The 115,035-nt window shown below is 49.8% G+C and overlaps 5 protein-coding genes across 12 annotated transcripts; 4 read left to right on the forward strand and 1 right to left on the reverse strand.

The window, feature by feature from the left end:
- The first annotated feature begins 42,579 nt into the window (after positions 1–42,579).
- ACP5 (acid phosphatase 5, tartrate resistant) lies at positions 42,580–46,126 on the forward strand. 3 transcript variants are annotated; one of them, XM_044254135.1, is made up of 6 exons: positions 42,580–42,666; positions 43,780–43,866; positions 44,089–44,349; positions 44,551–44,678; positions 44,802–45,147; positions 45,527–46,126. In XM_044254135.1, the coding sequence occupies exons 3-6, from the start codon at positions 44,089–44,091 to the stop codon at positions 45,797–45,799; spliced, it is 1,008 nt and encodes a 335-aa protein (XP_044110070.1). In that variant the 5' UTR covers positions 42,580–42,666; positions 43,780–43,866; the 3' UTR covers positions 45,800–46,126. The 3 variants fall into 3 exon arrangements, with proteins under 3 accessions (XP_044110070.1, XP_044110071.1, XP_044110072.1); XM_044254136.1 differs by lacking the exon at positions 42,580–42,666 and adding an exon at positions 42,787–42,933; XM_044254137.1 differs by lacking the exon at positions 42,580–42,666 and adding an exon at positions 42,787–42,886.
- A 6,420-nt stretch (positions 46,127–52,546) lies between these two features.
- ELOF1 (elongation factor 1) lies at positions 52,547–58,163 on the forward strand. 3 transcript variants are annotated; one of them, XM_044254139.1, is made up of 4 exons: positions 52,547–52,622; positions 56,879–57,012; positions 57,144–57,214; positions 57,522–58,163. In XM_044254139.1, the coding sequence occupies exons 2-4, from the start codon at positions 56,897–56,899 to the stop codon at positions 57,584–57,586; spliced, it is 252 nt and encodes an 83-aa protein (XP_044110074.1). In that variant the 5' UTR covers positions 52,547–52,622; positions 56,879–56,896; the 3' UTR covers positions 57,587–58,163. The 3 variants fall into 3 exon arrangements, with proteins under 3 accessions (XP_044110074.1, XP_044110073.1, XP_044110075.1); XM_044254138.1 differs by having other exon boundaries at positions 52,560–52,626; XM_044254140.1 differs by lacking the exon at positions 52,547–52,622 and adding an exon at positions 52,648–52,878.
- A 3,077-nt stretch (positions 58,164–61,240) lies between these two features.
- Positions 61,241–68,050, reverse strand: CNN1 (calponin 1). 2 transcript variants are annotated; one of them, XM_044255390.1, is made up of 7 exons: positions 67,903–68,050; positions 65,684–65,805; positions 63,274–63,340; positions 63,035–63,172; positions 62,745–62,855; positions 62,116–62,262; positions 61,241–62,012 (listed from the first exon to the last, which is right to left on the reverse strand). In XM_044255390.1, the coding sequence occupies exons 1-7, from the start codon at positions 67,963–67,965 to the stop codon at positions 61,767–61,769; spliced, it is 894 nt and encodes a 297-aa protein (XP_044111325.1). In that variant the 5' UTR covers positions 67,966–68,050; the 3' UTR covers positions 61,241–61,766. The 2 variants fall into 2 exon arrangements, with proteins under 2 accessions (XP_044111325.1, XP_044111327.1); XM_044255392.1 differs by lacking the exon at positions 67,903–68,050 and adding an exon at positions 66,530–66,610.
- Positions 68,051–79,425: 11,375 nt separating this feature from the next.
- On the forward strand, positions 79,426–96,817 carry ECSIT (ECSIT signaling integrator). 3 transcript variants are annotated; one of them, XM_044254142.1, is made up of 10 exons: positions 79,426–79,505; positions 79,708–79,848; positions 79,960–80,053; positions 87,496–87,614; positions 91,072–91,498; positions 91,635–91,858; positions 95,300–95,357; positions 95,475–95,623; positions 95,814–95,919; positions 96,476–96,817. In XM_044254142.1, exons 2-10 carry the CDS (start codon positions 79,708–79,710, stop codon positions 96,724–96,726), a joined length of 1,569 nt encoding a protein of 522 aa, XP_044110077.1. In that variant the 5' UTR covers positions 79,426–79,505; the 3' UTR covers positions 96,727–96,817. The 3 variants fall into 3 exon arrangements, with proteins under 3 accessions (XP_044110077.1, XP_044110076.1, XP_044110078.1); XM_044254141.1 differs by having other exon boundaries at positions 79,426–79,497; XM_044254143.1 differs by lacking the exons at positions 79,426–79,505; positions 79,960–80,053 and having other exon boundaries at positions 79,777–79,848.
- Positions 96,818–97,307: 490 nt separating this feature from the next.
- Positions 97,308–113,371, forward strand: ZNF653 (zinc finger protein 653). Its single transcript, XM_044254145.1, has 9 exons — positions 97,308–97,606; positions 104,171–104,214; positions 106,254–106,469; positions 109,682–110,299; positions 110,456–110,636; positions 110,738–110,849; positions 111,935–112,049; positions 112,630–112,729; positions 112,938–113,371. The coding sequence occupies exons 1-9, from the start codon at positions 97,308–97,310 to the stop codon at positions 113,113–113,115; spliced, it is 1,863 nt and encodes a 620-aa protein (XP_044110080.1). The 3' UTR covers positions 113,116–113,371.
- Positions 113,372–115,035: the final 1,664 nt, after the last annotated feature.

Consider the following 115,035-nt stretch of genomic DNA (forward strand, 5'->3'; position numbering starts at 1 on the left):
TGGAACCAGAAGAGACCCTGGATAGCAGGGCCAGACGAATGTTGAAAAAGAAAACCAGAGTTGGTGGCATCACAATTCCAGACTTCAAGCTCTATTACCAAACTGTAACCATTAAGACAGTATGGTACTGGCACAAAAGCAGACACATGGCTCAATGGAACAGAACAGAGAGCCTGGAAATTGACCCTTAACTCTATGGTCAACTGCTCTTCAACAAAGCAGGAAAGAATGCCCAGTGGAAAAAAAGACAATCTCTTCAACAAATTGTATTGGGAAAATTGGGCAGCCACATGGAGAAGAATGAAACTGAACCATTTCCTTAACCCCACACAAAAATAGACTCAAAATGGATGAAAGACCTCAGTGTGAGACAGGAATCCAACAAAATCCTTGAGGAGGACACAGGCAGTAACCTCTTTGACCTCAGCTGCAGCAGCTTCTTCCTAGAAACATCACCAATGGCAAGGGAAGCAAGAGCAAAAATGAACGACTGGGTCTCATCAAGATCAAAAGCTTGTGCACAGCAAAGGAAATAGTCAACAAAACCAAAAGACAACAGACAGAATGGGGGAAGATACTTGCAAATGACATATCAGATAAAGGGCTAGTATCCAAAATCTATAAAGAACTTATCAAACTCAACACCCAAAGAACAATAATCCAATCAAGAAATGGGCAGAAGACATGAACAGACATTTCTAAAAAGAAGACATCCAAATGGCCAACAAACTCATGAAAAAGTGCTCAGCATCACTCAGTATCAGGGAAATACAAATCAAAACCACAATGAGATACCACCTCACACCAGTCAGAATGGCTAAAATTAACAAGTCAAGAAACAACAGGTATTGGTGAGGTTGCAGAGAAAAGGGAACCCTCCTACACTGTTGGTGGAAATGCAAGCTGGTGCAGCCACTCTGGAAAACAGTGTGGAGGTTCCTCAAAAAGTTGAAAATGGAGCTACCCTACAAACCAGAAATTGCACACCTGGGTATTTACCCTAAAAATACAAATGTAGTGATTCAAAGGGGCACCTGCACCCCAATGTTTATAGCAGCAATGTCCATGATAGCCAAACTATGGAAAGAACCTAGATGTCCATCGACTGATGAATGGATAAAGATGTGATATGTATGTGTGTGTGTGTGTGTGTGTGTGTGTGTAGGAATATTATACAGCCATCAGAAAATGAAATCTTGCCATTTGCAACAACATGGATGGACCTAGAGGGTATTATGCTAACTAAAATAAGTGAATCAGAGAAAGACCATTATCACAGGATCTCAATGATACATGGAATTTGAGAAACCAGGCAAAGGATCATGGGGGAAGAGAAGAAAAAGTGAAACAGGATGAAACCAGAGAGGGAGACAAACCATAAGAGACTCTTAATCTTAAGAAACAAACTGAAGGCTGCTGGAGTGAAGGTGGGGGGCAGAAATTGGGTGGCTGGGGGATGGACATTGGGGAGGGTATTGCTATGGTGAGTGCTGTGAATTGTGTAAGACTGATGAACCACAGACCTGTACCCCTGAAACAAAAAATACATTCTATGTTAATAAAAATTTTGTTAAAAAATTGGAAATGCATCTGAGAACTTAAACTCACACATCTCACCTCTTGAGGTTCTCTCTCCTAAAAGGTACAAACAGTCCAGGCTCCAGAATGTTTTTGCCTATCTCACACCATACTTCTCAAACCCCAAGAAATTTTCAAACCCCAAGAAATGAAAACTCTTGCATACTCACACAGGAAACAAATTCCAAAATGCTAAGGGAAAATCAGTTATATTAGGGTCACAATGTTCACATAATAAAGGAACCCAAAGGAAAGAAATGCAAAATTTTGAATCAGCTGAGATAAGCCGCCTGCTTCCCTATAACTGAAGAGGAAAAGCCACATTCTGAAGTTCAAACACCTTCCCAAGCTTTAACTCCAGACTCCTCTGGTGGAGAGGGAAGCCCTGGAGTGGGTGGCGCAGTCCCTGGTGAGGGAGGGTAGGGACGCCTGAGCAGCCACACCAAAAGACTCACCCCAAATGCATCATGGAAATGCTCCCTGCCTCTGGCTTCCATTCTCACAAGTGAGGACAATCTCAGCAGGATTCTGACCCAAATAACTCCCACAGTCATAGACCCTTGGTCAGAAGACAGAGAACTCCTGATCCTCACAGACTTTCTCAATGTATGCAACTGATGTATACAATCACATACAAATGTAGAGTTTAGACCTGAGTGCACCTACACTATCTATGGAGGCAGAACTCCAACCTGTGTCCACGAGCTGGCGGCCACAACCATAGGAAGCCATCACCTGCTCACCACCCACCCACCACTGAACATGCATCCCCAGCTATCCAGGGGGGTGTAGCTTCTCCCAGCAGACAGGGCTCCTGTGAGCAGCAGGACATCTTCAGGGGGAGGCTTCCCAGGAAGAACCAAGTGGTACTTCCCTGTGCCATTAGCTTAGAGACTCTGACCTCAAAGCCAGGTTGCTTTGGACCATCACTGATATTTAAAAAGCGATAAGCCCAGTGTTCAGAGAATTCAGTAAAATCACTCAAACCCAGTTTTTTTAGTGTAAAAGAAAGAAAACTGTAAGGCATTTTTTTCTAGTTCAACCAGAAAATTCACAAATATCTATTCCTTTCCGTAAATGAAGATGTCAATTAACTGTCATTGACATGGCAAGAAACTGCTTGGAAAACAAATCTATCTGAACGTTCCTAGGTGTTGCAAGTCTAAGCCTCAATATTCCATTTAAAATCATCCAAACCCAAGAACCTCCAAATATTACTAAATGCCCCCAGGGGAATACAAAAAAGGGAAAGAAGAATCTTTTAACAAATGGAATGTTATAATATGGAATCCAATCTTTCTTTTTAAGTTCTGAAATTTAGTTCTTTCTTCCCTCTTTGGAAATATTTTACACTGTGTTTCAAGATTTATTGATTTAATTTTTTTTAATTTGAGAATCAAACCCAAGTGAAAACAAACTTTGAAGGGGACAAACCTAGGGAGGAGCAGTGCTGACAGGAGAGATCACCCAGGAAAGTTTCCAAAGATACATCTCTACCCAAAGGACTTCCCATAGGATGTCTGTGCCCAGGAAACATCCTGGAGGGTGTAGGGTGGTGAGGGAGAGGCGTGGGATTTCATAAAATGTAGCTTCTGGTGGTTAATTTGCTGCTTCTCATGTAAAGTAACCACAAACATTTTTTCATGTGTCTGCCTTAAGAAATTAAAAATGGAGCTACTCTATGACCCTGCAATTACACTACTGGGTATTTAACCCAAAGATACAGATGTAGTGAAAAGAAGGGCCATCTGTATTCCAATGTTTATAGCAGCAATGGCCACGGTCGCCAAACTGTGCAAAGAGCCAAAATGCCTTTCAACAGACAAATAGATAAAGAAGATGTGGTCCATATATACAATGGAATATTATGCCTCCATCAGAAAGGATGAATACCCAACTTTTGTATCAACACTGTGGGGACTGGAGGAGATTATACTGAGTGAAATAAATCAAGCAAAGAGAGCCATTTATCATATGGTTTCACTTACTTGTGGAGCATAAGGAATAACACGAAGGACACTGGGAGAAGGAGAGGAGAAGTGAATTGGGGAAATCGGAGGGGGAGAGGAACCATGAGAGACTGTGGACTCTGAGACACAAACTGAGGGTTTTGGGGAGGGTGGGTGGATGGGTGAGCCTGGCGGTGGGTATTAAGGAGGGCACGTATTGCTTGGAGCACTGGGTGGGGTGCATAAACAATGAATCTTAAAACACTGAAAAGAAAAATAGAATTACAATTTAAAAAAAAAATAACCACAAACAAAAAATAAACCTTTTAAAAACAGCTGGCCATTGACTATGGGAAACTGATAAGCAATTAAAACACTGGCTCAGGTTGAAACGCACCACGGAGACTAATAGTGGACGATGCTGTGAATCAGAAGGCGGCATTTGGGGACGCGGAGAGCGATACAGAAATTTCGGGATTTACTGCTACCCTTAGGAAGAGCTAGGCTAGGGGAAAGGATCCTGGATTTGACCCTCTGCTTCCCCCAAATGTGGAACACTCAGGAGAAAACGGGTGCCCCTCAGGACAAAGGAAGGACTGAGGACCCCAAAGACCACAGCACTCACACACACGCTAACCTCAAAAACAGAGTCACGACTGTTCCCTGATGATCCCCGTGGTCACCGCACGACTGGGGGACCACGGCTGCACGCAGAGACGGGACAGGAGGCGGGCACCCGGGAGGGGACTGAGGTCGGAATGGGGCCACCAGGGATTCTGGCTCCGAAGACTCGGGGGCTCCCGCGGGAGGTTGGGTCCCCGCCACCGCCCGTCGCCAGCCCCTCCGCCCCTTCCTGGCACACCCGGCCCCGCACACTCACCATTTCCCGGCTTCTCGTTCCACCAGCGTCGTCCCTACGGCTCCCGCACCCGGGACAGCTCTCCGCGCTATAGACGCGGCAGCAGAGCCACCCGGACCTTTAAAGCCCAGGTGAGACTTGACCGCGAGCAAGATCACAAGCGTCCATGTGGCTGCGGAGCGTGGCCACACCCACCTGCCCTGGCGGCGCCCCTGATTGGACAGAGTAACTGCAGCTGGTGGTCACGTGGGTGAACCGACACTGCTTTCACTTTTGCACCAGTACTTGGCCTCTCCAGGATGTTTGCATTTAACTGCGCCGGAATGGGAGGCAGGTGTGCCCAGGGAATTCAAGACTCAGGTGGCTCAGCCTGTTAAACGTCTGCCTTCTGCCCGCGTCATGACCTCAGTGTCCTCCCATGGAGCCCTGCATGGGTCTCCTTTCTCAGCAGGGAGCCTGCTTCTCCCTCTGCCTGCTGCTCCCCCTGCTTGCCCTCTCTCTGACAAATAAACAAATAAACCCAGTTTCTAGATGGTCTGACTCATGGTGGAGGAAGAGGGGGAGACCATGCCAAAAAACTGGAATAGGAGGATTTGTTGTCGTCTAGAGGTCGGGAGCTTGGCAAGAAAGCGCTCATGAAACTGTGACCCTCGTTTAAAAACACAGACGCTTAAAAGTCACCTCGCCATATATAATAATGGGTCCGCCCCCATCTTTATTTTTTAAGAGGTTTTATTTATTTGAGAGAGAGAGTATGAGCAGAGAGAGCTAGAGGAAGAAACAGACTCCCCGCTGAGTGGGGAGCCGGACGAGAGGCTCGATCCCAGGACCCTGAAACCATGACCTGAGGAGGTCAGACGCTTAACCCGCTGAGCAACCCAGGAGCCCCCCCCATTTTGATTTTTGACCATTTATTGCAGTTTGCCACCCTTCCCTTGGCCACCCACATATATTTGGTAATTTAAAGAACCCCTTAACCTCTCACCCCTTGGCTCTGATGGGAAGTTAGAATCTTACAGCTCTATGCTAAGCACAGGGACTCCTCTGGGAACAACCACAAGCCGGGTTCAATAAGTTCTCAGGTGTACCTTTCACACTGGAAGGAAATTTACATCAAATTTTGAGTGTGTGCCTAGAGGACTTTGACGTGTGAAAGGCTATAATATTCCTAAGGCAATTGAATTCTTACTTTCACTGATAGAAGAAAAACAAATCATCCTATAAATTCGGGTTGCACCTGAAAACTACTAAAACACTTAACAGATTGGATGGCAAAACTCTGGCACTGAAAAACTTAATGCGTTTACCCCTTCATTTGAACAGTTTATCCAGACATAACAATGGACCCCTTTAAAGTGTACAATGCAATGGTTTTCAGTACAATGTATTAAAAAATATGTGCAATAATCACCATTTTAGAATATTTTCATAATCTCAAAAAGCTCTTAACCATTTTCCTCTTCCTGCCTTCAGCCCTGGGAAACCATTAATCTACTTTCTATCTCTATAGATTTTGCTTATTTAGTTAGGTTTTTTTTAATTTTATTTATTTATTTGATAGAGGGAGACCACAAGTAGGCAGAGAGAGAGAGGGAATCTGGCTCCCCGCCGAGCAGAGAGCCGGACGTGGGGCTCGATCCTAGGACCCTGAGATCATGACCTGAGCTGAAGACAGAAGGCCTAACCCACTGAGCCACCCAAGCATCCCCAGTTAGTTATTTTTAAGATTTTAGTTATTCAACAGAGAGAAACACACAGCGAGAAAGGGAGCACAAGCAGGGGAGTGGGAGAGGGAGAAGCAGGCTCCCTGCTGAGCAGGGAGCCCAATGTGGGGTTGGATCCTAGGACCCTGGGATCATGACCTGAGCTGAAGGCAGTCGCTTAACCCACTGAGCCACCCAAGCACCCCAGATTTTATTTATTTTTAAAGATTTATTTATTCTGGAGAGAGAGAGAGCATGAGCAGAAGGAGCAGAGGGAGAGAGAGAGAATCTCAAGCAGGCTGCATGCTGAGGGCGACCCCTGCATGAGGCTCATTTCACCACCAAGAGATCAGGCCTGAGCTGAAAACAAGAGTGGGATGCCTAACCCACTGGGCCACCGAAGGGCCCTTCTATATACTTTTTAAAAAAAGATTTTATTTATTTATTTGACAGAGAGAGATCACAAGTAGGCATAGAGGCAGGCAAGCAGAGAGAGAGAGGGAGAAGCAGTCTCCCCACCAAGCAGAGAGCCTAATGTGGGGCTCGATCCCAGGACCCTGAGATCATGACTAATATTCATTGACTTTCTTATGAATGAAATTATATAAGAAATAGTCTTTGTGGTTCACTTCATTTACTCTGTTGAATTTGTTTACATCATCCTGCTGGCTTCCGCAGCACATATACTAAAATTGGACCGTTTACATTAGCATACGTTTTTTAAAATATATTCATGTTGTAGCATGTATCGATAACTCATTTGTTTTTGCAGCTGAATAATAGCCCATTGTGTGGATTATTAACCTCAAAAATAGGGCGCCTGGGTAGCTCAGTCAGGAAAGCGTCTCCTTTCGCTCAAGTCAAGCATGAGCTCAGGGTCCTGGGATCGAGTCCCTCATCTGGCTCCCTGCTTGGCAGGAAGTTGGCTTCTCCCTCTACCCCTACCCCCCTTTGGTGCTCGCTCTCTCTCTCTCTCTCTCAGTCTCTATCAAATTGCTAAAAAAAAAAAAAAAAAAAACTTAAGCAAAAAAACTTTAAAAATAAAACCGGCAGTTATTTTACCAGCAAAAATGGGATTATTTGAGAAGAGCAGAGAATTGCAGTTTGGAACAAGCAAGATAGGGCAAAACCAAAGGCAAGGCTGGAGAAAAAGGAGAGAAAGGCTCTTTTGTGGAAGAAAGGGGAGAGAGTGGGCAGGATTTTGCGAACAAAAAGTCTATTGGAATAAACTGGGAGTTCAAAGTATAGGGGCTTTTCATTGGCGGAGTCTGACAGTCTTTCATTGGCTATTACCAAGGGAGGAGAAAAAAACTTTCTTCCTGCCGCTGGGGTAGTAAAGTAGCTACAGCAAAAAGAATTTACAAGGTTCCCTTGTTCTGTGGAGTTTGCAACTGATCAGGAGCGGTAGGGCCTGAGAGCTCCCCCTGCTGGCCTCCTAACACAATCGTCAGTGAGGTTTCCCTTTATTCATTTTCACAGGATAAAGTGAGTTTTCTTCATCCGTTTCATCCATTAATGGACATCTGGTTTGTTATACTACCTTTCGACTCTTATGAATGCTATTCATGTACGTTTTTGTCTGTTTTTGCTGTGTTTTTCTTTCACTTGGACATATGCCTGGGAGTGGAATTGACGGCTCATATGGAAATTCTCCATTTAATCTTTGAGGAAATGCCAGACTGTTTTCCAAAGTGGCTGAATCACTTATAGTTCCACAAGCAGTGCATGGGGGCTCCAATGTATTCATATACTCGAATACACTTATTATTCTCTCATTTGTTGAGTCTAGTAATTCTAGTGGGTGTGAAGTTGTATCTCATTGTGATTTTGACTTGCTTTTCCTTGATGTGTGATCACGTCCAGCGAATTTTCATATACTCTTGGCCATTGGTATATCTCCCTTGGAAAAATATCTGTTTGGGTGCTTTGCTATTTTTAAATTGGGTTATTTGACTTTTTACTTTTGATATGTAGTTCTTTATATGGTGGATACTCCATACAAATACCTTATCAAATATATTTTCTCCAAAATTTTCTTCCATTCTGTGGGGCATGTTTTCTCTCTCTTGCTCTAAAACATGTTACTTTTGATTGTGGCAATATACACATACTATAGGGGCACCTGGGTGCCTCAGGGGGTTAAAGCCTCTGCCTTCAGCTCAGGTCATGATCTCAGGGTCCTGGGATCAAGCCCCACACTGGGCTCTCTGCTCAGCAGGGAGCCTGCTTCCTCCTCTCTCTCTGCCTGCCTCTCTGCCTACTTGTGATCTCTCTATCAAATAAATAAATAAAATCTTTAAAAATATATATATACAAATACTATAAATTTAACATCTTAATCATTTTTAAAAGGAAAATCATTTTTAATCATTTTTTTAAATCATCTATTTAAAAAAATAAATTTTTATTTATTTGAAAGAGAGAATGAAAGAGAGAGAGCACGAGAAAGGGAGGGTCAGAAGGAGAAGCAGACTCCTGCTGAGCAGAGAGCCTGATGGGACTTGATCCCATGACCTGAGCCAAAGGCAGTCGCTTAACCCACTGAGCCACCCAAGCATCCCAACATCTTAATTTCATTTTAAGTGAATGTAAGTAGTATGTTAAGTAGTATGTAGTACACTGACATTGGGAAACCAGTCTCCAGAACTGTTTTCATCATGCAAAGCTGAAACTCTGTAGTCATTAAACAACAACTCCCCATTCACACCTCTGTCCAGCCCCTGGCAACCACAATTCCATTTTCCTTCTCTATGAATTTCACTACTATAGGAACCTCATATAAGCAGAATCATGCAGCATTTGTGCTTTGAGAACAGGCTTATTTCACTTAGCATATTGTCCTCAAGGTTCATGCATGTTGTAGCCTAGGTCGGGAATTCTTTTCTTGTTGAAGCTGAATCATATCCCATTGCATGTATGTACTACATTTCGTTCATCCATTCATCCCTTCATGGACACTTGGGTTGTTTCCATTTTGGCTATTGTGAATAAGGGTCCTATGAACAAATATATCCATAACACTCTGATTTCTCTTTAGAGCAAATAAATCTTTTGTCTTTTACTTAAAAAATAGTTTATAAATATATCTAAGTTCATGTTTTGAATTCTTTGGGGTATATATACAGGGGAGGAATTGCTCAAGCGTGTAGTAACTCTGTAATTTCTAAGGAACCACCATATTGTTTTCCATATTAGTTGTACAATTTTATATTCCCACCAATAGTATACAGGAATCCAACGGGTCTGTTTATTTTCTTTCTTTCTATTTTTTTTTAAGATTTTAGGGGCACCTAGGTGGCTAAGTCACTTAAGCATCTGCCTTCAGCCCAGGTCATGATTTTAGGGTCCTGGGATTGAGCCCCACATTGGGCTGCCCACTCAGGGAGGAGTCTGCTTCTCATTCTGCTTCTGTGATCTCTCTTACTCTCACTCTCTCCCAAATAAATAAATAAATAAATCTCTTTTTTAAAGTTTATTTTTTTATTTATTCAGAGAGTAGGAACAGGGGAAAGAGCAGAGAGAGAAGGAGAGATTCTCAAGCAGACTCCACACTGAGCACAGAGCCTAATGCAGGGCTCAATCTCAGGACTCTGAGACCATGACCTGAGCCAAAATCAAGAGCCACCCAGGTGCCCTGGATATATTCATTTTCTTGGTAGTGTCCTTTGGAGCAAAAAAGTTATTAATTTTTATGAAGTCCAAAATATTTTTCTCTTTCTTTCTTCCCTATTTTTGCCTTAGGTGTTGTTGGGAAGGAAAATTTTTTTCTCTGGCCTTTAAGATTCTTCTTGGTGGCCTAAGAATTACATTGACATGAGATGAATTAAGAGGAGAAAAAAAAACAAATTTAATTACATGTACATGGAGCCCAATAATAAATTTGAGACCCAAAGAAAAGACAAAAGCTTGAAGCTTTTATATGTTTTAGACAAAGAAACATGAATCTTTGAGGAATAAACAGTACAATGAAAACTTATTTGGGGACCTTCAACTAGTAAGGCATTCTAAGCAGAATTTGAACTGGGGAAGTAAATTGGTAAAGGTAACAAGGTTTGTTTATATAGGCTTTTCTGGCCCTAAATCTCCTTTCTTTAACAATAGGATGTCTCTCTACCACCTGCTGCAGGGAGATTACTTTTCACTTGGGAGATTTATTTCCTGCTTTCTGAAGATATAGGAGGGTCACAGTGTTCTTCCTGCACTGACCATTTCTTAAGTAAATAATTCAAAATAACCAACTTGGGATGGTCTGTCCCGGGCCCCTACAGTGTCATATAAGAATTATTTCCCAACTCCAAGGTCATGAATATATCCTGTATTTTTTTTTTAAGAATGTTGTCATTTTGGAGCACCTGGATGGCTCAGTCATTTAAGCATCCAACTCTTGATCTCAGCTCAGGTCTTGATCTCAGGGTCATGAGTTCAAGTCCCACACTGGGCTCCACACTGGTCATGGAGCCTACTTTAAAAAAAAAAAGAGTACTATATTTTAACCTCTTATGTTTGGGTCTTTGTTTCCTGTTTGACAGATTATTGTATGTGCTGTGAGTAAGTAAGAGTCAACTCCTTTCATTTGCATGTGCTCTCCAGCTGCCTCAGGACTGGGATTTTTCAGACCTCATCCCAGTCCAATATTCACTTGATCTTCACAGGGTAAATTGGTCTTACCCTGATTCAGTGTGGCAGAGGGGAGTTTCCTAGCCCTTGAACCAATGCCCAAAGGTGGAGTTACCCTCATAAGTTGAAAATTCAGGTCTATGTCAAAAACCGCCCATGAATGTGTATCACAGCTTTATTTATAAATGCCAAAAGTTGGGAGCAATGGAGGTGTCCTTCAGTAGTTGAATGGGTAAACAAATGCTCCATGCAGACAATGGGATATTACATAACGCTAAAACGAAGTGAGCTCTCAAGTCATTAAAAGACATGGAGGAAACTTAAATGCATATCTCTAAGTAAAAGCAACCCATCTGAATATTAGATATTATAGAATTATGACTATATGACATTCTGAAAAAGGCAAAGCTATGAGACACTAAAAGGACAGAGGTTAGATGTAGGGGGGAAGAGGGATGATGAGGCAGAGCACAGAGGATTTTTAGGGCATAAAACTAATCTATAGGATAATCTACAGGATACCTTAATGGTGGATACATGTCATTAACACATTTGTCAAAACCCATAACATGTACAACACCGAGAGTGAATTCTAAAGTAATCTGTAAACTTTGGTGATAATAATGTGTCAGTGTAGCTTCATTGATGGTAACAAGTATACCACTCTGGTGTAAGATGTTGATATTGGAGGAAATTGCACATGTATGGAGATAGGGGCATGTGAGAACTTTGTATTTTCTGTTCGATTTTGGTGTGAAACTAAAACACCCCAAAAAATAAAGCTTGTTGGGACACTGGGGTGGCTCAGTTGGTTAAGCATCTGCCTTCAGCTCAGGTCACAATCTCAGGGTCCTGGTGTCAAGTCCCACATCAGGCTCCTTGCTCAGTGGGGAGCCTGCTTCTCCCTCTGCCAGCCCCTCCCCCGCCTTGTGCACGTGCGCTCTCTCTCTCTCTCTCTCTCTGGCAAATAAGTAAAATCTTTTAAAAATAAATAAAAAATTAAGCTTGTTAAAAGAAAAACAAAAACCCAGTCCCAGACAGCCTCACTGCTGAATTCTACCAAATGCTTAAAGAATTAATACCAGTTCGGGGTTGGGGTTAAAGAAAAAAGAATTAATACCAGTTCTTCACAAACTCTTCCAAAAGATAGAAGAGTGAACACTTCTCAACTTAGTCTACAAGGTCAGTAATACACCAGATCAGAATAAGACACCACACACACACACACACGCAAACACACACATACACATGCACCAATTTCTTATAAATATGGGAATAAAAGTCCTCAACAAAGTACTAGCAAACTGAATTCAGAGACATATAAAAGAATTGTGATACCTGGGTGGCTCAGTGGGTTAAAGCCTCTGCCTTCAGCTTGCGTCATGATCTCAGGGTCGTGGGATCTAGCCCTGCATTGGGCTCTCTGCTCACTTGTGATCTTCTCTCTGCCTACTTGTGATCTCTGTTTGTCAGATGAATAAATAAAATCTTAAAAAAAAAGAATTATACAATATGACCAAGTAGACTTTATATCCCAGGTATACAAGCTTGGTTTAACCCCCCAAATCAATTATTATAGTACATCATAGCAAAAGAATAACAAACAAAACTCAACTCCATAGACAGAAAAGCATGTGACAAAATCCAACACTGTTTCATGATTAAAAAAAAAAAAAACATGCAGGAAACTATTAACAGAAGAGAATTTCCACAGGCTGACAAGGGACAGTTAAGATCATAATTAATAGTGATAGAAAGGATCTTTTTACCCATAAAATCAGAATGAGGACAAGAATGTCCACTCTTGCTAGTTTTATTCGACATGGCATCGGATGTTATAACCAGCTCACTTAGGCCAGAAAAAAAAAAGTTAAAGGAATCCAGATTGGGAGGGAAGAAATAAAACTCTATTCACAGATGATGTAGAATATCCTCAGGAGTCTTCTAAAAAACTATTAGAATGACTACATGAGCTCAGCAAGATTGGAGAGACAAAATTAATATACAAGGATCAATGGTATTCTTACACACTTGCCATAAAATATGTTGAAATGAATTGAGAAAACAAGTCTATGGTAAGAGTTCTGACAACACTGACTCCGTCTTTGCCCTTCCCTCCTGCTCATGCCGGTGCAGTGACTTCCCTCGGCCTATGAGTTCCAGGCACCTTAGAGGCTAACGTGTGCGCTGGCCGGATTGTGGGAAGACTTGTTCTGATCCTCCCTAAAGTGACTCACAGAAGGCACGGCTTTAGATCACCAGTAGAGATAACTGGTGCACAGAAAGTGCCACTTTTTTCTTAATTAATTATTAATTATTTTATTTATTTATTTATTATATAATTATTTGAGGGAGAAAGAGAAAGAGAGAGAGCAGGGGGAGGGACAGAGGGGAGAGAGACACTCATAAGCAGACTTCCTGCTGAGCATGGAGCCCCACGTGGGGCTCGATCTCATGAACCAGAGATCATGACCTGAGCTGAAATCCAGAGGTGGATGCTTAACCGAATGCTTGACTCACCGAGCCCCTCCTGGGTAGTGCCACTTTAGGTAACTACCCTGTGGCCTCACCATCATGTCCCTTGTTCAATAAAAGCTGGAGATTAAAGTCCAGACTTGGCAGAGGATAGTTGCACAGCAGCGGGACTCTTTGTCCACCCAAGTCCTCCCCGTCAGTAAATTACCCTAAATAAAACTGTGTAAACAGCATGGAGTGGTTTCCTTCATTTTTTGGTCTTTAACTGCCTTCTCAGTCTGGAGGACACATTACTGACCCTCCTTCATCTTCTAATATCTACTTACCATAGCACTTATAAACTATATAAGAATAAACCGAACCCCCAAAATGTAAAACTTAGACTCTGAAAACTACAAAACCTTGTTGGAAGAAACTGAAGAAGATCTAAATAAATGGGAAAACATTCCGTGTTCAGGGATCAGAAGATTTAATAATGTTAAGATGTCAGTTCTCCCCAACTTGAACTATAGATTCAACATAATCCCAGTCAAAATCCTAGCAAGTTATTTTGGATAACAACAACCGATTTTAAAGTTTATATAGATTGGGGCACCTGGGTGGCGCAGAGCGTTAGGCCTCTGCCTTCAGCTTGGGTCATGGTCTCAGGGTCCTGGGATCGAGCCCTGCGGTGGGCTCCCTGCTTAGTGGGGAGCCTGTTTCTCTCTCTCTCTCTCTCTGCCTGACTCTCTGCCTACTTGTGATCTCTCTCTGTGTGTCAAATAAATAAATAAAATAAAATAAATAAAGTCTACATGGATAGGCCAAAGGCTCTGGGGTGCCTGGGTGGCTCAGTCAGTTAGATGTCCAACTCTTTTTTTTTAAAGATTTTTTAAATTTATTTGACAGACAGAGATCACAAGGAGGCAGAGAGGCAGGCAGAGAGAGAGGGAGGAAAGCAGGCTCCCCGCTGAGCAGAGACCCGATATGGGGCTCAATCCCAGGACCCTGAGATCATGACCTGAGCCAAAGGCAGAGGCTTAACCTACTGAGCCATCCAGGTGCCCCTAGATGTCCAACTCTTGATCTCAGGTCAGGTCTTGATCTCAAGGTTGTGAATTCAAGCTCCGCATTGGACTCCATGGTGGATGTGAAGCCTACTTTTAAAAAAAGAAAGAGGGATAAAAGACTCAGAATAGCTAACACAATACTGATAAAGAGCAAAGTCACAGATCTGGCACTACCTGAATTCAGAACTTACTATAAAGCTACAGTGATCGAGATAGTGTGGTTTTGCCAAAAGAGAGAGAGAGATAAATGGAACAGGACAACCCCAAAATAAGCACACGTATATAGTCAACTGATTTTTAACAAAGAAGCAACAACAATTCAATGGAGAAAATCCTTTCAACAAATTGTCTTTTCAACAAATGGTGATGGAATGCCTGGACAACCATGTGCAAAGAAATTAATTAGATGCAGACTTTACAATATTCACAAAAATTAACTAAAAATGGAACTCATAAACCTAAATGTAAAATGAAAAAATTTTAACTTCTTAAAGATAACATAAGAGAAAGTCCAGATGACTTGGGTTTGGCAATGAGACTTTCAGATACAACCCCAAAACATGATCCATGAATGAAAAAATTGATAAATTGAACCTCACCAAAATTAAAATTTTTCTGCTTTTCAAAAGACCTTGTTAAGGGAAGGAAAGGACAATCCAAAGACTGAGACAAATGTTTGCAAAGTACACATCTGATAAATGTGTATCATTTATCCAAACATGGTATCCAAACTATACAAAGAATTCTTAAAACTCAGTAACAAAACAAACAACTTAATTTAAAGATAGGCAAAAAATCTGGAAAGGTAGCTCACCCAAGAAGATACTCAGATAGCAAATAAACCCATGACAAGATGCTCAACACCATACGTTGCTAGGGAATTGCAAATTAAAACAATAATGTGGTGTCACAATACACCTAATAGAGTAAAATCCAAAACACTGACAACAAAAAATGCTGGCAAAACTGTGGAGCAACAGGAACTCTCCTCTGTTGTTAACATGAATAGAAAATAGTTCAATTGCTTTGGACGATATTCTGGCTTGCTCTTTCAAAGCTGAACACTGCCTTACCATACAACTCAGCCATCTCACTCCAAGGTATTTACCCAAATGAGCTGAAAAGTTATATCCACACAAAAGTCTTCACGCAAATGTTTCTAGCAGCTCGATTTACAATTGCCAAAAACTTGAAGTATCCAAGACGTTTCAATAGATGAATGGATGAGCTAAGTGTGGTGCATCTATAGAACTAAATGTTATTCAGTGATAAAAAGAAATGAACTATCAAGCCACAGAAAAAAACATGGAGAGACCTTAAGTGCAATTTTAGTAAGTAAAAGAAGCCAGTATGAAATGGCTAGACACTGCATGATTCCACCAAATAACGTTCTGGAAAAGGAAAAACTATTGAGATCGTAGAAAGATCAGTGGTGGCCAGGTATTTGGTGGGGCAAAGCAAAGAAGGGGAAGAGAAATGAATAAATGAAATATAAGAGATTTTCAGGGCTGCAAAACTACTGTGTGGTACCCTGATGGTGGATACATGACATCACACATTTGTCAAAACCCATAAAACTATAAAACACAAAGAATGAGCCCTACTGTGAACTAAGAATTTAGTTAATAATAATGTATCAGTTTGTCAACTCTAATCATCATCAAATGTAATACACTGGTTAGTCAGTTGTGACAAATGCACTACACTAATGCAAAATGTTAAAACTCAGAGAAACTGTGAGTCGGGGGTGAAAGGGTATAAGAGAACGCTGTAATAGCTGCTCATTTTGTGGGTGAACCTAAAACTGTTCTGAAAAATAGTCTATTAACTAAAAAGAAAGAATGAATTACCATTCCATGGAAGATTCCTAAGTGTGTAAAAATGAAACCTGACATAGTATATATATTATGATGCCATTTGCATAAAAACAAAAATAAAATATATAAACATATACAATATGTTGTATATGTCAACACGTACAATAAAATATATACAACATATACAAGTTACAAAACTATGAAAAAAAGCAAGGAAATTGTCTTATAATTCATGACACTAATTCCATCTGGAAAGAGATGGAATTATTGTTTCCTTAAGTGACATCTTGAGTGGGATGGGTGGTATGAAGTGTTCTTCCAAGTCCTGGCCTGATTGACATTATATGGATTTCCTTTATACTGTTTCAGTTGACTGTGCAATTATTTCATTTATCTTCCATATATGTAATATTTTAGTAAGCTTCCAGAATGTAAAACTCAATGTGAAAATAAATCTCAGGGCAGCCATGTGGCTCAGTCAGTTGAGTGTCTGACTTGATTTTGCCTCAGTTCCTGATACCAGGGTCCTGGGATCGAGCCCTGGGTCAGGCTCTGCACTCAGTGGGGAGTCTGCTTGAGGATTTTCTCTCCCTTTTCCCCTGCTTCTGCCCCTGGTTCCATTCTTTCTCTCCCTCTCCCTCTCTCTCTCTGTGTCTCTCAAATAAGTCTTTAAAAAAATGAAATAACTTTCAGTGCAATTTGAATTACTAGCAATAAGACACTAGAAGTAAATTTTTTAGAAATTTACTAGAAGTAAATTTTTTAGAAAACATCATAGCTATAGTTTTAATAAATTTCTATTAAAGCTAATTTTCTTAAAATCCTATTAAATGGGTAGGGTGGGGAAAGTATAGATTGAATGACATCAAAGTATCATGAAATAAATGTTAAAATGACATATGTCCTTCAAAAGGAGACTGAATATCACAGTGATGTAATCACTTCCCATGTAGATCTAGTGTTTTAATAAATCCCATTAATTCACAATCATGTTTTTGTTTTGTTTTGTTTTTGCTTTATCTTTTAAAGATTTTATCTTTAAGTGACCTTTACACTCAACACTCAAGCCCGAGATCAAGAGTCACATGCTTTACCAACTGAGCCAGCCAGGCGCCCATGTTTTGTTTTTGAGCTCAATTAAAACTCCTTTTAAAAACCAAAACATAAGACAAATGTCTAAGAATAGCTGGTATTTTGTACAGAAGGCTTTAAGAAAGTGTCATGAGACCTAATGTATGTGTCTTCCAAAATTCACATGTTTAAATCCTGCCCTGCATTGTGAAGGTATTAGGAGGTGGAGCCTTTGAGAAGTAATTAGGTCATAAGGATAGAAATCTCATGAATGTGGTTATATGAAGAGACAAGAGTGTGTTTCTTCCCTCTCCATTCTACCATGTGAAGATACGATGAGATCACAGCCATCTGCAAACCAAGAGGTCAGTCTTTACCAGACACCAGATCTTCTAGCATCTTAAACTTGGACTTCCCAGCTTCCAGAACCATAAGACACAAATGTTTGTCATTGAGGAGACCCAGTCTATGGTAATTTGTGATAGTAGCCCAAATGGACTAAGTTAGGAAGGCACTTTCTTAGCCTACATCGAGGCTTTTCAATCTATAGTAATCGCTACAATATGGTATCAGTAGAGATATGTACAAACAGACCAGAGCATAATGGGAATTTCTGGAAGAAGGGCATCAATTTAAAATACAAGAACCTATGACAGAACAGGTAATGACAGAAATTATGGACATTTTAACACAGAGAAATGATAAATGGTTACCTACAGTAGAATAATGAATCACCTGCTCATCATATCCACATACAATAATTATTGTAGAGCTACCTATGAAAGACAAAAATAGAATGCTTTCAAAGTTACAGGCAAATGTGGTTTTTTTTTTACAGCTTCATTGTAGGGAGAGCTTTCTCTACCTTTGTGGTGTGTCTGGCGGACTCACCATGTGTTCTCACAAGATTTGTAGAATCAAGTGATTCTGGCTGAGAAACAAAAGCAGAATTGTCCCATTCCCCAATGGACTCAGATGAAAGCCTGTAATAAAATCAGGTACAACTCCAAGAAGAGACACTGGGGAAGAACCAAGCTGGGTCTACAAGGAATCACACATGAGATGGCCTCTGTATTTATGCTGCGCCATGGTCCTAACATCTCACCGGGCCACGGTGAAAACATCACCACAATCTCTGAATAGTCAGGCATGTTTTATTCAGGAAATCATTTTTCTCTTTGTTTCGATGCTTCTGCATTAGTAGGTGAGTTCAGAAATAAATATGTGAGACCTTTAGTTTGGGAGGAAAAAAAGGAAGAAAAGAAGTAGACCCAAAGAGATGGACAAAGTCAACTCTATTAAAATTAAGAACAGGCTTTGGCTCAGGTCATGATCCCAGGGTCCTGGGATAGAGTCCTGCATCGGGCTCCCTGATCAGCAGGAAAGCTGCTTCTCCCTCTCCCACTCCCCTTCTTGTGTTCCCTCTCTCACTGTCTCTCTCTCTGTCAAATAAATAAATTAAAAATCTTAAAAAGTGTATTAAGAACAGGGGTACCTGGGTGGCTCAATCAGTTAAGCATCTGCCTTCAGCTCAGGTCACAATCTCAGGGTCCTAGGATCGAGTCCTGCATCCAGTTACCTGGTCTGTGGGGAGCCTACTTCTCCCTCTCCTGCATGTTCCTGCTTTCTCTCTCTCTCTTGTTCTCTCTCTGAAATAAATAAATAACATCTTTTTTTAAAAATTAAGAAAAGTCCATCAAAATGTAGAATTGAGTGAAAATTTGGGAGAAAGTGAATTTGGGAGAAAATATTTTAATGATGATGAAGGATTAGTTGCAGAATAGTAAAAAAAGGACAAAAAATCAATAAATGTACAAATAAATTAAATATGAGAAAATGATAGAAATTTCAATCAGAAGATGATTGACCATATAGGAAAAATGCTCAACACCAATGGTAATTAACTAAAACAGTCTGTATAACACCATATAGGCAAAAATGGAAGGTGTTGGCAAATTGCCAAGAATAAATAAATGCACGTGTATAAATGGTGAGATAGTTAACTCATACCTTCTATCAGCATTTCCTAGTAAATTTGAATTTACCTATAATCTGTAGCCCAGCAATTTTTTCCCAATGTGTAAAAAATTTAATAATGCACCAACATTTAAAGACAAAAAGAAGAATGACATTATCAACAAGATTAAAAAAAAACTAACTAGTCAACTCTGTCCCATAAGCAGTGAGGTGGGTTAGTAAATTGGATGACCCACAGTTCACAAAACAGTATGTGTGAAACAGACTGAGGCAAAGAAACAAAAAAAAAGTCTTTTCAGCATAATAAAAATGATATATTAATGGTAGTATGAACTTATTAAAATTCAAAAGAGGCAGAACTCTGCATCATGATAAATAGATGAAGGTCACCATGTAAAGTTTAGAAAAGTCAGTTGAGGGGCACCTGGGTGGCTCAGTGGGTTAAGTCGCTGCCTTCGGCTCAGGTCATGATCTCAGGGTCCTGGGATCGAGTCCCGCATCGGGCTCTCTGCTCGGCAGGGAGCCTGCTTCCCTCTCTCTCTCTCTGCCTGCCTCTCTGCCTACTTGTGATTTCTCTCTGTCAAATAAATAAATAAAATCTTTTAAAAAAAATAAAAAATAAAAAGAAAAGTCAGTTGAACAGAAAGATTTAACAATTTTAAACATGTATGTACCCACCACATAAATACACCTAAGTACATAAAGCAAATACTTACACATGAAGGAAGAAAATGACAATATCATAATAGTATGATTATCATAATGTCATAATAATATGAGACTTTGATAACCTGCTTTCATTAATGGACAGAACATCCAAACAGAATATCATAAATGAAATAGCTACCTTGAACTATATATCAAGTGGAACTAAGCAATTATACACAGAGAGAAAGAAAGATATGTAGAAAGAGAACTTTTCATCCAAGCAGAACACACATTCTTCTCAAATCCTCACAGAACATTCTCCAGGATAGATCATAGGATCACAGGTAAGGTCACAAAACAAGACTTAGTACATTTAAGAAGGTAAAAATCATCCCAAGTATCCTTTCACACAGTGTGAGATGTGATGAAACCAGAAATGAATTAACAACAGGACACCTGGGTGGCTCAGTCTGTTGGGTGTTGGGCCTTCGGCTCAGGTCATGATCCTGGCCAGAGTCCTGAGTTCCCACATCAGTCTCCTTGCTCAGCCGGGAGCCTGCTTCTCCTTCTGCCTGCTGTGTCTGCCGCTTCCCCCGCTTGTGCTCTCTCTCTCTTTATTGAACAAGTAAATAAATTAAAAAAAAAATTTTAATAAATAAAAAGTTAAAAAATAAAAATTTTAAAAAAGAAATGAATTAACAGCAAGAAAATTCACAAATATGTGGAAACTAGTTCCCACACTCTTGACAACCATTGGTTCAGAGAGGAAATCAAAGAGAGGTTTTCTAAATATCTCAAAACAAATGAAAATAAAAACACAACCTAACAAAACTCACGTGATGCAGCGGAAGCAATGCTAAGAGGGAATTTTGTAGTGATAAATACCAACAAGAAAGAAAGAAAGATCTCAAATAAACTAAATTTAACTTGAAGAAACTATAAAAAGAACAAACTAAGCCCAAAGTTTCAAAAGGAAGGAAATAATAACAAAGATTAGAGAAAAAACAAATGAAATAGAGAATAGAGAAAGAGTAAAAATAATTAACAAACCTAAAAGTTGGATTTTTGAAAAAGTAAAATCAACAATGAGCTAGTCTTAAAAAAAAAAGAGAGAGAGACAATTCAAATAAAGCCAGAAAGAGGAAACATTGTAATGCAGCTTCAAAAATAAAAAGGATCATGAGAGACTTTTTTTTTTAATTTATTTGACAGTGATCACAAGCAGGCAGAGAGGCAGGCAGAGAGAGAGGAAGGGAAGCAGGCTCCCCGCTGAGCAGAGAGCCCGACTCGGGGCTCGATCCCAGGACCCTGAGATCATGACCTGAGCTGAAGGCAGAGGCTTAACCCACTGAGCCACCCAGGCGCCCCTCATGAGAGACTTTTATGTACAATTATATACCAACAAATCAAATAACCTAGAAGAAATAGGCAATGTCATTCTTTCCAGAATCTGAAAAAAAAACTCCTAAAATTCAGATGGAACCACAAAAGACTCAGAATAACTAAAGCAATCTTGAATAAGAAGAAAAAAGCTGGAGGAATCATACTGCTTGACATCACAGTGTACTACAAAGCTATGATAATCAAAACAGTATTGCACTGAAATGAATATAGTCATATAGACCAGTGGAATAGAACAGAGAGTCCAGAAACAGATCTAAATATTTACTGTCAATTGGTCTTCTACAAGGATACCAAGAACAGACACGGGGAAAGTCTCTTTAATAAAGGTTTCTGGAAAACTGGATATCCAGGTCAGAAGAATGAAATTGGGCTCTTATCTCACACCATATACAAAAATCATCTTAGGGCACCTGGGCGGCTCAGTGGGTTAAGCCGCTGCCTTTGGCTCAGGTCATGATCTCAGAGTCCCGGGATCGAGTCCCGCATTGGGCTCTCTGCTCAGCAGGGAGCCTGCTTCCTCCTCTCTGCCTGCCTCTCTGCCTGCTTGTGATCTCTCTCTGTCAAATGAATAAATAAAATCTTAAAAAACAAAAACAAAAAAAACAAAACATTAAAAAAAATCAACTTAAGGGACGCTTGGGTGGCTCAGTCAGTTAAGTATCTGTCTTCAGCTCAGGTCATGATCCCAGGGTCCTGGGATCGAGTCCCGCATGAGGTTCTTGCACAGCAGGGAGCCTGCTTCTCCCTCCATCTGCTGCTCCCCTGTTTGTGCGCACGTGCTCTCTCTCTGTCAAATAAGTAAATAAAATCTTTTTTAAAAATCAACTTAAAATCAATTAAAGACTTAAATGTTACACCTGAAACTGTAAAACTACTAGAAGAAAACACAGGAGGAAAGCTTCTTGACATTGGTCTGGGGAATTGTTTGTTTGTTTGTTTGTTTTATATGATCCCAAAAGCATAGGCAACAAACCAAAAACAGACAAGTAGGATTGCATTAAATTAAAAACCTTCTGCACAACAATCAGCAGAGTGAAGAGACAAACTAAAGAATAGGAGAAAACAGGGGTACCTGGATTTCTCAGTGGGTTAAAACCTCTGCCTTCAGCTCAGGTCATGATCCCGTGGTCCTGGGTTGGAGCCCACATTGGGCTCTCTGTTCAGCAGGGAGCCTGCTTCCCCCCCAGCCGCCTGCCTCTCTGCCTACTCATGATCTCTGTCTGTCAAATAAATAAATAAAATCTTTAAAAAAAAGAATAGGAGAAAATATTTGCAAACCAATAAGTAGTTAATATCTAAAAAATATAAGGAACTCAACAGCAAAACCAACAAAAAACAGTAAGCAAAAGATCTGAATAGACATTTCTCAACAACAACAACATACAAATGGCCAAGAAGTCTATGGAAAGATGTTCAACATCACTAATCATCAGAGAAATGCAAATCAAAACCACAATAAGATACCATCTCACATGGCTAATTGTGAAAAGACAAAAGATCGAGTTGGCAAGGATGTGGAGAAAAGAGAACCTTTGTACACTGTTGGGAATGTAAACTGGTAGAGTCATAATGGAAAATGGCATAGACATTCCTCAAAACATTGAAAATAAAATTACATTTGATCCACAACCCCATCTCAAAGACCTATCTGCCCTGCCATGTTTATTGCAGCGTTATTTTCAATAGTCAAGATATTGAAACAAGTTAAGTGTCTATCAACAGATGAATGAAGAACATATTATGTATCTATAGATACAGACACACATTGGAATATAATTCTGCCTTTAAAAAGAAGGAAATTCTGCCATTTCCAACAATATGGATGAACCTAGAGAACATTAGTTAAGTGAAATAAGCCAGACATAGAAATACAAATACTGCATGATCTCACTTATTATTTTCAGAGAGAGATAGCGAGCAGGGGAGGGGGGCCAGGGATAGAGGAAGAGGGAGAGAAAGAATTCCAAGCAAGCTCCACACCCAGGGTGGGGCCTGTTGTAGAGCTCAATCTCACAGCTCTGAGATCACAACCCTGTGATCACCACCTGAGCCAAAGTCAAGAGTCAGGCGTGCTCAACCGACTGAGCCATCCAGGTGTTGCGACATGATCGTATTATATGTGGAATCTAACAATGTCAAACTCACAGAAGCAGAGAGTAAGATGATATTTACTAAAGACTGAGGGATGGGGAAATGGCAAGATGCTAGTCAAAGGGTGGTAACAAGTTTCCATTACACAGGATACATAAGTTCTGGAGATACAGTTAATAATAGTAAATTGCATGCTTAAAATTTGCTAAGAGAGTAGATCTTAAACAGTCTCATCACACACATGAAAAGGTAACTATGTAAGGTGTTGCGTATATTAATTTTCTTGATTGTGGTCATCATTTTACAATATATACATGTATCAAAATGTCATAAACGGGGCGCCTGGGTGGCTCAGTGGGTTAAGCCACTGCCTTCAGCTTGGGTCATGATCTCAGGGTCCTGGGATCGAGTCCCACATCGGGCTCTCTGCTCAGCGGGGAGCCTGCTTCCCTCTCTCTCTCTGCCTGCCTCTCCATCTACTTGTGATTTCTCTCTGACAAATAAATAAATAAAATCTTTTTTAAAAATGTCATAAACATATTTTTGCATATGGTAGAGAAGGAAAATTCCAAGGTACTGTTTATGGATAAAAGTATTGGCAAATAATTATTTCTTTGAGACTACAAAGATGTCCATAAACTATCATTTTCCCATTAACAAACTGCTATGTAAAACAACTCATTGAATCTAAACTTCTTCCTCTGCTTCGGAGCTCTCCAGCCTTCATCAGTTCATGGTTGTCACCAGATGGTCCATCCCTGGGGATACACATGTACAACTTGACAATTTGGAACTCTGTCTAAACTCAACTCTCACCCCTACTGATCCATCCAATCATTCCTGTAGCTAAGTCCTAACCATCACATAAATAGCTTTTTCTTTCAAGCAATCTGACTGGCTCCAGGTTGAATCCACCTATACCTCTCTAAATTCCCTAATTTCATTCATTCATTCACTCATTCATTCACTCATTCATTGTAAGCTCTATGCCCAATGTGCTTGAACTCATGATCCCCAGATCAAGAGTCACATGCCCTACTGACTGAGCCAGCCAAACGCCCCTTCCTCAATTTAAATTATTAATTTGAAATGATCTTCCAAGATAGGCTGTGATATCTTGGTTAAGTGCCTCATCCATTTTCTTTGTTTCTGTTCTCCCTAACCTGTAACACCACTTGCTCATTGAGGGCACACAGAGAATATTTTAAGCTGACTCTCCCCTGCTGTAAGAGTGTGTGGGTATTGGGGCGCCTGGGCGGCTCAGTGGGTTAAAGCCCCTGTCTTCGGCTCAGGTCATGATCCCAGAGCCCTGGGATCAAACCCCACATCGGGCTCTCTGCTCTGTGGGGAACCTGCTTCCTCCACTCTCTCTCTGCCTACTTGTGATCTCTGTCTGTCAAATAAATAAATAAAATCTTTAAAAAAAAAAGTGTGTGGGTATTAAGGCTGCCCTCACCCCAAAAGGGAGCACCACTGCCTTTCCATTTCTGGAAATGGTTTAAGCAGTTTCCCAGAGGACTTTTTATATAGGAGAATACAGTTAATAGAAGTAAAAGTAACACTGTTCAACTTAATCTCATCTATATGGTTAATTTTTGTAAGTTCTTTTTTTTTAAGATTTTATTTATTTATTTGTTATAGAGAGAGGAGCGAGAGTGAGCACAGGCAGACAGAGTGGCAGGCAGAGGCAGAGGGAGAAGCAGACTCCCTGCTAAGCAAGGAGCCCGATGTGGGACTCGATCCCAGGGTGCTGGGATCATGACCTGAGCCGAAGGCAGCCTCTTAACCAACTGAGCCAGGTGGTTGGTTAAGTGGCTAATTTTTAGGTGGTCCCTAATTTTTGTAAGTTCTTCAGAAAGCAATAAACCCTGTGAACCTTGATTTCCCTAATTCTGAAAAATGTGATGAAAAAAAAAATTCACACTTGGAAAGTAGTAGGAGTCATTAAGGTGGGAGGAAGGACACTCTTGGAGGAGTTCACACTAGGAAAGAGACCTGATATAACTGATTAGTATAAGAAAAGCAGAGGAAGCTGGGAAGATGGCAGAGCAGAATGCACGAGGAATGTCTCCCTACCTAGACAACAATTGCACTGGTAAAATCTGTCTGATAGAAGCACTTGCACTCTGTAGTCTATTGAAGGTTTGCAACTTCCAGGGGATGGTTTGAAAGGCAAACTGAGGTTAACTACAATTAATCTCAGCTCTTTGCACAGTAGCAGCCACCCACCCCCACCCCTAGCCTGGTGGCAGTAATCTGTGCATGTGTGCCTGGAGCAGCTTTCACACAGCTTGTGGAAGAAAGGGTGGGAAAAAAGGACCTGGTTCCCCAAATATCAGGGATCTGTGCTCTGCTGGCTGATTACTGCTTCTGATCACAGAGGTGCAAGCCAAAGAAGCAGTGGCCACTATTCCTGAAAATCCCTGCACTGCTCTAAGTTCCCTTTACAAGTGAAATCATTTCCAAGGTATTTGAAGTGTCGGTGCCCTTCTGTCCTCTTTCATTTTTTCCCCCTTCTTTTGGGAGTCAGACAAGAATAATAAAAATCAACTATGTATACAGGGAAAATTGCAAAGTCAACTGTGCATGCCCAAGGAAAGTCATACTCTCAGAAAAGACCTAAAGTTAGAAAAGACCTTAATGCTGATCTCAGAAAAGACCTAAATGCTGATCCTTGGCACAGAGACAACCTACAACAATAAAACAACAAAAAAAAATTTGTAATTTTTTAAATTAAGTAAATGCTAAAAAGAATGTGGGGCTTGAACTTACAACCCTAAGATCAAGAGTCACACACTCTACCAGCCAAGCACTGCTAAAATAACAACAACAACAACAAAATTATAAAGCAAACCTTGGAGAAGGGGGAGAATCTGATTTCCTGAGTTACAACAGTTTTAGATTCAATTGTCCAGATTTCAATGAAGACATCATAAGGCATACAAAGAAATGAGAAAGTACAGCCATTTCAAAGGAAAAAATAAACCAACAAAAATTGCCCCTGAAAAAAACCTGATAGCAGATCTACTAGACAAAGACTTTAAAACAATTGTTTTAAGGTTCCTCAGAGAACTAAAGGAAGATATAGAAAAAGAAAACAATGTATGAACTAAGTGGATATGTCAATAAGAAATAGGAAACAAAATTGGTACACTTGGGAGGCACGGTCAGTTAAGCATCTAACTCTTGGTATCAGTTCAGATCATGATCTCAGGGTCATGAGATCAAGCCCTGTGTTGGGCTCTGTACTCAATGCTGAGTCTGCTTGAGGCTCTTTCTCTCTCTGTCCCTCCCCTCTGCTTTCTCCCTCAGTCTCTCTAAAAATAAATAAATTAAATAAATTTTAAAAATTAAAAAAATATATAGAAAACATAAGAAAGTCTGGTTACAATTTTTATTTGTCAACTAAATACCAATAAAGACAGAAAAAATTTTAAAAATAAACCTATTCAGGGGGATATTCTGGAGCTGAAAAGTACAATAACTGAAATGAAAATTTCATCAGAGGGATTCAAAGGCACATTTGAGCAGACAGAAGAAAGAATCAGCAAACTTGGAGATAGGAAAATGGAAATTATTGAGTCTGAGAGACAGAAAGAAGACTTGAAAAAGTGAACAGCACCTAAGGGGCACTATTGAATGGACCAACATATACATTATGGGAGGCCTAGAAGAAGAAAGACTATTTGAAGAAACATTGGCTGAAAACTTCCCAAATTTGATGAAAGACACATATAAGAAGTTGAATGGACTCCAAGTAAGATGAACTCAAAGAGACTCACATGATGACACATTATAATCAAACTGTCAAAGCCAAGGTCATAAAGAATTTTGAAAGCAGCAAGAGAAAAGTGAATCTAGGGATCCTCAAAAAGTTAGCAGATTTCTTATCAGAAACTTTGGAGGTCAGAAGACAATGGGCTGATATATTAAAAAAAAAAAAACACAAAACTATCAGTCAAGAATCCCATACCCATAAAAACTATCCTTCAAAAGGGTGTGAGAAAAAATTTGCAAGGCATATACAAAACAAATAGAAAGATGACAGAAGTCCCTCTTTATCAGTACTTATTTTACATGTAAATGGGTTAAATGCTCTAACCAAAAGACAGAGATTGGACTTTGAATTTTTTTTTAAGTGGGCTCCACTGAGCCCACGCAGGGCTTAAACTCTTGATCCCTATAATAACACCTGAGCTGAGATCAAGAGTCAGATGCTTACACAACTGAGCCACCAACATACCTCTAGCCTTTGAATTCTTAAACATTAAGGTTTCCCCATCTTTTTATGAATTATAACTACCAGATATAAAAGCATTATGAATTGGATGCTGAAAGTCATGGGGGAAAAAAGGAGACAAAACATCCAATTGTAATTAATTAAAACAATATATTTAATCCACTTACAATAGATGTAGCATTTTCTGCCAGGTCAGATGGGCATGTTTGGAAGATAAGATAACAAGATGACTGAGTATAATGAATGAATAAATGATCCCACTTCCTTAGAAAATTACATGCACACACAGACACAGAGTCTAATATTAGGGCATGACGTATTATTTCTGAGGGATAAAATTCTATGCTCTAAGATACTCTGCTCCTCACTCCTCACAGTAACCACCCCATAACTGTCATGTTTCTTGTTCCCAAGAGGCGTTTAGAGAAAGGGTGATGTATCCACCGAAGTGGAAGGGGTATTTATTTATGGCTTTTGTCCATTTTTAAAGATCACAGAAATTAAATAGTTGATTATTGATTTAAATATCTATGAATGCTTTCAGAAAAAAATATGCTTTTGTGTTACCATGATGTGGAAAAAATCAGGAATAATTATTTTTGTGAAAATTATAAAATAAATCCAGAAACCCTATAGGTAGAGAAACTTAGGACAGCCATGAGAGACCACATTTTGGTGAGGAATTTGGAGACTGAAACACACACATCACCATATGCTTTTGGATAAGGATATTTCTTTTTGGTCTTCCTTCAAAACAAACAAACTTCTTCCCTACCACTCGGCCAAAAAATATTATCCTGCATCTGCTGATAACTTTTATGTTTTTATACTTTTACTTCTCACCATTTCAGTGTGAGTTAATTTTTCTGTATGATGTGAGGTAGGGGTTCTCAGGTCATCTTTCTGCAGTTTGATATCTAACTGTCCCATCATCACCATGTTGAATAGACTTTCCCCATTGAATTGTTTTAGGCAATTAAAAAAATTAATTACCAGGACACCTGGGTGACTCAGTCAGTTAAGTGTCCAACTCTTGACTTTGGCTCAGGTCATGATCTCAGGGTTGTGAGATCGAGCCCCATGTCAGGCTCTGCACTGGGCATGGAGCCTGTTTAAGATTCCTTCTCTAAAAAATAAAAATAAATAAAAATTAAATAAATGAATAAATAAATAATTTAGCCAAAAATATAGGGAATTATTCCTGGACTCTCAATTCTTTCCCATTGATCTGTGTCTAATCTTATGGCAGTCCCATACTGTCTTGGCTACTGGAGCTTTGTAGTATGCTTTGAAATGTCCTATAGTTAACTTCTTCCTGTTCTAGACCCTTTTGATCTCTGAAACCCAGTGACTCTCCTCATCTGTACTACTCCATCCGACTGGGATCCCGCTTTCCCATCCTACATAATTCACCCCACTCTGGTCTCCCACTCCCCCATATCTCAGGATTTTGCTTTTTCTCTTTCTGGCTCTCTCTTCCTTCTCTCTCTGGAAATCAGCTCTCTGTTTCAACGTTATACCTCCTCACTCTCATCCCCATGACACCCTTTCCTCCTCAGGCTACCTGGTCTCCTCTTCCTGAGCTGGTTCCCCTTCCTTGGGCAGGACTCTTCCTGGGTTTGGCTCTGTCTAGGTCCATGGGGTGCATTTCATATCCTCAGATTGTTCACCTGGGATGGGCATAGCAAGCATAGGGCCCAGGTGCACAGGACCCTGGGATCAGGACCTGAGCCAACGGCAGACGCTTAACAACTGAGCCACTCAGGTGCCCCGAGAGCAGACCTTTTACCAGGGAAAATGAAAGGGGCAAGAAAAATCAGATGAATGTTCTTTTTATAAAGGACAACACACATGTGAGTTTTTCCTGAATTGAACAGTTCCTTTGTAACCCAAACCTTCACCAGCACTCAATCTGTGCATTTTACCAACTCAGGAGATTGTATCCTTCAGGGAGAGTGGGAGACTTTGTTACTTATGCAACAACTAACTCTCAGCTTTGACCCCATCCTTTATGCTTTCTCATGTGTTGCTGGAACCTGGCCTCAGCAAACCATGTTTCTGCTTTCCAGAGGTTCCTGGTTAGATGCCACCAGTAGAAGGTGGTAGTGACAGAGAGAAAGCCTGCAGGGAGGGGAAGGGACTCACTGCTTCCTGTTTCCTGTCACACCAGCTTCTTTGCTTAGCAGAAACAGCCTCATGGACACTCCTTGGGGGGAACTAGCACGAGTCAAGCTTCGCTGCTTGGATTCACAACTTCACCCTCAGGATTCTGGGTTTGAGCCCCCCCAGAACCCACCTTCCAAGTTTATAATACTTATTCTCTCACCTTCTTCCTGATTCCCCTGATCCCAGAGAGAAGCAAAGTTTTCCTATTTCTCCCTCCTCTCTACCTTTGAGTTTTCTTTCTGTTTTTTGGTTCTTCAATACCTGGTCAAAAATGTTTATATTCAGTTCTCCTTGTTCGTGTAACTTCTGACTGGACCATCAATGATTTAAAGACTGTCCTCTAACTCCCTAAAGCCTATGCCTTTCTTACCAGCCCTGGGTGACAAGGGAGTTTGAGCTCAGAGATAGACCCTGCCTCTACCAAGCCAATCTCATGACAGGGGGCTTTGATCCCTCATATTGGCCAAGCCTGTCTCTCAGAAACTTCTTCCCTCTCTATTGTAGCCTCTGCTTCTCCTTCTACTATGCTTCTCTTCTCTTTGGATTGCATCCAAAGCTCGTGTTTCACTTTTGGGAGCCTTGGTCCTTGGGCCGGAGGAACAGAGAGACCTTATTCACTAATCTGTGTGTTAGACTGTTCTAACTTCCTTGGCAGATGCCTGAAGCACAGGTGCAAGGGGCTCGTGTCTCTTCAACCTCACTCAAATCTCAAGTGGGAAAAGCAGTAGGCGCTGCTCATAAAAGCTATACATTATAAAGACCCACAAATGCCCAGGGCAAGAGATTAGGGGGTTAAGACACAAGTAGACTGCCTAAATTCTGGAGAAGAAGCTAGAGAGTTTCTCTGAGGTTTTAGGCCATCTAAAAGCAGCTGTGTCGCAAGTAATGTCAGGGAAGACGTAGAGTATGAAACACCAGGAATCTTTTTTTCCTACCTAGACAATTATACTGCCACCAATTGTCTGAAATTAACTATTTTGAAACTATGGAGTCTATTTGGACTTGCACTTCCCTTTCCAGTTTTCTAACTTTCCAGGCTTTGATCTTGTGGCTGGTAAATTGCAGTTAATTTCAGCCTTTACTGCAGGAGTGGAGGGACCTACCTATTACCCACCACCCACTCCATGCAGACAGCTTTGGTGAAAGTGGCCTGTAATTCCTGAACCGAGGTGGGACAAAAAGACTGTCTTCCAGTTATCTGGGCTCTATGTTCTGATTGCTGCTTACTGCTTTCGATCACTGAGGTACAAACACCAAGGCTGGCAGTCATTATTTCAACCCCCACCAGCTAATCCTGGGAGATTCTTTTTTAAGACTTTATTTAATTACTGGAGAGAGAGAGAGAGAGAGAGCATGTGTGCCTAAACTCATGCACAAGTAATCACGAGGGGCAGAGGGAAAGGGAAACACAGACCCCTCTGAGCAGGGAGACCGATGGAGGGCTCGATCCCAGGACCCCAGGATCATGACCTGAACCAAAGGGAGATGCTTAACTAACTAAGCCATCCAGGCACCCCGGCTTCCATGAGATTTTAAGGAATAGTATCTGTTTGGGATCTTCCCCCCACCATTTTGCTCCTTTTGGGAGCCAGTCATTTAAGTGAGGATGGCGACACTCATAAGCAACCAGATCTATGGGTGAATTTAGAAAATCACTGCACATGCCCAAGAAAAAACAAAGGTTCAGAAAAGACCTCTGAGGGGCGCCTGGGTGGCTCAGTGGGTTGAGCCTCTGCCTTCAGCTCAGGTCATGATCTAAGGGTCCTAGGATCAAGCCCCACATCGGGCTCTCTGCTCAGCAGGGAGCCTGCTTCCTCCTCTCTCTCTCTGCCTGCCTCTCTGCCTACTTGTGATCTCTGTCTTTCAATTAAATAAATAAAATATTAAAAAAAAAAGCCAGCCCTGAGAAAACTCAGATGTTGAACTTACTAGGGGGGAAAAAAACCTATAAAATAACTATCTTCAATATGCCCACAAAGTGAAAGGAAAACATGGGCAAAGATGGGGAAATGATGTATAAACAAAATGAAAACATCAATAAAGATAGAAATTATAAAAAGTAACCAAAGGGAAATTAGGGAGCTAAAAAGCACAACTAAAATGGAAAAAAAAATCTACAAAAAAAAACAAAACAACAACAAAAAAATCTACTACAGGGGCTTATAGATTTAAGCAGGAAGAAGAAAGAATTGGCAAACTTGAAAAATGGACAACTGAAGTAGATGAGAATGAAAAGCATCCTTCTTTACTAGCAGAGCTCTTATCAGAAATCTTGGAGGCCATAAAGTAGTGGTTGATATATTGAAAGTGCTGGGGGGAGCACCTGGATGGCTCAGTGGGTTAAAGCCTCTGCCTTCCGGTCAGGTCATGGTCCCAGGGTCCTGGGATCGAGCCCCACATGGGGCTCTCTGCTCAGCGGGGAGCCTGCTTCCTCCTCTCTCTCTGCCCGCCTCTCTGCCTACTTGTGATCTCTGTCTGTCAAATAAATAAATAAACTCTTTTTAAAAAAAATAAGGTAAAAATTAAAATATGCTCATTTAAACAAAAGCTGATAAAATTCATTACTACTAGACCTACCCTGCAAGAAATGGTGGAAAAAGTCCTCTGGGTTGAAATGAAAGGATATCAGGCAGTAACCTGAGCCACAGAGAGAAAGAAAGGTCTTCAGCGAAGGTGCCTAGAAAAACAGGAAAGTAAAAAGTGGTTTGTTTTCTTCTTTTAAACAGAGTCACTAAAGTCTGACCCACACTGAAACAAAGTTCGGGAATTAGGTTCCATCCTTTGGAAGGAGGATGTTGGGGGCTGAATGCTTGTTCCCTCCAAATTCATATGTTGAAGCCCTAATCCCCAATGTGATAGAATTTGGACGGGGGCCTTCAGGAGGAGATTAGGTTTGATTGTGGCCATGAGGGTGGGGCCCTCTTGATGAGATGCTGCCCTTCTAAGAAGAGACACCAGGGACCAGAGACACCAGGGAGCCACCCGCTCCCCCTTACCACCTCTGCCCTCTGTCTCCCTCTACCATGTGACAGCACTGTGAGATGGTGAGCATTTGCAAGCCAGGAAGAGAGCCCTCATCAGGAATTGAATTGCCTGGCACCTCGACCTTGGACTTCCTAACCTTCAGAACTGAGAAATACATGTCTGCTGTTTAGGCCACCCAGCTGATGGCATCCCATTAGAGCAGTCTGAGTGACTAAGACAGAGGGACAGGCAAGAAGTTAAACCCATCACAGCAGAGATGTGTCATGATGGGGACAGAGTGTTGGGATTACACGTGAGCTTTGGAGTTGGAAAGAACTGAGTTCACTATCAGGCTGGTGACCTTGGACAAGTCCTTTGAGTTCTCTGAACCTCAGCATGCCCTTTTGTAAAATGGAGATGATAAAGCCACCGTGAAGCCACCTCTAAACCACATGACACAGACTTTGCAGCGTGTATCTAGAGGTAGCTGCTGTTATTATTACTGTTATTGCTCGTGTAGTTGTTCATGCCAATGATGTGACGGAACAGGCAGGGCCGGGTCTCCCACTACCCAATACACCAAGATGAAGGGTGTGGACTTGCTCTCCGGAGCAGTGGAGAGCTGGGGCAGGAGCTTGGGGGCTGAGCAGAGGAGAGACAGTAATAGGTCCCTTTGGGACTGCAGGAGATGACTAGGAATTAAAGGCTGGGACAGCTACCCACGTGACAGGTGTCTGGCACTGGGTGGTGGCCATGGGGATGGCAGGAGTGAGAGCAAGAGAGGAGTTCAGGACCAAGTGTGGGTCTCAGTGATGACCCCATGACCCAGGCTGAAAGGAGCAGTTAGCAGGAGTAAGACGGGCAGATGTATCAGGAATTCAGCTTTGACTTTGCTTTGCTCAGGCCCTTCCTTCCGCCTAGGATGTCTTTTCTTAGTGCCTCCCTGATGCTCCCACTCCCTGAAGATGCCGCGTGGACCCCTCCTCTGAGAATCCCTCTGGAGCAGATGCAGTGTGCAATTTCCCAAGAAGCCCACCGCCCATCGGGTTATCCAAAGTATCTGAATCCTCAGGTATTTCACTCGGAGTTTCTCTGGACCAATTCCTCGACCAATGCATCTCAAGATTCTCCATGCCCTGCACAAGGGGTCTGGAAGAAGCCTTGGCTCACCAAAACGGAAACGCGGTCTGCAGGATACTGCTGCAGTTCGCACTGTAGCCACGCGGGGGCAGCAGTGCACAGACCAAGGGTCAGAGAAAGACACCTAGGCGATCTGGTCCCTGCTGGGCGCCCCCCTACTCCCCCAGCCCGCCAGCTTCCCAGGCCAAAACCTCCGCCTTTTTTTCTTTTCTTTTCTTTTTTTTTAATGTGTAGAGGGGAAACCCCTACAACCAAGTTTTTTTTTCCCCACCTGCCCCACCCACCCAGTGCCCAAGCCCCAAGTCCAACAGTTAGTGGAAATTATGCAAAACCAAGTGAGATCAGTCCCACTGATCAGAATCCCCCATGGTGTGCACCTCACTGTGGATAAAGCCCCCTTCCCTGCAGCCCCGAAGCCCCTGTCTGTCCCACACACGCCCTCTTCACCTCGTGGCCCTCACCTCCTGTCACTTAACCCCGCACTCCCTCTGCTCCCGCCACACTGCCCTACCGGTTCCTAAAAGCAAACAGGTTCAGGACAATGCCTGGGTTGGGGACAGCTTTAGTGCCTTGAAAAATGCATCGTTGTGGTTACTTTGTAAACGTACAGTCAATTCATGTTGCATTTTTAGGGATGCCTGGGCAGCTCCATGGGTTGGGTGTCTGCCTCCACTGAGGTCATCATTCCCAGGGTCCTGAGGTCAACTCCCTCATGGGCCTCCTTGCTCAGCGGGGAGCCTGCTCCTCCCTCTGCCTGCAGCTCCCCCTGCTTGTGCTCTCTCTCTCTAATAAATAAACAAAATCTTTAAAAATATATAAACAAATAAAATTATATTTTTAGAAACAGAAACAGTTTCCCTTAAGCCTTTGGTTCCAATCACAGCTGTTATGTTTCTTTTATACCCAGATAAGTGGACAATCACTTGGCAAGGAGGTCTCTGGCTATTCATTTGGATCCATTCAGAAATGTCGTGGGCTAAAATCGCTTAAACGTTGTACGTGGCGGGACACCTGGGTGGCTCGTGGGTTAAAGCCTCTGCCTTTAGCTCAGGTCATGATCCCAGAGTCCTGGGATCGAGCCCCGTGTCGGGCTCTCTGCTTCCCTTCCTCTTTCTCTGCCTGCCTCTCTGCCTGCTTGTGATCTCTGTCAAATAAATAGAATCGTTAAAAAAAATTGTACATAGCATTTATAAAAGTCATATATCTGGTTCTTTAATCCTGTTATATGCCTCCACCAAGCAAACCCTTCTGAACACCTTAGCAGTTATTACAAATCTAAAAATTAAATATAAATAAGGAGCAATATGTTCTTTTAAACATTCAAATACTACTTCTACACCTGGCCAAATTATTAAGTAGTTTCCAACTTAAAGTTACCAGCCTGGAATTAATCAATCATCTCTGGAAGGAGACAGAAAAATCTGGGAAATCTCGTTCCTTCCAAAGCAGAGGTGAGAGGAGGTAGTTGAAGGACCGAGAGGGAGGGGGGCTTCTCATTATAAACTACTAGGGACTTTCTGAATTGAAATTATGGGGGGTTTGGGGAGGGTTCAACTTCAACCCTATTTTCTTTCTTTTTCAAAAGGAAAACATACACCTGAAGCAATTACCACCAAATGTTAACTTTTGCTTCTTCATGTGGAGACAATGGGGTTTGGGGCGATTATCTTCTGTGCTTTTCGGTCAGCTTTTAATTTTGGTAACATACAAGTGAGAGAAAGTTTACCATGTTTACATCTTTAACTGCACAGTTCAGTGGCATTAAGTACACTCAGGTGGTCGTGCACCCGGCCCCACCCACCTCTAGGACTTTTTCATCGTACAAAACTGAAACTCTGTCCCCATTAAACCTTAACTGCCCACCCCCGAGCACCCGCCCCTCTACTTTCGATCTCTATGGATTTGACCACCTTAGCAACTTCCTATGAGTGGAATCATACAGACCTTTTGTAACTGGTTCATTTCACCCAGCGGGATGTCCTCAAGATTCATCCGCGTTGTAACAGGTGTCAGAATCTTGCCTGTGTTTTTCAAATTAAACTGAAATTGAAAATACAAAAGCATGTGCTCATGATTAAAATAAATGAGATCGGGACGCCTGGGTGGCTCAGTTGGTTGGACGACTGCCTTCGGCTGAGGTCATGATCCCAGGACCAGGATCGAGTCCTGCATCCGGCTCCCAGCTCCACGGGGAGTCTGCTTCTCTCTCTGACCTTCTCCTCGCTCATGCTCTCTCTCACTGTCTCTCTCTCAAATAAATAAATAAATAATCTTTTAAAAAATAAAACAAAATAAATGAGATCTTTTGCAGCGCATGTGATGAATGGCAAACACCTGCAGAATCACGGCTTTCTCTGGTCATTTCCATTGTTCTGAAGGTGCTGGATCCTTCTAATTGCCCGTAGGGGAATGGAGCCCTCACCTGCTGATTTTTTTTGGGGGGGGTGGTCAGGATTTAGCTCACGGCTTCCTTCTCTCTCTTTGACATTTTTCAGGAACATCCTGACCCCATTATTTCTTCTTCCACCAACTCTAGTTCCTTTGACTGTTCCAATGGGCTAATGTTCAAAGTGAGTGTTCTTTATTTTTTTAAAGATTTTATTTATGTATTTGACAGAGAGATCATAAGTAGGCAGAGAGGCAGGCAGAGGGAGAGAGGGGAAAGCAGGCTCCATGCTGAGCAGAGAACCGATGGGGGGCTCGATCCCAGGACCCTGAGATCATGACCTGAGCCGAAGGCGGAGGCTTAACCCACTAAGCCAGCCAGGCGCCCCAAAAGTGAGTGTTCTTAAGGCATTTGCTAGGGGCCAGGCCCTCCCCAGTATTTCTATGTAAATTAAGTAGTTTAATATCCACAATAACTGTGTCTGATCTCAGATAGTATCCTTACTAGCCCATTTTAGAGATGAGAAGCTGAGGCCCAGAAAGGGAAAGTCATTTGCTCCAGGTTACAGAGCTTATTATCAAGTGGCAAAGCCGGGGTGCCCTCTGGTAATTTTGATTTGTTTGTTTGGTTTGAGTGTCACTGGGGGTGAATAAGTTCTTTATTCCATGGCTCTAGCTGAGGCTTACAAGGAAGTGTATACAACATTTGTCCCCATCATTGTATGCAAATTTTACATAAAAGAAAAGAGCTATAAACAGCTATTGAACTCTGGTTGATAGTATAGGCACTGAAGTACTGGGAGGAGAGTGTGCAGGTGTTTGTGACACTTTAAAATGAGTAAAGAGGGGCGCCTGGGTGGCTCAGTGGGCTAAGCCTCTGCCTTCAGCTCAGGTCATGATCTCAGGGTCCTGAGATCAAGTCCCGAATTGGGCTCTCTGCTTGGCAGGGAGCCTGCTTCCTCCTCTCTCTCTGCCTGTCTCTCTGCTTACTTGTGATCTCTGTCAAATAAATACATAAAATTTTTTTAAAAAATAAAAATAAATAAAATGAGTGAAGAGTGGGGCCCCTGGGTGGCTCAGCTGGTTAAGTAGCTGTGGCCGAGGTCATGATCTCAGGGTTGGGAGACTGAGCCCCGCACTGGGCTCTGTGCTGAGCGGGGAGTCTGCTTGGGATTCTCTCCCTCGCCCTCTGCTCCCCCCACCCCCACCACATGAACTCTCACCCTCTCTCCTTAAAAAAAAAAAAAAAAAAAGAATAAAAAGTAAGATGGACGAATGTGTAGGAATCAGATACAGGAATACATTCAAATGTTCATTGCAGTATGTAGGACTGTGTGGGTATTCACCGGACAGTTGTATAATTCTTTTAACTTTGCTGTATGCTCGAAATATTTCAGAACAAAATGTGGGGACCCCCGAACTGAGCTTCCACCGGAAAACTTGTCTTCTCTCGCCAAGACAGGCAAGAAGCCTCTCAGCTCAAAACAGCCACACTTGGATATGTCCGCTTCCCCCAAAATGGTTCCTCTCCCCGAGGCTCTTCCTTGCGCTTCTGTCTCACCAGGCCCCAACGCTGGGAGTTGTCAGAGCTTTCTCCCTCTCACCAGTGGGTCCCAAGATTTATCTCAGGGTGACCGGCTGCCCTCCTGTTTTACCCAAGACTGAGAGTTCCCAGGCTGCGGGGCATTCGGGGCTAAAATCAGGGAAATCCCAAGCAAATTGAGATGCATTGGTCCCCAACCTATTATTTCTGCCTCTTAAACATGTTCAGTTTATCCAAATTACCACTGCCCTGGTCTGTACTAATAACACACTTTCCAGTGATGACAATGAACTGTGGTAACTGATTATTTCAAGGGCTCGTTATGTGCGAGGTGCGGTTCCGCGTATTCACCCGCATGAGGTCTTTTGATGCGCACAATACCCTGCAGCGAACCACGTGATATCGTCTGTGTCAGAGACGCAGGACGAAGGCACAGAGAGGTACAGTCACCAACCCCCAGTCACACAGCTAAATAACAGCAGAGGTGCCGGCATCTGAAGCCAGGCCGATGGCCACAGAGCCCCCAGGGTCAACTACTTTGGATAGCCGTCCTGGAGCGCTTACTCCATCGCGCCCGCCAACGGGGTGGGGGCGGGGCTGTGCTCACTGTAGGTTCACCCTCATTCACCCCAATCATCTGCGCCTTCACCCAATCATCCATGATCTCATCAGAACGATTACATCGGTAAATATTGTTTCCCCCATCACCCACATATCACCAGCTTATAATCTTTAAAGACGAGTGCAATAAAGAAATAAATAAAGTAGAAAGTAATAATTTCCCATGGCAATCCTCCCCTAGGAGACCACTTTTTTTTTTTTTTTTTTAATATCTGTTTACCGAGGCACCTGGGTGGCTCAGTTGGTTGGGCCTCTGCCTTCTGCTTGGGTCATGATCCCAGGGTCCTGGGATTGAGTTCCACGTTGGGCTGCCTGCTCAGCAGGGAGTCTGCTTTGTCTCTCTGCCCTTCCCCCGTTTGTGCTCTCTCTCCCGCTCTCTCTGACAAGTACATAAAATCTTTTAAAAATATTTATCTATTTGAGAGAGAGAAAGCCCAAGAGAGAGAGCAGAGGAGGGGCAGAGGGAGAAGGAGAGAAGCAGGCCCCCCCCCACCCCGCTGTGCAGGGAACATGCCTCCGGGCTCTATCTCCTGACCCTGAGGTCAAGACTTGAGCCAAAATCAAAAGTCAGACACTCAACCAACTGAACCATGCAGGCACTCCGGGGATAATACTTCTAACTGTGCTTCTGTTGGTTCCAGAATTTCCTCTTGGAGTATAGCAACCAGCACTTTTAGTTCTAAATCACGACATAGTGTGATGGACGGATAGATAGATAGATAGACAGACAAATATAGAGATGGATAAATGGAGGGACAGCTAAATAGAGAGAGAAAAACTGATATAGAGGATATACATACAGATCTGTCTTTCGTCTTGTTTTTTCCCAAACTGATCTTGTAAAAACACACTTCGGAACCCATTCTCCAAACCTCTCAGCTACACATTAAGCCCACAGTCCATGGCTCCAGGACCTTGTTCCCGTGTTCCCATTAGCCCCTTATCCCTACCTCCTGAGACCATCTACCTGCCTCCCACCTGGGGCTATCCTCACCACACATGGCAGTCTGGTTCACAGAGCCCTTCACTGACCTACACTTGTCAGAGTCATGTTAACACTGTATCCCCATATGTCCCCATTGAGTGTACATTGCTTGTCCATGCAGACGTGCTTTCATGGGAAATCCTGGTGGGGAGGTGGAGAGGGGTGCTTGACAGCATAGAGATTGGGGAGTGGGGGGGTGGGGGTACTGCTAATTGAGTCAAGAGGTCAGGATAGTCTGAGAAGGTGGCATTTAAGCCAAGTTCTCATTGACAAGAAGATAAGGGAGAGTGGCCTACTAGTGGGAACAGCAAGTGCAAAGGCCCTGAGGTAGGAATTAGTTGTCCTTCGTGTTACTTGAGCACTGTGACCCAGACAAAAGAGAGATGCAGAATCTAATCAGGGGTCATTGAAATATCTCCAGGAGTCTTGACCTGGGCAGATTATCATCATCATCAACAACAACAACCAGGTTAGAGCCAAAGCAAGCTATAAGGGAGCTGGTGGCACCCACTCAAGGGATGGAGCCAGGAGAGTAGGGGAGGAGGCTGGACACTCAGATGGAAGGGAGGAGTGTGTGTGTCCTGAGGGTGTTGCTTATTCCATCATTCCCCAAATAATTCCTCAGCAATGGCCCTTCTGTGCTCCAGATTCCAGATGCCAAAGAAAACTTCAGTGAACTAGGCCAAGAGAGTTTGTGTCCCCTAAGAGATCATTCTGGTGGGGAGACAGAAAATGAGATAAGCAGTTGTGTGGTTTGTCAGCCAGTGATAAGAGTTCCAGAGAGTGAAGAGGGTAAGAGGGAGTCAGGTGGGGGTGGGATGCATTTTTGACACGTTACATGAACTTGAATACAATGGGGAGGAGCCTCAGAGTATCTGGGGAAGGAAGGGCCTTTTAGACAAGTAGAATGGCAAGAGCCAAGGCCCTGAGGTCAGAATGCAGCTCTATTCCAGGAAGGGTGAGAGGCCACAGGAGTGTGACTGCAAGGGGGGCGGGAGTGGGGAGGGCAGGACCTTCAGAAGCCAAAGGAGGAACTCAACCATAGGATTGACGTTGGTGTTGGGACACAAGGCAAGAGGGAGCCAAATCCTCATCCACCTCCATAGAAAATGGGCAGAACAGGGCTCTGCTGGGCAAATGGAAGGATAAGAGCTTATTCAGAATCCAGGAGCTGACCAGAGAGATAAAGCCAGGAATCCACAGGGTTCCTTACATGCTCAACACAAAGTCTGGTTTATTTTGATCATGTGCCCATGCTTTTGCACTTTTTTTCTTTTTTTTTTTTAAGATTTATCTATATGAGAGAGAGGCATGGGTGGGGCAGAGGGAGAAGGAGAGAGAATCTCAAGCAGATTCTCCATTCAGCACAGAGCCTGACATAGAGATCAATCTCACAAACTTGAGATCAGGACCTGACCCAAAACTGAGGGTCAGACTAAACCAACTGGGCCACCCAGGTGCCCCTGCACTTTTTCATTTTAAAAAATATACAGAAAATGTTAACACTTGGAAAAGCTATAAAATTGTATTTAATACTGTTTCCCACTTTTTTGAAGACAAATAAATGTAGGCATAGAATAATTGACAGGAAAAAGAAATTAATGGATAGTGACTCTCTGGGCAGGAGTATGACAGGTAAGTGTAATGGTTTTCTTTCTGTTTTTCAGTATTTTCTAACCTTTTTATGAAGACTATGTACTAAAAAAGATAATACATATAATCTTGTGGGATCTCAAAAAAAAAATAATAAACACAGGAAGCAAAGAATCCCTATTTTAATCCCTAAAATACCCCAATACCCTCCACATAAAGAAGCAAATATTAACACTTAGTCTTGAATGCTTCAGATATTGTGTGGGTGTGTGAATGGAAACGGTAAGGAGAAATAGAAGCCCCCTTCCCAGCCCCCTTGTCCCCAGCCCATCTCCCCAGAAAACACCCATTGCCCTGAATCTGAAATGAGATCTTTGTTTCCTGGGTTTACATTTTAACATATAGATATGTCAAAAGGACGTCTAGCAAAATGACTAACAATACTTTTCAAGCCAAAATCCAAACAGCACATAAAATATAAAATGGAAAGAGAATGCCCCACCCTATCTCAAAGAAAGGAAAGTAATTAACAGCTAGAGTATAAATTTCCCTGCCCCAACAGAGCAGGTTTTCCTGTCTGTCTTGTTCACTGCTGGGTCAGCCAGTACTGGGCATACAGTGGGTGTTCAATACGTGTTGAATAAAATTTTAGGTTTCTTGGATCAGTCCCCTTTTTAAAAGAAAACCTTTTTTTTTTTTTTTTAATTTTAGGATATTTTTAGATTTCCAGAAAAGTGGCAAAAGGTGGTGCAGGGTACTCCACCGAAATTCAGGCTTTATTTGGATGTTACCAGTTTTTCCACAATTGGCCCTTTTTTGGTCCAGGATCCCACATTTCCATTTGTCCTCATGTCTCCTTGATCTGCTGCAATCTGTGGTCACTCCTCTAACTTTTCTTCTCCAGGACTGGTGCATTTTTGCAAATACAGGTCAGGTATTCTGTAGAGTATCACTCAATTTGGGTGTTTGCTGGGTGTTATTTTTCTCACCCTCCACTTGTGGTTATAGATTCCTGGGAAGAAACCCACAGAGGCAAGGTGTCCTTCTCAGGACATGATGTCAGTGAGACTTATCCCCAGGGCTATTAGCCTGGACTGTTTGGTTAAGAGGGTGTCTGCCAGGTGTCTCCCCTGGGAAGGTTCCTGTCTTCTGCTTTCCCATACTTTATTCTTTGGATGAAAGTCACTAACTCCTTTGACTCTAGACCACACTCAAAAGGAGGCTGGAAGGGTTAACTCCAGCTCCTGGAAGGGCCCTTTCCACTTAACACTTAACTTGGAATTCTTTCTAGGGAAGATTTGACTGCCTCACACCCATTTTAAAGACCAGGAAGCTGAGGTTGAAGACGACATACTTCCTCACTAGAGGGTGGCCCAGAGTGAGGCCCTACCCAGCCATCGCGGGCTGTGGGCGTCCCAGGTGTGAAGGAAGGGGGGGCGACTCGGCCTGCGTGGGGGCAGAGGGAGGAACTCCGGTGTCTAAGCCCCGTCGCTGGCCCCAGTTGTAGCCCAGTCGGGCGGGTCTGGTCCTCCCCCTGGGGTGCTGAACCCCATTCTATAGATGTGCCGCCTGCGCCCCAAAGGAGGCGTGGCGGCGCTCGGCGGCTCAGCCGGATTCGGAGGCGCGGCGGCCCGGCCGGGGCCGGAGGCCCAGGCGCCTGCCCTCCCCGCGGGGGATCACCTGGGCCTGCCCAGGGCCCGCGGACCTGGCGGGAAGGCACGGCCTCCTGCAAGCCACCGCGAGCGCCCCGCACCCCTGCCGCCAGGCCCACTGCTACTCCGGCCGCAGACGGTAGGTGAGACGGCCCCACGGGTGTGAACGCCGCTAGGGCCCGGGGGCGGGAGGGGGGGGGTGCTCCGCCCGCCCGGGTGACCCACTTCCTGTTTGTCCGGGCTCTGCGGGGGCGGGAGGCACAAACAGCCAGCCTCTGCTGGCTGACCTGGGGCAGGTCACCTCACCTCCCTGAGCCGGTGACCTCCGCGTGAAAAGAGGGCCCCCCAATTGGCCCATCGTGAGTGTGCAGGGGACAAGTCAGAGCGGAAGGAGGAAGGCAGGGAGGTGAGGGGCAGGTCAGACAGGGCACCGGTGCAGGGAGGTGGGGGGGCACTGCCCAAGCACCCACACCTGTCTACTCTCTGGGCAGCCGGCACTGGGAGGCCTGCAAGCAGCTGCTGAGTGTGTGAGGGTCAAAAATCGGTGGTCACGTGGTGTGTCACCAGCTGCCCCCGCCTGGGTTCCTCCTGTGGGGAATGGGGGGGTGGAGAGGAGGGGAACATGTGGGCAGGACTTCCTGGAAAAGGGAGACCCTGGTGTTTGGGGGAGGGAGGTGACCCTGGGACTCAAACCCAGATGTTGTCAAACACACAACTCATGTGAGACACAACATAGACCCACAACACAAGTCAGTCCACAGTGCAGGGTCACAAATCGATGGCCCACGCAGTTCCACTTTAGATCCCAGGCAAAGGTCACCCACACGCCACACGGGCCTTGCCAGGCTCTCTGTGCACATCTACAGGGACAAAGGACTCCCAGGCACACGCAGGCATGTGACCCAGGCAGGCACGCTTGGCCACACACAGGAAACAACGCAGACACACCCAGACACAGGCAGACAAACACGTCCTGGGAGTGCATGGACACACAAAATGGGTCTGGCTGGGGCACACAGATATACAGCCACAGACCCGGCACACACGGATAACGGGGAGCCTCGGGCCCACGGCACAAACAAGCTCATGCGGGCAGACACAGAGGCTGCGCTCACTCGGGGGCCAGACCCCCACCCGAATCCCGTGTCCAGCACTGGGGAACTCCAAAGCTCACATGACCCAAGGGGAGGGCTTCTGGAACAGTCTGTGGAGAAACTGCATCATCCTCACTAATGATCCGTTTCCGCCCCAGGGAATAAAGGCTCGGTGACCCACCAGTTCTGCCCAGGAGCTCACCTGCCTCTGAGCCCCCGGCTGACTGCCTTGTGCCTCCCCCAGGGTGAGTGCTGGGTGTGGGATGAGGGGGACCAGAATGGGCCAGCACAGCCACCCTTCCCTGCCCCTGGACCCCGCCTACCCTATGACCCTCCCAGCGGGCTCCTGCCTGAAGTCCTGGGAACAAGGGCCAGCCCTGCAGGGAGCTGTCTCCCCCTCTCTGAGCAGGGGTCCCAAAGGCCCACTGCCCATGCCTCAGCCCAGGACTCATCTCTTCTCCTCCCAGATGGACACACAGACTGTGCTGCTCATCCTGCAAGCCTGGCTGGTGCTCCCCCTGGCTGATGGAGCCAACCCCGTCCTGCGCTTTGTGGCCCTGGGTGACTGGGGAGGAGTCCCCAATGCCCCATTCCACACTGCCAGGGAAATGGCCAATGCCAAGGAGATTGCCAGGACCGTGCAGATTCTCGGTGCAGACTTCATCCTGTCCCTGGGGGACAATTTCTACTTCAGTGGGGTGCAGGATGCCAACGACAAGAGGTTTCAGGTGTGTGCCACTTAGAGTGGGGTGGGGGACACACGTGGAAAAGCCACTGGACCTGTGGGCTCTGGAGAGGGCAGGGGGAAGCTGGCATTTGTGGGTACCTAGAGCACCCCATGTCTCCAGCCCCCAACTTGGTGGGAGCACTTGGGTAGCTGCCTGACCGTGGGGTTTGGGGGGGGGGTGTGTCCCTTCTGTGGGCTGCAGGAGACCTTCGAGGATGTGTTCTCTGCCTCTTCCCTCCGCAATGTGCCCTGGTACGTGCTGGCTGGCAACCACGACCACCTGGGGAACGTCTCGGCACAAATAGCCTACTCCAGGATCTCTCAGCGTTGGTGAGCCTGCCCCACCCCCTCTGCCCTGCCTCGCCCCAGTGGACAGAGAGGCCCCCAGGCCTGCGCTGAACCTGGAGCTCCTCTGCTCAAGACACGTACCCCCTGCCTCCGTCTCCCCCGCAGGAATTTCCCCAGTCCTTACTACCGTCTGCGCTTCAAAGTCCCACGGTCCAACGTGTCCGTGGCCATCTTCATGCTGGACACGGTGACGCTGTGTGGCAACTCAGATGACTTCCTCAGCCAGCAGCCCGAGAGGCCCCGGGACCCGGCGCTGGCCCGCACACAGCTGGCCTGGCTCAAGAAGCAGCTGGCAGCGGCCAAGGAGGACTATGTGCTGGTGGCCGGCCACTACCCCGTGTGGTCCATCGCTGAGCACGGGCCCACCCGCTGCCTGGTCAAGCATCTGATGCCTCTGCTGGCCATGTACAAGGTTACCGCCTACCTGTGTGGCCATGACCACAACCTGCAGGTGAGGGTCTGCAGGGGAGGTTGGGAAGGGGAGCCCAGCCCAGCCAATGTGCTGCATGGGATCCTTCTGCTGCTGGTGGGGGGCTGCTCCCAAATGTCCCTCAAGCTGTATGCTGTCTAACCACGGAAACAGCCCAAAGCTTCCTAAAAGTCAGCCTCCTAGCCACCAGTGGCCAATTACTTACTCAGTTCTCCCGCTGTGAAGCAGGATGGATACATGGCCGCAGGGAAGGAAACTGAGACCCCAAGGGGTTCTGGTCCTTGCCCAGGGTGACTCTCTGGTCAGGGACAGACCTGACCCTGGACTCCAGACAGGGGGGCACAAACAACCTCTCGAAGGGGCTGGGGCCCCCCTGTGACCCAGTGCCCTCCGCGCACAGTACCTTCAGGATGAGAATGGCGTGGGCTACGTGCTGAGCGGGGCCGGGAACTTCATGGACCCTTCGAAGAAGCATCAGCGCAAGGTCCCCAACGGCTACCTGCGCTTCCACTATGGGGCCGAGGACTCGCTGGGTGGCTTTGCCTACGTGGAGATCAGTCCCAAAGAGATGAGCATCACTTACATCGAAGCCTCGGGCAAGTCCCTCTTCAAGACCAGACTGCCAAGGCGAGCCAGGCCCGAGCGCCCACGAGTCCACCACCCTAAGGCCTGAGCCAGAGGAACCTCCCTGCCAGGGGGTGGGTGGGCTCTGCTGGGACCCGTGCCCATGGGCAGGCTTTCTCACAGGCCTGCCAGGCCGCAGCGGAGCAGGGGTAGAACCACAGACGAGGAGCTGTGGTCCCTGGTGGCCCTTGTGACAAAGACGCCCACGTATGTGGAAAACACAGGGACACGTGTACCAGCTGGAGCGCTGCGCCCCCGTAGCCGGGCTGGTGCAACCCAAGCTCTGGGCATGGGGGGCAGGGAGGGAAAGCCTTCTCCTGAATCGAGCATCTTTCTGTCACTGCCGAATATTCAATAAAAGAACAGTTGCACTGGCTGAACGTATGCCCTGAGCATCTCTTTCCTCCCTTCGCTGGCATGTCCCATCACCTGGGTCCCAGAGGGTTGGGGACCCTCCCCCTCGCTGCTCTGGGCCTCCATCTCTCAGCTGGCCTGAGGCATGGATGAGATTTTAAGGAAAGACCAAACAGAAAGCAGGGTTGCCATGCCAGGCAAGCCTGCCTCCTGCATAAGACAACACGACAGACACAACAGAGTTGGACGCACGCTCCTGCTCACAACAACGTGACTGTCCATAACAGAACATTCCCTTTCGCTCATCTCTGTATGGAATTGGTAATGCCATCATGGGGATAAAAAAATACCTTAAGGTTTATAGAAAAATGAACTATCGGGGTACCTGAGTGGCTCAGTGGGTTAAGCCTCTGCCCTCGGCTCGGGTCGTGATCTTAGGGTCCCGGGATCGAGTCCCGTGTCGGGCTCTCTGCTCGGTGGAGAGCCTGCTTTCCCCTCTCTCTCTGCCTGCCTCTCTGCCTACTTGTGATCTCCCTCTCTCTCTGCCTGCCTCTCTGCCTACTTGTGATCTCCCTCTCTCTGTCAAATAAATTAATTAATTAAATATTTTTTTAAAAAAAAAGAAAGAAAAATGAACTATCTGCTCTCCCCTCCCTGTTCTTCCGTCCCCTTCTCCTGGAAGGAAAAAAAAACTCTTTGTAAAGGCCTTGTTTCCTTCCAGGGTTTCTCTGTTCAAAGAAGAGCGTACGTGACCTTGTTTTCTCCCCTCTCCCATGCATCTGCACCTTGCTTGTCTTCAAAACTGTGGTATGGCCGTGTCATTGACACATTTAAAGGGTGCAGTTCCTTGAGTTCTAACACAGGCACATAGCCACAAACGCACCACCACCATCAAGATAGAAGCATTTCCCACAGCCCCAAAGGTTCACTTTGCACTTGGCTGTTGCTGCCCTGTTACACCTGGAGATCTGCCCATCAGCTCTCAGGGGAGCTTCTGGCTCTTGCCCCAGCTACAAGTCCCGCTGTCTATCTAACTAGCCAGCTACCTACTGAGGATTGTCTGAATTGCTTCCAATAATTTTGCTATCCTCAAACATTGCTGCAGGAAATGCCTCTATGCGTTCATTACCTACGTGTACGAATATGTTTGTAGGATAAATTGGGTACGTTCCCACAAGCAGGACCGCCCTTCTTTATAATGGCCATGGAGCTTGGCTCCTGGCTGGGGTCTGGTGAAATCTTTCCTAATCCTTCCCTCTTTCCAGCACAGCTTCAGGGTGCCTGGGTGGCTCAGTCGGTTAAGGGTCTGCCTTCAGCTCACAGCATGGTCTTCAGGTCCTGGGATCGAGCCCCGCCTTTGGCTTGGGTCGTGATCCCAGGGCCCTGGGATGGAGTTCCACATTGGGTTCCCCGCTCTGCAAGGAGTCTGCTTCTCCCTCTGCCCCTCCTCCCACTTGTTCTCTCAATCTCCCTCTCACTCTCTCAAATAAATAAATAAAATCTTTAAAAAAACAAAAACAAAACACACAGCTCTAGGGGGTACCCTTGGAGCCGTGTGCCTTTGTATATCTGTGCAAGTAGGTACACAGCAAAACTTCCAGAAGCAGAACTATGTCAGGGCCCGTTTCTTACAATAAAATGTTGAAAGCAGAATGGACATTGGACATCCTAAGTCGAAAACTGCAGAGAAGCCTAGTTCCCCCAGAGGGTTGCGGGGGTGGGGGGGAGTTGAGTAACACCCACCCACACACTGCCTGAACCAGCCAGGGAGAGGCCCGTCACAGACGCTGCTCCCTTGGCCCCGCCCTCAACTGTCACTTCAGCTGCCACAGGGCAGGGACCCACCTGTGGGGCTCCAACTGTCAGCCCCACCAAGTGAAATGAAATAACACCCTGGACAAAATGCAACTGAGTTACTTCCAGGGAGAGGAACAGGCTGAAAGGGGCACCTTTCATTTGCTACTTAATAGAAGTCGATCTTGTTGACATTTGTTACAGACGCGCAGGTTCCTGTGGACATGAAGCAAAGCCCTCTCACCAAAATGCTAGCCCTGGGTTCCTTCCAGCTGACGTTTACCTGCCTGCCAAGCTGTATGCAAAAAAACATAACAAAGGGGCACCTGGGTGGCTCAGTGGGTTAAAGCCTCTGCCTTCGGATCAGGTCATGATCCAGCCCCGCATCGGGCTCTCTGCTCTGCAGGAAGCCTGCTTCCTCCTTGCTCTCTGCCTGCCTCTCTTCCTGCTTGTGATCTCTGTCTGTCAAATAAATAAATAAATAAAATCTTTAAAAAAAAACACAACAACAACAAAACACCATCACTTCTAGTCCCGACCCATGAGGCCAGGGCCAGAGTCATCCTTGCTTCTCTGAGGATATTCGAGAAGCTTGACAGATTAAGTGATGTGCCCAAGGTCAAGCCCAGGAAGTGGCAGACCCTTAATCTTAACCACAACTGTCCAGGCGGTTCACAGCTACCCAGCCTCTTCCCACTGACTCAGAGGCTCCGGGCAGGCTGGGATCTGAATCAGAAGTCAGCCCAATGTCCCTGTTCACAGGGCCCAGAGCGTGGAATTAGCCCAATGTCCCTGTTCACAGGCCCAGCACGTGGAAAGGAGAAGTGACGCATCCAAGCTGACACAGGGAATGAGGGGCAGGGAGCGGGATGGTCAGCCAGGCCCCCTTCTCCGCAACGACCGAGTACTGCTGCCAAGCACCAAGCCTTGTGTCAGGCAGCTGCAGACCCAAGAAAAGCCAAAAAGAATAAGGCAGGGCAGACCCTCGCCCTCGGAAGGCTTCCATCCTGCTCTGGGGTGAATGCCAGTTAGCACACAGCCACTGTTAGAAAGAAGCCTTCTAAACGTCTGCCACACGATGGCAGAGCTCCTCAAGGCCACTCACAGGCTCTCACCTCCTCTCACTCTCCACAGGCAACCTCTAGTGATCCGACCACCATCACCATGGATATTATTATCTCCCCAACTCTGCTCCTCACACCAGGGCCAGGAGAGGCAGTAGCGTTCTCTTGAGGCCAGCAGCTGGTCGTGGAGGTCAGTGTACACCCTCAACAACCTCGCAGGCCAAGAATCAGAAATAAGAAGGTAAGAGACCTGCCTTACGAAATGCACTGTCATCAAAACAATGTGACATAAGATCAGAGAAAACATCCAGAGGAAATCCAGAAACAAATTCAAGAACACATGAGAACGTGACGCAGGTTGAAGGCAGTGCTGTAACTTCGCAGAAAGGTGTTACTTGCTTTGTCAATTTTCCCAGAAGACAGAGCCTAAGCCCTACTTCATACAGGAGACAAAAATTAAAACCCAGAGGGATCACATATTTTAGTATAGAAATAAAACACAGGGGCCCCTGGGGGGTTCAGTTGGTTAAGCCTCTGCCTTTGGCTCAGGTCCTGATCCCAGGGTCCTGGGATTGAGCCCCACTCAGGCTCCTTCCTCAGCGGGGAGCCTGCTTCTCCCTCTCCCACTGCCCCTGCTTGTGTTCTCTCTCTGTGTGTCAAATAAAATCAAAGAAAGAAAGAAAGAAGACACAATAGATGAAAAAGTACATCCACACAAAGATAATAATGAGACGGTTGTGAGTAGCTCTACTCATAACCTGCCCCAAACTGGAAACAACCCACACGGCCATCAACAGGGGCGAGGATAAACAAACTGGGGTCCATCCACACAATGGGATACAACTTAGTGACAGAATGAAGGAAACAACTGATGGACACAACACAGACAAGTCTCAAACTGAGTGCGCTGAGCTAGAGAAGCTAAAGTCAAAAGACGGTACATAACGTATGATTCTGTCCATAGGACTTTCTGAAAAATATAAGGGCTATAGGATCTAAAAACAGATCAGTTGGTGCAGGGGCTGGGGGCAGGGGCAGGGGCACGAACTGACTATGAAGAAACTTGAAGAAACTTTTGGGGGGTGCTGGAGCGTCTGAGTGGCTCAGTCGGAGAAGCCTCTGCCTTTGGCTCAGGCCATGATCTCAGGGTTCAAGTTGTGATCTCAGGGTCCTGAGATCAAGCCCCATGTTGTCATTGGGCTCTCTGCTCAGCAGGGAGTCTGCTTCTCCCTCTCTCTCTCTGCTCCTCCTCCCTCCTCATGCTCTGTCTCTGTCTCTCAAATAAATAAAATCTTATTTTTTTTCTTTAATAGGAAGGGCCAGGCCATGCAGGACCCTGTGGGCCATGCTAGGAGTTTGGTCTTTTTCTTTCTTTTTTTTTTTTTTTGAGATTTTATTTATTTATTTGACAGAGAGATTGAGAGAGAGCACAACAAGGCAGAGCAGCAGGCAGAGGGAAACGGAGAAGCAGTCTCCCCACTGAGTAGGGATCTCAATATGAGGCTTGATCGCAGGACCCTGAGATCATGACTTGAACCCTGAGATCATGACCTGAGCCGAAGGCAGCCGCTAAACCAAATGAGCCACCCAGGTGCCCCTAAATAAATAAAATCTTAAAAAATTTTAAAAAAGACACCTTTCGGGAGTGAGGGATACATTCACTATCTTAATTGTGGTGATGGTTTCACGGGTGGACACTTATGTCAAAACATGAAATTTCGTACTTTACCTGAGATTTATTTTCTGTCACTTATTATCTCAATAAAGCTGGGTAGGAAGGAAGGTAGGAGAAAGTGAGAAAGGCAGAAATAGAAAATAGAAGGAGAAAGAAAAGAAACTAACAAACCCGCCAGTCATGAGCAAATAAGGGATTGTCCATATATACTATGGCTGAGTTGCAATACGAATTGTGTAGCTACTAAAAACAAAAGCTACTCGGATGTGTTTTGACTATTCAGGATAATAGCAAATTTCAAGGTAACATACAGTAGGATCCCATCCACAGCTTATACAAGTTTGTATCTGCACTGAAAAAGGTCGCTAGTCAGTTCCAAGGCTAACACTGCCCCCTAGGGGTTACCTTGAAGATAGCTCAACTTAAAATACCTCTCAATACAAATTATTTTCCTGAACGGTCTAATGAAAACAGCTCTTATCAAGGTCACCAGTGACCAAAATACTTGCAGAGTCAGAAGAGTCAATTCTCTTTCCTCATCTCAGTGAATGTCTCAACCACATGTGAGACAGCTAACCAACTCTCCCTGTTTTGAAATACCTTCTTCTGGAGGCTGCTGGAAAAGGACACCTACCTCTCCCCGCCCTACCTCATCAGTCTGTTCTGTCTCTTGCTGACACCTTTTCCTAACATCCAAGGATGGGGTGCCCCTAGTCTTCTTAGCCCTCTTCTTTGGCCATACTTTGCCCCTCACCCCGAAACCAGATGACTTCCTCAGGCTCCTAGGCTTCAGATCACCTCTATAGGTGAGTGGCTCTCAAAATCACATCCAGATCCTTCCTCTGAGCCCCAGACTCCACTTCCAATGGCCTGTCCCATACCTCTTTTTGCTTGTCTCAAAAATCATGGCTAGAATACAACGCTTGATTTCTCCTCCAAATCATCTCCCTGAGAGGCAGCACCCATGGCCTCCAGACAGTGGCTTTCATCTTTGATTCCTTTCTCTCCTTCACTCCAGAAATTTCATGTTTCTGTGTAACTCCGGTCCAGCCTTCGATTTCAACCTGAGCGTCAGCCTCCCAGAGAAGCCTTCCCTAAGCTCTCAGGCTGGCTTGGCAGTCCCCACGGCCATCATATGCTTTGAGAGCCACACATTCTCCTCTGCGGCAGTGCAGTACTACCCTGAAGAGTGTAGTAATTGATTATGTCCAGTCTCTTCCCTAAGTTGTGGGATTCGTAAAGCCTTATTCCTTCTTCCTCCAACTCCAAAGCGGTCCCTAACATGGCCCACAACACTCCACGTGGTCTGGTCCATGTATGCCTATCCAGTCTTTTCTTACAACTTCAACACCCAGCGTGGTGCGTGGACTAGCAGCATGGATGTCACGGGCGAGCTAGTCGGAAATGCAGACTTTTAGACCGCACACTTGACCTAAAGAATCAGACCTGAACCTTAAGAAGATCCGCAGGCTCTTATTAAAGTTTGAGAAGACAGTCCGACAAGCTCTCCCGTCACCGATTCAGCCGTAATGGTATCTGCAATTCCTTAGCCCTGAGATGTTTGAATGTGTCCGCAGTTGGGGAGACCCTGGTGGGCTGCGAGGGGCTGGGGCTTGAATTAGGAGAAAAGACAAGTGAAGATGCTGCGGCCAAGGGCAAGTCAGCCTTTCCCTCGCTGGAAACTCAGCCACCGCCGCTCCCGAAACTCGGTTATCGGCCCCCCTGAGAACTCAGCAGAAGTGCTGCTGCGCAGTACCACAGTCCGAGGCGCACGCGCCTCCGCGCAGGCGCACTGCGACCCTGCCGTCCGGCCCGGTACGCGAGTACGCGAGTACGCGAGTACGCGTGTGCACTGAAGGAGGCGGGGCCTGCCCGCGGGGCGGTCCTCGTCGCCGGTAAGAAGAGGAGAAGGGTTTCCGCTTCCGGCGGGAGACGGAAGTCACTGTCTCCCGGTGAACGAGCCGTCGCAGCCAGGGGAGAAGAGTGTAGGTGACTGTTCGCACCGGCGGGCGTTGGGCTTGGCGTGACTGGGCGATCTTCCGCTTGGGGACGCTCAGGGGGTCCCGGAGGAGGCGTCGAGGACCTGGGGCTTGGGGGGGGCGTGGCCCGCTGGGGACCTTGGCTCCCTCGGACCCCAGCCCGCTAAGCGCGGCTGCACGGTGGCCCGGCTCCCACTGGCGGCCGGCGGGAGGCGTCGCCGAAACCTCGGTGAGCTTGGACGGACCACTCACCCGCCGCCTCGTGAGTAACGGCAGGGTTGAGGACCGATTCCTTTTCCGGGCCCCCTTGGCGCGCTTGGACTTAGATCGCCACAGGGCAGGCTAAGGTCCCTGGAGCTTTGTGTACAGTCCAGACTCCTTTTCCGCTGTGGGTGGGGGGTGCTGCAGATGCCGGGTAAAAGGAGATTCTGGGGTGCATCCGTACCTTCTGATTCAAGAGACTTATTCATTCAACAAGTAGTTATTGAGCGCTTAATGCATACCAGGCACTACCGGTGCTGGGGATTCAGCGGTGGGCAAATCGTGCCTCCCACGCTGTTCCATTGGGGGCAGATCTGAGATGAGGTTCGGAAATATCCACCACCACCCCCATCCCCCCCGCCAGGTGATTCTGTTACAGATGGTACCCGCGACCGGCTTTGGGAAAACAAAACACTGCCCCTGGCAGTGGGGAGACATGGGTCAGTAGAAATGGCCACACCTTTGAGGTCTGGCTGCATTCCTCGGCTGCCCCATCCCGTACCCTTTCTCCCCATTGCTCACTGAGCTTCTGCTGTACCAATCTTTCCCTTTCTGGGAAAAGGGGGGGAAAAAAAGCTGCTTCTACCTCAGCCCTTGCAATTGCTGTTCCATCAGGTTGGACTGGTTCACGTGGTTGCTCTGTCTCATCATTCAGGCCTCCGCTTAAATGACTTTTACCCAGAGGGTCCTTGCCGCCCCACTCTTACCTGAAGTAGCCCCATTCCGGAGGTATTCACTTAGCCCTGACTGATTAATCTCATAGCACTTACTGATAATGGAAATAATTTTTCTCACGACGTTTTTGAGGGTCTGTCGTCTTCTACTAGAATAGAGGTTCCGTGAGAGCATGCACTTTGTCTGCCTCGAATGCAGCCTTGCTGTGGTTAGCAAAGGGCCTGGCATTGGTTCATTCATTCATTTATTCCGTAAACATTGGCTGTGTGCCAGCAGTTCCAGGCTCTGGGGATACAAAGAAAAGACAGAAATCCCTGCCGCCACATAATTTGCATTTGGAGGGAGGTGGGCGGGGAAAGAGATGCAGGGAGACCAGTGAGGAGGCTGTGTGAGCATGACGGGGACTCTGGACCCAGACCTTGGTCTTGGGGAGAAGTGGGCAGATTCTGGATTTCTTTTAGAGGTAGAGTGGTAAGATCAGGATGAGATAACGGGTGTGAGAGGGAGAGAAAGGAATCAAGGGTGAGTCCAAGTTTTTTTGGATAGATGGATTTGCTATCTGCTGAGATGGGGAAGACCAGAAGAGCATCCCAAAACCAAGCTGCTGGGGTGCCTGGGTGGCTTAGTGGGTTAAGCCTCTGCCTTCTGCTTAGGTCCTCGTCTCAGGGTCCTGGAATCGAGCCCCACATCCGGCTCTCTGCTCGGCAGGGAGCCTGCTCCCCACCACCACCACCACCTGCCTCTCTGCCTACTTGTGATCTCTGTCAAATAAGTTAAAACAAAACAAACAAACAAAAACCAGGCTGCCGAGTTATGTTTAAATGTGTCTTAGCATCAGGTGAAGGTGTAGCCGAGGCAGTTAAACGAGCCAGTCTGCAGTTGAGACGAGACACTGAGGATGGCGAGGTCAGGAGGCATCAGTATAGAGGAGGCATTTGAAGCCCCGAGGTGGGGCGAGATCTCCCGGAGGTGAATGCAAATGAAGTAGACCCCCAAAGATTGACCTTGCGGGCTCATGTACCATTAGAGACGTTGGGGCTGGGGGGAGCAGCAGCAGCAGAAACCGAAAGGAGCCATCAGTGAGTTCTGAGAGCCGCAGGGGGAAGGGTGGGAAGAGGGACCAATGTGTTCAGTGCCCTGAGGCGGGAATGAGCAGAATGGTGGGGAGGTAGGGGGAGAATGGGAGGAAATGAATGCAGGCAGTGAGTGCAGACAGCTCCACTAGAAAAGCCCAGAGAGTAAAGAGGTGGTTGTCTTTTTGTTTAGAAAGAGCACGTCAGGGGCAGAGGGAGAGAGAAAGAATCTCAAGCAGACTGTGTGCTGAGCAGGGAGTCCTACGCAGGACTCAGTCCCAGGACCCTGAGTTCATAACCTGAGCGGAAATCAGGAGTTAGACGCTCAACCCACTGAGCCAATCAGGTGCCCCATGAGGTGGTTGTTTTTAAGGATGTATATAATAACTGTGTGTGTTAATGAGCTAGAGGAGAGAGACAGTGTTGTTGGGATTCAGGGCAAAGGAGGGGAGGCAGAATGGGGGGTTCCTGGGGCTTGTGGGTATTCTGTGTGACTACTTCTGGTCACTCAGAGAATTGGGAACACCCCAGGTCAAGAATGAGGATGGGATGTAGAGAGCGATCGCTAAATATGAGTGAAATTTATTTTTCTGTTTATTGTGGCAGGCTCTGGCCTCTCGTGTCAGTGTGGAATAGTTAAAGCCACGCGGGCTGGGGAGAGGGGCAGCAGCAAGGGGGGAGAGTGCTTTGGGAAGGCACTCCCAGGTTCAGTGATCATGGAGCCCTGAGCACAGTGTCTGGCATGGGAGAGGTGCTCAGTGGTCCCCCCTGCTTCCAAGATGTCTCTTCTTGGACATTCCAAGATGTGTTGTTCTTCCTGTGTGTTAGACATCAGAGAACGATGCCACCTTCTCTCCCACTCACCCCCTCCATCCCCCACCATTTTGGGAGTCATCCTGGACCCCTCCTCTGGCCACACTCACTCAGCTGACGCATCTCAGACTCTGAGCCACTGCCGTCCCTCCTCGCTGAACAGCCCAGCCCTGGTTCCGACTTCATCCAGAACTCTGCCCGGTTCTCCATGATGCCTTAGAAAGGCAGAGATTTCGGGGGCACCTGGGTGGCTCAGTGGGTTAGGCCTCTGCCTTCAGGTCGGGTCATGGTCTCAGGGTCCTGGGATCGAGCCCCGCGTCGGGCTCTCTGCTCACCCCTCCCTACGGCCTGCCTCTCTGCCTACTTGTGATCTCTCTCTCTCTCTCTCTCTGTGTCAAATAAATAAAGAAAATCTTTTCTAAAAAAAAAAAAAGAGAGAGAGATTTCATCCTTCCTCTCCTCACTGCCCCCAGGTTCCATCCAAACCCCCCCCACCTGCCTCTCCTCCCTCCTCACCCCACCTGTGTAGTCCCCAAATGTTGGCCTCAGGCACCTGTCCTCAGACTTGGTATGTGGCATTTCTGTATACTTGATGCTTCTCCCATCTCTTCTGCCCACCAGTTCTTCATCTGTGGAGAGCGGCCCAGGAGGTTCATCCCGAGAATCTGTCAAATGGCTTGAGTGTCGTTCCTTCCTTGCATGTCCCTTTGACGAGAGGAGCAGCTGCTCCTAAAATCATCGGCTTCTGAGTGCTTAGGCCCTGCCCAGCCCTGTGCAGCTGGTCGGTTGGAGTCCCTTGTGTCCTCCTCACCAGGAACAGTGGTGTCCTTTGTGGGCGCCAGTGATGGACGGGCCAGGTCCTGTACTTCACTTATCATGGGTCGGAGCAGCTCCACAAGACCCCTCTGAAATAGCAGCTTCATCTCTATTTTACTGACAGGAAACTGAGGCACAGAGAATTTAAGTCACCAGCCTGAGGTCACCCAGTATGTGGAGGGCCATGATTAGAACTCTGGCTTCCTGAGCGCCTGGGGGGCTCAGTGGGTTAAGCCTCTGCCTTCAGCTCAGGTCATGATCTCAGGGTCCTGGGATTGAGTCCCGCATCAGGTTCTCTGCTCGGTAGGGAGCCTGCTTCCTCCTCTCTCTCTCTCTGCCTGCCTCTCTGCCTACTTGTGATCTCTCTGTCAAATAAATTAAAAATTAAAAAAAACAAAACAAAAACTTCAGGCTTCCTGATTGATGCCAGAGGCTGCTGCCATGCCCCCTGCCCAGAGTGTGCCCGGACTGTCCACCTGCCTGGGGACTGGGCGCCTCCTCCCTCAGGGGCAGGGTCTGAGGTGCCAGCCAGGCCGCCTTCCCAGCCTGCCTCCTAGAGCATCAAGCTGGAGGGCTCTGTGGATTCCCCAAGTTGCTGACTTCTGCTCCCACCCCCACCCCCAGGTTTGCCGTCCTTCAGCCATGGGGCGCAGAAAGTCAAAACGGAAGCCACCCCCCAAAAAGAAGATGACCGGCACCCTAGAGACCCAGTTCACCTGCCCCTTCTGCAACCACGAGAAGTCTTGTGATGTAAAAATGTGAGTGGGGGCCCTGGCTTCCCTGCTCCCACCATCCTCCTCTCTGCCCCAGGCCTTCCCAGGTGGGGGGATCATCACCGAGAGACACAGGCTCCTCTGCTCACCAGTCCCTCCCCCTCCTCCTGTTCCAGGGATCGTGCCCGCAACACTGGAGTCATCTCTTGTACCGTTTGCCTAGAGGAATTCCAGACGCCCATCACATGTATCCTTGGGAAACCAGGCTTTTCCTGGAAGGCGGGGTCGGATGGGAAGGGTTGGGGGCAGTCAGGGCTCCCCTGCCCCGGGTGGGCTGCCCCAGGGCACCTGGCCAGGAGCAGAGGGACCGGACTCAAGTCTCTGCTCATCTGGCCCTGCTCTTTGCCGCAGTGCAGGGCTGTGGCTGCGCGGGGAAGAGGAGCCACCTGCTGGTTTCCATAGGGTGCAGGGCGGGGACCTGGCTGACACCAGGGAGAGCTGTATACGGGGAAGGGTCCCAGTGCCACCGGTGGTCCTTGACTTCAGCGGCCCAGACTTGTCAGAACCAGTGGACGTGTACAGCGATTGGATAGATGCCTGTGAGGCAGCCAATCAGTAGCGATGCAGAGGACCCGCTCCCCTGGCAGCGCCGCCTGCCGTGGACCTGCCCCTTTGGCTGCCAGTCCAGAGACATTCCAGGGTCCAGGGTGTGGGTCCAGGGCCTTCCCAGCCCTCTGCGTATATGGAGTGAGTGTGGCTGTGAGTGAGTGCGGTTGTAAGTGTGACCTTGACGGTGTGCGTGTGGGCAGGGACTGGAGGTGAGGTGGGGTTGTTGGGCCCCCTGGGGGTCTGAAGTGCATCACTGGGCTCTGAAAGCCTTGAACTTGCTTGCTCCTGCCTGGAACCAGTGTCCTGACCTTCTGGGCAAGAGCAAGGCCAGCAGAGGCTGCCTCGGGACCCTCCGGCCTCCTCAGCCACCTCACCAGCACCTTGCCCATTGGAACTGGACTGCCCTCCCTCCCTCCCTGCCTTCCAAGGCCTGTGGCCTGAGATTGAGAGCCACGGTCCCGTAGCCCCCTTGGCCAGGCCCTGGCAGAACAGCCCCTTTTCATGTTCAGTTGCTTTTGTAGCCAAGGAGGGGCTGGGTTGGGGCTCCCTGTCAGCCACAAGCCCTTAAATAAAGCAGCAGATGCAAACTCCTGCCTCGCTGTGATTTCCTGGGTTCTGGGTCAGGCCCAGGGGCTCAGTGAGGGAGCAGAGGAGACAGAGGCATTCGGAGATGGCCCGGCGGGCCTTTGGAGATGGGGTTTGGTTAGTCCAAACTGTCCATCCTGTCCACGCGACACGCATTCGGGGTGAAACCAGGGCAGTGCTGGGCCCAAGGAACCCATGGACATCTGGCCAGGCATTTACACGCACAACAAAATGGGACCGGTGGAGCCTGGGGTGGGGTGGGAGGTTGGTCAGGACTGTCAGAGGCGGCTTCCTGGGGTGGGGGGTGACCTTACGGAAGTAACACTCCAGGCCCACCCTGTCCCCCGGCAGGTGCCCCGGGCTCACAGGTGACAAATTGGGCCAGAAATGGCAAGTTACTGGTTGAAGTCCCCCAGCCAGAAGGCTGCAGAGCTGGGCGTTGAGCCCGGGAGGCCTGGCTTCATGGCCCAGAGTCTGTCTTCCTGTGAGTCCAGGGTCCAGGCTGAGGGAGCAGCTCACAGAGTCCTTGGGGAGGAATTGAGAGCACGGTAGAAGAGGGTAGGGTCCACAAAAGGGACCTTTTTCCAGGGGCGATGAGGGGTCACTGAAGGCTGGACATGGGGCCAGCTGCACGTGCGAGGTACAATAAATAGTGGCCTTTGTCCCTGGTTCCTGGCACAGAGTTCCTCAAACCCTTGCAGTTTCCTGAATGATGGTGTCACTCAACAGCGCCCCTTTTGAACACACCTGAGTTGATGCTGGTCACCAAAAAGACGGTGTGCTCACCAAGTGGGCCCCTCAGTAACTCCCACAAGCTCTGAGGAGGTAAAGGGGAGCTGCAGGTTAAGCTGTATAAAGACTTCAGTGAGATCCGCTGAGCTCGGGGCTGGCGAGCTGCCGGCAGAGCGGGGCACCTGCAGAGGGCGTGGGAGCTCCACGCTCCGTGCCCCGCACTTCGGCCTGGGCGCCTCTTCCCTGTAGCTGTTCCTGATTTACATTCTTTTCTAATAAACCACTAATCTAGTAAGATACAATGTTTCCCTGAGTTCTGTGAGCCACTCTAGTAACTGAGTCAAACCTGGGGAGGTGGTCGTGGGAAGCCCTGATCTATTACTGATGGATCAGAAGCATAGGTGACAACCTGGACTTGGCACTGGGCCCCAAAACAGAGGGACAGTCTCATGAGATGGAGCCCTTATCCTGTGGGACCTGATGTGGCCTCTAGGTCATGGTGGAATTGAGTGAATCGCTTGGTGATTCTGGAAAAAAATGCCTCTGAACCTGGCTTATGGTGAACAGCTGTGTGTCCCACGGTGGCCTTAGGCAGTCTCGCAGTTATGGAGATCCTGGTGCTCTGGCTGCCTGGGGCTGATCGGCACCTGCTCCCAGCCTCCAACTTGGGCACCAGGTGACCTGTGCTTTGCGTTCCTCCTTGGTATAGCAGGAAGGATGATGGAACTTCTGGACCATGCTGAGGCTGGAAGGGCCCCAACATAGTGCCTAGGTTTGAATGACTCTGGAACCCACCCAGGGCAGTAAGGGGTGTGAACAGCAGACGGAGGGAGATGCTATGCTGGCTGAAAGCCTGGGCCACTAAGCCCGGCGCTGGGTCTGGCATGTACCCCCCCCACCCCCACAGGTCCACCCAGCCCCTGACATGCCCTTACCTGGTGTTCCCACCTCCCCCTCCAAAGTCCCAGGTAAGGTCCTCTGGCCCAGGAAGGAGCCAGTGGGGGTGGGCAGAGCCATGGACAGGAGCCTGGGTCGGGAGGTGCCCTCAGGGGTCCAGCAGAAAGGGGGCTCATTCCTCTGGCTTCCAGGGCCCGCCCACCCCAAGCACACAGGCCAAGTGCTAATATGGTGCTGTTTTCCCGAGGAGGCAGGCCCTGGGCTAGGCATGGATCCTCCTCGGCATAGCTTCCCCATGCTGGTCCTGGGGGAGCAGGACTTGCCCTGGACAGGCCAAGAGCGCCTGGAATCCCTTTTACGAGGCCCCAGGGGTTGCATGAGTCTGTGCGTGTCAGTCTTCTGGTGTCTGTTTCTGCAAGTCTCCGTGTTCCAGCATCATCCCTGCTATGGGGAAGGAAGGGGAGAGCACTGTTCTCTAACCCCCTCCCCGCCATGGCTGCATTCTCTCCTTGGAATTCTGCAGGTGGTGGCTTCCAGGCAGGACGACCAGGGCCCACATCCCTGGGAAGACAGGGTACCCTCTGAAATGTGGGGAGGTTGAGGCTGTCCACACATTCCTAGGGCCCTGGGCTGTCAGGCCAGGCTCAGGAATCAGCCCTAAGAAGAGGTGAGCCGAGTGCACAGGGCAGCTACTCACCGGCTCCGTGCCAGTGTTCAAAGGGCCATTGCTCTGGGCCCCCAAAGTGCCCACGTCCTCCACTGCCTTGTCCCCTCCCACCTGTCCACCTGCCCTCCCATGGCGGAAGGGGTCCTGCTGCCCACGGGAGCCTCCAGGACCCGACTTGTCCACTTTCATCAGTCAGTGCCAAATGTCATCCCCCGTCTGTTTCACGTCAACCTCCCCCTGTCCCCAGGAGGCTGTCTGTCCTCTTCCTGATGGGAAAATGGGCCTAGGGAGGGCAAGCGAGTAGCCGCAGGTCACCCAGCTAGTGGGAAGCGGAACTGTGATTCACACCCCATTGTGCCTGTCCCAGTGCTCGGGTGCTTTTCCACCCCAACCCCAGGCTTCCCAGAGAGGCACGCCAGAGCTGAGCGTGTGTGTGGGTACCATGTGTGTTGGGGGGGAGGCTGTGTATTGATGTGTCTTGAATGGAAGCGGGTCCTGCATGAATCTGTCTGTGAAAGGGGAGTGTGTGTGTGCCCAAGGCTGCAGAGTATATGCACACTGTACACACTGCGTGTGGATATTGTGCGTGAGTGTGTGCCTGTCCTGGGTCCAGCCGAGGGCTGTGGGCTCCCTATATGTGTGTGTGTCTGTCTCACGGTGTGTGTGTGTGTGGTATGTGTGCCCGCGCCCCAGTGTATGGGGGAGACGGAGCGCATCTGAGGCCTGGCTGTCGGCGCATGCGCCAGGGTCACACAGCTCCAGGACAGAGCAGCCCCGAGGCAATGATTTTACAGCTGTTTATTGTGCTCCAGTGAAATAGAAAAAGAAAGTGCTCGCGTTGACAAACGCCGCTGTCACATCCACACATGCCAGTCGCTGCAAACCAAACCGCGTGTGTCCGCTGGGTTTCTGGGCATGCACTTTGCTCCCACTGCGGGAATGGGGTGGGGGCAGGCCGAGCCTGGGCTCTGGGGGCTTTGCTTGGGGGGACCTCTTGTCCTGCGGGGACCCACCTGGGAGGGAGTGGAGGGGGGACAGCTGGGGTAGCTGTGCTCAGTGCGTCCTTTGGGTGCTGTTGGGCACACCCGGCTCAATGTAGGATCCTGCGGCGCTCCGGGGAAGAGGGTCCCCCTTCCCCCCAACCTACAACTCCCCCCAGTCTGCCCCCCCAAACGCTAAACCCTGTAGGCAGGTGCCAGGGGGCTGGAGGACGCCATGCAGGGGGAGGGGGTCGGCGGGGCCGGCTTGGCCCTGCCGAGAGCAGCAGCCAGCCTCCCTGGTGGGGAAGGCGGGGTGGGGGCCCAGGGCCCTAGGCAGAGTTATAGTAGTTGTGCGCGTGGTGGTTGTGGGTGGGCTCGCCCAGCTCCGGGTACTCGGGCGTCAGGCAGTACTTGGGGTCGTAGACCTGGCGCGGCAGCCCGTACACCGTCATGCCCCTCTGCGAGGCCCCCTTGTTGCTGCCCATCTGCAGGCTGACGTTGAGTGTGTCACAGTGCTCCATGCCCAGCCCGGGCTCGAAGATCTGTCGCTTGGTCCCAGGTGCAGTCATGCCGGCCTGCAGAGGGCAGAGAGGTCAGGCCTGGGGTGGGGGCGGGGGAGGGGGAACCGCGGAGGACTGGGGCCCCACCAGCCCCACCCCAGGATCCCCCCTCACACACCTGGCTGGCTCCTTTGTTGGTGCCCATCTGCAGGCTGATGGTGGCCTGGTCCAAGGGCTGGTCCGTGCCCAGCTTGGGGTCGTACAGGTGACGCCGGGTGCCATAGGCCGTCATGCCCTGCTGGCTGGCGAACTTGTTGGTGCCCATCTAGCAAAGCAGAAGGAGAGTCACCCCAAAGATCGCAGAGAGCCTCACCCCGGACCATGAGACATCACATGTCACCGGATGCCTGCGCGGCCCTCTAACAAGCCACGGCGTCCAGTCTCAGGGGTCCGGACTGGAAACTGAGGCCCAGAGAAGGCATGTCCCATGATCTGTAAGTGGTTCAGAGCACCAGGGCCTGACCTCCAGGGTTCGAGCCCCAGCCCAACCACTTATCTTCCTGGGCAGTCCCCGCAAGTGAGCTCGCTTCTCCAGGCCCCCGTTCCCCCATCTGTGTGGAGGAGTGAGTTAAGGTACGAAAATGGCAAGCATGGTACCTACCGTATGTGTGAGTTAAAGCCAAATATTCTGTGCCACAAAGCCTGCAGGACCTGGGTGCCCTCCTGGGCTCCTCGATGCCCCCCGCCCCTCCCATCCCCATCCCTGCTCAGCTCAGCAGCAAGACCCAGGTGAGGAAGGGCCAGTACCTGCAGCCCGATGATGTTCCGCCCTTCTCTTAGCTTCTCTGGCTCAAATTTCCGTTCCTGCTTCTCTGCATACTTCACCCCTACATTCACCTTATTCCCTTTCGTCTTGGCCTGGAGAGGGCGAAGGGAGCAGCGGGCTGGCGAGGGAGCCTCAGGGCTACGTTGTCCCCTCCCGGCCCCTGCTCTCCCCCTCCCACCCACATTGCGTTTGGGTGTCCCCCCTCACAGCCTAGACCCTCCAAAGCCACCCCCGCCCCAGGCCCACACCCCTACCCTTCGGCCCCACTCACCATGCTGGCCAACGCCAGCAGGGTGGACTGCACCTGGGTGTGGTTGGTGTTCTCAAACAGGTCGTTGGCCTCAAAAATGTCGTGAGGCTTCACCCCGTACTTGGTGATGGCCTTGATGAAGTTGCCGATGTTTTCCAGCTGGAGGGGAGCAGGAGGCAGTCAGTGGAGGGGGAGCGCGGTGGGGGGCTGAGAGGCTATGGGCCAGGGGTTGAGAGAGGTAAAACAGAGCCTGGGCTCACCTGGTGCCAATTTTGGGTCGACTCATTGACTTTCTTCACGGAGCCTGGCTGGAGCTTATTGATGAACCTACAAGGGGTCAGGGAAGGCAGGGAGAAAGGTGAGCCCTGCCCTCCGCACCCGTGCCCAACGCCGTGGGCAAAGGGGTCGGATGACAGCCAGTGGCCATGTTGCCGGTTCCTACTACAGCCAGCCCAGCCGCAGCTCCCAGTCCACCCCGCACACGCAGGCCGCACTGAGATGGAGAACTAACCTCCCGGAAGCTGGGCTCAGGTCTCTAGCAGAAAGCCCCCTCATCCCCCCTAAGCAAGTCTCCCGCTGCGCCCCCATCTCCCTGGCAACCACGTTTCCATCTCCGTGACCTTTAGGGGGTACCTGCACTGTGGACAGCCCACAGCTCAGGCCTCAGACTTCCCTTCTCTGGCCACACTCACCGCCTTGAACTCCTCCAGTCTCTCACCTTTCAATGCCACTAATCCGCCCAACTCCCCCCTATTTCCCTGCAGCCGGGCCTCCCAGTCCCCAGCCCAGCGCCCTTCATGGCATCTTGAATCAAAGACACCCCACTCCAGACTCCTGGCACCTGCTTCCCCCAACTCAGCTCCCTCCATACTCCCAGGCTCAGGAAACACACCCACCCAGGGGCTCAGGCAAAGCCCTCAGATTTGCACTTGACTCTCCCATCCCTTTCTCCCATTCCCACACCCAGCCCCTCCACATGGCCATTGGCTCCGCCTTCTGACGATATTCAGAAGCCTATGGCTCCTTGCCACCTCTGCCCTGCTCTGAGCTGCCTGGTGTGTCTCTCCGGGGCTCTTGCAGGGGCCTCCTGTGGTGTCCAGCTTCTACCTTGTCCCCTGCAGACCCTCGTAGCTAGAATGGCCTTTTCAAAATAATTCTAGCTACTCCCAGCTCAAATCTGCCCCCAAGTCTCCCTTTAGCATACAGATCCTAATCCTTAGCATGACTAAAAGACCCCCAGCTAACTCCCTCCACTTCCCCTAATCTCTCCTCACTGTTCCTTCAATACAAGATGCTTGCTCACACCTCAGGGCCTTTGCACAGCTGTCCCTCTCCTCCTCCCTCAGCCTGGCGCACTCTTTCCTCAGATGCCCTCCCAGCCCCCTCACTCACTTCATCCAAGATTCTGCTTAAATGCTACCTCTTCTGAAAGACCTCTCAGACAATTCTGTGCAAAGCAGCAACCCTTTGCTCTACCCACCCCTCCACTCCCCTCCCCCATCCTTCCCTGCTTCTCTTTTTTTTTTTTAAAGATTTTATTTATTTGACAGAGAGAAATCACAAGTAGGCAGAGAGGCAGGCAGAGAGAGAGAGAGGGGAGGAAGCAGGCTCTCTGCAGAGCAGAGAGCCCGATGCGGGGCTTGATCCCAGGACCCCAGGATCATGACCCGAGCCAAAGGCAGAGGCTTTAACCCACTGAGCCATCCAGGCGCCCCTTTCCCTGCTTCTCTTCATGGCACTTCCCACCACAGGCAAGTACTGGATTATTTCATTAATTACTTGATCAATCTCCCCCACAGGGACTCAAGCTCTATGTGGGCTCTGAGGTGAGTCTGTTTTGTTTACTTTCCCCAGTGCCTAGAGCAGGCACACAGCAGGTGCTCCGTAAATTCTTGGTGCATGAATGACTGAGTGGGTGGGTAGTTCTAGATCTTTAAGGCCCGAGCAACCCTGTCTGAGCTGGGACACCAAGATGTCCCCGTACTCCTTATTCCCACTGGATATGGTAGAACAAGATCTCCCCACCACGCCACCTTTCCAGCACCTAGATCTTGGTAAGCCTGCACCATCGGGAAGCTTCCCAAGGTCACTCTTTGGCCATCACAGTCGCCCTGCCCTGGATGAGACTCAGAGATACAGACAGGACCCCAATGGCCTCAGGGCCCTATCCAGCAGTAGTGTCACTGTGGAATCTGGAACCAGGGAAACATTCCTCTCGGTGATTTAAGTTCTGAGAAGAGTAGAAAACCAAGACCTACTCAAATTACCGTGGCATAACTCTCTTGTCACCAAGCCAGTGACGAAAGGCCCTTGTTGCCCGTTGCCTTTTAGCTGCTCCTTGAGGACACTATGCTTGGAACTCTTTCTTGGAACCTCTTTCTTGGAACTCTGGAGACCATAAATGGGCCTGCCCTCTCTGCGTGGTGGTTAAGCCTAGATTCTGGTCATTTCTGTTGGGAACAGAACGGGACTCTGGGTGATGTGTTTTATTGAACTGAGCCTCTGTTTTCTTCCCTGTGAAATGGGTACAGTGATTCTTTACCACCCCGCTCTTTCAAGGTCTCAGCTATAAAGTGCCTAACCCAGCTCTGAGCTCCCAGTTAAGGGGGTGAGGGGGAAGGGATAAATGCCCAGATCGGGGGCAGCCCAGGCAGAGCCAGCTCCACTCACTCGCAAAGAATGATGCCATCTTTGAGGCCATCCATGAAGTTGTTCCCAATGCGGCGCCCTGTCACCCCCTCGATCCACTCTCGAAGCTCCTGCTCCCGCTGGTGGTCGTACTTCTGGGCTAGCTGGGGGTGGGGGACACAGAAAAGGTGGTAAGGATGCATTGAGGAGCAGAGTTAGCTCCCTGGACCCAATTCAAGGTTCCCTAGGCCTGATCTTTCTCATCCCTTCCCAACTAAGGCAATTCTGCCCCAGCGTCCATGGGGGCGCTGAAGTGGGCTGAGGGCCAGGGCTGAGGTGGCACCTGCCCAGGGGGCCATTCCGGACATTCTGAGGTTTGGCACCAGAGAATGAAGACAAGGGGAGGGTGGAGAGCGGGGTACTCAGCTGGGGGGGGGGGCGGTGCCTGGCCTCTCGGTTCCCCCTCCAAGCCAAACTTGGGGCTTAGCTTCCCCCACCCCCCGCCCTACCCCCCCCAACCCTCTGCTGGGACCCTGGACGCCTCAAGCAGGGGAGGAGGAGCCTTAGGGAGGTGGCTCTGAGTCCTGCGTTGCGTTGGGACTGTTCTGTCTTGCATGTCTGTCTGCCTCAGTGTCTCCCTAGGTCCTCATCCCCTGGGCTCTCGCTGGAGGCTTGGGGATGGGGGTGGGGGGGCTTGTCTTTGTTTTAATCCTGGCCGCATGCACGCACGGCTGTATCTCTCTCTCTCTCGCGCTCTCTCTCTCTCTCTCTCCATCCCCATGGCCTCTGTCTCTCCCCAGCTCTGTCTTTCCACGGCCTTGTCTTCTTGTCCCCATCTCTCCGTGTCTGGCTGGGGCAGGGCGCTTGGCACGCTGCTCTCTCCCTCACCAGTTGCTCCGGTCTCCGACTCCACGTTCCCTGCCTCTGTGGGGGTGGGGCTCGTCCGTCTCCTCTCTCGGCCTCTCCATCCCTGTCTCCGTCTTATCTGGCTCCCGGCTTCCCCTCCCCATCCGTCCCTCTCAAGTCTCAGGCTCCCAGAATCTCTGTCTGCGTCTCTCACCCTCTTCCCACCCCCCACCCTGCCCCCTCCGTTTCTCCAGAACCCTCCACCCCAGCCCAGACAGGCTTCCAAGACTCTGGGGGACCGAGCTGGCCCTTCTGCTGGGGGAGGAGGAGGTGGGAGAGGGAGGCCCCTCACCTGGCCCCGGCCCTGCCGCCCCCCTCCCCACCAGCCCGGCTTTATAAAGCAAACCGGCCCTTATATAGCGCGGCCCCGCGGGCCGGGCTCCCTGAGGCCGCCTTATATGGCGCGGCGGCTTCGCGCAGCTCTGGGGCCGGCGCCGGGGGGGAGGAGGGGGGCGCTGGATCCCGCCTGGCCTGAGCACCCGCCCCCCACTAGCCCCCTCCTCCAGCTGCGAGGATCCCCCGACCCAGGATCCAATCCCAGCTCCCCACTTCCTCCCTGTACGCTGGGGAAAAGCCACCTCCGGCCTCAATGATCCCCTCTGTCAAATGGGGCGCTGGGACTCCTCTCCTGGCAAGGCTCACGGGAGCATTCCAGGGAGTTGGAAGTTCACTGCCCTGGAGAAGCTGAACCCCATTCCGTGGTGTGTGTGTGTTTCCAGGGATGTGAGGCCAGGATCCTAGTTCTGCAACTCCTTTATGTAGAACCCAAGCTCCTCGCCTCCCCTGTCGGGACCTCAGTATACCCAGCCATATCACGAAGGCGGTGTCTGGATGTTTTCCCAGCTCAAAATTAGGAGACCCCTGCCGTGTCCCTAATGCTCACACTCTGACCTCCCTAGCTGTCTGCCTCTCCCTTCAGGATCTCCCCAGAATCCCAGCTCTAAAGCACTCCCCAGTTTCTTTCTGAGATGGGGGTGTGTGAGGAAAATCAAGCCCTTTCCCAGCACCCCCGGAATACATAAGCGACAGGTGACAGATTAACAGAAGATTCTGATCAAGTGGGGGTCTTTACAAGGGACCGACCCCCTCAGTTGACCTGTGGTTGCCTGTATGCCCTCCATTTTGCCTGCCCCCCCAACAGTAGCTGAGGGCTCTGGGATGCTCAGGATGGGGATTAAGGTGGACCCTACGATGTATCTGTCCTTTTTCCCTTTCTGGTTCCAAGTCACATGGGATAGGCAAGAGGGGGTCCAGGGAAGCCCAAGTGGGCCTCTGGCCTGCTAGGGTGTGTGGGCCAGGCAGGGTCCCTACCTTGTTCTTGACCTCAGCTGACCACCCATTGGTGGGGGCCTTACCTTGTTCTTGACCTCAGCAGACAAGCCATAGGCAGGGCCCCGGTTGAAGTGAGCAGAGGACATGCTGGCTGGCGGTGGGCGGCGGTGGCAGTAGCTCCAAGGACCCTCTGAGAACCGAGGCAGCTGCTAAGGCTCCTTCTGCAACCTCTTCCCTCTTCACACGTTTTTGAAGCTCCGGAGGCGGCCCGGGCCTCTTCCAAGGCCCTCCCATTGGCCGCAGGGGCCTGCCAAGGGGCGGGGCACCCTCCCCCCACCACCTCGGCCATCCTCCTCCCTCCCCCATCCCCCCCCCACCCCGTGATGTCAGGGCCTTGGTATTGGGAGCTGATTGTGTCATTGTTTCCACCTAGGGGGGCAGCCTGGGTTATTATTTGGGAGGGGGGCATGGTCATAAGAGATGAAGTGTTCCCCAACCTTGCCGACCCTCTACTGTTCATTGCACCTCTGGCTAGGCCTCCTGGTTTCTTTGTGTCTGTCACTGAGGCCATCTCTCCTCATCTCTGAGGTCATCTCTCTTCGTCTCCCTGCAGCCTGTGGTAGCTTAGTGAGCATCACCCTGGGTTTAACCTGAGACACCAACGGTCTCTAAGTGGGCCTCTGTTGCCACGTCTGTGAAATGGACTGATGGATAGTGCGTACTCACTGTGTAGTGGCTGGCACAAAATTGTAATATTTCCAATGAACATCTGGCACCCCCCTTCTGTCCCCTCCAGTCCCTCATAAGGATCTGGGGGAGCAGAGATCCTGGATGACACCCTCTCCATCTACCTGTGGGTCATCATGGAGTGACTGTGTTAGTAGGTTTCAGGCCGCGGACACCCCCTGTGTTTCCCTGTCCCAGCCAGGGTGGCCTGGAGGAAACACCTGCAAACAGCCACAGGACCACAGAGGCTGATGACATGACCACATCATGCCACGTATGTCAAGGCAACATTAGTGACCCTTGAACGACATGTCAGCAATCTGCCATACACTGAAGATACCTTAAGGACATACAGTTTGCTGGCCACATGCTTAGGGCATGGCTGTAACATGCTAATGTCAGTCCCTGTTCCAAGTACTGTACGTGTATCCATTCATGCTTCACAACACCCTCAGAAATGGACACTGTTTTTATGCACACTTTACAGATGGGGAAACTGAGGCACAGGGCATGGAATCCCTTTCCAAGTGGCAGTGGCAGAGCAGAATTTGAAGCCAGGCCCCTGTGCCTAATGTCGCCAGGCTGTCAGGGTTTCTCACCCTCAGCGCTGTAGACATCAAGGCTGGATAATTCTTCTGGAGTCTCTCCTGGGCCTCCTAAGACTTTAAACAGCATCTCCGGCCTCTATCTACTAGATGCCTAGAGCACTCCCTTAGTCTTAACAAACAGAAATGTCTCCAGACATTGCCAAATGTCCCTCGGGGGCGGGGCGGGGGGGGAGGGCATATCCTTCCTGTTTGTGAACCTCTGGGTTAAACCAGTATGCTAAGGACACGGGGACTAAAATAGGACAAGGGAGAATGAGCTAACAATTAGCTCCTGCTATATTCTGAGTGCATTGGGTCTGTTAACTCATTCCTCCCAACAGCCTTCGGAGGTGGGGTCTGTATGAAGCACAGAGAGGTGAAGACGAGCGCCTGGCGTTGCACAGCACAAGAGCGATGCGGCCAGGACTCGAACGCGCAGATTCCGGGATCCTGCCCACGCGGAGCGGCGCGGCCCCTCCCCCCTCCCACCTCCGCCCCGGCTGGGCCGCGGGTCGCTACTACGCAAGTGAGAGCCGGCGCCTTGGCAGAGCAGGCGGCCGGCGCCCCCTGGCGGCCCAGGGGCGGCGAGGACGGGGCCGCGGCCTGGCGGGGTCGGGCCTGCGGTGACGCAAAGCGCTGACTCAGTCGGCTCCGCCCCCGGCCCGCGGCCGCTTGGCCATTTATAGAATCCGCGCGGACTCTGAAGTCACGGCCCAAGCACGACGGGGGCGGGGTGGGGACGCTCTTGGCGCGTCCCCCGACGGGGCAGCCCGGGGTCTCCCTAGGGGGTGGCCCTTTCTGGGTCTGGAGTGTCCCTCGGATTCTAAGTCTGTGTCTGCAGCTCTTGCTGTCTCTAGGATGCAATTTGCCCGTCTCGACCTTGCCTAGTCTTTTTCTGTTTTTGTATATGAATCTGCCTATCTCACTGTCTCACTCTCTCTCTCTCTGTTCCCGTCTCTCTCCAATATCTCGCCATCCCCGGGTCTCTGTTTCACCTCTCTAAGTAACTGTTTTTTTCACTCGATGTCTCTTTATGTTTCTGTCTTTCTATGTGTCTCTGTCTGGTTGATGGGGCAGAAGGTGGGATCTCATAAGAAATGTAGTTTACCTGAAGGATCTAAGACAGTCATGAAAAGAAAATCTCTGCCTTGCCTTACTCTTTGGAGAGCCCTCAAACCTTCCTTTCTCTCAGGCCCATCTAACATACACACACACACAACTCTGTACTTGTGCATCTCCAGAAGAGAGTCGCAGCCCCCTTCCCCTCGCACCTACCTGTCTGGGCAGCCCTGCTCAGCCAGGCCCCTCTCACCTAGCTTCCCCCTCCTGAAAACAAGCAGAAGCTGTTGTTCATGATGGCTTGTTTCTGGAGAGCTCACTCCATGCCAGGCACTGTGCCAAGCTCAACCATTTAATCCTTCTTGCCACCCTCTTGGGGTGGAAACTTGCAGGCCCATTTTATAGATAGGGAAACTCGAGGTTCGGAGAGTCCAGGCCGCTCTCCCAGGGTTACACTGCTCCTGCTGCTTCCAGATCCTTCCACAAGTATTTCTTGAGCACCCGAACACACTCCCACCCCAGGACCTTTGCACTAGCAGTGCTTTCCAGTGGACACATTTCCAAAAGATGCCTGCAGGGCCCCTCCCTTACTTCCACTGCTCAAATGTCACTCACTTTGGAGAGGCCTTCCCTGCTCCAGACCTTCTCTAAGACAATAGCATCTCGCACCCTCAGAATGACTGGGAAAAGATGGGCATGAGGAACTACTCAATTAGTGTTTGCGCCTGACCTAGCTATATCTGTCTCCATTAAAAACTTTTACTTAGGGCGCCTGGGTGGCTCAGTGGGTTGGGCCACTGCCTTCGGCTCGGGTCATGATCTCAGGGTCCTGGGATCGAGTCCCGTGTCGGGCTCTCTGCTCAGCAGGGAGCCTGCTTCCCTCTCTCTCTCTCTCTCTCTCTCTGTCTGCCTCTCCGTCTACTTGTGATTTCTCTGTCAAATAAATAAATAAAAATTAAAAAAAAACTTTTACTTAAAAAAAATCATTTTTAATGGGGCACCTGGGTGGCTTAGTTGGTTAAACATCTGCTCAGCAGGGAGCCCGCTTCTCCCTCTCCCTCTGCCACTCCCCACTCATGCTAGTGTTCTCTTGAGTTCTGTCAAATAAGTAAATCTTTAACAATATATCATTTTTTAAAAATATTTTTATTTATTTATTTGACAGACAGATCACAAGTAGGGAGAGAGGCAGGCAGAGAGAGAAAGGAGGAAGCAGGCTCCCTGCTGAGCAGAGAGCCCGACGCGAGGCTGGATCCCAGGACCCTGGGATCATGACCTGAGCTGAAGGCAGAGGCTTTAACCCACTGAGCCACCCGGGTGCCCCACAATATATCATTTTTAAAGCCCTCATTTACACCTGAAACTAATATGACATTGCCTGTTATGTGTATTTTAATGACAAAAATTAGATAAATTTTAAAAACCCCACCGCTCTCTATGTCCCTTCCAGACTTTCTTTTTCTTATCATCTCCTTTTGCTTACTTCTATTTCATCCTATGAGAATAAAAGCTCCACAGATCCTGGGCTTTGTTTGTTTTTTGTTTGTTTGTTTGTGAGATTTTATTAGAGAGATAGAGAATGAGAGAGAGAGAGAGCACAAGAGGGGGAGAGTCAGAGGGAGAAGCAGACTTCCCACTGAGCAGGGAGCCCAATGTCAGACTCCATCCTGGGACTCCAGGATCATGACCTGAGCTGAAGGCAGTTGCTTAACCAACTGAGCCACCCATGCGCCCCTGGACTTTGCTTGTTTTGTTCACTGCTCTGACTCTAGTGGCCAGTACAGTGTCTGCACTCAACAGGGGCTCAAAAAACAAATGAACAAACAAACAAAAAAACGCTCCCTGGATAAATGGAATTAAAGCTGGTGATCCAGGACTCGAACCACATTTGTCTGAAATGTTGGTGTTTAACCATGCCCAGAGGAAGGTCATACTTTCCAGGCACTTGCTGGACTAAAGACAGTGGATCTGGGTGTCTCTTTTGTGTTTCCATACCAACCTTCCCCTAGAAGACCAGTTGGAGGGTGGATGGGGGATGTGGCTGGGGTTATGTAGGTCATTCCACCACTGCCTTGTCCAGCTGTGAGCTTTGCAAGATGTTTTGTAGGAAAAACATCTGCTTGAACAAGAAGAGCCTACCAGATTGGCAAAATTCAGAACATTTGACAACAGGTGGTGTTGTGGAAGCTGTGGTAATGGGGTTGATGGGTGTGGGTGATGTGTTGATATCTTTCAAAATGACAAGGTCCTTACCTTTTCTTTTTTTTTTTTTAAGACTTTATTTATTTATTTGACAGAGAGAGAGATCACAAGTAGCCAGAGAGGCAGGCAGAGCAAGAGGAGGAAGAAGGCTTCCTGCCAGGCAGAAAGCCCGATGTGGGCCTCGATCCCAGGACCCTGGGATCATGACCTGAGCCAAAGGCAGAGGCTTTAACCCACTAAGCCACCCTGGTGCCCCAGTTCTTACCTTTTCTGGTGCTTAATTTTACATATCAAGTTGATAGGGCCCTAGGGTACCCAGAGATTCAAACATTATTCTGGCTATGTCTGTGAGGGTATTTGGGGAATGAGATTGGTATTTGAATTTATAGACAGTAAAACAGATTGCCCGCCCCAATATGGATGGGCCTCACTGAATCAGTTGGAGGCCTGAATAGAACAAAAAGGCTGACCTTTTCTGTTCAATAAGAAGAAATTCCTCATGGGGTGCCTGGCTGGCTCAGTCAATAGAACATGAGAGTCTTGATCTTGGTGTTGTGAGTTTGAGTCCCACACTGGGGGTAGAGATTACTTAAAAATAAGATCTTTAGGCACCCCTGAGTGGTTAAGCATCTGTCTTTGGCCAGGGTCCCGGGATTGAGTCCTGCATTGGGCTCCCTGCTCATCGGGGAGTCTGCTTCTCCCTCTACTCCTCCCCACTGTTCGTGATCTCTCATGCGCACGCAGAAATAAATAAAATCTTTTAAGAGCAAATAAATGAATAAAATCTATAGAAAGGAGAGAGAGAGAGAAAGAAACTCCTTATATGTGACTTCTTTGAGCTAGGACATTGGTATTTTCCTGCGTTCAGACTGAAATTGAACATCAGCCTGGGTCTCAAGCCTGCCAGCTCTCACACTGGAACTTATGGGCTCCTTGGATCCTCGGGGCTTCAGACTGGGACTAGAACTACATCGTCTGCTCTCCTGGGTCTCCAGCTTGCCAACTGCAGATACTTGACTTCTCAGCCTCCATAATCATGTGAGTCATTTCCTTATAATCACACACACACACACACACACACACACACGGTCTTTGTCTTTGCCGCTCTCTATTCTGTTGGTTCCGTTTCTCTGGAGAATCCTGCTATCCAATACACCTTCAGATCCAGAAAAATCTCTTTTTTAAGAATATACCTAAGGAAAAAAAAAAAAGAATATACCTAAGAAGTACAAGCGTAGGTGTGAAAAGAACATTTATTGCAGTGGCCTTTTAATTTTTTAATTTTTTAAAAGATTTTATTTATTTATTTGACAGGCAGAGATCACAAGTAGGCAGAGAGGCAGGCAGAGAGAGAACGGGAAGCAGGATCCCTGCTGAGCTGAGCAGAGAGCCCAATCCCAGGACCCTGGGATCATGACCTGAGCCAAAGGCAGAGGCTTTAACCCACTGAGCCACCCAGGCGCCCCTGCAGTGGCCTTTTAATAAAATTACTCTGTAGGTCCATCAACAGGGAACAGGTGAGACAGACACAGATAAAGGCAGAGTATGCAGCATTTTGTGTCAATGACATAACAGTTCTGTGGTGCTGTGGTTAAGAGTGGGCGGGGGGGGGGTGCTCTGGATCCATATTCCATGGGTTTAGGGCATGCCCTTGTGCTTCCTGGCTGTGTGACCTTGGATAGGTATCTTAACCTCTCTGTGATTCAGTTTCCTCCTCTGGAAAATGGGCATATTGATTGTGCCTGTTTCCTAGGTTTATGTTTTAACTTTTTATTTTGAGGTAATTTTAGACTTACAGAAAAGTTGCAAAAATAGCACTGAGTTCCCATATACCCTTCACCTTGCTGCCCCCAGTGTTAACATCTTACATAACCATAGTACATTTCTTAAAACGAAGAACTTAACCTTGGTACAATACTATTAATAAACTACAGACTTGATTTGGCTTTCTCCAGGTTTTCTACTGGGCCTTTTACTGTTCCAGGACCCAGTCCAAGATCTCATTGCATTATGTTGTCATGTCTCTTTGGACTCCTCCAGTCCGTGACAGAGTCTCAGTCGTTCATGATCAGACGCTCTTGAAGAGAGCCCGCCAGTGACTGTGTAGACCCTCTCTCAGGTTTATGTCGATTAGATTGAGGTTTTCACATTACTGGGAAGGATACCAGAGAGGTGATGTTCCCTTCTCATACCCGGGGCTTATGATGTCACGGTGACTCACTGCTGGTGATTTTAACCTCCATTCCTAGATACGGAGCTGTCTGCCAGGATCCAAACCTGTGAAGCTGCTATTTTTCCTAGGGTTGTTTTGAGGACTCTGCGTTAAAGGGTTTATATCGGGGTTCCACGCAAACCGTTGGGCTCTGTGTTAATAAAAAAAAAAAAAAATCTATGTAAACGCTTGTGTTTGAATCCACTACTTCAATAAAGATAAATAAAAAAAAGAGAGCCATAACTGCCTCAAAAGGAGAAGGGACACTGGGAGCTCCGGAGGCCGCGGCCAGGTCCGCGACGCCACCACCACCCACGCGTGCCCTCACCCATGTCCCAGCTGAGCAGAGCGAAGTGCGCCTGCGCAGAGCTGGGCGCTGGAGCCAGGGGCAGGAGGTTTCCCAGCAGCTGCCCACGTGGCTGTCAACGTGCTGGGGTGGGGGTGCACAAGCCCACTGGACCCGCAGTTGATTGGCTGGCGCTCCTTTCAGACTGGCCAATCACAGGACTCTTAGTGAAGCGGAAGTGCGGAGGTTTAGCAGTCTTTGAGGCATCCTACCGGTGGCTAAGGGTAGCCACCGGTCCCCAGGGCAGTGCCATGTGTCATGAAGGCCTAGGGACTGCAGATACGGCTATTCGGGGGCGGATGACTCACTCTCTTGGAGCCTCTGTTACTGCCAAGCCCGGTTTTGTGCGCTAATCCGCTTAGGTTAATAGCCTTCAATTGGCTCTTCCCAACCCCTCCCCCCACCCCCCCACCCCCGCTCCTCCAGCCCAGGAGCCCGGTACTCCAGTCTGACTTCATCTCTTATCACTTGTCTTTTTTTTCTTTTTTAAGTAGTCTTTTTAAAAATTGTGATGAAATGTACATAACATAAAATTTACCATTTTTAAAAAAGATTTTATTTATCTGACAGCGATCACAAGTAGGCAGAGAAGCAGGCAGAGAGAGAGGAGGAAGCAGGCTTCCCTCTCCCAGGACCCTGGGATCATGACCTGAGGTGAAGGCAGAGGCTTAACCCACTGAGCCACCCAGGCACCCCCAAATTTACCATTTTTAAGTGTCCAGTTCTGTGTTACTAAGTACCTTCACATTGCTGTGCAACCATCCCCACCATCCATCACCAGAACTTTCTTCCATCTTCTAAAACTGAAGTGTAGCCGGTAAATGCTAACTCCCCATGCTCTCCTCCCTCCAGCTCCTAGCAAACACCATTCTACTTTTTGTCGGTATCATTTGCCTTTTCTAGGGACCTTATCTAAATGGAATAATACAGTATTTGTCCTTTTGTGGCTGGTTTATTTCATTTAGCACCATGTCCTCAAGGTTCGTCCATTTTGTATCGTGTGTCAGAATTTCTTTAACTTTTAAGGCTGAATGATAGTCCATTCTATGTATATGCCACGTTTTGTTTATCCATTCGTGATCCAAGGACAGTGGAGTTGCTTTTGCTATTGTGAATCATGCTGCCATGAATATGGGTGTGTAACTATCTGTTCAAGTCCCTGCTTTCAGTTCTTTTGAGTATATACCCAAAAATGGCATCGCTGAATCATATGGTAGTTCTATTTTTAATATTTTGAGGAACCACCATACTTTTTTCCTTAGTGGCTGAACCAGTTTATATTCCCACCAGCAATGTACAAGCGTTCCACTTTCTTCAAATCCTCAGACACTTGTCTAGACTTTTAAAATACGTTATACATACAGAAAGGTGTGTAAATTATAGCTCAATGAGTCATTTATCATGTTTAAAAACTTTTAAATTGAGCTATTACCTAAAAATGTACAAATCTTAATGGAGAGCTCAATGAATGTTTCCATACATATATACCCAGGTAATCATCACATAGCTCAAGCTATAAAATATTTCTTTTTAAAATTCCTTTATTAATGTCAACATTCAGTTATAATCACGTGTAGCATTTTACATTTTTACTTCATGAAAATATGTCCTTCCTTGGAAAATTCTAAGTACTTGGAGAACTTAAGTTTCTCTTTTTTTTTTAAGACTTTATTTATTTGTTTGGAGAGAGTGCAGGAGTGCATGCCAGCGGCGGGGAGGGGCAGAGGGAAAAGGAGAGAGAATCCCAAGCAGACTCTACACTGAGTACAGAGCCTAGCGTAGGGCTCAATCCCATGACCCTGAGATCACAACCTGAGCCATAACCAAGAGTTGGGCGCTCAACCAATTGAGCCACCCAGACCCCCAGTTGGAGAACATAAATCTCTTTACCTATTCTCAAATTAATATTACATTTCCTTCTAGATCTAGCACACAACCTGAGTTTGTTTTTTAAAACATATAAGTATTTGTTGAATTGATAAATGTATTGTTTGAGATGACAGATTGATGGAAGGCATAAATCTAAATAAATTATACACAGGACACACAGAATCTGGCTCTATACACAAGCAAGAAGGGACTAAAATTTTTTGTTAATTACAATAGGTCAATGTTCCAAGTTCCAAGTAGATTGACATTAACAAAATGATACACTTGATCTTAGCTAAAAGGCTGAGAAGCAATTAATGTCAATAAGATGATTTGAAGTTGCACTTAAATTTTTTCAAGTTGTAAGTAGTTGTAAGATGTTTCTACAGAACGAGGGTCTTTTGTCTGTCTCCCCCAGGAATTTGTCTGTGCTCACTGTTCTTCCTCAATGCTTAGAACAGTGCCTGTTACAAAGGCAGCACTTAATGAATTCCTGTTGAGTGAGTATGAGTCTTCCCTATGGTGGGGTGGGAAGAGCCACAGGCTCCTGGGTACAACCCCCTACACTCTTTGGCCCAGGGTCCAAGTCTGCTGCAGGGTTGAGGAAGCTCTTCTGGATCTTTTCAATAACTTCCCACTCTCTGCTCTGGGTCATGAGAGTTCCTCTGCCTCAGGCCTTGGACAGTGTGAAGTGGTACATCTACAACATGCTGAGGAGGTCCAGGACCAGCAGAGCCATGGTCAAAACCCCTCGGCTTTGAGAACGGCATCATAACGATGTCAGCTACATAGACTATGTAGCAAGGCCACTAGTGAGTTTCAGGGGCAGCTCGATGTACTCAGGAACCAACTGTGGACAGGTCAGTTGGAGGATCGGAGCTTGAAGGAAGGGGAGGGGGATGCAGGAGAAGACCAGGAAGGTCCCAAACCCAAAGTACCCAAACCCAAGTACCCAAGATTAACGAAGGGCTTTGAGCAGACCCCACTGGCATAGAAGTCTGCAAGGTAATGCAGACTTCCCTGGGGCTGGGGAAAGAGGGGGAAAGGCAGTGGTAGGGTAATTAGTCAGGCATGTGGAAGGCGAGTTGCATGGGGCTGTCACAAGTGACTGTTGGTAGGGTTTCAAGATTGGGAGGAACATCAGGCCCATTCATCCATTAATTTATTCATTATTGTAACTAACATCTATTGAGTGTGTATCCCATTCCAAGCCCTGTCCATAGAGCTGGGGACACCACACATAACAAACCGCACCCCCTCTCCCCCTATCCTCATGGAGTTTATAGTAACTGGGCACACAGGCAATGTTCAATATATGTGGGCATGGAGCAGGGGAGGGATGTGTGTGTCCAGGGGTCTTTACCAAAGCAGTAGAAGCCAGAGAGAGAAACCTCATGGTAACACAGGAACATCTGATCCCAGGTGTGGAGAATCTCTACCAGATCTGGAGGAAGCAGGGGTCAGAAGGGTGCAGGGAATTGTGTGAATGTGACCTTGGGGTCCCACCCAGCTGGATCCTGTATGACATTGGGCAGGTAACCAGAGGCAGCAGCTACAGTCCGTGGGGTGAGCAGGCGGCCCACTGAACCCTGGACAGCTCTGGACAGGGAAGCTAGGGGCCTGGCATGGAGGGGTGGAGGCCTTGGGTCAACCTCTCCTGGGTTAGGGTAGAGAGACAACAGGCTGGCCAATGAACCTCCTCAGCTGGGCCAGCCTCAATCTAAGAACCTTCCTGAAGAGATCCCTTGTCATCTGCTCACCCTTATCACCTGGCCATCCTTAGCCGTGTCCACCCCACTTCGCCATGCTGCCAGCTCCCCACACCCACAGGAGTGCAGAGTAGCGTTGGGAGTGCAATGAAGAATGTTCCCCTCGCGGCCCTCCTGCCCCGCCCCCCGCCCACCCTAGCCGGGCCCAGGCCCCACTGACTCTGTAAGAGTAAAGTCGATGTCGATTGTCTCGGTTGACTGCTAAAAGCGCTGATAGCAAAGGAGAGGACTATGAATACACACCTGGGAGGGGGCAAGTTAGGCTCCGCCCCTCTCTCTGCGAGGCCTTTCCCGCCCCGAGGCACACCTGAAGTCCCATTGGAGGCATTTGAGTCCAAAGCGCTCCTGGGCCGACAAGAGGCTGCCAGATACGAGCTGGCGGAGCGCCCAGAAGCTCATTTGGTGCAAAAGGGCGAGCCACGGGAGGGGAGCCGCCATAGGGGATGGGCTGGACTGGTCACTGCACTGTGGTCAATTGTGAATCCCAAGCACAGCCTCTGCCCAACTGCACAGCCAGTGGGGAGGATGCCAGTTGCACTATCTCCAATGTCGCCATGACCCAAGGCAAGGGGATTATCCGGGATCACAGGCCTGCTGCACAAAGGGAAGAGAAGTCCAAATCCAGGACACTGCATCTCTCACACACATTCACCGGTCCAGCCTCCCATCCGGGCTCAGTCCAGTCATTCCTTTCCCAGCCTTAATCGGGGTGGGACTTGGGTCGGTATGAGGCGGGACCAAGGTCTTTCTGCCTTTCTATTGGTGCTCCTCAATTTGGGGCGGGACCTCTCTAAATCGGCGTTCTCGATTTGCTGTCTCCCTGGTGGCCCGTGACCTGGAAGCGATCTGGGTAAAATGGCGGCGCCCAGAGTCTAGACCAAGCGGGTCCGGAGCCCGCGGCTTGCTGCGTGAGTATGTAGGTGGCCCGTGGGGAGGCGACCTCGAACTGCTGGGTCCTGGGCGGCCGGTTCTGGGCCGGCAGGGCGGGAGGGCGGCCCAGAGCGACCCAGCTGCTGGGCCAGGGCACCATGACCTTTTGAGATGCGGGCGGGGACGTGCTGGGAAAGGCCGCTCTCCGTGTACTCCCCTCCCCATGTCCCTAATCTCCTATTTTGCAGATGAGACAGTTGAAGCTCAGAGGGGTTAAGGCCCTCTCCCGAAGTCACACCGCAAGTTGGGAGCTAGGTCGGAATTCGAACCCGCGTCAGTCCGTTTCTCCCAAGGAACCCAGAATCCTGACAGCCAGCCTCAGAGCTGCTGTAGGTACACCCCGCCATGGGGTTCAGACTTATAGGTCATAGACATTTTGTAGAAATTTAGCTGTTCTCCGCCATTACACTGATATTTGTTAGGCACCTACCACATTCCAGGCACTGTCCAGCTGCTGGAAACACAACAATGAGGAAGACAAAGTCTCCGGTCGGCTTGGGGAGCCAGACCTTAAGTCAGAAATAAAGGGAACAGGTGATTTCAAATTTAATAATTGCTAATAATGCATTCGTCAGGGTGATGGGGGCTTTAGATTGGGAGTGGGACTGTGGTCAGGAAAAGCCTCTCATTTAAATATGAACCTGAATGACCGAAAACAGCTATGGACTGATCTGGGGGAAGAAATTTCCAAACAGAGGGAAAAGCAAGTGCAAAGGCTCTGAGATTAGAATAAACTCAGCTTGTTTAAGAAACAGTGTAACTAAGGGCCCCTGGGTGGCTCAGTCCAAGTGTCTGCCCTTGGTCAGGTCATAATCCTGGGTTCCTGGGGGAGTATGCTTCTCCCTCTGCCCCTTCCCTTCCCCCTGCCTGTGCTCTCTCGCTCTCTCAAATAAATAAATGAAAAAAAAAAATTTTTTTTTAAGAGTTGAGTTTGGAGGGGTAGATTGTGTCTGAATATTTTAAGTGTGATATAACACTAGCAATTTTAGGCAGAGAACACTGAATTTCGTTTACATTCTAAAAATCTCCCTCTGGCCGTGTCAGGGAAAATTGACTGGTGGAAGGCTGGATAGGTATTAAAGAGATCGTGGGGGGTGCTTGGATGGCTCAGTGGGTTAAAGCCTCTGCCTTTGGCTCAGGTCATGATCTCAGGGTCCTGGGATAGAGCCCCGAGTCAGGCTCTCTGTTCAGCAGGGAGCCTGCTTCTCCCTCTTTGCCTGCCTTTCTGCCTGCTTGTAATCTTTCTGTCTGTCAAATAAATAAATAAAATATTTTTTAAAAAAAGAGATCATGGATTGGGTCGGTGGCAGCAGATGGAGAGGTAATATTTGGGATGGATTTGGAAGTACTCATCAGGACTACTTAGTGGATTGAATGGGTGAATGAGGGACATAGTGGCCTCAGAAATGACTCCTAGGTTTGTGGACCGAATGACTAGGAATAATGGTGTCATTGGCTAGAAAGTGGAGGAACAAGTTTAAGCAGGGATATCATTCTGGAGCAAATTAAGTGTGAGATGGCTAGGTACATGTCAAAGTGGCAGTTAGGTATAGAGGTTGGATCTCAGGACTAGCAGTAACTATTTGGAATCCAGGGTGCCTGGCTGGCTCAGTCCATTAAGTGTCTGCCTTCAGCTCAGGTCATGGTCCCAGGGTTGTGGGATCCAGCTCCACATTGGGCTTTCCAGCTCAATGGGGAGTCTGCTTCTCCCTCTCCCTCTGCCTCCCCTCCGGCTCATGCTCTCTCTCACTCACTCTCACTCTCTCAAATAAATAAATAAAATCTTTTAAAAAAAAATAACCATTTGGAATCTGTCAGCATATAGATCACCATTTCTGAGACTTTAACACACATATGAGAAACCTGGACTCTTCTTAAAATGTGGATGCTGATTCAGGAGGTCTGGGTTAGGGCTGAGATTCTGCTCTCTTAAGTGATAGTGTTAATATAGCTGGTACCTGGAACACACGTTGAGTAGCGAAGATTCGGGTATGGTCTTAATTTTGGCTTCATTTTGGAGTCAATGGAGTGTCTTGGTTTTCTGTTTTTATTTTTTTCTTTTGTTTGTTTTTTTAAGATTATTTATTTGAGAGAGCACACGAGGGGGTGGGCAGAGGGAGAAGGAGTAGCAGACTCCCTGCTGAGCAGGGAGCCCTACATGGGGCTTGATCCCAGGACCCTGAGATCATGACGTGAGCCAAAGGGGGATGATTAACTGACTGAGCCACGCAGGTGCTGCTGGAGTGCTTTATTTGTTTATTTATTTATTAAAAGATTTTATTTATTTATTTATTTGACACAGAGGTCACAAGTAGGCAGAGAGGCGGGCAGAGAGAGAGGGGGAAGCAGGCTCCTCACTGAGCAGAGAGCCGGATGTGGGACTCGATCCCAGGACCCCAGGATCATGACCTGAGCCAAAGGCAGAGGCTTTAACCCACTGAGCCACCCAGGTGCCCCTGGAGTGTTTTAAAATGCTGATGCCTGGGCCCTAGATTTAGATACTTGGATTTATTGTATCCAGGATATGGCCTGGACATGGGGATTTTTAAAATCTCCCTAGATGAATCTAATATGAACAAAGTCTGAGAACCATTAGTTCTGCCTACAGTAGTATGGAGAATAGAGGAACAAGTTGAAAGACACCTCAGGGTAGTAGACAGACATATCCAGAATGTGGGACTCTTTGCAGCTTTATTACTCGAAATGTGGTCCCCACACCAGCAGTATCAGTATCATTTGGAAGCTTGTTGGATATACAGGGTCTTTAGCTCTACCCCAGACTTGCTGGATCAAAGTCTACATTCTTTTAAAAAGATTTTATTTGTTTATTTGACAGCAGGAGAGAAAGTAAGAGAAAGCGCAAGCAGGGGGGAAATAGCAGAGGGAGAGGGAGAAGCAGACACCCCACTGGGCAAGGACCCTCCCATCTCCGGGTTTGATCCCAGGACCCCCAGAAGCAGGTGCTTGAGCAACTGAGCCACCCAGATGCCCCCGAAATCTGGATTTTAACAAGATCCTGGGTGATTTATCTGCATATTCAAGTTTGCAGACATTGCAGACTTCAAAGAAGGAAGTGGGTCTTGCTGACTGGCTGAGAAGCAGCCTGGGTTCTAGGAAGAAAATCTAGAATGCCAAGAAGGTGGGAGGAAGGCCTCGCCCATACTGCACGCTTCTGAGAAACTGAGCAAAATGAGGTCTAAGAAATAATCATTGGCTTTGATAAGTGTTAAACACAAAAGGGGCCTTTACAAATGGTGCCAGTGGAGTGGCTGGGGCAGCAGCCAAGCCGGAGAGAGTGAGGCAGCCTCGTGTATACATATCTGCTGGGAGAAGCTTTGCTGTGAAAGGAGCAGAGATGTGGAGCAGAAGCTGGAGGGAGTCTTTGGGACAAGATGGGCGATGCTAGGGAAAGTTTAAATGATAGTAATAATCCAGACACTTCCCAGCTCATTTTATGAGGTCAGTATGACCTTGATACCAAATCACACAGCCGCTCAAAACTACAGACCTTTATCTCTTATGAGTGTGGATGTAAAAATCCTCAACAAAATAACTAGCAAACCAAATGTCCACAACATATAAAAAGGATTATACACCATGACCAAGTGGAATTTGAACCAGAAATGCTAGATTACTGTGAAATCTGAAAACCAGTTAATGTTATATACCATATTAAGAGAATAAAAGACAAAAGTTACATGATTGTTTCAGTACTTGGAACAAAAAGTACTTAACAAAATCCAGTACTGTTTCTGATGAGAACATTCAATATCTGGGTATAGAAGGGAATTTCTTTTTTTTTTTTTTTCTTTTAAGATTTTTATTTTCTTATTCCAGAGAGAGAGCATGAGGCAGAGGGACAAGCAGACCCCATGCTGAGCATGGAGCCTGATGTGGGTCTCAGTCTCACAACCCTGAGATTATAACTTGAGCTGAAATCAAGAGTCAGATGCTCAACCAACTGAGCCACCCAGGCGCCCCTGGAAGGGAATTTCTTTAACCTTATAAAGCCCATTTATGAAAAACTGACAGCTCACATCTTACTTAAGGATGAAAGACTGGATGCTTTTCCCCTAAGATCAAGAACAAGAAAAGGATATTAACTCTTGTCACTTCTATTCAACATTGCACTAGAGGTTCCAGCAAGGGCACTTGGGAAAGGAAAATAAATAAAAGACATCCAGTTTGGAAAGGAAGAGGTAAAACTATATTTGCAGGTGATGTGATCTTATATGTAGAAAATCCTAAAGAATGTAATAAAAAGCTATTGGAACTAAGAAGTGAGTTCAGCAAGGTTGCAGGATATAAACCAAATATATAAAAATAAATTGTGTTCCTATACCTGGCCCTGAACAATGTGGAAATGAAATTAAGAAAATAATTCCTTATGTAATAGCTTCCTAAAGAATGAAACATAAGTAGGGGTACCTGGCTGGCCCAGTTGGTACAGCATTTGACTCTTGATTTCAGGGTTGCGAATTCAAGCCCCATGGTGGGTGTAGAGATTACTTAAAAATAAATTTTTTAAAAAAAGAATGAAATGTGAATAAATTTGACAAAATAATTAAAAGACTCATATACTGAAAACTATAAAACATTGTTGAGAGAAATTAAAAATGATCTAAATAAATGGAGAGGTATCCCATGTTCATAGATCAGAAGACTAAATATTATTAAGATACCAATATGCCCTAAATTGATCTGTAGACTCAATACAGCCCCTATCAGAATCCACAAAACTATAATAATCAAAACAGTTTGGTGCTGGGATGCATAAATGGCTCAGTCGGTTAAGCATCTGCCTTTAGCTAAGGTCATGATTCCAGGGGTCCTGGGATCGAGTCCTGCATTGGGCTCCTTGGTCAGAGGGGAGTCTGCTTCTCCCTTTGCCTGCTGCACCCCTTCCTTGTCTCTCTCTCTCTTCTCTGACAGATAATAAAATCTTTAAAAACAAAGTAAAACAAAAAACAGTGTGGTACTGGCATAAGACCCAACATATAGATCAGTGGAACTGGGAGCCCAGAATTAAATTCTTACATTTATGATCAGTTGATTTTCAGCAAGAATGTCAAGACAACAGAGTACCCTTATCATGGTGAGCACTGAGTAATATATAGAATTGTTGAATCACATTATTATACAGCTGAAACTAATATAACCATGTTAACTGTACTGAAATTAAAATTTTAAAACTTAATTATAAAAAAGAATGCCAAGGGCTCCTGGGTGGTTCAGTTGGTTGAGTGACTGCCTTTGGCTCAGGTCATCATTCTGGAGTCCCAGGATAAAGTCTTGCATCAGGCTCCCTACTCAGCAGGGGGTCTGCTTCTTCCTCTGACCTTCCCCACTCTTGCTTACTCTCTCTCATTCTCTCTCTCTGTCTCTCAAATAAATAAAGAAAATCTTAAAAAAGAAAAAAAGAATGTCAAGACAGATGGGGCAAGAATGGTCTCTTCAACAAATAGTACTAGAACAACTGAATCCCTTTCTTACACCATTCAAGGTGGATCATAGGACTGAATGTAAGAGCTAAAGCTATTAAATTCTTAAAAGGAAATAGGAGTAAATCTCTTTTCTTTTTCTTTTTTTTTTTTTTAAGATTTATATTATTTGAGAGAGAGAGGGAGAGGAGTCCCAAACAGACTCCACACCGGACATAGAGCCCAATGCAGGGGCTCAGTCTCAACAACCCTCAGATCATGACCTGAGCTAAAACCAAGAGTCAGATGCCTAATGAACTGCACCATCCAGTCACCTCAACCTAAGAATAAGTCTTTATGACCTTGGCCTTGGCAGTGTTTTTTTAGGTAGAACATCAACCTCCTAGCTAGAAAAAATATAAATTGCATGTCATCAGAGTAAGACTCATGCCGCAAACAGTAACATTAAGAAAGTGAAAAGACGACCCAAGGAATGGGAGAAAGTATTGGTAATTCACAAGGGTTAGTATCCTGAATATATAGAGAACACTTACAACTCAGTGATAAAAAGCTAACGAGCCCAATTTTTTTTAATGCCCAAAGGATCTAAATACACATTTCTCCAAAAAAGATACACAGTGGCCAATAAGGATGTAAGAAGATACTCAGCATCAGTTTTTAGGGAAGTTTAAATCCAACCATGAGACAATCACATCCACTGTGTATCTAATTACAAAGACCATAAGAATTGGCAAGGATATGGAGAAATTGGAACCTTTAGACTCTGCTGTTAAGAATGTAAAGTGGTGTGGCCAACTGAGAGCACAGTTTGGCAGGGGGCGCCTGGCTGTGTCAGTCGGTAGAGTGTGCGACTCTTGATCTGGGGGTTGTGAGTTCAAGCCTCACTTTGAGCATGGAGGCTACTTTAAAAAAAAAAAAACCAAAAAACAGTTCGGCAGTTCCTCAAAATGTTTGAGACAGCATTACCATATGTCTCAATAATTTGACTTCTCTCTATATAAGAGACATTTAAGCACCTGTTCAAAGGAAACTCCCACACAAGTTTTCATGGCAGCATTGGTCATAATAGTCGGAAAGTGGAAACCCCAAATGTCTATCAATCGATGAATGGATAAATAAAACATGGTCATATCCATATAATGGGATTTTTTTCTGCCAGTTAAAACAGATGAAGTCTGATCCATTCTACAAAGTGAATAAGCCTGAAACACTTGCTAAGTGAAAGCTCATCCCGCAAGAGCATGTGTTGTATGACCCTGTTTTTTTTTTTAATTTTTATTTTTATTTATTTGACAGAGAGAGAGAAATCACAAGTAGGCAGAGAGGCAGGCAGAGAGAGAGAAGGAAGCAGGCTCCCCGCGGAACAGAGAGCCCAACGCGGGGCTCAATCCCAGGACCCTGGGATCATGACCTGAGTGGAAGGCAGAGGCCTTAACCCACTGAGCCACCCAGGCGCCCCGTATGACCCTGTTTTTATGAACTACCCAGAGTAGGCAAATTATAGAGACAGTGGATTAGTGGTTGCCTGGGGGAAAATGACAGGGACTGCTGATGGGTATAGGTTTTCTTCTTGGGGTGAGGAGAATGTTTTAAAATTAGATTACAGTGACGGTTGCTCGACTCTGTGACTATATTAAAAAACCATTGGATTTTACACTTGAAAAGGGTGAACTATAGGATATGTAAATAAAACTGTTTAAGAAAAAAAAAAAAAGAGGGTTCCTGGGTGGCTCAGTTGGTTAAGCAACTGCCTTCAGCTCAGGTCATGATTCTGGAGTCCGGGGATCGGGACCTGCATCAGGCTCCCAGCTTGGTGGGGAGTCTGTTTCTCCCTCTTACCCTCTCCCCTTCCATGCTCTCACTCTCTCTCAATAAATAAAATCTTAAAAAAGAAAAGAAAAAGATTCAAAGGCATCTGGGTGGCTCAGTTGGCTAAGCATCTCACTCTTGGTTTCGACTCAGGTCATGATCGCAGGATTCATGAAATCAGTTCCTGCCTTGGGCTCCACACTGGGCATGGAACCTGCTTAAGATTCTCTCCCTCTGCCCTGCCCCCCTCACATGCATGTGTGCACACTCTCTCGCGCGTGTGCTCTCACTCTCTCTCTCGAATTTTTTATTTAAGAGAAAGAGAGAGCCGAGCAGGGGAAGGGGCAGAGGGAGAAGTAGGCTCCCCACTGAGCAGTGAGCCCAGCGTGGGACCTGGCCCTGAGATCATGACCTGATCCCAAGGCAGATGCTTAACTGACTGAGCCACCGAGGTGCCCCATAAATAAATCTTTAAAAAAAAAAAGATCCAGTGGAGAGGGGGACCATGGCAGGAGCAAATGCCTCCAGATAGCAGAGGGATTAGCCCAACAAAGTAGGGACCCTTGGCTGTAACACCCATTTTAAGTCCATCTTGTGGATGCGGAGACCAGCGGGGGCTGGTGAGTTAGCTGTGCCTTCTGGAACATGGTCTCTGCACAGGCGGGGTCTCATCTCCTCTAGCAGGTAGGGGTGCCAGGCTTATGCTGTCTTTTCTTTCTCGTCCAGGTGGTTGTCTGACAAGCAGCAGCATGAGCTGGGCCCAAGCCCTCCTGCTGGCCCGGGGCATCTCTCGGGGCTGGAGAGGCATCTGCGGGGCCACCGTCATGGGAGCCCCCTTCCCGCAGGTAACCAGCACCGAGCAAGTCATCTGCTCACAGCAGCTGACCTCTCTGAGGGCCAGCTGGACACGCCTTATTCATTTTAAGAAGTGCCGCTGCCCATGTGGGTAGAGGGGTTGAATTTGGAAATGAGGGTACAGGAGCTAAATAGATTTGAGTGGTGACTGCGGGTGACTCCTGCATCCATTTGTAAAAATACAGGCAGAACATTGAACTTCCTTCCCTTCCCAGAGTGACCAGACGGCCCAAGCCGATCGATGGGCATAGACAGCTGTAACAGTGATGGCGGCAGTTTGATAATAATAATCAGGCAGACCTCGTTTTATTGTGCTTCACAGATAATGCAAGGGTTTCTTCATTTTTGGTTTTTACAAGTTGAAGGTTTGTGGCAGCTTTCCATCGAGCACGTCTCTTGGTGCCCTTTCCCAAACGCATTTGCTCATTTCGTGCCTCTGTGTCACATTTTGGTAATTCTTGCAATATTTCAAACTTACTCATTATTCCCATGCACGTTATGGTGATCCGTGAGCAGCGGTTATGACCTGCTGAAATCTCAGATAGGCTGGTTAGTGTTTTTTAGCAAGAAAGTAGTTTTAAAAAAAAAAAAAAAAAAGAAAAGAAAGTAGTTTTTAATTGAGGTTTGTCCTTTTTTTTAGACTTAACGTTACTGCTCACTTTATAGATAACAGTGTAGTGTAAACCGAACTGTCCCATGCATTGGGAAGCCAAAATGGTCATTTGGCTCACTTGACTATGACATTTGCTTCATTATGGGGCTCTGGAACTGAACCCCCAGTGTCTCCGGGCTATGCCTGGTTCTCCCTTATTTAGCACTTCCTCTGTGCCAAGCCCTGTGCTATGTTTTTTGTTAATATGATCTCTTGTCTCCCCTTCTTTGGGGCATTCTAGAGCTGCCTTTCTGATTTTTGGCCCATGCACATACCACCCGCAGAATGAGTTGCCTACAGTTTCGCCTTAAATGGACTTTTTTTTTTTTTTTTTTTAATATCACCTTATGTAAGTAGGACACTGGGATGGCTGTTGGGGCAGCATAGCAGAGGGATCAAGGACGGGGACTCTGATCTCAGCTCTGTCACTTAGCAGCTGTGGGACGCCAGACATCCCATTTCACTTCTCCAGGCCTCAGTTTTCTCCTGTGTGAAATGGGTACACGGAGAGCACTTTCTCAATGGGCAGCTGGAAAGATTAAATGAGCTTCACACTCAGAAAGTGCTCCAGAAGAATGCCTGGAAGAATAATCATTAACTATTAGCTCTTTTTTGCCAAAAAAAAATTTTTTTTGTTGTGGGCTCCGTGCCCAATATGGGGCTTGAACTCATGACCCTGAGATCAAGAGTTGCACACTCTACCAACTGAGCTGGCCAGGTGCTCCTTGCTATGTATTTTTAAAGATGCCATGTGTATAATCATTCTAATGTAAACATTCAGTTTCACTTAAAATAAGAAATTTGGTAGCGTACTATCCATACAGGGGTTAGCAAACATTTTCCTAAAGAGAGAGTAAATATTTTTGGCTTTGCAAGCCACACAATCCCTGTCACAACTACTCGCCTCTGCCAGGGGAGCACAGATACAGCCCCAGACTCAATGTCACGAATGTGTCTGGCTGGATTCGAGTAAGACTTTATGGACAAAAGCAGGCAGCTGGCCATAGGTGCCCCTCAGATTTGACCCCGGCAGCCTCCACTCCCCACTCCAGGGAACAAGGTCTGCTTGGCCCAAGGGAAACACCATCTTAACAGGCAGGGAAACTGAGGCCTGAGCAGCAGAGTGGGATGTGGGTGTCACCTAAGAGAGGACAGTCAACCCAAGACTCCTGCTGACTCCAAAAATCTACATTTTTCTTTTTCAAACTCAGTTGTTGAAATGTATCTTTTTTTATATATATTTTGTTTATTTATTTGAGAGAGAGACAGTGAGAGAGAGCAGAAGGTCAGAGGGAGAAGCAAACTCCCCATGTTGGGAGCCCGATGCAGGACTCAATCCTGGGACTCCAGGATCATGACCTGAGCTGAAGGCAGTCGCTTAACTAACTGAGCCACCCAGGCACCCTGAAATATATCTTCTGAACAGACAACACAGCTAATTAAAGCAGGCAATCCCAGCAGTTCTGGGGCTACACCTGCAAGGGTCTGTCCCTCCTTTGCTTGGCCGCCACTTAGCTCCCCTGTCTAGAGGCTAGAGATGTTACCCATTCAATGTATTTCCTCCCAGGCATACTCTACAGGAGCAAATAACGTATATGTGTACCGTCATTCTCTTACCCACAATAGTTACATTTTGCATAGCGGCCGCCTACAGGGAATTAGTGAATATCAAACTGTTGCTTCCAGGGAAGTACGGAGCACCTTCCTGTGAGCCTCTGCTCACATTGTCATCGACCCATCAATACATACCACGCTGTATGTATGCGTCTCTGTGTGTGTTACTGGTTTGTTTGTGTTTGTGTGTGTGTTTCTGTTTAAAGACATCTTGTTGGATGTAAACTGTGGACTCATGGACATTGAACTCCCAGCCCCCAGCACTGTAAGTCACACCTGAAGGAAGCTTCTTGACCACATGCTATTTTCTCTGTAAAGAACTGCGGAGCCTTCTTGCAGGGAGGACCACGAGGCAGCCCTTCAGCACTGTGCTTGGGGGCCATTTTCCACAGCAAAAGTCACCCACAGAAAGATGTGGAAAATGTGCACTTAAAAAATCTCTAAGAGGACACACATTGACAGCTTGCCAGCTGAAACAGGAGGGCCGAGTGTCCCTGTGCTCCATCTCAGCTGGAAATGACCAGGCTTGGGCGACTCCAGTTTTTCACCACACTGCATGTGTCTGTGAATGACCAGGAAAGTGTTAAGAGTGTTGACTTGGGGATTACAAATCAATTTTAGCAAGTAGGCAAATTTGCATCCAGGGAGACAACAAATGATGAAGATCTATTATATATAATTTGGTGAGCGTTTTTTTTTTCCCCCACCCCTCTGGGCACTTCGTTCCACACGCTGCTTTGTTTCGTTTCATATTATACCTGAGAGCTCGTTCTGGGTCACTCAGGACCCTCCTGGGTGGCTCTCAGAGACACAGGTGCCCCTGTCCACCTTCATGGCCATGTGCTTAACCATTTCCTTGCGGACGCACATTGTGGCTATTCCCACCGCTACAGCAGACATACAAAGGTCATCTGGCCCAGGTCTTGTCGATAGCTGTGGGAGTTACAAACCCGAGGCAGGATCCCTGCATCAGAGGCTGTGTTTGCCGTGTGGGTTTCCCTGTTGTTTTCTCACACTTTGTAAGGGTGCCTGATCTTGGTCTAGTCCCCACAGCACCACACTTCCTCGGGGGCCCTTCAGGATGCCCACTGGCACCATTCCCAGGAAAGAGCCAGCCTGGCAACCTCTGGGGGGGGGCGCCTGGGAGGTGCCAGATTCCGGCCACTGTTCTCTGTCCCCAGGTGCCTCTCCAGGCCCCACGAGGCCTGCACTGCAGCGCGGCCGCCACCGCAGCCGGTAGCTCCGACTCGTGGCTGGCCCCGCCCCCGCCCGAGCCCCAGAAGGGACCCACGAAGGCCCTGGCCTTCCACGAGGAGCTGTTTCAGCGGGCACCGGAAGGGACGCGCGACAAGGCGGACTTCGTGCGCGCCGTGCAGAACTTCGGGCAGCATAATGTGCACAAGCGGGGTCACGTGGACTTCATCTACCTGGCCCTGCGCAAGATGCGGGAGTTTGGCGTCGAGCGGGACCTGGCTGTCTACAACCTGCTGCTCGACGTCTTTCCCAAGGAGGTCTTCCGGCCTCGCAGCATCTTCCAGAGGATGTTCATCCACTACCCCCGGCAGCAGGAGTGTGGGGTCGCCGTCCTGGAACAGATGGAGAACCACGGTGAGGCCGGCAGGCTCGGGTCGGGAGTTGGGGGTCTTCCTTCTCCCTGGTCCTCCGCCCCTCTCCGTCTCTCAGGTCTGTCCCCCCTTCCCTGTCGGCCTGCCTGACGCCCTGTCTCCCCTTCTCCCCCACGCAGGCGTGATGCCCAACAAGGAGACTGAGTTCCTATTGCTTCAGATATTTGGACGTAAAAGTTACCCCATGCTCAAGTTTGTGCGCATGAAGCTGTGGTTCTCCCGCTTCAAGAATATCAACCCCTTCCCTGTGCCCCGGGACCTGCCCCGGGACCCGGTGGACCTGGCCAAGTTGGGCCTGCGGCACATGGAGCCCAACCTCAACGCCACCGTCACCATTTATCAGGTATCCACCCCTGGCTGTGCCCTCAACTGCAACCCCGGCCTGGCCCCCTCACTCACCTGAGCGATCCTGCGGAGACAGGCTGAGCCCTGACGAGATTCCCATGGCCCTCACTCCTCCCTGCAGCTTGACCTCTGACCTCTGACCTCTGCACCTACCCCTCTCGCCACACTCTCTATTCTAGGCATCTCTCTTCCTTTCTGGCCCTTGAGCCTTCCTTTTTTTTTTTTTTTAAGATTTTATTTATGTATTTGAGGGAGTGGGGGAGGGGCAGAAGGAGAGGGAGAATCCCAAGCAGATTCCACACTGAGCTTGGAGCCTGATGCGGGGCTCCATCCCAGGACCCTGAGGTCATGACCTGATCCAAAATCAAGAGTTGGATGCTCATCCGACTAAGCCACCCAGGTGCCCCAGTTCCCAAGCATTCTATGCCAATTTACTTCTCAGGCTTTTGCGCTCACTGCTTAATCTGCCAGGACCACTCCTCCCTGGGACTTCACGTTCTTACGATCTCAGCTACGCCGTCCCTTCCTCAGGATCCCCTTCCCAACCACCCTGGCTGAGGCACTGGGTACCTGGCTTGGTTTCTCATTCACAATGACTCAAATTTCCCCTGTGTCCCCCAAGGCTTAGTACAGGGTCTGGCACAAAACTGAGCTCAGCGGTTGTTTGTTGAATGACCGAAGAAACTAGGACACACACATGCAGACACACACACACCGCACAGGGTCCGAGGGGCCCCACTCATGCCAGACCACATGGAGAAGCCTGTGGTCCTGGAGGCTGATAACAGTTTCTCTCAGAGCTGCTGGTTCTGAGATGGAGAAGCGCTGGGGGCTGTGGGAGCCCAGAAGGGGCAAGGTGAAAGGAGGGCTTCCCAGAGAGGTGAGGTGAGCTGCACTTGGGCAGGACAGGAGAGGTGAGGAGAGCATTCTAGGCAGTGGAAGCAGAGGGCAGCTGGGAGATGCAGAAAGGGCTGCTTCTGGCCAGTGCAGGCAGTTGGGCTGGGGGAGAAGGGGCACGGAGGCACCAGGCTAGAGTGTGATTTGAACCGGTTGGTGGGGAGGGAGCCCCCAGGAAATTTTAAGAACAGGAAGGAAGGAGTGGGAGTCATGTTTCTGGAAGGAGTTTCTGTTTCAAAAGCACCCTCTGGTGGCCACATGGATGGTGTTGGATGGGGGCAGGCAGAGGACTGAGTGGTAGGGACAGGGGGTAATGTGGTGTCCAGGTGAGAAATGACAGAGACTTGGCCTGGAGCACATTGCAGAGGAAAGGTGGTCTTTAATTCACTTCTTCATTTTGAAAAGTAAAGCTTTGGAAGCCAAACAGTCCTCAAGAACACACAATGAAGAGTTGTCTCCTAGCCTAGACCTTCAGTCCCCAGGCTTATTCCCCAGGCGTGACCACGCCTGTGTCTCCTTCCAAAGAGATCCTATGCGCTGGCAAGCTGATATAGCCTTTGTATGTATGTTTCCCCTCATTGTGAAAAGTACATACAGAAAGATTGAAAACATGGTAAAATGATCACCAACACCACTTAGATTTAGAAGGGGAACAATCCAAGAGTCCCATCAGGAGGGCATTATCTACATAGAGTCTAACACTTCAGTTAGACTGGTTTAAAAAAAGGCAAGTGAAAAGTTGAAGTATGTTCAGTGGTATAGTAAGTTCCCTTCAGTGTGAGAAGGGAGGGGAAGTTAAAAGGCATATCCCTATTTTCCTATTTTCACAAAAATAAATAATACAAAGATAAATCTGAAATGCATAGAAATTATCATCTCTGGGCAGGCAGAGGAGATGGGGTAGAGAGAAAAGGAGAGGAAGAGAGACATCTATTTAACATGGATTGACTTTTAAACTATGCAAATGTTTACATGTTTTTTTTCTTTTAAAGGCGGGATGGGAGCTCCACTAAAATTGAAAACAAACAGAAGCAAGTGGATCTGGCCAAATATCTAAATGATAGGATAATTAATGAGATAAAAAGTTCTCTCAAGTCAGCTGCCCAATAGCCCCTCCTTAGTGGTTTCCGTTCTAAGAACAAACATACCCGTAGAGAAATCCTAAGCTTAATCCCATAGCATTATGGTGAGCAGTAATATCAAAACTATTTCTGTAGTTTGATGGATAAGTAAATGTACTACTATTAATAGAAACCAAGATTTTTAGTGTAAGAAAAAGAGAAGGGAAAAATATACAATCAAATGTGGGGGGGGGGCCACTATAATGTGAAATTTAAAATGAAAAATCAGTTTTGGGGCGCCTCAGTGCCTCAGTCAGTTAAGCATGTACTTTTTTCTGCCTCCGAAGAACTTATGCTTTATAATGTTTCTCCAGTGGCACAGCATTTTATACATGTTCTGCACCACATTGTCTTTTGCTGTTTTCACTTAAGAATATGGCCAGGAGCCTGTTCTGTGTCTCCCATTGATTCATCTCGGTTCTTCTTCACATGGAAGGATGGATGATAGTTGTCCACTCTAAGATGTTTCAATCAAAGAATATATGCATTTTTTTAAAAGATTTTATTTATTTGTCAGAGAGAGAGAGATCGATAGAGAGCACAGGCAGGGGGAGCAGCAGGCAGAGGGAGAAGCAGGTTCCCCGCTGAGCAAGGAGCCCCATGTGGGACTTGACCCCAGGACCCTGGGATCATTACTTGAACCAAAGGCAAATGCTTAACTGACTGAGCCCCCTAGGTGCCCCAACATGTGCTTTTTTTTTTTAATTGGCGGCGGGGGGAACCTGGGTGGCTTAGTTGGTTAAGCATCTGCCTTCGGCTCAGATCATGATTTCAGGGTCTTGGAATTGAGTCCCGCATCAGGCTCCCTGCTCAGTGGAGAGCCCGCTTCTCCCTCTCCCTCTGCCTGGTGCTCCCCCAGCTCCTTCTCTCCCTCTCATTTCAAATAAAATCTTTAGAAAAAAGATTTCATTTGTTTTGGTTTTAGAATCACCACAGTTATGTAAAGTCAGAAATATATAAAAGGGATTTCCTTTCCTCCCTGTTCTCCACAGAAGCGAACACTGATTTGCTTCTTGTGTCTCCTTGGGAATATACTGTGCATGTAAAATTATTTCTCCTTTTAAAACCTCACAAGCCAGAGCATTTACTATGTGACAGGCATTGTTCTTGGCATTTTAGAACTGCCTGAATTAAGTGCTTTATGCCTCCATTTTTTGGAGAAACTGAGGCACACCGCTATATCGACTTGACCACAGTCACACAGCCTGTATGGCAGATCCCAGATTTAACACAGGTAGGCAGGCTCTGGGATTCTAGGCTCGTGCCACATTGGATCGAAGTGAGGAAGGGATGGGCTTCAGTGATGGGTAGGAGGCCAAAAGAAGGCCTAAATTCGCTGGGATCCCCTTCCCCCATTTTTCTCCCCAGCTCTTCTAGAGAGGCTGGGGGCCACAAGCTTCTACCCCTACTCCTCCTTGCAGATGCCTTCATCCACAGACTCCACAGGTGCAGCAGATCCCGCCGAGCCCCACATTGTAGGTAAGGCTCTGGCATGGGGTGGCCGGATTCTCACCGGACTTGCTGGGTTGGCTCCCTGGGGCCTCTGGGCAGAGCCCATCAGCCAGGACCCCCTGGCTCTGTGTGCCTCCACACCAGGAATCCAGACTCCTGATCAGCAGGCTGCTTTGGCCCACCACAACCCAGCCCGGCCTGTCTTCGTCGAGGGCCCCTTTTCCCTGTGGCTCCGAAACAAATGTGTCTATTATCACATCCTCAGAGCTGACTTGCTGCCCCCTGAGGAGAGGGTAAGGGCTCAAAGCATGAGTGGCGGGTATGGGTATATTTGGGGAGGGCGGCGTTGGCACCACTCCAGGGGCTCCTGTGAAGTCTCAGAGGGGCAGGTGGACGAGGAAGTGATAGCTCCTGGTTTGGGGAGGTAGGCTGCCGCTGCCTCCTGGGCCTCTTGACCCTACTATACCCGCCTCCCTGGGGTAGGAAGTAGAAGAAATTCCAGAGGAGTGGAATCTCTACTACCCGATGCAGCTGCACCTGGACTACGGGAGGAGCGGCTGGGATGACTACGAGTTTGACGTCCATAAAGGTAAAACTGGGGTGGGCAGGGTTCCCTGCACCGGATATGATGAGGTCTCTAGGGTACAAGGGTAGCACCCAGGCTAAGACGTGGCCCAGTTACCACATGCAGACCCAGTAGACGTCCAAGTACACACACACACACACACACACACACACACGCGTACTCCCCAGGGGCTCCAGGCCTGTCAGCCCTTGGTCATGGAGCATCTCTGTGCTGGCTACTTGAGTGTGACCAGGACAGGCCAGGTCCCTCCCTTGAGCAGCTCTGGACAGTGGGGGAACAGGCACATTAAGTTGCATTCTTGGGGTCTCAAGGGAGGAGCACACCAGCCAGAATCGGGTAGGCTGTGGGGAGGACTTCTTGGTGGAATGTTGAAGAAAGGCATCACTCAGGTGAAGCATGGGATTAGCAGTCTAGGCAGAGGGGATATCTTGTGCAAAGGCTTGGATGCACAAGAAACATCCCACCTGTGGCCTGGAAGGGGTGCAGGCATGGGGGGGGGGGGCGGGGTGTTCCTCCAATCCCCACTGCACAAACTCTAAGCACCTGTTTCCCCCAACAGTGGAGGAAGGCCCTGTCTTCGCCATATGCATGGCGGGTGCCCACGATCAAGCTACACTGGCCAAGTGGATCCAGGGCTTGCAGGAGACCAACCCAGCCCTGGCCCAGATCCCCGTGGTCTTCCGCCTAGCAGGGTCCACCGGGGAGCTCCTGGCGCCCTCCTCAGGGCTGGAGGAGCCGTCCCCGCCCCCACCAGAGGGCCAGGAAGAAGAGGAAGACGATCAGCAGCGACAGCATCAGGGCCAGAGCTGAGCTTGGGCAGTCACCCGCACAAGCTGTGGACTGGTGTGACGGCGTGAGATGCCTTTTGAGTGTACAGCAAATAAAAGTTTTCCGTCCTGGGGCTGTCCTCTCTTTTCTCTGGCAGCGTGGCGTCTCTGTCCTTGTAATGCTTGGTGGCCTGACTTTTCAAGGGATCTGCAGCATCCGGGACGGACAGATCGGACCCCAGGCTTTCCCTCTGCCTTCACATGACCGCTCCTACCCTTTCCTTGTTCTCTCTAAGATGCATTCGGGATGAGACGTGGAGAGAGGAGCCCCTACCTCCTAGGGTCTATGGGCTCATCTAGGTCTTTCTTCCCGTGGCTGGCCTCAAACCTCAGCCCCTCCCTCGGTCTCTGCGAAGTTAAAAAGTTTAACAGAGGAAAAGAGTAAGAGAAGAACGGGTCACCGCTCGCGCTTGTGGCGCGCATGCGCAGTTTCTGCTCTCGGTCTCCTCTTGGCGCCTTGGGGCAGTGAAAGTCCGTGAGAAATTTCCCGTCGGCGCGGAAGATGCGCGCCACTTCCGGCCGGGCTCCTAACAACGGGGGAGGTTGGTAACCAGGGAGGGGGGGATGGCGGAGCGGGTGCCGGAGCCCGAGGCGGAGGCGGAGGCTGAGGCGGGCGCAGGCGGGGAGGCGGCGGCCGAGGAGGGCGCGGCGGGCCGCAAGGCGCGGGGTCGGCCGCGGCTCACGGAGTCCGACCGAGCCCGGCGGCGGCTCGAGTCCCGGAAGAAGTACGACGTGCGGCGTGTGTACCTGGGCGAGGCGCACGGGCCCTGGGTGGACCTGCGGCGCCGCAGCGGCTGGAGCGACGCCAAGCTCGCAGCCTATCTCATCTCGCTGGAGCGCGGCCAGCGTAGCGGCCGCCACGGGTGAGGGGGCCCGGCCAGAGGGAGGGAGGGAGAGAGCGAGGGTGGAGACGCCCCCATCCCCGCCGAGCCTGGTCCCGCCCCCTCTGCCCACGGCCCCGCCCCCGGCACCTGTGAGCCCGCCCAGTGGCCGGGCCGCCGGCCTGGGTCTCCTACCGCCGGTCCTGGGACGCGCCTGGCTCGCGGCCCCGCCTCCCGGCTTTCCAACTGTCCAATCCTAGGATGCGCCCAGCCTCTCGACCCGCCTCTTAGTACTTGGCCCCGCCCACCAGACTTCTGGATGCCCAATCCTAGTGCCGGCCCCACCTCCAAGCCTTCTAACTACCTAGTCCCTGGAGGGGCGGCCCCGCCTCCTGAGGCCTTAACGTCCCTTCTTCCTTGCCGGGCCTTGGGATCTCAAATGTCTCATCCTCTAAAACCCCTACTGTGCCGGCTGGGGCTGTGACTGGATACACTGGGAAACGCAGCCCTGTCCCTCGTGAGGTTCTGGCACTCCATCTGGGGCTCTGTGCCTCCCCATACCCACGACCCTTCACCTCAGACCTAGAAAGACTCCTCTCGATCCAGATCGCGTTCCTTTAAACCTCTTGGCTCCTGGGGAACACCTTAGCCCATGGAGACTCAGGTGAAGAGGAAGCCCCAAGTTAGCTGCTCGGGTAGAAGGCAGGCCTTTGCAAGAGTCTCAGTCTTGAGAATGAGGAATGTGGATGCAATTCTTCCTTCCTGCCTAATAGGTTGGCGTGACAATTAAATGAGTTAAAATACAGCAGAAGGCTTAGAACGTGGTTGTCACGAGGTGAGCACTCCAAGTATTAGTTGTTATGATGATATTTGTTCTCTGTCGCAGTGCTGCGACAATATCCTCCTTGTGCCCTGGTTTTTATTTGCACACATTGCACATTGGCATGTTCCTCTGGGGGGAGATTCTAAGGGTCAAGGATCAACCAGATCCTTCTGAATTGCACTACCACCTCCCTGGGGTGGCAGGCTGGCTTATATGCCCAAGAGTAAATCAGGAAATGCTGGGCATTTAAAAAACTCAAGTTAATGTTCCATTTTTGGAGTTTCTTTTCTTTTTTCTAGACAGCGCAAGTGGGGATGGTGGAGGGTGAAGGGAGAGCCGAGTGAGAAGGAGAAAGAATCTTAAGCAGGCTCCACACCCAGTGCAGCGTGGAACCCGTCATGGGGCTCTGTCTTACAGCCCTGAGATCGTGACCTGAGCTGAAATCAGTAGTCCCACACTTAACTGATTGAGCCACCCAGACACCCCCCGACACACATTAGTAGAGTTACTGATTCAGTTAATCTGGGTAGAGTTGCAGACCTTTGCTTTTTTTCTGCAAAGCTGCCAGGGAGACATTATGTGCAGCTGGAGTTAAGAACCACTGGCCAGAGGGAGCTCCTGGAGGTCCCTAAGCTGAAAGTGGTATTTTCATTTAAAAAAAAATATATTATTTATTTATTTATTTAACAGAGAAGAGGGGAAGCAGGCTCCCCGCCGAGCAGAGAGCCCGAAGCGGGGCTTGATCCAAGGACCCTGAGACCATGACCTGAGCCAAAGGCAGAGGCTTAACCCACTGAGCCACCCAGGTGCCCCTGAAAGTGGTACTTTAAGAAGCTCAGTTTGTGTAGTCCTGCAAGACTGGAGCCGGGACACTGAGACAGCCCAGGCCATACATGGCAATAACTGGGCCCCAGGACACATGGGTAGTCGGGAAAATACAAACCCTGAATGAGGGGTCTCGGTGGGAAATGGACATGACCAGAGATAGGGGGTCACTTATTTCAACTCTTCAATTATTTGTACCTGTCTTGCTCCTGGAAGATTTCAGTTCAAGACTATGTGCAACTTGGACCAGAAGACAGAAATGAAAAGTGGGATGAAAAGGGAAAGGAGAGGTGCTGGGTGGCTCAGTAAGTTGGGCATCTGCCTTAGGCTCCGGTTGTCATCTCGGGGTCCCAGGATCAGGCCTGCCTCGAGCTCTCTGCTTGGCGGGGAGCCTGCCTCTCCCTCTGCCTCTACCCCTCCCCACTGCTTGTGCCTGCACTCTCTGTCAAATAAATAAATAAAACTTAAAAAGAAAAGATAAAGGAAAAGGAGGGACACGGTGGGGCCAGGATCTGTGCTATTGGATTGAAACAGAAGTCACAGGGGACATGGCCAGGGCAGTTTTGTGGCATAGTGAATTAAAAACCCAACCAGAGGGGTTTAAAAGACATGAAGACGTGGGAACAGAGAATGGGCCATAAATTTCCCTCAGAACCATCCTAGCAGCCAGTGGGAAAAGGGAAACAATGGCCAATAGTAGGGTTTCCGGTACCCATTTGTTTAGGGAACGCTTCATCAGCACCCACTGTGTGCCAGGCACTGGCGTGAGTGCTGAGTGCCAGGCACTGGCGTGAGTGCAGCAGGAAACAGCACAGAAAGTCACTGACTTACGGAGTCGCCATTTTAGAGGCCAAAGGGCGGAGGCTTGTCCACTGTGCAAAGGCTTGTCCGCTGTATTACTTTACATTTACTATTATTTATGATCATGAATAAAGTACATGTGAGAGATTGATGGGGCTATGTAAAGAAAAAAAGTGAAATAGGGAAAGAGGAATCAGGAGGGGGCGCTGGAGGTTTAAATAGGGTGTTAGGGTGGGCTGCAGTGAGAGGGTAGCATCCGGGGTACAGACCCGAAGGAGGCTGGGAAAGCCATGCAGATAACTGCAGGAAGAGTGTTTGAGGAAGAAGGAGTGGCAGGTGCAAAGGCCCTGAGGCAGAGCCCAGCCTGGTGTGTACATGAGGCAGTGAGGAGACCCATGTGGCTGGAGCACAGTGAAAGGATGAAGAGTGGGAAAAGACGAGGACAGGAAGATGACAGGAACTTACAGGCTGCGTGGAGGACTCTGGTTTTTCCTCCCAGTTAAGTGGGAGGCCTGATAGGATTTTTTTTTCTTTGCTTTTTTTAAGTACAGAATTTCAGACAGAGAGGTCCCATATCTGGCTTGTATTTTAACAGAAGCACTCTCCAGGGTATGCGTGGCAGGAGGATTGGGTGAGGGTTGCCCTGAAACAAGGTTGACAGAGCTGGCAGTCTTTGATGCTGGTGATGGTCTCTAGGAGGTTCACTCCTCTCTCTAGCTTTGTATGTGTTTGAGTTTTTCCTTTTACATCTTACAATGTTAACAAGAAAATCAGAGGAAGCACACGGACTCCGATGTTGAGGCTCTGGGAGGGGAGGTCCAGAGCTGGCAGACCGGGAGGGAGCTGACTGCACCGGTCCAGGTGAGTGAGGCGGGGCCGTGCAGAAGTGGGCAGAAGTGGGCAGAAGTGGCTGAAATCAGGGCCAGCAGGGTTTGCTGATGGGTGTGGATATGAGAAACGATGACCCCCAGGTTTGGACTTGAGCACCTGGAAGGTTGCAGGGGCCGATAACAGAGAAGGGACAGGTCGGGGGACAATACAACAGCTCACGTGTGAGATGTCTGGGAAACCCCTACGTGTAGTGCTGGGGAGGCGTGCTGGTGGCGGTGCGGTCAGGAGAGGGCCAGGTGGGAGATCTGGGTTTGGGGGTCACCAGGCCAGTGATGGTATGGTGCCAGAGGTTGCTAAGGGGGCGCAGGTACACACACAGATCTGAGCCTGGCACTCGCTCTCTCTGATCAGAGAAGTCCGGGGGACAAGGGAGAAGCAGCAGCCAAGAGGCTGGGGCAGAACTTTCTGGGCCAGCATCCTGGAGGCCGAGGGAAGGACCTGCCGTCTGACACTGCTGGGCCGAGGGAGGCAGCCACCCCCAGGGTCTGGAACGGGACAGTTTGTGGTGGAGAAGACCCTGACTCGAGGGCCTCAAGAGAGACGCAGGAGAAGACAGGGAGACTGCACACACGTATAGACAGCTCCAAGGGAGTGGGGAGAGGAATGGGCAGGACTTGGCAGGGAAGGGGCTCCGGATTATTTAAATCCAGTGTCGGACTGGTGGTGTGTTGGGACACGGCGGGGATGAGGGAGTCGAGCATGAAAGCAAATGGCAGAGGAGAGCGAAGGAGAGCTGTTGGGCACCCTTTGGGGGCTGGCCACTGCGGGGAAAGCAGAGCCCCAAGGAAGCCCCAGAAGCTGCTGCCCTCAAACAGGGTGATGTGTAAGGGCTGGAACCCGGAGAAGTGGCCGGGGGGAGGGAAGGCAGTTTGAGGTCTGGCCTCGTTTAATCGCCACAGCGACTCCGTGTGGGAGGCACTGCTGTTTTCCCCACTTCCCAGGTGAGGACACTGAGGCTCAGAGGGGACAAGACCTGCGCAAGGTCACACAGCTAGTCAGGAGCGGAGAGGAGACTTGAACTTGGATCTGAGGCACCCAGCCCGTCCCCAGCACCAAGCGCCGTTCCCAGTCATGGCAAGGGTCTGAGCGCACAGAGGCGGCCGCGGGTGTTTGCACTTGGCCAGCCTGCCCCTCGGAGGGAAGGAGAGAGCTGTGGGAGGGGATGGAAGCATCTGGGATGGGGGCGGCCGGAGACCTGGACGAGGGCAGAGCCAGGAGCAGAGGAGCCAGGGGAACTGTCTTGGGACCAGACTCGGGGTGCAATCCCAGGACAGGTGTGATCAGCCTGGACAGGTGGGGTAGATGGCGAAGCTGACAAGAGCCCCTGGACGGCCTGTCAGGATGATTTGTATGGAAAGCACGGTCTGGGCCATAGTGGGGAGGCCAGCGTTCCAGGGCCGGGCTCTGTGAGAACATCAGTAATAATCACAGTGATCATCTCTACCATTACTGAGCAGTTACTTAGTCCCCGGGGCCACGCTAAGCTCTTGCAGTGCGTATAACCTCATGCCAGGCCCACAAGAAAGGGACAGTTATGACCCCACGCTACAGATGGGGAACTGAGGCATGGGGAGACAAGGTCACCCGGGGTCTCAGGGCCTCCTGCTGCGGCGTAGAAAAGGAAGGATGAGGGGCATCTGGCTGGTTCAGTTGGAGACCCTTCATCTCGGGCTCATGAGTTCAAGCCCCACGTTGGGTGCAGAGATTACTTATTTATTTTTTTAAGATTTTTTTATTTATTTGAGGGCGAGAGAGAAAGAGAGTGCAAGTGCGGGGAGGGGCAGAAGGAGGAGACAGAGAGAGGAAAGGGTGAATCTTAAGCAGACTCCCTGCTGAGCGATCTCATACCCCTGAGTCCAGAGCTGAGGTCCAGAGTCAGACACTTAACCCACGGAGCCACCCAGGTACCCCGGTATAGAGATTACTTAAATAAATTTATTTTATTAAAAAAAAAAAAAAAAAAAGGAAAGATGAGGGAGAAGCCAGAGCAGGTGGGCAGATCCAGAAGCGTGGTGTCAGGAAGGCAGAGGGAGCCTAACTCCAAAACACCTGCCTCAGCACACATAGAGCCAGTGCTGGGCCACAGTACGGGGTCAGGATCCCACCTAGTGGTTCTGGTGGCCATCTGGGGGGTGGGAATCCTTGGTGGGCCCCCAATGCTTAGGCCTCTGTCATGGCGGCACATGGTCAGGGTGTCATACTCCGGCCAAAGTGGGGAAGGCCCCAGAAGCTGGTGACATGGTGACCAGAGCATGTGGGCCCGAGCTGGCTGCAGGGGCGGCACTGATGGAGGGGGCAGCACCTTGGGTGGGGGCCCACATAGAGCCTGCAGTTAGGGCAGGGGCAGGGTCTTTAGCAGGGCCAGCCCTCCTGGCTTGGCCTGACGGTCTCCGCAGGGATCTCAGCCAGCCTGAGGGGCGGGAGCTGCTGGGCCCTGGATAGGGCCAACTCCATGAATGTCCTTTTGTTATGGAATAAACGACCACGGATCTAGTGGTTTAAAACCACATGAATTATCTCACATTTCTGTGGGTCAGGACTCTAGCATGTGTAGGCTGGATCTTTTGCTCAAGGTCTCACAGGGCAGAAACAAGGCTTTCAGCTGGCCGCATCTTCATCCGGAGGCTCAGGTAGGGAAGGAGTGGCTTCCAGACTCCCTCGGAGCATTGGCAGAATTCATTCCCCCCTGCATTGTACAGCTGAGGTCCCCACAGCCTTGAGGCCGTCTACCAGGATTGCTGTCAGCTCCCAGAGGCCGTTCTCAGGTCCCAGCCCCTCATAAGCCATTCCTATCCTCGTACGCAAGGGCTCCCCTGATTAGGCCAGGCCCACCTTGGAAAGCTGCCTCCCGATTCATTCCAAGTCACCTAGGCACAGGAGTGGTATCCCAGCATATTGTCAGGCCGCCCCACTCATGGGGAGAGGATTACAGACAGTGTGTGACCCGGGGGTAGGAATCGTGGGGCCAGTGTAGAATTCTGCCTGCCACACTGACTTTCTGTTACCCTTTTCTGAGTTCTCCACTCCCTGGCCACAGGCCCCTGGGCAGGCAGCCTCACTCCTCAGTCTTATTTTCCCACACTTGGTGAAATGGATGGCGATGCTAGACCACAGTCCCAGGGCTGGTGTCTGTGGAGGAGAGAGATCACATGCGGACCCCGGGGAAACAGGACAACAGCTACAATTCGGCCTTGGAGCAGGGTGCCGTCACTGGCTCAGCGTCAGCCATGCCCTGTGTTCACTTCCCCTGCCTCTCTCTCTTACAGGAAGCCTTGGGAGCAGGTCCCCAAAAAGCCAAAGCGGAAGAAAAGTAAGTGGGGGTGCAGCCAGCAGGGAGGGGATGGGTGTTGGGAGCAGGTGGCTTTGTTGTTCATTCCCTCAGTCATTGGCAGGCCCCATCTGTGGAGCGCCTGCGCGGGACAGTGCTGAGTGGACCAGCCCAGACCCAGCCCTGACCTCCCAGAGCCCATGGTCTCAGGGGAAGACAAGGGACAGGCCCAGCAGGGCCGTGGCAGGGAAGTAGGGACACTGGGGGCCCAGAGGAAGGGCCTGACCCAGCTGGGCCTGCGGAGAGCTTGGGGACGAGGGCAGGAAGGGGACCGGCACCTGTGCTATGCCCAGTGGGGGTACCCCACCCCCCCATCTCATACATAAAAGGCCAAGTCCCCACCCCATGCTGCACAGCTGACAAGGGGCCAGGCCAGAGCACACACCCATGTCACCCGAGCCGTCCCCTTAGCTCCTGCACTGTCCTGCCTGATGCGTGGGAGTCACCCAGGGAAGAGCTGGACAGGGCAGAGGGAACAGCTTGTGTGGGGGCCTTAAGAGCACGTCACGTGCCAGGCTGAGAGGAACAGGGCACGAGCAGTCGGAGCAGAGGCCTGCCACACGCCCCTCCTACCCCCGGGCCGCAACCTCTGAGCCCCCGCTCTGTGGGTCTCAGGCCTTGTCCAGCAGGGTGAGGGCCAGCAGTCTGGGAACAGCCGTAGGTGGCCGTGAGTCCCGTCCCTTCTCACAGTTGTCAGAGGCAAGGGCCGAGCTAAGCCTGTGGCCTCCCAAGTCCCAAAGGGGTGAGGAGGGAATAAGGAGACAAGTGCGGTCTGGAGGGGCGGCTAGGGGCGGGGTCCCTATTGTCCCCACGGTCATCACAGAGTTGAAGTCCCCAGACAACATCCCTAGGCCCCAGGACCCTTCTGGGCACCCTCCTCATCTCCCAAGCTGGAAGATGGGCAGGACGGCTTCCTCCCCCTTGGCTGCAAGGCCAGCATCATTAGACAAATGACAGATTCCATTTCTTGAGCATTCAGAGTGTACCCAGCCCTGTCCCATGCCCTGTCCTTGTCTTCCCTGCCTCCCCTCTGGCAGCCCGCAAGGAGTGGGGATGGTTTCTCGCCCCCGGCCCAGAGGAGGCAGCTGAGGTTCAGAGAAGCTGGATCCACCCGGCTACAAAGTGGCAGTCAGAGTTTGAACCCCGCAGTCAGGCTCCACTGGGCCCACCTCCTTGAAGCATCAACTCATCCAGCAAGCCATCCTGCCAGGCCCTGCATGGGCACTGGGGACACAAGAGGACCAGCAGACAGGTGTCCTCGCCCTTGGGGAGCTGGCACTCTAGCAGGGAAGACAGAAACACAGATGGGATCTGGGTACTACCTGGAAAAAAAAGAAGAGCAAGTCAGGTCAGCTAGAAGGACACTGGGGAGGGGACAGGAGACTGAAGGAAAGACCTGAGTGAAGGGGAAAAGGCAAGGCCATCATCTGGAAGGAGACATAGTCCGTGCAAAGGCCCTGAGGCAGGGCAATACCTGGGAGGAAGCCATGAGGCTGGGATGCAGTGATCAAGGAGAAAGGCAGAGCAGGGCTTGGTGGCTCTGGGGAGGACTTTGCCTTTTACCCCCAGCCAGGTAGGAACCCTGGTGGCTTCTGGGCTGAGGAGGGCATGGCCAGACTCAAGCGTTTGCAGCAGGTGCCCTCTGCTGCAGACCGGGTAGACTGGTAGTGGGACAAATGTAGGAGCAGAGAGACGAGGGCAGAGGGGACTCAGCGGGTCCAGGCCAGAGTCTCTTCATAGCAAGCAGCTGCTGACCACCTATCACACGCTGGGCTCCACAGTTCATGTGGTTTCCCTTATCAGTGAGGACCCTGTGGCCTGTCTCCGTTCTCACCAGCGCAGACCTCACCTCGCAGAGCCTGTTTCTTCATCTGCAGATGGGGGACAGGCCTGGACAGGGTGCAGGATGGTGGCTCACCACCCGGGGAGCCAGAAGGCCAGGGCATCCTGGGGCTCTGGATGGGCGGGCAGGGGGCTGGCGATCACTGTCCCTGACCCCGCGCCCCGCCCTGTGTGTGCAGGGAGGCGACGCAACGTGAACTGCCTAAAGAACGTGGTGATCTGGTACGAGGACCACAAGCACCGCTGCCCATACGAGCCGCACCTGGCCGAGCTGGACCCCACCTTTGGCCTGTACACCACGGCCGTGTGGCAGTGCGAGGCCGGCCACCGCTACTTCCAGGACCTGCACTCGCCCCTGAAGCCCCTCAGCGAGTCAGACCCCGACAGTGACAAAGGTGGGTCCGAGGGGCGAGGGCTCCACGGCTCCTCTGGGGCCGCGTGGCCCGGGACTCCCTGCCCTCGTGGTCTCATCGGAGCGAGGAGGCTGGCGCTGGCTGGGCCAGGGATGGCGCCCCGGCCCCGCAGGCTGGCCTGCCATCTTCCAAGTCCTTCTGGGGCTGAGAGGCAGTGGCCCCCATTTCCCAGAGGGACAGCTGTGACAGCTTGGCCCACCTGTGCCTGAGGCCAGCCGGGTGGGGGTCGGGAAACCTGGCTCCGTGGCTGGAGGGAGGGGTGGGTTCTGGGCGTCCTCAGGCTCCGCAGCTCTCCTGGCCTCTGCCTCCTCCTCTGTTTTCCCTGGCCCTTTCCCTTTCGGGTCTGGGCTGTCTCCAGCCTCATCCTCTTCCCCTCTCTGCCCTGTGCTCCTCCTTCCTCCCCATTCTCTGTTCGTGAGCTCTCTTTCGTCCCCCCCACCCGCTGACTCTTCTGTTTCGTCCTCTGCCTTCTGTCTCCTGCCTTCTCCCTGCCCCCACCAGTCTCCCCCACGCTCCACTCCCTTCCCCCCCTCCCCGTCTGTCTCTCCCTGCTCTGCCCCTGCCCCTCGTCTGCCACCCCATGTGGGTCACATGTCCTGAGCAAGCAGCAGGACCAGGAGGGACTCAGTTCCCGAGGCCCAGTTGGCCCTGGTGGGGGAGCAGAGGAGGCGCGGCGGGCGGCCTCAGGATCTCGGCTTCAGCTGCGAGAAGGAGCATCGGGGCTGCTGCCAGGTGCCCTGCCGGGGCCGAGGGTGAGGTCAGTTGCCAGGGCTGAGCCTGCGCTGGCAGGAATCACAGAGCAGGTGGCATCCCAGCTGGCCGAGGGGAAGCCGTGGGCGAGAGCTGTTCCAGGTGGGCCCCCCGGCCAACGGCCATCCCATTTGTGTCAGCCAGAGCCCACCGTGCGGCCGGCCCCTCGGCCGTCCTCTCCCCGCTCCAGGTACCGCACCCCACCCCCCAACTCAACCCACCCTGAGTCTTCCCTATAGCTCTTCCGTCAGCGCCCCTTGGCTACAGTAGGGAAAAACCAAGGCCCTGGGACGAACTGTGACTGGCCCTCCTGGTGATGGGTCCACTGGGCTGGGGATGGCACCCAGAGGAGCCCCCCTTGGACCCCCACTCACTGTGACACCAGTGGCTGGGGGATCTGGCTCTCAGGAGCGAGCGCTGGGATCTACAGTCGGGGGGTTCCGCTGTGGCTGCTGGGAGGGGGAGGGGCTGTGTCCCCTGTCCCAGTCCAGTTCCCTCAGCAGCTCCCTTACCAGCTCTCTGCCTGGGGTGCCTGCTTCTCACTAAGTAGGAGAACCTCCTGCCGGCACTGTGAGAGGCTATTTCTGTGATTCAGGCCATGGTCACCCGGTAAGGAGCGCAGTCTGGCCCCTCACATCCGAAGCTACAGCTGGGGAGGCAGGCGAACCCCTAGGCTGTCCCCCCCCGCAGCTCACTGGGTGACTGCCCCCTGCTTCACGGTGGAGCCCAGGGACTCAACTCACCCTGCAGATTACAGGGTGTTGCAAGGAGGGACCGATCCCCCTACCCCACCCCTGCTGCCATCTGCGGGCCTTGAGTCAGGGATGGGGCATTACGGTAAGAAGAATAATAGAAAACATTGGTAGGGTGCTTACTCAGAGCCTGGTACTGTCCTAGGCCCTTTACACATATTTCCTCATTACTCCAAACAGCCCCTGGGGAAGGTACCAACTTATCCTCAGGCCCAGAGAGGTTATGTAAGGCCCCCACATCACACAGCTGGTGGGAGGAGCACCAAGATCCCAGCCCGGAAGTCTGGCCCCAGAGTCTGTATGCCCCATGTGACCTTCTGGGAGGGTAGGACGCGCGGTCCCCAGACAGGGTGCCCTGAGTCTGTCATGTGTATGTAACCGAGGGTCAGCCCTTGATTTTTCTGTCCCCTTTTCTCTCCATGTGTGGACTTTGGCATGAAATGGCCTGGGTGAAATGTTGGTCTCCTTGACCTCCATCACAACATCAGGCTGAGAGTCATTCATTTTTACAACCGTGTGCTCAGTGTGCACCAGGCGGCCTTCTGGGCCCTGGGGCCTGTGCTCAGGGCCCCCCCCCCAATCCTTGTGGAGCTTATGATCTAGAGGGGAAGCAGAGAAGAAACAAGATAAATAATTAAAATCTAGAGAATAGCGGAGAGTGGTATTTCGGAGGAAAATCGGGGAGAGAAAGAATGCTACCTGAGATAAGAGGGTCAGAGGCTTCCGTGAATGAACAGCATTTCAGGAAAGGGTCTGATGGAGGTGAGGGAGAAAGCCCCTGTAGGTGTCTGAGAGAAGAGTGTTCAGGCAGAGCAAACAGCAAGTGCAAAGGGCCTGAGTCCGGAGCCTGCCTAGTATCCCTAAATACGAGGATGTAGTGACAGTGGGGTTTGCTGACAAAATGAAAGTGGCTGTGAGAGAAAGAGAAGTCAGGGGCAGCCCTCGGACTTGGCTTGGCCTGAGCACCTGGAAGGACAGAGCCGCCATCAGCCCCTGAGACAGGGATGTCTGCGAAGGGTGTGGGCTTTTTCTTAGGGAAGATTCAGAGCCCAGAATTACTGAGTGGACTCTCAGGTGGCTGTGAGACACCCCCCCCCGGGGGCAGCAGAAGAGGCAGTGGGAGGTAAGAGCCCCCAGCCCCACAGGAGGTCCAGGCCGAAGCTGTCCACATGGAGACATGGGGTATGGGTAAGGGCAGTGTAATGGAAATCCGCATTTGACCTCTCTCCCTGGTTCCTGGCACAGAGCTCCTAAAACCCTTGGAATTTCCCAAGTGATGGGAATGTTCTTCCTTGTTCATCACGAGCCCCTTTGATAAGGGGCCCCTTTGGAACACACCTGAGTCTGTGCTAATCTCGGAGACTCAGGCAGGGTCCCCTAGACAGCTTCAGGAGGGGGGCTGGTCACCAAAGACACGTGATTAGTGGGGGCGGGGGGTGGGGAGTCTCTCAACCCAAGTCTGACCCCATAGGGCCACCAGAGAGGGTCCAGAAACCCAGAATTCAGGTCTGAGGCTGAGGGAGGAGAGCGTCTCTGAGGAGCAGGGGTGGTCAGGGCACAAGGGGGACTGAAAAATGAGAGGGGTTTGTGGCTCTGAGGGGGTCACCGTGCCCAGCCCCCAGTAAGCCCTCGACAGATACTGTTGCCATCACTGTTGCTATCATGACCATCCCCTTTCCTCTGTCACCACAGTGGGCAATGGCCTGGCGGCTGGCAGCTCCGACTCTTCCAGCTCTGGCTCGGGCTCCGACTCCGAGGAGCCCCCTGAGGGCCAGCCGGCCAAGGTGGCGGCAACGGCGGCAGCAGCGGCAGTCACCCCCACCAGCCCGGCAGGCAGCAGCGGGCTCATCACGCAGGAAGGCGTGCACATCCCCTTCGACGTCCACCACGTGGAGAGCCTGGCTGAGCAGGGCACCCCGCTGTGCCCCAACCCAGCAGGCAGCGGGCCTGAGGCCCTGGAGACGGTGGTGTGCGTGCCGGTGCCCGTACAAGTGGGCCCGGGTCCTGGCACCCTCTTTGAGAACATGCCCCAGGAGGCCCTGGGCGAGGTGGTAGCCAGCTGTCCCATGCCGGGCATGGTGCCTGGCTCGCAGGTGATCATCATCGCCGGCCCCGGCTACGATGCCCTCACAGCCGAGGGCATCCACCTCAACGTGGCAGCAGGCAGCGGTGCCCCCACTGGGGGTCTGGGGGATGAGGTGCCCTGCGCGGTGATGGAGGGCGTGGCGGCCTACACCCAGACGGAGCCTGAGGGCAGCCAGCCCAGCACCACAGACCCTGCCGCCTTGGCAGGCATCGAGACCAAGAAAGGTCTGGCAGGGCCAGGAGGGGGGCTGCGCCGGTCCAGGGAGGGCTGCTGGGGTCTCTGGCAGGGGTTGGGGTGGAGGGAGGGAGGGGTGGCCCTGGATCCAGCTTCACCACGCAAGTCCCCCCCCACGGACACCCGCCCCGTGTCCGCCCCCGTAGAGAAGGAGGACTTGTACATGCTTAAGAAGGAGGAGAAGGAGGAGCCTGTGGCCCCAGAGCTGGCGGAGCTGGCGGCGACGGTACCTGAGAGCACGGAACCGGAAGCAGAGGTGGACGGGGAGGAGCTGGACGGCAGTGACATGTCGGCCATCATCTACGAGATCCCCAAGGAGCCTGAGAAGTGGGTGCCTGGGCAGCGGGGGGCTGGGACGAGGAGCAAGCCACGGGCCCATAGCCAGCCTGGTGTGACAGCCCTGACGCCCCGGGCCCCTTCCCCTCCAGGAGGCGGCGGAGCAAGCGGACTCGGGTGATGGACGCCGATGGTCTGCTGGAGATGTTCCACTGCCCCTACGAGGGCTGCAGCCAGGTCTATGTGGCCCTCAGCAGTTTCCAGGTGAGACCACTGGCCCAGCAGGCTGAGCAGGGCCTGCTTCCTTTTCCCACTGCCTGTGTGCAGGCGTCTGGGCAGTGTGGCTCACAGATGGCCCCACATGGCCCCATCAGGTGCCACTGGCCTGCCTCCCACATGCCCACCTCTCAGTAGCTTCTCACTGACCCTGCCTTGGCCACAGGGTGCCAGGTGTCACCTCGCTGCCTCCCCTTCCTGCTCTCCAGTGCCCTTGTCCTGCCTTCTAGTCAGCCTGGACTCAGCCTGCTTTTGCCCCGGCCACCTTCTTGGCTCCGGATGCTTCTTCTCTGGGCTTGGCTCGGAAGGCCCCTCCACCAGGAAGTCCCCCCTATCCCCCCCAGGTCTACTGGGGTCTGCAAGCCCCAGGTCACCACACCATCAGGACGTCCCTGTAGTTTGTCCCCAGGAGCCTGGATGGGATGCCGCAAGGGCAGAGACTGTCCTGTCACATCCCCATCTGTGGCAGGGTGGCACCAGTAGGCCTTTGAATTTGCCCGGTCTCATTTTCTAGCATTGTGTTGAGCATCTATCGGGTGCCAGGCCTAGCGCTGGGCCCTAGAGCTACAGATGTGCTGGTGAGTGGAAGAATAAAAGAACAAAATAATGACTGAGGGGCCTGCCCGCCTGGACTGTGGGCACAGCACATCTCCATGGCAAAGCCTGCCTCGGGACTGAGAGCCCTGGAACCCAGGCCAGGCCTGCCACTGCCCACCCGTGAGACATGGGCCAAACCCTCTGCTCCTGGACCCTCCTCTCCCCATCCATAAAACCGGGCCAATAGCAGGGCCCCACCGCACGCAAGGTTATGATGAGGCTGCCTGATGCCCCAGCCCAGGCTCTGGCTGTCGGCGGTGCCCAAGAAAGCTGTGGCTGATCCCAGTTGTGTCCCTGAGCCTTTGCTCAGAGCCAGGAGGCCTTTGCAAGGGCAAGGGCAAGAGCCCCCCTCTTCGCTCCCCCAGAAAGCCTGGCCCCAGCCTGCCTCCCAGCTACGCTTGTCTGTCCCCATGTGGATAACCCTGGAGGTGGGCCCACGGCACCCACAGCCCCACTCCTGCCCCTCTTGCCTGCAGAACCATGTCAATCTGGTACATCGGAAAGGGAAGACCAAGGTGTGTCCACACCCTGGCTGTGGCAAGAAGTTCTATTTATCCAACCACCTGCGGCGACACATGATCATCCATTCAGGTCAGGCCCCCGGTGGCGCTGGCAGCAAGGGGCATAGGGTCATGGGCCTTGGATCTAGGGCGGAGGCAGGCGGGCTGAAACCCCAAGGAGCACTGGGTCCCCAGGCATAGGACTGTCCCCCTCCCTGGGACTGACCCCCTGCGCGCAGGCTGCTGACTCCGTGGGTAGCTGTGGTGCCTCTATCCAGTGGGAGGGCACAGCTTCAGATTTTTCAAGAGGTGGGAACCTTGGATTTTTATGTGAAGTCGTCCCAAAGTTCAAATATTGGGGTCAAATTCAGACCCACTTTGGCTTGACAGTGTGCGCTTGGTGCCTCCTGGGAAGCCGAGCTCACATTTCAGCTCTGCCCCGGAGCCTTCCCCTACAGCCTCTGAGCCTCGTCCGGGGTCGTGAGCTGCCCTTGGTATTAACCGCCCTTGTCATTAGATTCAGCAGTGGCTCCCAGAGTTTGTGGGATCTGGTGTCCCTGCGCCCGGAGGGCCGGGAGCCCGCCAGGGAAACCGGTTTTGGCAGCGCGGCAGAGACGTTCCGCAGCCCCCGCCCCCCGACGGCCGCGTGCTCAGCCCCGCATCTCCCCCAGGTGTCCGTGAATTCACCTGCGAAACCTGCGGCAAGTCCTTCAAGAGGAAGAACCACCTAGAGGTACACCGACGCACGCACACCGGCGAGACACCCCTGCAGTGAGTGACAGGGTTCCCCGTGAGGTTGACGGGGGTGCTGCAGGGGAGAAGAGAGGTCCTGGGCCTGTAGCCGCAGAGGACAGGTCCACCCCTCGGGTTGGGGGTGGGGCGGGCGGCCGGGTGGGTCCTAGTGGCTTGGGCCCCGCCCCCAGTGCGGCCCCACCTCAGTCTGACCCCACCCCCGGTGTCGCCCGCCGGCTCCCGGCAGGTGCGAGATCTGTGGCTACCAGTGCCGACAGCGTGCGTCGCTCAACTGGCACATGAAGAAGCACACGGCCGAGGTGCAGTACAACTTCACGTGCGAGCGCTGCGGGAAGCGCTTCGAGAAGCTGGACAGTGTCAAGTTTCACACGCTCAAAAGCCACCCGGACCACAAGCCAGCCTGACCCATCCAACCGCTGATCGCCCCTATTTATTTGTCCGCTCGGACACGATGCCCGGGCTTGCCGGGGCCCGGACAGCCGCGGGGGCCTCCCGGACCGCCGGCCGGAAGGAGGCGCCCCTGCCCTGCCCCAGGGCTGGGCCCCCCGGGGCTGGTCCCCCCTCAACCCCACTCTATCTCTGGAGGTGGTGCCTGGGGCTTGCACTGCTAGAACTGTGTCAGAAGCAGAGCGAGATTAAAGAGCGAGAAAGGAGACGCCCTTCCCCTAGGCCTGGATGATTGGAGTGGGGTGGGTGGGCCCCTCCTTGTCTCTATCTTCATCCCTTCCTGAGCAAGGCCAAGCCAGGCGGTGATGACCCTACAAGCCAGAAGATGCCCTTTTCTTGACAGCTTCTGCTAGGCCTCAGCTATCTGGACCTGGCAGCTCCCAACACTCCCAGTCACAGGCCCACGGGTGGGAGGTTGGGAGCCTGGGAGGCCACTGGACATCTCCCAAGACTCAGGATCCTCATGCTCACTCCTAATTCTTCCCACGGAAAACACATTCCCCACCATCAAGGAGCTCAGAGACCGGTTGGGGAGATGCTCAGTAGATCCCTAAGTAAGTCTACAGCTGGGACAAGCGCCCTGCAGGAAATAGAATGATGTTAGTTTCTGGCTGTTTAAGTCGGTGGTCAGGGCGGTCCTTTCTGAGATGGTGGCATTTGAGTGTAGACCAGAATGACAAAGAGGTTCCGTCCCTGAAGAAAGCTGGAGGAGGCAAATCCTAGGGCGAAGGAACAGCCAGTGCCAAAGCCCCGAGGTAGAACGGCTCGGCTTGTTCCTGGAACAGGAAGCCGCGGTGGGGAGGGAAGTTGGCAGCGACGGGGCGGCTGCCCTGGCCCCATTTCCCGGAGGAGGATGCTGAGGTCGCCGCCGCCTCCTGGTCGCTAGCAAGAGAAGCGGGGAGCGATACGAAGCCGGCGGCCGCCAGGTGGCGCGCAAGCTGCGTGGGCCCTGGTGGCTGCAGCCACGTGACCCCGGGGACCGCATCCGCGAGCCCGGGCACGTGCCCGAGGGAGCCCAGTGGCGCCACGCGCAGATTGGTCCCTTGGCTCCTCACCAGCCCGTGGGGGCGGGGCCGCAGCTAGGCTTCATTTTACACTTTGGACCAGGGGTTATCCCAACCAGGGATGGAAGTGTCGGCGAGTATGAGCAAGTTCGGCCGCTGGGGCCACCCACGCGAGCTCCCCAAATCTCCCAGGGCTCAGTCCCCTTCGCTATCCTCGCACATCCAGAGCCAGCAGTTTCCATGGAAACCGCAGCCGGGTCCGCGCGCCCAGGCGGAGCTCCCCTCCCGGCAAAGGCACAGTTTGCAATACGATAGGAGCCGGGAGGAACACGGGGTGGGAACAAGCCTTCGTTCGGGGTCTCTAGGGTCAGCAGCCCAGGTCGCCCAGGCAAACCCGAGAGGGGGCCACCAGGGACCTGCAACGCCACCGCCCAGATTGCGCGGGCCACTGTGATTGGCCTGTTCTCTCCATCAGCGTGGCAGAGCTCTCTGCTGCGCGCTGTCTCATTGGCTCAATCTCGAGGGCATCCTCCCGCAATTGGTTCTCTCGAGGACAGTCCCTGATTGGTCAAATTAGGTTCTCCTCGCTGGGTTTGATGGCATTCTTGGACAGTCTGGAACCTAAAAGGGCGTGCAGGGACGAGGGTAGGGTGGAGGCTGTGACTCCTGGATTAGGGGCCCCGCGCTAAGCATCCCGCAGCGCCCTCCGCCAGACCGTCGGGCCGCTGTCTGTGGTGCTGAAGTCTCAGTCGAAAGCGACCCTGCCCTAGTGAGAGCACTTCCTCCCGCCTGATAGCCGTCCCGACGTAAATGTGCCCTTGAGCCCGCGCACCGAAGGAGGCTGCGCCAACCGCTATTGCCTAAGAGAGGAGC

This window comes from Neovison vison, chromosome 6 (assembly GCF_020171115.1).
Source record: "Neovison vison isolate M4711 chromosome 6, ASM_NN_V1, whole genome shotgun sequence".
Lineage (NCBI taxonomy): Eukaryota > Metazoa > Chordata > Mammalia > Carnivora > Mustelidae > Neogale > Neogale vison.

What these genes read in the sequence shown, in the direction of transcription:
- CNN1 (XM_044255390.1), bottom strand. Translation starts at nt 67,965, where the DNA reads ATGTCCTCTGCTCACTTCAACCGGGGCCCTGCCTATGGCTTGTCTGCT. An exon ending in TGCTGGCGTTGGCCAGCATG is followed by an intron (nt 62,856 to 63,034) that starts GTGAGTGGGGCC and finishes CGCCCTCTCCAG; the next exon opens with GCCAAGACGAAAGGGAATAA. An exon ending in CCAACAAAGGAGCCAGCCAG is followed by an intron (nt 62,013 to 62,115) that starts GTGTGTGAGGGG and finishes TGCCCTCTGCAG; the next exon opens with GCCGGCATGACTGCACCTGG.
- ELOF1 (XM_044254139.1), top strand. Translation starts at nt 56,897, where the DNA reads ATGGGGCGCAGAAAGTCAAAACGGAAGCCACCCCCCAAAAAGAAGATG. An exon ending in AAGTCTTGTGATGTAAAAAT is followed by an intron (nt 57,013 to 57,143) that starts GTGAGTGGGGGC and finishes CTCCTGTTCCAG; the next exon opens with GGATCGTGCCCGCAACACTG. An exon ending in ATTCCAGACGCCCATCACAT is followed by an intron (nt 57,215 to 57,521) that starts GTATCCTTGGGA and finishes TCAGCGGCCCAG; the next exon opens with ACTTGTCAGAACCAGTGGAC.
- ECSIT (XM_044254142.1), top strand. Translation starts at nt 79,708, where the DNA reads ATGAGACAGTTGAAGCTCAGAGGGGTTAAGGCCCTCTCCCGAAGTCAC. An exon ending in CGCCGAGCCCCACATTGTAG is followed by an intron (nt 95,358 to 95,474) that starts GTAAGGCTCTGG and finishes CCTCCACACCAG; the next exon opens with GAATCCAGACTCCTGATCAG. An exon ending in TGCTGCCCCCTGAGGAGAGG is followed by an intron (nt 95,624 to 95,813) that starts GTAAGGGCTCAA and finishes TCCCTGGGGTAG; the next exon opens with GAAGTAGAAGAAATTCCAGA.
- ACP5 (XM_044254135.1), top strand. Translation starts at nt 44,089, where the DNA reads ATGGACACACAGACTGTGCTGCTCATCCTGCAAGCCTGGCTGGTGCTC. An exon ending in CCAACGACAAGAGGTTTCAG is followed by an intron (nt 44,350 to 44,550) that starts GTGTGTGCCACT and finishes TGTGGGCTGCAG; the next exon opens with GAGACCTTCGAGGATGTGTT. An exon ending in GCCATGACCACAACCTGCAG is followed by an intron (nt 45,148 to 45,526) that starts GTGAGGGTCTGC and finishes CTCCGCGCACAG; the next exon opens with TACCTTCAGGATGAGAATGG.
- ZNF653 (XM_044254145.1), top strand. Translation starts at nt 97,308, where the DNA reads ATGGCGGAGCGGGTGCCGGAGCCCGAGGCGGAGGCGGAGGCTGAGGCG. An exon ending in AGACCCCGACAGTGACAAAG is followed by an intron (nt 106,470 to 109,681) that starts GTGGGTCCGAGG and finishes CTGTCACCACAG; the next exon opens with TGGGCAATGGCCTGGCGGCT. An exon ending in ATCCCCAAGGAGCCTGAGAA is followed by an intron (nt 110,637 to 110,737) that starts GTGGGTGCCTGG and finishes CTTCCCCTCCAG; the next exon opens with GAGGCGGCGGAGCAAGCGGA.